We start from the raw sequence: 144179 nt of genomic DNA on the forward strand, positions 1-144179 counted from the left end.
GAAGGATATTATAGCAATGAATGAATTGAGACAGAGGGAGGTTAATCTGAGGCTGAGGGCAGTGCCGGAGGTTCAAAATGAAAATATTAAGGAAAAATTAGTAATAGAGCTGGCGGAATGGATGGGTATATCAGTGGAAGAAATGGCCAAAAATGTGCAGAATGCATTCAGAATGCGGATCAGCCCAACAAGAACAAAGAGATACACAGGCGACTGCCTGATCACATTTAAAGATAAAGAGATGAGGAACAAGATTCTTCAAAAGAATAGGGAGAAGAGGCTGAACATAGAGGGGAACTATATTATTATCTTTAAAGACATCCCAATCAGACTACTTAAACGAAGAGATTCTTATAAACCATTGGTGCAAGCATTGAAGAAAAATAAAATCGAATTTAGATGGGAATTCCCGGAGGGGTTATCTTTCACATATAGAGGTAAAAAACATAAGTTACTAAATCAGGAGGAAACCGGGAAATTCCTGAGAAAATATAAAGAGCTAAGAGACGAACGGTAGGGGGGGAGCGGAGGGAGGTGTCCCAGGAGAATTAGAATCAAAAGAGGAGGAGGAAGGGGGAGGGAGTGGACCAGACGAAGAAACAGAGGGGGAAGAGGAGGATCCAGGGAATTTATAAAGAAAAGAAAAATATAAGGGAAGGTTAGAAAGAGTTAGAAACTATGGGGTTAAAAATCTGGAGTTGGAATATTAATGGGATGAATGAGAAAAAAAAGAGGAATAAAATTGAGCAATACCTGAAAAAGAAAAATTTGGATGTTATTTGTCTTCAGGAAACGCATATAGCCAGAAGGCACAGGAAAATACTAATTAACAAGAGACTGGGAAACGAATTTGAATCATTGGCTAAAGAGAAGAAGAGAGGAGTGGTACTATATATTAAAAATAAGATTGAAGCTAAAACAATATTTAAAGACGAAGAGGGTAGGATAATAGGGGTCCGCATTAATTGGCAAGGAGAAAATTTGGTGGTAATAGGGGTATATGCCCCAAATGACAGTAAGTCGGAATTCTTTAATAAACTGGAAGAGAAAATATGTGAATATGCCGATCAGAAAATTGTCTTAATGGGCGATCTGAACGGGGTGGTATCTCTAGAAGCGGATAGATGTAGAGAAGGAGGAAGTAAGAATGGGAGACTACCAAAATCTTTTTTTTCAATGGTGGATAATAGTAATTTGATAGATATCTGGCGTCTCAAACATCCACTAGATAAACAATTCACCTTTCATTCGGAACCCAATCAGTCCATGTCACGAATCGACCAGATATGGATCTCAACCGAATTATGTCCAAGAATTAAACTAATAGAAATAAGATCAAGGGTAATTTCAGATCATAATCCGATAGAGCTAGAAATAAAAAGTCTAGAGCCTAGAAGTTTTAGATGGAGACTGAAGGACTATCTTCTGGAAGACCAAAAAATTGTTGAGAGGGCGCAGGAAAGACTAAAGCAATACTTCACGGAAAACAGTGGTAAGGGAACAAAAGCTAATGTGGTGTGGGATGCAAGTAAGGCAGTAATAAGAGGTTACTTTATCCAGCAAAATGCAATTAAAAATAAGAACAGAGAGAAAGGGAGGGAGGAAATTTTGAAGCAGATAATGGCAAATGAACAAAAATTAGCTCAAAAACCTAACTGTCAGGAAGCAAAAGAAAGAATAAAAATACTGCAAGCCCAATTCGCCACAATAATAAATAGAGAGGTGGAATGGAACATTAAAAAATTAAGACAAAAAAATTTCGAGTTCGCAAATAAGTCAGGCAAATGGCTTGCTTGGCAAATAAAAAAGAGGAAGGAAAGGAGTACAATAAATAAAATAAAGGTGGGAGAAGAAGAGAGAACAGATCCTAAAGAAATCAGGAGAGAGTTTTACAACTATTATAGAAGACTATATTCTAATAGGGAAAGAACCAATTCAAGGAGAATAGAAAGATTTCTGAGGGACAAAGGGGTGCAGAAAATCCCAATGGAGGAAAAACAACGACTAAATACTCCAATAGGAAAGGATGAAATAGAAGATGTAATTAAAGAGCTAAAGAGAGGAAAAGCCCCAGGTCCAGACGGATTTACTGCAGGTTATTATAAGGAAATGAAAAATGTTTTGATGAGACCCATGAAAGAAATTATGGATAATATCCTAAGGAAAGGAGAACTCCCAGAGACCTGGAAAGAGGCATATATTACGTTCATTCCTAAGCAGGATGCGGACTTAACCCAGGTCAAAAATTATAGACCGATCTCTCTGCTGAATATAGATTACAAAATTTTTGCAGGGATCCTAGCAAGAAGGTTAAGGAGGTTGCTATCAGAAACTATTCACAGAGATCAAGCAGGATTTCTGCCAGGTCGGCAGATGAGAGACAATACAAGAAATATAATTAATATGTTGGAGTATCTATCCGTCAAGATTAATAAACAGGCTATAATGATGTTTGTAGACGCCGAAAAGGCATTTGATAATGTCATCTGGGACTTTATGCTGAGAAATTTAGAACATATCGAGGTGGGGAAAGATTTCTTTAACGGAGTAAAAGCCATATATACAGATCAGAAAGCTAAACTGATCATTAATAACATAGTGACAGAAGAGATAAAGATAAAAAAAGGAACGAGACAGGGCTGTCCGCTCTCCCCGCTCCTGTTTATAATGACATTAGAAGTCCTATTGAATTCTATAAGGCAGAATCAAAAAATAAAAGGAGTGTTGGTCGGACAGAATGCATATAAGATCAGAGCATATGCGGACGATGTTGTAATAATGACAGAGGAACCAATAACAGCAACGGGAGAAATATTAAAGGAGCTAGAGGAGTTTGGAGAGGTGGCAGGGTTCAAATTAAATAAGAGTAAAACAAAAATAATAAGCAAAAACCTGGATCAGAAATTAATGGAAATAATTCAACAGCAAACACAAATAGAGGTAGTCAAAAAAGTGAAATACCTTGGTATTTGGATAACACCTAAGAACATAGACCTATTCAAAAATAATTATGAACCGACGTGGAGGGAAATAAAAAAAGATCTGGAAATCTGGGGAAGGTTAAGACTGTCATTTTGGGGGAGGATTAACACAATCAAGATGAATGTTCTACCCAGGTTGATGTTTTTGTTTCAAACTATCCCTATAATTAAAGGAAGTCGAATTTTTAAAGAGTGGCAACGAGTGCTTTCGAGATACATCTGGCAGGGAAAGAAACCTAGGACTCAGTTTAAATTATTAACAGATATAAAAGAAAGGGGAGGTTTCGCCTTGCCGGATGTGAAGTTATACTATGAGGCGGTCTGCCTATGTTGGGTTAAGGATTGGGTAAAGTTAGAGAATAGGGAGCTACTGGATTTGGAGGGTTACGACAATAACTTTGACTGGCATGCCTATTTGTGGCGGGATAAATGGAGGATTCACAGGGGATTTGGAAACCATATTTTTAGAGGACCATTAATTGAAATCTGGGAAAAATATAAAAATTTGCTAGAACCAAAAACGCCACATTGGCTATCACCTCTGGAAGTAATGTGTGTAAAGAATATAAATATGAGAAGTAACTGGGCAAGGTATAATCAACTAATAATTAAAGAAGACGGTAAATGGAAAGTTCGACCATACGAGCAGGTTAAAGAGTATGTTTATGACTGGTTACACCATCTCCAGGTGAACCAGATGTTTAGAAAAGATCTTAAAGAAAGAGGTTATGAAGAGAAGGAATCCAAGTTTCAGACGGAGATTATAAACAAAGAAGAGAAAATTGTATCGAAAATGTATAGGATACTGTTAGACTGGAGTCTAGGAGATGAGGAGGTCAAATGTGTGATGATTCGCTGGGCACAAGACGTAGGGCACAGTATACTATTTGAAGACTGGGAGAGGCTTTGGAAAGAAGGATTAAATTTCACGGCATGTACAATGATAAAGGAGAACGTATTGAAGATGTTCTATAGATGGTATTTAACACCTATGAAACTATCAAAGATGTACAAGGTGGATAACAAGTGCTGGAAATGTAGGGTTAGTGAGGGCTCTTTCCACCACATGTGGTGGGAGTGCGGAAAAGTGAAGCAGTTCTGGGAGAAAATTTATATAGAATTAAAGAAGATCTTAAAATATACGTTCTCAAAGAAGGCAGAACTCTTCTTATTAGGCATGTTAGGCCATGAGATAAAAAAAGAAGATTGTAAACTAGTGTACTATGCAGTTACAGCAGCAAGAGTAATGCTGGCCCAGGTGTGGAAAAGACAGGAAACACCAACGGTAGAGGAGTGGAGATTTAAACTACTAGATTATATGGAAATGGACAGACTTACAGGCAAAGTAAGATATACAAGAGCCCAAAAATTTACCAAGGACTGGGGTAAATATGTAGATTATCTGGAACTTATCAGTCAAAGGAAAATAACGCTAAAGGGATTTAGAGATGCACTGTAATCGAGTATGGGTTATTGTTTGAACTTAATGGGAGTACAAACAAGGTATAAGAACGGCATATATCAGGAAATATATATAAAAAAGCATAATGACAATATATACTAGGAAATGTGTAACTTAAAGTATCACTTCGAATGATTGTCGGGAAAGCTAAAGGAAGTCCGGAAAGCGATAATCCAACAAGGAGTAAATGTGAAAATTAAGTTTCTGTATATATATTTTCTATTTTTATCTTTTCTTTCTTTATTGGTGTATGATTGTGTAGTCTTATGTTTATGTGTTTATGTGTGTGTATATATGTTTTCTGGCTGCTTTTCTTTTTGAAGTAAGCAATAAAAATTAAATGGAAAAAAAAAAAGAATGGATAGGTTTGATCTTCTTGCAGTCCATGGGACTCTCAAGAGTCTCCTCCAGCACCAGAATTCAAAAGCATCAATTCTTTGGCATTCAGCCTTCTTTATGGTCCAGCTCTCACTTCCATACATCACTACTGGGAAACCCATAGCTTTTGTCCTGTACACTGGCCTAATTCCACATAAACTCGATTCATATATAACAAAACTATCTGAATGGAAGGTTCCCCTTTTCTTAAAGGTGTGAACAACTACCTGGTAGGTGAATGAATGTCCAGTTCTGCTGCATGCCCTGCTCTAACCTCATTCAGAGGTAATGCTGGCTTGGAGCCTGCCACAGCAGGTGCAGTGGGGAAAGTGGTGTTGTTGTTGTTGTTGTTGTTGTTGTTGTTGTTGTTGTTGTTGCTGCTGCTGCTGCTGCTGCTGCTGCTGCTGTTTTATCTTTTATACGCCACCCATCTGACTGGGTTGCCCCAGCCACTCTGGGTGGTTCCCAAAAAGAATATTAAAAACACAATAAAACACCAAACATTAAAAACTTCCCTATACGGTGCTGCCTTCAGACGTCTTCTAAAAATCAGAAACAACAATAATTTTATTATTTATAAATAGGAAACAGATCACCAGAAAGACCTTATAGAGTGCCTGCAAGCATTCATCCACATCTGATTAACCAAAAGGTTAATCCAGGGGCCAGCAAACTTTTTCAGCAGCAGAATGGTCCACTGTCCCTCAGACCTTGTGATGGGCCGGACTATATTTTGAAAATAAATAAATGATCAAATACCTATGCCCCACAAATAACCCGGAGATGCATTTTAAATAAAAGCACACATTCTACTCATGTAAAAACACCAGGCAGGCCCCACAAATAACCCAGAGATGCATTTTAAATAAAAGGACACATTCTACTCATGTAAAAACACGCTGATTCCCGGACTGTCCGTGGACCGGATTTAGAAGGCATTTGGTCTTAGTTTGCCTACCCATGGGTTAATCTGTTTTCCTGTACCTCCTCCTCATATACAGAGTTAGTTAGCATTTCTGGGCAACTGAGTGTCAGGTTGTTTTGCTTACTTGCCCCAAGTTTTTCCCTGGCTAAAGTGTGGGGTGGGGTTTTTTTGGTACTTCTGTAAATCTTGGGGCTTCTCCAAATCTGTTGATTCTCTCTCTCTCTCTCTCGTGTGTGTGTGTGTGTGTGTGTGTGTGTGTGTGTGTGTGTGTGTCATCCAGAAAATAAGTTCACCATTAAGACAAAATAGTGTGTGAACTGATAATGAAGAAGTTTCCAGAGTTGCCTACAAAGATCAGCAAGAAGACTAGTGGTCATAACGTAGGTCTTGTTAAAGGTAGATATTCAAAGTCATATAAATACACATAACTGAGCAAGGACTGTAATAGTTTTCCTGGAAGAAGGAGTTGAGAAAATGTGAATGCAGAGCGTGGGGAAATAGAGAGATGGAGGAGAAGGGTTGAAAGAGTGAAGGATGGAGAGGGGTAAAAGAAGTAGTGAAAAGATTGCAAGGAAGGGTGAGAGGGAAGGAACGAGGAAGAGAAAAGGGAGGGGACAGAGAAGGCAACCAGAGGATGCATGGATGGAAGGATGAAAACGAAGAGGTAAAGAATAGAGAGGAAGGCAGTTGGAGGCAACCCCCAAAATAGACCCCCTCTGACCTGGCCTACCACTGCTGCAGGGCCTGTGAAGGTAACATTATCATCATTAATATTGCTTTAATGAGTACGAGTAAATCATTGCTGTCAGTGTTGTATAGTGGTTAGGGCCTGGGAGATCAGGTTTCAAATCCCTACTCAGGAAGTTCGTTGAGTGACCCTGGCCCAGTCACTGCCTCGCAGCCTAACCTACCTCACAGGGTTGTTGTGGGGAGTAAATGAGGAGGGGGGGAAAACCATGTACGCCTCCTTGAACTCCGTGGAGGAAAGGATGAGATATAAATGCAGTAAATAAATAAGTAAATGTGCACATAGGGATAAAATCCACACACACCCCGGCTTTTAGACTGGTTTATGGGTCTGTTTGCAACACAGTAATTTTTCTCTATCTGCAAACTGCAACATATATACAAAAAACCCCAAGGTCCCTGCAAGATCTCGCTGTTCTAAACTACTCATTTTATCACATCTCTACCAAATTACAGGGTGTGCCAATTTCCTCTCAAACATGCTCTCAGAAGACAGCTCCTTCAGTCTACAATGGGAAGAATTCTCAGCTCCTATGGCGTGAAGGAAAGGATAGAAGTTAAGGGACTGCTAGACGACTGTGTTCTTTCTAGTGACACGCCAATCACGGCTCTGGCTTCATAGGGATAACCATGTATGGTTGTGTCCTGGATTTTGGGGGGCTTGTTACCACGTTAGGAAAACGAGTTTGCTGGATTCCACTGCAAACTGCCAATTTCCAGGCTTTGCATGGACCAGAAAGGCACAGATATTTTCTGCAGATTACATCCCTAGAACATTTTGTGATACATCCTCAGCTGGTTTAAATCAACGTGGTTACACTGTTCCCGAACAAAACAACCCTCGGCTCACAACAGATATAATCTGGCCTTTCATATTGCTTTGTTTTACGTGCCCAGTGGGCTGCGTACCCAACATTTTCCTCGGTGATTCCTTCTCAGGAGGCGGCCCCACAGAACCCCCAAATTGCTACTTAAGCTTCTCCTGAGTTTAAAAGGCAGTTTGGGGGCTCTGGCGTTAGAACTCTGAAAGGAAGAAAGGAAATGTTGCCAACTGTCTCAACATATTACTACGCTTGCCTGCTTCGAATGTTTTTGCTTTGAAGAGAAGCAAGTACAACACAGCATCAACTGATTGAGGAATGCAAGCTTGGATTTAGAGGAAGAGTAATTGCACCTAGCATTTACGTAGTGATTCAGAGAGTCTTTAAAGCACTTTAACAAAGGTTTGAATACTCTAATGACCCGCTCCCCACAAAGTGGAGCGTCTTTGTCAATATAAAACCACATATTGGCTAAAAAGAGAGCCAAACTAAATATACTGGGCAATAAACAGATCCACTAGCAAGGGGTGGAGAAACTTTTCCCCCAGCGGGCCAAGTCTTTGCCCATGCTGTGGGCCAACTTTGGCAAGTGGGTGGGGCCACCCGCTTGTCAATATCTGATGTCATAGCAGCCAGTGATGCATAGGTGGCCAGCCCCACCCAAGTTGGGGCAGGAAGAGGTTTGCTTCACCATTATGTTGCCCAAAGGAAACATGCTGTGGGAGAAGCACCTAGCAGGACTGAAGTCGCCACACATCTGCTGGGGAAACCCAGCCAGATGCACAGGGTATAAATAATAAAATCATAATCCTGCCTCTTTGGCTGTGTGTACCACTTCCCTGTGGGAATCTGGTGAAGGCAGACTGTGCAGAAGGAAGACAAACTTTTTTTCATGCATCAATTTTCGCTATATTTAACCCCAAAACTTTCATCTTAATTCTAGCCATGTTAATTTACAGGTATTATTATTATTATTATTATTATTATTATTATTATTATTATTATTATTTTCAAAGCAGTTTACAACCTTAGGGAAGCTTTTAATGTTTAATAGGTTATTGTATTTTAGTGTTTTGTTGGTAGCTGCCCAGAGTGGCTGGGGAAACCCAGCCAGATGGGCGGGGTATAAATAATAAATTATTATTATTATTATATACATGGAAACATCTAATAAAACAATCCAGAGTAAAACATTACTGAAGAAAGTCAAATATAAAGTATACGTTTAAAGACAATTAGCATTCATTCAAACATAATTAACAGGAAGGACTGGGAGTAGTAGGAAAGGACAATAATAAAATATTATCCTAAATATTTAAAAAACACTACAGAGTAGGTCAACTGCAGAATGCACATTTAGCAAAGTTAACAAAAAAAAATGATCTTAAACATTTCAAAAGAAAGCATTACTAAGTGAAGTCAAATATATATAAAAGGCACATTTGAAACAGCATAACGAGCAAAATGATAAAATATTCTCATAAGCATAGAACATATCTGCTGCTGTAGCTGCAAATCCTGCCAATGGTGGTACATGGCAGCGATTGTGGATGTCCATGCTCAGTGCGCTGGGTCTGCACAAAAGGACAACCAAGAGAGTCTCTGACCTCTGGTATGTGTCCTTAAAACTGCAGCCTTGCTCCCTGGTTCCCCACAGCACAGATTCCTAGAACTTGTTAATATCAACATCTTAAGAGTATCCTGTATAATAACCAGTTTTGCATTTGCTTATTTTTTTCCAAACAGTCTGTGCCCTGAAATAGTGATATTATTGTCTTTTCCAACTACTCACAGTCCTTTCTGAGTACACATTAATATCTAAACATCTCACTACGTGTGTCTATTCAAAACAAAGTACTGCCGAGTTAAATGTGATTTAGTACCAAGTTTATTTCCATGTATGCACAGGAATGTATCCTAAGGCTGCGGTCTTGACTTGGGAGTTATCCCTTTTCGAACACTTCTGAGTAAATACAAAGGCTGCATAAGAAAAAACAAAAACACACCTATATGAATTCCCAGCAGTTTCCCTCTCCCTTAAAAAATAAAAATTAACTATCTGACTGGTATGAGTTCTGTGCAAGAGTGTATAATTTTACTACGCCTAGGAATGTAGCTGTCCTTTGTGTCACAAATCTTTTTATTTTTAAACGGGATGCAAAAGGAGGCATCCAAAACTGTGCCCGTTATAAGTTTGCCCGCTTCTCTGAAGCTCCGAAAACCTAAAACTAACCTAAGCTCCAAACTCCATGCCAAAAAAAAAAAAATTGGAATGAAACTCTGAATGCCAAGTCCTTCTTGGGAAGAAACTGTAGGAGCTGTTCCTGCACATGAGGCACTGGAGGGGGGGGGGGGAGCTCCTAATGGAAACGCTGACAGATTGCTAACCATAAGTGCTGCTGCCCTAAACACAAACACATGCTCAGACTTTGGGGAGAATGCTGTGCAATCTTTAATATAACAAGCACAATCCCACAAGGCTTCACCGTGCAGTACAGGTCCCTACTTGGGAGCCCAAACCTATGTTTGGCTTAACTGCCAAGTTTCCTGTTCCCTAAGAATAGCCAATAAAACTGTTGAAGGAACAGACCCTGCTAGGTCAGAACAAAGGTGGGCGCTCTGTGCCCCTCAGCCTAATTTCATGCATTCCTCCACAAGTTATCAGTTCATACATCATGTGCAAAAGCGATCTCCTTCTCCCAGTGGTGTAGCGTGGGGGGTGCAGGGGGGGCCGGCCGCACCGGGCGCAACATCTGGGGGTTAGGGTTAGGGGGCACAAATCCATGGGTTAGGGGGCACAAATTACTTGCCTTGCCCCAGGTGCTGACAACCCACTCTACGCCACTGCCTTCTCCTGCCCCAACCACTGCAGTCTGATGGGCAGGGAGGGAGAGGAAGAGGGGATGGGTTGCGAAAACAGATGAAGGGTGATAGAAGAAAAACAGGGGGGACATGGAGGCCCTGGCCCTATCCACTGCCAGCATATAGCTCCTGACAGACTAGCCTGGAGGAAATGCAGGCCTTGACAGGTTTTTTAAAGTAGTTTCTCACTCCTGTTTTAGTGCACCATCATATTGCCAACTGTGGTACCCCAGGTGTTTCCAAAAACCTATGGAGTTAGACGTGATGGCAATTGTCGTCCCTTGTTGTTTGTCCCTTGCACCTAGTATTCAAAGGCCCAAATTCTTGCACACAAAGTTGTCATTTCACTGCCATGGCTAATAGCCATCGAAGAGCCAGTGTGGTGTCATGAACAGAATGGCAGACTAAGGGAAGAGCCACACCATACATTTAAAGTGCTGGTTAATTTTGGTTAAAGGAAAAAAATATGGTATAATAAAAGGCAACCAAGCCTTATGAGAAACGGTTGAAGGAGCTGAGTATGATTGGCCTGGAAAAGAGGAGACTGAGAGGAGATATGATGTTGTTGTTGTTTAGTCGTTTAGTTGTGTCCAACTCTTTGTGACCCCATGGACCAGAGCATGCCAGGCACTCCTGTCTTCCACTGCCTCCCGCAGTTTGGTCAAACTCATGCTGGTAGCTTTGAGAACACTATCCAACCATCTCGTCCTCTGTCGTCCCCTTCTCCTTGTGCCCTCCATCTTTCCCAACATCAGGGTCTTTCCCAGGGAGTCTTCTCTTCTCATGAGGTGGCCAAAGTATTGGAGTCTCAGCTTCATGATCTGTCCTTCCAGTGAGCACTCAGGGCTGATTTCCTTCATGGATCATCACCTTGCCGTGGTGAAGGGGCTTGAATAACTCAGAGAAGCTATGAACTATGCCGAGCAGGGCACCCAAGATGGATAGTGGAGAGTTGTGATCCACCTGGAGCAGGAACTGGCAAGCCACTCCAGTATCCCTGCCACGAAAACTCCATGGAGACACAAACGTGATCCACCTGGAGCAGGAACTGGCAAGCCACTCCAGTATCCCTGCCAAGAAAACTCCATGGAGATATGATAGCCATCTTCAAATCTCTGAAGGGCTGCCACATGGAACATGGAGCAAGCTTCTTTCCTCCTGCTCTGGAGGGTAGGACTTCCTTGGAAGTTTTTAAGCAGAGGTTGAATGGCCATCTGTCATGGATGCTTTCGAGATTCCTGCATTGCAGGGGGTTGGACCAGATGACCTTGGGGTCCCTTCCAACTCTATGATTCTGTGATTCTATGTATCTATGAAATGCAACAAACTTTTTGTCCATGAGAATCATAAAGCACGAATGAAGGTGTATTCTATAAGGTGTACACAACCCATCATTGTCCCCGCCCCCAAGCAAGCACTTAATGGTTTCTGTGTGCATTTCTTAAAAATCCATTTAAAACCCATGCTTTCCAATAAGTCAGCTTGGCTAAAAACACCACAGCTCTAACTTATTTTCTCTCTCTTTTCAGCACTTATTTAAAAATGAACTGTCTCTTTCCCCAGTGCTGAAACATAATGACATCCTAAAAGTTTCTGTCTGATAAGGAGGCAGCAAGAAACAGAAATGTACCCACTGGACCTGGTTTCCATTAGAACTTGGCAAACCATAGTCCTCTTATATTGAGAGATTAATCAAGGCTCTCATACAGTAGCAGGCCAAAGCCAAGAGGAAATTCGTAGTTATGAAGATGTGGCTTTTTTTAAAAAGAGAGAATCAGAGGAAGGCCATACTGTTCATAAAAGTCTCCTGCCCTGTCTGACCCGTTGAAAATGTGACTGTGTTATATCATGTTCCTCCTTTTCTAGGAGTGGTTTCTAAAACATTAATCTCCACCAATGAGACCAAATCATGTTCCTTTCGGGAATATTTTACAAAATCAAATCCAGCTGTTGCAGCCACCATTTGGTTCTGAAAAGAATTGAACCTCACTCAGGCAAAAGTGGACATGCTTTCAAATTTATAATTAAGGCTGTCAAACAATTAAATATTTTTATCTTGAGATGTGCATGCACACATATACATACTGTATACATACTGTGTGTGTGTGTGTGTGTGTGTGTACATATATACACACACTACACACACACAAATAGTGTGTGTGTATTTTATATTATAGTACATTTAGTGAAGTTATGCACAAAATAGTATCACCACTCACTCACTTATGAAAGCAGTTGTATTTAGCATTATTAATAAAGAGTTTATTAGATTAGATCTCAGTTGTTTCATTTTCACTTCTCAGTAATCCACCTCCTTGTCAGTAACACTAGGATTGCCATTTGCTTGTGTGTTGGGTGCATATTCAGGTTGCTCAGTGCAGAGTCCAAAGTTTTTACTGAAGTGACTTTCCCCCTGACCTTTTAATGAAGCATTTCCTTCTTTCCAAATGAGCCTTTCAGCAGTTTAATGCCTCGTGAGTATTTCCCAACAAGTTCTAAGAGATAAAATGATTACTTCTTATATTACCACCTGCTCTGTATGTCTGCTGAAATTTTTTTAGACAGATGTTTCTCCTGATCTCACAGATGTCAGGCTTCTCTTGTGCCTGCAGATAAGTCAATCAATATCTTCATCGCCCTAAACGCAAAGCAACTGTGAGAAAATACAACATGCCCTAAACAACCGTTCTGAAATTAGAAAATAAAAATATATTAGGAATGCAATTAACATAGTCATATATGCAGCTGGTTCGTATGCATGCATGACGTCTCACTGTAGGGAATTGCTGATTTAACCTAAACATACCCAATGTACCATCTTTAATTAGAACATTTCTTATATGGCAATCAGTTAGCTAACGTTATTATTTTAAATAAATATCAAAAATAAAACAACTTATGTGATTAATTAGTTGCTTGCTACATAGTCTCTAAGCAGCTTATAAAAGTTCAAGAAGTTCTGATGAGATTGGTGATTTTATTTTTGATGTAAATCATATCATATGATGGACTTACACTAAATTTGAAATTTAAGTTACAATTTTTTTAATTTTTTAAAATTAAAAAATTAATACAATTAACAATTTCCCCCAAACATGTATTGATTATTTAATATTTCTAAGAGCCACCTGCAAATTTCATCTTGGGATCTCAATGGGATCACATTTTTAAAAAATATTTTGTACATACATGTCTGCCTTTTTGGGTTCTATTTAGGTAGGATAAAGGGGTATTCTTGGAGTAAATATAACAATAAACAAGTCCTCAATTATAGCATTAGTTGCTTCAGACATTTTTTTAGAAAGTTATTCAGCTAAAAGGTGTCAGGCTTTTCTTTTAAAAAATGTGTTCCAAAGCAGTGATAGCTTCCTCCTGAACGATAGAATTAACACTTTGACAGAAGGTGGACCTGGAGTTGTTTAAAAATGACAAACCTTTAGCAACTTTTATTTTATTGACTTCATAAAAATTATACACCTCGTTGATTGTAAAAACCAAACAAACAGACATGTCAAAAGCAGTTTGCAGTTTTTTTGCATCACATTCAGTAACCTATCACTGCACTCATTGTGTGTGTGCATCGTTGTTGTATCAGTGCAATGGGCACCCAAGGAGGAGCACACAAGGGCCAGGAAAATGGCATTTTTTAAATAAAACAAAATAAAATAAAATTATTTTATATAAAATATAAAAGTAAAATAAAAAATATATTATATAAAAAATAAAAAATACATTATATATTTATATATAATATATCATAAATATATACTATATTATATCATCCATTTTTAAAAAATAAAGTATTTTAATATATTCTTTATTTTATATTATATAAAAATATTAAAATAAAATAAATATTTAAGATGCCTGCCACTTCCACAATTTCCCAGCCGGCCCGAGCTCCGCCCATTCGCCCTTTCCCTGGTTCCAAGCCACGCCCAAACAAACGCAGCTCCGCTCTTCAACGCTTCGCGCCGCGCTCGGCAATTTCCGTCACCGCGCGCGCCGCTCCTAACGTCACCGCTCCGCTCGCCGCTTAAGCGGTCGCTCCTTCGTGAAAACTCGCCGCATCTTCTTCGGCTATTTCCGGAGAGAACTGCGGCGCTTTTTCTACCTCCCACCCTCCGCTTTCCCTCTCCAAGGCGCGACGCCGCGGTGCATTGTGGGGGCGCGCGCGGCGCATTGTGGGCCGGGAGGAAGGAGGAGAATTCCTCTTCCCTCCCTCCCCCCTCCGTGTGACTCGGAGCTGAGGTGGCCGCCATCTTGTCCACCAGCCAAACCATCCGCCGCCGCTGCTGCCGGGCTTTTGAGGCCTTGCGGGGAGAAAGCTCCGAAGCGGCCTCCTCCTCCCGCCTCCCCGCGTAGGGGCAGAGTGGATGCCGGGTCCTTCCCCGGGTCCGTGCTGCTGAAGACCTCGGAGCCGGGCTCCTCGGGGATGGGCCGCTCCCGCTCGCGGAGCTCGTCGCACTCGAAGCGCGTCAAGAGCTCCAAGCACAACAAGAAGAACCGGAGCCGCTCCCGGTCCCGCTCCCGGGAGAAGGAGAGGGCGAGGAAGCGCTCCAAGTCCCGGGAGAGCAAGCGGAGCCGGCGGAGGGAGTCCCGCTCCAGGTCCCGCTCCAACACCGCGCCGTCCAGGAGGGACCGCGAGAGGGAGAGGGAGCGGGAGAGGGCCTCCTCCCCGCCCGACCGCATCGACATCTTCGGCCGGACCGTCAGCAAGCGCAGCAGCCTGGACGAGAAGCAGAAGCGCGAGGAGGAGGAGAAGAAGGCCGAGTTCGAGAGGCAGAGGAAAATGTGAGCCTTTGGGGTATAGGGGGAGATGGGGGGGGCGACGCCAATAAAGCCGCCGCCCCCCATGGTCTCTGGCTAGTGAGGTGGGTTTTCCTGGAAAGAGGAGCTGCTGGTGGGCAGGCGGCGAAGGGGCGGACTTCGCAGCAGACGCTGCTCTTGGCATAAGCGCGTGGGGGCGTTTCTTATTTGGAAAGGAGACAGCGGGTGGGAGGGGGGAGAGTAGAGGATCCTCCGAAAAAGAGCAGGATGCAACTGTCATGGATGCTGGGGACAGGTCCTTCGTAGCACGTGTGTTGAAGATCCTGCTGCTGACAGGTCACCTGGCTGCACGCCCACGTGCCATCTGAAAGAGGACAGCCCCCTTTTGTGTTTTTTTTGTGTTTTCCTCCCGTTTCTCTGTTGCAAGGAAGGCCTTTCTTCCTCTTCTGGCTTCTTTGGACTTGGCCTGCCTGCTGCTTGTCAAGAAGGTTCCGGCCTCTCTCCTTCCCCTGTCACCTTTTCAAGGCTCCAAGCATGCAGTTGCATTTTCAATGTGCTTTTATTTCAGTATGTAGAACTGTGGGAAATTGTAGAGTTGGAAAGGTACCGCCCCACGGGTCATCTAGTCCAACCCCCTGCAACTGTAGGCAGTTTTATTTGCTGAATTTACTTGAGGGCTGTTGAGGTAGGGAGGAAAACCGGGGAAGGTTGGTTGATGGAAAGTTATACTAAAGCACACTAAAGGGGCACTTTCTTTACCTTGCTCATGTCATTGTTGTGATATACTCTACAGATGCAGTCGGCTTATACCACTTTATACAAAGTTGGACCATGGGTCCATCTAACAGGTTTACGACTGTGAGCTGCTCTCTAGGGTTTCCGACAGAAAGTCTTTCCCAGCTGTTTGTGCAGATACCATTGATTAAATATGGTGTCTTCTGCATGCGAGGCAGGTGCTCTTCCATTAAGCTGCAATCCTTCCCTTTAGAGGGAAGGTTTATACATTTTGAACCAAGTCCTTTTCCTAGACTGTACTGTCAGTAGTGGTGTAGCAATACTTAGGATGTACACGTAGACATAGAACAGTTCTCACTGCAGCTCTTTGGTGTTACTACATTGCAGCCCAAGCTCTCACTGCAGGGGAGGTTTCCTGTACATCATGTTGAAGCACTCCCTCCCCCTCTCATTCCTCCCTTAATGTGCAGGCTAAACTAAGTAGAAGGAAGAATAGTGCTGCATATAGGGACCTGGTGAAGTGTGTGGGTTGCTAAAAGCTTCAGCATGAGGCACATTGAAGTAAGTGTTCTAGCTGCAGTGTTGCACACAGAACAGTAGCAGTCTTATAGGAGAGAGCTATCTAGATCTGTAATACAGCTCTGATAATTATTCTTGAATTTCACACACACAAACCCTGGTTGATGCCACATGTATCTTGGTAAGTGGGAAAAACAATTCGATAGATTTAGTTAGAAGTGCTAGTGGACTACTGTTGGAGGATTGGAGCCTTCGAAAACTGGTTTTTGTTCACTTGATGAACAAACTAATTTATTCTGATGCTATCACAGTCCTTCCAGTATAGCACACACATAAATACTGATCTTTTTATAACCAATGTAAGCTTACTAGCATTTTATCTGTGCTCCACATTTTGAACAGTAACTGGGTTATTAACAGTATCCAGTGCCTAATTCATGCAGATCACCTTGTGTGCAAATGTGACACTTGTGGGCAGTGTAACATAGTTGATAAGGCTGCTCATCCCTGCTTGAAGTAGGGATTTTGTTACCCCCAGTACTCCCTGCTCAGGGAAGGTGCTGCTGCTTTCCATGAATACATTACATTGTTCAGAGAAGTTGGCCACTCTTTGGAGCAGCTATTTGCATGAAAAAGCCAACAGATATAGTGTCTGAACTGGCACTGAGCCACTGTAATTAAAGAAACCTTTCTGATCTTTTATTCAGCTTAGAGAGGGAATAGTCTATCCAGTGTAAATTAGTTATAGTGCATTGTCTTCTGGGATTTTTAAAAAATACGTATTTGTACATTTGAAAAAACTAGTTCTTCAGATTAATTTTATTCACATTCTTTTTCGATGGGTTCTGTAGACACATGCTTCTGAGTGTTTGACAGAAGGCCCACTTCAGTCTTATGACTTGTGAATGGTACTGCTACATGAAATGCATTCTTGCGCCGAAAGGTCAGCAGGGATCATGTCCTAATGAGAAGTAAAGTTTGATCCTTGACTCAAACTGAAAAGCAGAATTGAAGGTGTTTGAGTTGATCTGTTCCTGCTAAGTAATTAAAATCTTGACCTACAGAACTGTAGTTCTGAAACTGTAAGAATCCCTAGTTTGTGGGAAAAGCTAATTAGCATTTTGTTATTGTACAAATCAGTATATTTTGGAAATAGTAAATTGCTTGGATTCCGGAGTAGGTGGGTTAATACTGAGTTGAACCTCAAAATAGTAAGAGCAGAAGTGCTTGGTGTAAAGAAGGTAGAATTGTCAAAGTTCATTGGTAGAACATGGGCTTACCTTTCTGGATAAATATAAAATCACATATACTTTATGAAAATCAATGAGGTCCCTGCTTAACCCTGGCATACCATAATTTAAAAGGTGATTTGGTGGTAGGCTAAAGCCATTAAATACCTTGGAGAGCTACTGTAAGCCAGAGTTAAGTGAGCTGCTCCAATGGTCTTTAAGCATAAGGCCATTCATCCTAACATGCAGAAGGAAGCAACATAATGCATTATTTTCTTCTTAAAAGTTTTTGTACAGTATCCTGTAAAGAACTATCGGGGGGGGGTTGGGGGGGCAACCCTACGTATTGTGTGCCCTCATTAGCTTACATGATGTATGCAGCATAGCGCACAGCAACTTTTTAAAAGTACAGTCTCCATAATGTATACAACACTTCATGTAGTCTTGTTCTATTTCCAGTCTACACAACAGATTCTTACACATGTGGGCTGTCACAAGTACTGCAGCACACAGAACCTCACTTTTTACCACATACTGTTTTAATTTTTATAGTGTCAAAGGATTCAACTGGCAGCATGAGGAGTCCTTGTGTGTTGTGCTCTCAGAATCCTAACAGCTTAACTGATACCATTCAGCAAAAAATATATACCATCACGTTTAATGGGCAGGAGCTAAGGGTATGCTTCTCTTACAGGAAAACCAGTGGGATTTATAAGAATGTCACTATGGCCCCACGGTTGCAGGAAAAAGTTTGAAATTGTGATGAGACAATTTTTTGCCCCATGTCCCCCCAAACATCCCCCCCCCCAAATACATTAATAAAAAGTAATATTTGGCTGGCATGATTTTCAGCACTGCATTATGATAAAATGCTGCCTTATTTTCATATAGCTAATAATCAAGGAGATGATTATGTGACACTGTTTAAAAAAGGCAGATTTTGCCCCTCTGGCTTGTTCTTCATGTTCACTGTAGCATAAAGCTTTGGCATTTCTGACATTAAATTGTATGGTTATTTAAGGTGATAGCTAATTGGTCCTGCCCATCAGCAGAACAGACTCCCGAAACAGGACTACTTCTCTTCCCTGCAGCAACCATTCCCCTCAGGAGGGCTGTGGGATTCTCCAGAGCAGATTGGGTGGGCACAGAGGGAGGTGCTGCAGAGAAGAGCAAGGAGAAGCTTTTTTTAAGCCTATGTCGGCTTGTGTAACATTGTGGCTTTTTTTCTTTTTTCTCCCAGTGGCATACCTGAAAACTGTTACAGTACAAAATAAACAACCAAAATACAAAACTTAATCACATTAAAGCAAAGAAATAAAATCAAGTGCAGATGAGTCTTTAAACTTCCATCAAACCAATGCTCCTGAAAAGGCAGGGAGAATAAAAGGGTGCTGTCTCCATTGTAACAGCCTGCCAGATTTTACTTGGCAGTGGTGCTTGAAGAAAGGCCTCTGGTAATGATCTTGTGGGCCAAATACATACAGTTCAATTATATTTCACATAGATATAGTTGGTTTTCAATTATAGCATGCTTGGCATTGCTGCACAGGTGCATGTCCAATTGACATGCGGGTCCTTTTGGATCTGGAAGGCAAAAGGGGGGGCCTTATATGTGCTCTGCTGATGCGTGCAGGGGCCAGGAAAGCACACACCCACACCCTGTGCAAAATGATCTCTGCCTGTATTTAGGGACTTATGAAACTGGGGGCGTGGCGGGTGGCAGAAAGCAATACTTACTGTTGAATCCTATCGTTCCACTTGTGTACATATGCAGTGCCTGCTGTGCAGATGCACACATCTGTGCAAAACTTAATGCATGACGTATCACATTGGAGGTGACAAAAAAATCATTGATTTGGTATTTCTGTTCTTGCAGCCGGCAGCAAGAAATAGAAGAGAAGCTTATTGAGGAAGAGACGGCTCGAAGAGTGGAGGAACTTGTAGCAAAGCGGGTAGAAGAAGAACTGGAGAAACGGAAAGATGAGATTGAGCGGGAAGTTCTGCGCAGGGTGGAGGAGGCTAAGCGCATCATGGAAAAACAGTTGCTCGAAGAACTCGAGCGACAGCGACAAGCTGAACTTGCAGCACAAAAGGCTAGAGAGGTAACGCTCGGTCGTTTGGAAAGTAGAGACAGTCCATGGCAAAACTTTCAGTGTCGGGTTGTGCCTCCTGTTGCGTTCAGAAGGAGATGGAATACAGCAAATCTAATTCCCTTCTTGTGTAAACTTGCATTGCTGCGAAACTTAATTTCTAACTTATTCAGAGGAGCTCACTGATACCTAAAACAGTTACTCTCCTATAAAAACCTGTGCAAAGGATACTTGAATTTTAATGGAACTGACCTACATATTTGAGAATGGTTTGAAACTTTTGCCATGGCTGCAGGATATATCCACAGTCCTTTCTTATGGGGGCAATGGGTTAAACAATCTGTGACTATGTATCCCTCGTTTGTTTTGTTTTACCTAGACTGTAAGAGGCTTTATGCCTTCAGTCAGGGGGCGGGAAATAAAAAGCAGGGTGCAATGCTGAGCTGCACTACCTTTCTTTAAACAAATAGATTTTCTTATTCTCCCTTTAAGGCAATCACACATTCTTCTTCAAAACACAGTGGAATAATTCTGGAACTCTGGTCCCATTCACTTCCTTCACAAAAGGCTTATGCCAAACTCACGAGATCCATTCTTTCAGTGACTACTAACAACTTCTTTTCCTCTAGACTAGAGAGTTGTAAAAGAGCAGGTTGTCCTTGCCTGAAGTTGAGCTAAACATGTGACTTCTTCTGTCAGCAGCTGGAGCAGAAGCTGAAAATGTCTTTCTGTGAGGCAGTCAGTAATTTGCTACTGGAGGTTTTAATGCTTGCCAGCACTAATCACTCCAGGATCCCCAAACTTCAAGTTAAACTCATTTCCACTCTGCAGAAAGCCGTGCTGAGTGTCAGACAACTCATGCCAATTCTCCCCCCCCCAACCTAATTCGTGATTTGACCAAGTTGATTTAGTTCATTAGTTGTCAATAGGAGAGAAGCTTCAGTAAGATGATTTCCCCCCCACCCTCATGATTTTTGGAATGATGCAGGATGTTTAAAATACAGAATAACTGCATGTGCTATAAATTCAGTTTGATTTTTACAAATCTAAACTTTGGCTATAAGTAACCGCTGAATTATTTTTAAGATTTCAGTTTGAAAAACAAAACTCTGTATGATGGATTTTGGCTGGAGTAATGGTGCCTTCCCAAAGAGTAGATAATTGAACAGCAGGGAATAAGCATGATAATGGCTGTTCCCATCAGGACCCTTTTATCACACATCATCACCTTGAATTCCTGGAGTGAAGGGTGCCAACCTGTAGCTGGTTACTAGGCATAGCAAGAAGTATTTTCTTCACATACTTGCTTTGTTTCCTATTTACTATATTTTTGTGCAGACCTCAGGCTGATTTAACAAAACCTCCACATATTTAAATAATTTGAATATTTATGATGATAACTGAAATTATTCTTGAACCTTCTTGCAATATTTTTGCTTATGGTTTGCATAACAAAGTTTCTTTAAAATTTATGAAGGGAACTCTAGTTTCAGATGCGATTTCAGTCTCATACTTTCCCTGGATTCCCGGACTCCAGTTTAAATTGCAGAAGGGACAGTTTGATACTGTCTCTTAAGCTTGTCACACCCTAGGATGTTCAGTCCATTCACCCACGAAGGAAGCCCATAGTTCCTACGGAGTATGGATTGCCATTTGTACTTTTCGCTAACAGTAAATGTATTTTTTTTCTTATTAATTGTTTGCCTTAGGAATGTTTTACATATTTTTGTTCCTTCTTACCGTAAACATCTGCATTCCTCAGCTCAGCCTTCCTTGTATGTTGTTTCTTTATAAATGGTTGAGCTGCTGATGCAGGCATTGCCAAGCTAACAGTACAAATCATTTTAAAGAGGAAGCTGGCGCGTATGGCAGCCGAGGAGCACACTCTGCAGGACACTGGACAAGACAGTAAATATTCAACTTTTAATGCTGATTAAAGGAGTATAGGTAAAGAATACGTAGGTATACATGATTGGTGAGACAAACTATTCACTTTATTTATATTTTATATATTACTCTTTTAATTTGGTAAATACTATCCAGTTTTTGTAGTTGTCCTTGTTGATTTGTGTGATATTAAAATACTAGTAATAACTGGCTAGGGTTCTCTTGACTAGGGAGGGTTTAGTTGATTGCTGTTTGGACTGGGAGGGATGATTTAAATTTAGAGCTAGAGACCAAGTTTAGTGGCTGCACAGTTTGCTGTTTGAGAGACAAAAGACGGTGGCTATAAAAGCTGCCCCTTTAAGACAGTTCACAGAAGAAATTCCTAGGAAGACTAGTGCAGATGGGTGAGTGAGTATTTTACTTTTCTAACATCTTAACCTGTCCTCCCCTTTAGGAGGAAGAGCGTGCAAAGCGTGAGGAGCTAGAACGAATACTAGAAGAGAATAATCGAAAAATTGCAGAAGCACAAGCTAAATTGGTAAGTAGAAGAAAAGTTTTGATGTGCAGTATAATAGTGTACAACCTGGCAATGTTAAGAACACTTCAGTCAATTTAAAGAATTGGATTTGAGAACTTTTAACTCTGTGCAGAATTGTAGCTAAAGGTCAATGATCTCTCCTTCCTGGTTGCCTGAAAATTGATTCCAAAAGGTTGGGGGACCTTCCTAAACATCTTTGCGAAGGGTGAAAGAGAGACATAGAGATCAGCATGACCCCAACAAGAATTAGAATACAGTCTGGTGCTGTTCTGCAAATGCATGCATAAGTGTTAGTGGATGAGTTTGCACAGGGTTAGAATAGCTGTGTTCTGTAGCAGTTTTCATGCCTGTGCAACAGTTTTTACAAATGGAAGAAATAATTCAGTTTCACTTGTTTTTGTATAATAATCTCATGCAACGAGGGGAACAGGTCTTTTCACATGTAGCAACTGCTGCATCAAGCCCATATTTCAGATTTCTGAGATCTTGCCTATTCTTGTTGAAGCTGATGGTAAAACCTTGGTCTCCAGCTATATATAACCACGAGAGAATTTGAAGGGGGGGATTTACTGATTTTACTTTGCACTGCCTTTATTGCACTTTTGGAGCATGCTGTCTTGTGAAAGTGTTTTCAACTATTTTTTAAAAAAGAAAATAGCTTGTGATAGGTAAGGGTCATGAAAATGACTTGCTTTGTTTCCTTAGAATAATGAGAGTATAGAGAGGTATATAAAGGCAGGCTCAATAGCTGGGGGGCAATGAAAATGTATGCTCAGCCATTTCGTTTGTAGAACCCTAAATAATTTAATGGTGTAGGATTTGGCTGTTTTTGGCAAATGTCTTCTGCAGTATAGGATTGGTGCAGTATAGGATTGTTGGAGCAGCAAACAGCGTGTGAGGATATCTAAATTGTACTGTTTTCATGTTATAGGCTGAAGAACAATTGAAAATTGTTGAAGAACAAAGAAAAATTCATGAGGAGAGGATGAAACTAGAACAAGAGAGGCAACGTCAGCAAAAGGAAGAGCAAAAAATGATCCTAGGCAAGGGAAAGTCTAGGCCGAAACTGTCATTCTCACTAAAGAGTCAGGATTAAATTTCAGCTCTGAACTCTAATGGAAAATGAAACAAAACTTTGTATAGTAGCTTCATGTTGAAGTGTTTTTTTATTTTATTTTCTTTCGTGATTTTTTCTTTTCTTTTTGGACATCTGAAAAGTTAGCTTGTTCTAATAGGGGCTGTGCTCTACATCTCTCTTATTTTAATGTCTATTGAGTTAAATCCTTATCAGATCATTGTCTTCTTAAAGAATAAATCTGTTTTGATTCTATGATAAAATGACTTGATGCAGGTCAGGTCATTTTATGAATTATGGTATGGTCTGATAAGGTTTTTACTGACCCACTGATCTCAGAGTTATACTCTGATGTTAATTTTTAATGCTGGTTTGCTGACTTCTTAAAAAAAAGTTTGGCAAAAGTATTGGTAAATTCCCACAGTGTACTGGATCCTCAGTGGTTTGTTATATCGGTGTCTTATGATACTATCCCACTATTGTGCTTGATGTTCCTGATACAGGTAAGGAAAAAGTTGGTCAGTGTTGGCTGGAGATGTGTAAAGGGAGTTCAGTATTGTCTCTGCTAGAATTGTTTTTATTCCAGTGGTAAAATTCAACCAGCATTCCCAATTGTGTAAATAAACCAATTTGCCGAATAAAGTGAAGTCTTAAATTCATGCGTTTTAAGTAAATTTTTTTAGTGCATGTATATTTTATGTTAATGAACAGAAACTTGTTTTCCCATAACCAAAAGCACACTAGTATTAAGGTCACTAATATTTTTCATGCTCTCTATTCCGAGCTTGCACATACAATTTGAAACTATCACAGCTGTGCGGTTTAGTGGCTATCGCTGGCTTAGAGGTAGATTTTGTTTTGACGATATCCTCATTTCATCTGCTGCATCTTTGTCCAGCATTCAAAGAGTTAATGAGGCTTCTGTGTGCCTAGTGGAATTGTTTACTTTTGAAACTTCCCTCAGTTTCAAAAGCAGTGTGCCATCCAGCATTACAGGGTTATACTTGGGAACAAGTCAAAATACCCTTGTGTTCATGAAACTAATTTTTCCTAACGTTTGCATTCTTCCCCTTTATCTTCATCCCACCCCAGCATAATGGACAGATAAAAATTGCCACATGCATATTTTTTTAAAAATTCTTGTGGCTACTGAAAGTATTTGCTGGCATGTCCACCAGCCATTAATAGTTATGGTTTGTGATATTAGACTGGTGTAACAGTCTATGTATGCCATTTGAAGCACTTATTTTTTTGGCATAGGAAGTTTTGCAATTGGATCACTAGAATAATTTTGTAATGGCTTTTTGTGTTATTGTAATGGTAAACACGAATGGAGGTTAACATGCTAGTCCTTTTCTTCAGGCATGGAGCGTTTGGATGCTGCACGTTTTTGTCAGTCCCAAAATATTTTTGGCACCAAGATAGACTGATTAGTTTTCAAACGTAACTGTTCTAGTGGAATTTTTTTTCCCTCCCCGGTTGTCATGTACAATGTTTCTACTAAAACTGCAGTATCCATAGTTTGTTCATAACGTTCTTACTTGAATAGTTGAATCAAAAAGGAACAAGAGAGTGATGGTGCCTTTTTTTAGTTTTGCAAGCAATGTAACATCTTTTGCGTCGGGTATGTGACCCAGATCTGGAAGAGTCTCATGTTCTGTTTGCCCAGATTACAGGATGAAAAGATGATGATGAAATACACAACAGCTGAACAGTCAATATCTTTGAGAATGTTTTTAATAAATTAATACCGCTGTAATCATTGTGCTGTTCTTACTTCTACCTGCATTTATCTAAAACCTAGCAAAATACCCAAGGAAACCCAAGTTCTTTCAAGTCTCAATAGTTTGCTTTAAACTATATGGTAACTAAACTAATGCAATAGCTAAAAGCAAATGTATTGGGAAGGGTATTTTTAAAAACTCAGTGCCGTCCAAGTATAGTTATTTTTTTATTTTAAAAAATGCCTGGACTTAAAACATCCCAAGTCCTCAATACATTTGATATATTTTACTAGTGTTTGTTTTTTATGTACAAGATACCAAAAAGATGGGGGGGAAACCACTAGTTTAAGATGTGATATAGGATATCTGAAGGGTCCTGGCATCACCTAATAATAGTGAATGCATATAACCAGAAGACATATTTATGTAATATGAACACCTATGGTCGCAAGTGGTCTTTACGTCTGGGCCTATTATAAAGATATAGCTCTAAATTTACTCTACATTTTTAATGAGACTTGTTTTTCAGTTGCCTAATAAAAATCATGCTTTTTCCCATATAATATGGTAAGTTTGATCAAGTGACTGATAGGCATTCCTTCCACAACAAAGTGTTTTGCAGCACCTTTAAAGATTAACCAATTTGTTCCGGCATTTACTGTAATAAATTTCTTCGTCTTTAAGATGCTACAATGCTGCTGTTTTCACTTTCCTTATATTGAGAACTCTAGAGCAAAAGTTGATTTAAAAGACAAAATCCTGCCTTTTTTCTTTGTTTTTTAAGAACAACAGTAGTTTGAGGCTGCTGTGGTGGAGATGGTTAGGGTCTGGTCCTGTTCAAACTCCCTGCAGATCTGGTGCAACATGATGTGTGCTCTACAGATAAATTCTAAGGAAGCTTTCTTCTTTTAATATTAAAACATAGTTATTTCATTCATTGTTATGTTAGGATCCAATAACGCATACTTTTCTAATGCTGCTCAGTGTGTGACAGCATGTCTTTTTTTCTCTTTTTGGCACACTACTGTATCTTGGAAGTCATTCTGACAGCTGACCTGTCCATTTCAGTTTAAACTGGCAAGGTGGATTACCCCTCCCCATATTCATTAGCAAACCTCCTTTCCTGTTCTCTTTTTACTCCACTTCCTGCATGGCCAATTAAAAGAAAAAGGCCGAGAAACTTGCTGACAACTGCCAATTTTTCTTTCTCATAAATGTATCCAAAGAACCTCTGTTACAGGCGATCATACATTGTAGAAGCACTGTAACTTATTAGGGAAGAACACAGTTGCTGCCTTCTGCTTCAATGTGTCTTCCTGGAAGAAAGACGACCAGCCTGTGATACATTGGGTTCCACTGGCTTGAGGAAGGCAGAACGGGAAGGAAATCATGGTTTTGGCAAGTTCATGAGGAATGAGGAATCGTTGAGTCAAGTGTGACCTGAAGTGGTGGTGTTTGGGGGAAAAAACCATGCTTTTTAAAAAGTCCTTTTCTGGCTTTTCCTAAACGATGCTGGGGTGCAGGGTCTTGCACCCCAGAACTGAAGACAATAGGCTGGATTTTTATTTTGAGTTAGGGCTGTATCAAACCAATGGAAACCCTTTGTAGCTGTGGAACCTAAGGACCCAACCTTGTTTGGAAACAACTGATCTCCCCGCAGTGTCTCCCGTGAGTCTCTTGTTAGTATTAAAGGCAGAGACTTCCTTACTTCTGAGTCATTGGAAAAGGCCAGTGGCGGGGAGCAGGAGTGCCTGGAAGCTGGATCATGAGAGGGAGTTAACTTTGCAAGCACATCCTAATGATTTCAGGGTCCCTCAGTCCCAACAAATGCGCTTAGGTAAGGCTGCAGGCGAGAGGCTTTAATGGACAGCGAGCAGACACAGCTTGGGTCGACTGTTCCCGAATGGCGACTAGGTTTTTCAAAACCTAGTAGTAAAGTGGAGATCACTAAAGAAAGCCTTTTCTCTCCCCCTCGAACCCACCCATCCCCTTGATCTTACTATTGGGAAGTTTTTGTGTGTTGTTGTGTTTTTACTTTTTTGTTGTCGTGAGCTGCCCAGAGTGGCTGGGGCAACCCAGTCAGATGGGCGGCATACAAATAATAATAATAATAATAATAATAATAATAATAATTATTATTATTATTATTATTATTATTATTATTTATTACCAATTTAAATGTGGCAGACCCAAATGCTTTTACAATTACACTGTAAGGCCCAGCTTCCCGGGAATTCATTCTCGGTTTTCAAAGAATAAATCCCCTATTTATTTATTTTTAATCAGAATAAATAAAATTTAACTAAAGGCCGCCATGCCTAAGAGCGCACATTCGCCCTGCAATAACTTCCGTCCAGTTTGGCGGGACTCGCTTCCGAGTTGAAGCAGGCAAATGAGAAAATCCATTTAGGGAGCAATTTCGTGAAAGCAAAAGCCACCGCCTTCCTCCGTCGGAGCTGAGCGAGACTTTCCGGCTTGGTCTTCCTCCTCGCTCCGCGCGGTCTGCTCGGCCTTAGGGGGCCCGATCCACTCGCTAGGCGCATCTTGGGAACGAAGTTGCGCTGCCTGCCGAACCCAGAACCAGATTGTTCCCCCGCGTTGCTGTTGAGCTTCAGTCCCGGGAAGAGAGACATAACTTGGGTTTAAGTAAACGGGGCTGTGCAGATCGCAGCTAAAATCTCCTTTTTCTCGGGAGGGGGGTGGCCTCCAGTAACACTCCTTTGAAACAATAAATCGAGGCAAAACCATATTTAGCCTCCCGTTTTATTTCCTAACGGGCTGGCCAGTGTTTTTGAGGCTGTTTGTGTCCTTCTCGAGGAAGCAATAGGATTTTTATTTTATCTTTGCGGGGAAGGGGTGGTGTAGCAGCTCTGGAAGAATTGCTGTCGCGGTTGAAGGGGGGGGGGGACCTCTTCTGTTTCCTGGGAAAGTGGATTCAGATCTGTCCGGAGATAGTCAACCCACCCTGCCCCCCCCCCAAGAAAATGATTATTAAGGAGATAGGCGTGCAATCCCGAACGAGCAACTCGAAGTTTGTGATTCTGAGCTCGCTCGCGACGGCGGCGCAACCCGCTTTCCATGGAAAGGAGGATTTGGGTTCGGGGTGTTGTAAGTCGCTTGATGGAAACCCTGCCGGTCCCCTTGGCTGGATTTTCCACGGGGCTGCAGTCCGGATCCTCTGCAAAGTGTTTCCACGGTCGTGGATCGGAGGAGGGACTTCTTGTATCCCAAAGCAGAAGTTGACCAGAAGGGCGACTATATCGCTCGCCACTTTGCGCACCAGCCTCGTGCGGGCAGAAGCAGCTGCCCAACTTTTCGCCAGGAGCAGCGCTTGCTTGGGAACCGCGTCGGCGAAGTGGCCGCTGAACTTTGGTGGAAGCCTCTTCAGGGTTGAGGAGAGCCAGATCAGACTGATTTCTTAAAAGAAATACTTTTATTTTATTTTTTAAGTTATAAAACAAGCCCGCAGTTCTCCACCTACTTACCTGGACGCAAATCCCAGTAAACACAATGGGGCTTCCTGCTGAGTAGACACACACATATATGATTGAATTGGCGAGAGTATTTACACGTGTAACCTTCAGAGCCTCCCTGAATCGCTAGAGAGTTTGCTTTTAAAAGGGGACTCGGATTGTTCCCCTGTAAGAAAATGTTGCTTGTTTGTTTTTCTTACTTTTTTTTAAAAAAATGGTATTCCGCTCTCAGACATGGCTATTTACAGCTGCCCTTTCTTGCAGCCAAATCTCTTTTGTGACGTCCCGTATTTTTAGCTCCTTGGGGCTATTTTTAGGCTTTCCAGATGTGCCTCTTTCTTCGAAAGGGGACCCCCCCCTCCTTCTTTGACAAGGTTAACCCTGATTCCGGAGCCTGGAAGAGGAAAAGGGACACGAGGCACCCTCCCTGCCCCCCAAGCCCGAGGCTGGCACTAATTTTGGACAGGCTTTTCTTCGCCGGGCTAGCCTGTTTTTCAGCCTATTTTCGTTTCCACCGGACGCTCAGCATCACGGAGGATGCAATCAGAAGCCGTTTCCATATATACTGTATATAGAAACGGCTTCTCCTGTGTGTGTGTCCTAAAACACATATGCACACCTTCCTTACTTTAACAGCAACTCAACCGGCGCGTTTCTAAACAAACAACCCCCGTCTCTCCAAAGTTCACCTAACTTTATCTCGGGTCCTTGCAAAAATCCGTTGACGGGCTTCCTGGCTCTTGTGAAAGAACAACCTTATCTATGCAAAAGTACCGGTATCTTTACCTTTGCAAAAGTTTGGACAGAGAATCCCTCCAAGTGAGCAAACGGTGTGTAAATGACGCCTTTTTGGGTCCCCCTCCCCCCCTTTCACCTTCGGATATCTGAGTCACCTTTCCAGCGATTGTCTCCTGGGTGCGAATCCGGATTTCCTCCTCCTCCTCCCCCCTCCTCCTCCTCCTCTCTGGTTGGCGTCGGGTCTCCCCCGACAAAGGACACCGAATTCACAGTTGGCTCAGCCCCGCTTGGCACTTTTGCGAGAGAGAAACCGGCTGGGAGGGAGGCGAGAGACCCCGGCGCGCCTCGGACGCGCGTCTGTCGTGCAACTGGCGAAGGCAAGCTCCGGACGGAGTGCAAATTCGGACCAAACAGTGCCGGGAAAACAGAGTCGCGCGGCTTTGGGAAAGGGGAGTTTCACCCACGGCTTCTTCCAAAAGGAATCAAGACCATGCTTTCTTCAACTCTTAAAAAAAATCCAAAATCCAACAAAACTCTTATACACCTCCCCACCACCCAGAATTGTCTTAAAAATAAAAAAAAGGGTTTCTTCATCCCAAAATATTAAGATATTTGGGTTGTTTTAATCAAATGAGAAGAAACGGATGAGTTTTAAAGCGGGGGGGAGGGCGGGCAGGAGAAAGAACTATGCATGGATTTAAGTTAACTTTTCTACTGTCTTTGGTTTTTGATGTTCCAAACTTGGGAGAAAGTTTCCAGCTTCTAAATTCTGACAGGGCAGTTTGTGGCCTCGCTCGCTGAGTCTCTCCAAATGTTTATAAGAGAGCAATCCAAAAATGATCGGATCGTGCCAGATTAGAGACCGCATCTCCTTCGAAACATTGCAGGGAAATTGCTTGATTGTTCTATCCATTGCAATTCGTATCATTCCACGTAATGTCGGGTTGCTAACTGCCCCGCTACGCAAAGTTCTAATCCGGAACACATGGGAAAGTGGGATTTTCCCTGGCGCGCTCCTCGGTTTTGGCCAGCATCCCGCAATGTAGAGGTGATCGAAAGCAGGACATTTCACCAACAAATCCCCAAACCTCCCCTTTTAATTTAAAAATAAATGAAGATGAAGCGCGCGCGCGTGTGTGAATGGAAAGGCTCCCTATTCAACTGCAGCGCAAAGCTGCGCTCAGGATCGCGCCGTCGAAGCGCCCGAGCGCGGCTGTAATCGGCTGCGGTTACCGTCGCGGCCGCTAGTGGGCGCTGTGGCTCCATGGAATTGTGCTGGGAGGCCGGTTCCGTTTGGCAGCGCAGACCTGGCGGCGGCCGGGTTTGCGGAGCCGGGGAACCTGCCGCGCTGCCGGGTCGGGCCTCCCTCTCCGCAGGCTGCTGCCCCGCTTTCCCTCTCGTGGGAAGGGGGGGCTTCCATTTTTCAGCCGGGCTCCACTCTTTCCAAGCCGCGCCACCCAAAGACGCCCCCCTTCCTGAGCGCCCTCAGACCCCCGGGGGCCGTGTGGGTTTTTTTTTGGGGGGGGGGGTGATATGCGAGTGGATGAGCCAGAACCAAAGGGAGAAGGGGGAAGCCCCGTTTGCAGCCTCCCGAAGTGGGAACGAGGCGCCCCTCAGCAAAAGGAACCCCCTCGTTTCCATTGGGAACCAGCGGCGCTCAGGTGTCTCCGAGTTTCGGCGGGGTCGCCCGCTCGCCTCAGGAGTTTCTGTCACGGCCTCCTCTGATGCGTGTGAGGGGTTGTGGTGCGCTCTGCGGCTCATGAGGGGAGTTAAGGCTTCGAGCTTCTCAAGCCAGTAGTCCTCAAGGGACTTTCGCGAGGGTTATACGGCGCCGTGGCGCTGTGGAATTGCGGGGCGTCTCGGCCCGGCAAGCGCTGCGCTCCAGCCGCCTGAGAAGCGCCGGTCCGTCCGTCCCTCAAAGTTTGGGAGCCTAAAGAAGCCGCCCTCCGCTCCCCGCTTCCCCAACCCCTTCAAAACAAAGGTTTTTATTTTAATTCAAACGGAACAAAAATCGAAGTGCGCTTTTATTTTCCAACTAAAAATACTCGGCTGGGAAAGAGCGTTTGCGACCTATAACGATCCCCACCCTATGAGGTGACTGACTGGAGCTACTGGATTACCTGTCGCCGCCCTTCCCTCCCTCCCGCCACCTCTCCCCCTCCCCTCGCGCGCAGGTCCCGCCCCTTTCGGAATGCGGGGCCTGAGCCTGGGCGCGAGGTTGGCGTAAGTGACAGCGGCGTCGCCCAACCAGCGCCGCCGTTGACGGGGAAGGGGGGTGGCCGCGTTTATAGAGAGGAGCGAGGACGCGGCGCTCGGAGCCTCACTCTCGCCTCTGGAGCCAACGAGGAGTCCGCGGCGGGGAAGTCAGGCAGCCCGCGGCGAGGAGCGCTTGTAGCCGCGCGGGGAGAAGGAGGAGGAGGAGGAAGCGGACCACAGCGCGGGGACGAGGGGAAGTTGAGGGGGGAAAGGAAAGAGAAGCGGGGAAGCAAAGAGAAAAAAGGGGCTGCTGCGGAGAGCGAGAGCGCGCCTTCCTCGGTGCGCCTTCGCCAGCCCTGAGCTCGTCGCCTCGCCTGGTCGTCGTCTTCGGCGCGGGCGCTGGGAGCCCGCCGGAGCCTTCTCGCTTGCCTCGGACGCCGGGAGGAAGGCTGCCTATTTTTGCGGGTTGGTTTTGCCCTCATCCCGGGCCGAGGAGAGGATGAAGCCCCGTGGATGCGCCGGGCGGGACCTGCTGCGTCTCCTTCTCCAGGTGGATTTATAGAGGCGGCCAAGGACGCGCCGACGGGGGACTTGGGCGTTCCGACGCTTTTCTCCCGTGCTCTTGCCGGCCTTCGCTCCGGTCCTTGGGGCGGCGGCGGCGGCGGGCGTCTCTCTCCTTCCAGTTGGGGATTGCGGCTCCTCCTCCTCCATGCCGGCGCCCGGGCGCCCGACGCACTGAGCCGGCAGGGCGAGCTCCTTCCCTGCCCGGGATCTGCTGGTGGTTGTGGCTCCTTCTTCTTGGCGGAGGAATTGTGGACGCCGCCTTCGCTTGCCTGGTCGTCGTCGTCGTCGTCCTCGTCGTCGTCGTCTTCCTCCGCGGAGTTGGCGAGCCTTTGGGACAGGACCCGGCGGCGGCGGCAGCGCCCCCGACCATGGTAGCGCGCCGGGGGGGATCCCCGTTCGGGAGGTGCTGCTGGGGGATCTGGGTGCTTTTGTGCCGGACGGTGCTGGCCAGCTCGCTGGTGCTCGAGCCCATCTACTGGAACTCCTCCAACTCCAAGTAAGTGCGCGGGGAGCCCGGATCTCTCCCCGGACCGGGGTTTGGGGACGGGGGGCGGTGCGCCAGGACAGGCAGGTGGGTGGGCACGTCTGGCATCCCTCGCGCGCCCAAGGCCCTTTCGCCAGGCCGCAGGATCTGGTCTGGGGTGCGCTTGGGGATCGGTTTTGCTCTCGGAGCAAATGGAGGGAAAGTCTTGGCCCTTCTAGGTGTCCCGATCCTGCATCTTCTACAGGGCGCACAGTGCGGAGCTCTGGGCCTTGGTTAGCGGGTGGCGAGGCTCTCTCTCTCTCTCTGGTACCCGTGCGTGCGTAAAGGAGGAAGGTTCAGCTATTTTTGCTACGTGCGCGCGCGCACACATCACCGATCCTAAACGCACCGGATTCCCCCGATCCACAAGCGAAGGTTGGAGCCTGCCCTCTGAGTCCTACGCTCGGGTTTTTCCTGCGAATGAATGGAGCGCAGCGGAAGACACTTGTGTGTTTATTCTGCCGCTGATTTTGCGGGAAGGAAAACTAACCAGAAAACAACCCTCTTGGACCCGGTTGTGTGGCGCCCAGGAAGCTGGCAGAAGTTTAGACAGTTTTGACAATGGGTCTACTTGAGGGCAGCGCTGCAGTGGTGTGGAGTGAGGAGCCAGCATGAGAAAGTAGGGAAGGGTGCCAGAATACACCAGCTGTTCCCTCTCCACTGCTACATAAACTCCCAGTTAGCTTGACCATTAGGTGAAGTGAAGTCTCTTAGATCCTTGGGAACAGGGCTGATGAGTCATGATGAGCCCAGCTTTTTCACTTCTGGCCTTCCATTACTAAACCATGCAGAACAAAGATTATGGAGGTGGCCCCAGCAGGGTCAGAGCATGTCTCTACGCATAACTGTTGGAGTGGATTGAGATCGTTTCTCCAGAAAACCATTGATGCGGTAAGGCAAAAGGTGGGAGTTTGAGAGGAGTTTCCACCTTGATTCCAGCGGATTTAAGATCGTATCTCTATGTGCCACCTATCAAAACCTCTGGGTAAAAAGACTAGGAGAAGGCATGGCCTGTTTGTAGTTCAGGAGCATGTGAATCCATGAAATGCATGCAGCGGTGGACGGCAAATAGTGAACTTTAGGTATACTTGGAATAAAGTGAGGCTTCTGGGAAGAGAGATTTCTCTTGCTTTGGGAGATGTTTTACTATAGATAAAACTGACTATTCAAACTTTGAGAAGCCTCTTTTAGGGTCAGGTTTCTTCGTTAGTGTGTGTGTGTGTGTGTGTGTGTGAGAGAGAGAGAGAGAGAGAGAGAGAGAGAGAGAAAGATGTAGAAGTGAAAGTCTGGCCGGTGTCCTCATCGGGAGAATTAATTTTCGAGAAGACGTGATAACGGTGCCTTGTTTAATGATGTCTTAGGAAGTAGTTTATTCAAAATGAGCAGAGCACAACATGCCTATAAAACCTGAGCAAGCTTGCTGGATGTGAACAGAAGACAGGCTCTCCTATAAAACACGGTCAAACGGCTGTTAAAATACCTTTAAATGAGCAACGCATTGAGGAAATGGTCCGGTTCACAAGTGCGAAATAGCTCTTCAGTTGGGCGTCCTGTGTGTGTTGCTTGCAGGCTCCGTGTGAAATGACTGCAAGTTTGGATTTAGACCTAGAAAGCCAAAGGAGTTTATTCGGGAAATCACATTCTGACTCCATTTTTCTTCTGCTCCCTTTTAGATTTCTCTTCCTGTCCTTTTCCAAGGAAAGGAAGATTTACGAGCAGGCTTCTGGACCTTGATAACATGCAGGGCTTTTTTTTTTTTAATGTGGAAAAGCAAAGAGGGGCCATTTGTTTTCATTATAATGCAGGAGCCTTGGCCCATCTTTAGCGGGATCTCGTGCGTGTTCAGCCCAGCGGTGCTTTCTTCCCTTCCCTAGGCAGACATACAAAGAAATTGCTTCTCTCTCTCTCTGTCTCTGTGTGCAGAAACGGTCCTTACTTGCAGTTGACACTATGGATTTGAGCTTGTTGTTCCAGTTCTCTCTCAAACCTGGAAAATGTCAGATAGGACATTTGTGTTTAATCAAGGAAGGTGCCTGTTCTTAAGGGGAAGGTGCATTTCTTGAAATTATTGTGTGTGTGTGTATTTGTTGGGAATGGGAAAACCCACATAGTTGATAGCATTAAGTTTAGCCTTAGAGGAGAATGGCATATTCTCCCGCCTGCTGCTGCAGTCTAGTGATCGCTTTATTCCTACAGAGGTCACTCTTCCAATACATATCGGTATTCTGCTGTACTGTGGTCACTATTCTTCTGGCTGCTTCCAGGCCTAACCTGCCTTCGCGGCGCACCCCCCCTTTTTACAGAAAGCTTTCCTTTTCAGTCTCAAATGGCCTGAGTCGCTATTTACAGTGCGTGGCCTCGCCCTCAAAGCAGTAATTCTATCTAACATCTTCCCCTTGTTGCATAAACTCATAAAAGGCCGAACATTTATCAAGACTACAGTTGAATTACTCGTGCTTTTATTTCCAACTTAAAATGTAGTACTTGTTTGTCCGCTGATGTGATTTTAAATTTTGTTTACCCAAATAGATTAGTCTTACTCAGTGCACTGGCAGAAGCATGCTAGAAGTGACCTGAGGTTTGTGCTCTCTCGCTCTCTCTCTCTTTAAAAATGGCTGTGGCCTGTGATTTTTACAGGCCTTGTGGAGGCCTGCACTTAAGGAAAATTTTCAAATGCAGTACATTATTCGTATTGCTCTTAAGTGGTAGCAGGATCTTCACTTTTCAGAGAGCGTATTTCAGTTTAGAATTCATCACTGTTGTCTGCCTGAAGAAGAATAGCTAATGTTTCCTTATTAAATCGGAAATAAAATGCAGTTGTCTTCTGGAGAGCTTCCCTCCCACCTCAGTAACTTCTCAGGAGAATATTAAGACCAATTCCAAAGATAACTGCCCTGGAATTAAGTGTTTAATTCATTTAATGAAGTTAAATACGAACCGTTTACGATTCCTATATCTATTATACAGGGAAGCAATAAAAGAAAGAATTTTAGCTAGGCTCATAGTGGATATGTGATAAGACTGTAGAAGAAAGTAATCCAAATTCCTTCATGGCCTCCTAAACTGCGATTGCTCTGCGAGTTGCTTTAGTGACCAGAATTTTTAGCAGGTGGTGTGGAAGGGATGAGAAGAAGACACCCAGATTGTATTTTCAATTGTATTCTGCTGTAACCTAATAGCTCCTTCATTTAAATATTCCATGTTTTTGTGAGTGAAGGATACATTGCCTATATTGCTTTGCCTAAAAGGTGTGAGCACATAGGTAGGAGGAAAGGAATATTTTGCTTGGATGCCACTTTTGATGTTGTAAGGCTTCAGACAATGAGAAACCCAGATTCTAGGAAAACATAGCAAAATAGACTTTTAGTTCACTACAGGGACACTTCTCAACATAGGATATTTCCCTTCTTCCACTCTCATTTCCTCAGTGGAGCTAACATGACCACAGCTACCCAACTTAATAGTACAAACCACAAACTGCAGTTTATTCAGTACCTTTTAGTTTGAAGTAGATGGAGCTTTCCTTATCAATAACATTGGCTAAATTGATGTTGCCTTACCCCTTAAATGGAGTAGTTCTGTCAGCTAATCATTTTTCTTTATCCGCCAACCCTGGGACTATTTTCCTTAGCAAGATGCAATTTGACCAAGGGAAGGCAAACAAATAGCTAAATAATATCTCTGATAACCTATTACACGTAAAAATCCGCCACAGTTAGCCTGAGTAAACACTAACCTGTCAAGGACTGATAAAACGGCCTACAATTGATGGCCCAATTTAAGCCATCTTTTCAGTGGCAAAAACCAGCCTGCTTCTCATTGTTTGTTTGTGAAATTCTTATATATTTTTTTTGTAGGCAAACAAATGCACATTCACTGCTGACTGAATAGCCCCTTGAACTGTGCTCTGCAATTTGTGTTTGGGTTAATCTTGTCGGTTTTAATATAGAGAAGTGGGGGGCGGGGAGGGGACAAAGTGCCAAGGATAGAGTGAATTGTTAGTGCTTCCACATCCCCATTCCTTGCATTTTGTCAGGATGATAAACTGTAAGTAATGGACAGTCTTGCTTCACAAGAAAACTCGGCCTACTGGAGCATAAAGAGCTTGCTGAAATGCTATCTTGCAGCGCGTTTGGAAGCACTCCTACTTGACAAGGATTTATTTGGGAATCCTGGAGCTTTGCTTCTTAATCCTAACCATTATAGAGTTACATTGGAGAAACGCAATATATTATATATGAAGATGCTTGGAGCTGCCTCGCACACTGGATTATGTATCAAATGGTTGGGTACTTCCTTCTGAGCTAGCAAATCTGAAAATGGAACACTTGCACGCCTCTTCTTTGATAGGGCAGGCAAGTAGCATACCCCAAAACCTTTCAGGTATTTTTTGCATTAACTCGGCTGCCAAAGCTCATAAAAATTTGCCTGGCAGTGGCCTAGTACTTCCAGCGCTGAGCGAGCCAAGACTGTTCCTTTTAACAGCTATTTCTGGTGTGCTTTGTACCAGTCAAGCTGAACTTACCAAATGAAAACACTTTGTTTTTTCAGATTTCATCTAAAACATAGGGTTGGATCCCAGACATGTCATGCGTAGGGTAGACCCACTGAAATCAATGGCCGTGAAGTTAGCCATGCCTTCAAAAGATCTATGGTAAGCATGGCTATCTCTGAATCCAAGCCACGATTTAGCCACTTACTGCTCAAAGGCAAAGTCCCAGGCAGCACAAAACTTATTTTATTTACTATGCTTGTAATCCTGTGACTTTCCTCCAAGGAGCTCCTTCCAACTCTATAATTCTCACTCTAAGCTCAAGTCAGTGTGCATGGTTCTCACCCACCATCTTATCTTCACAACAACCCTTTGAGGTTAGGCTGAGAGGTCTGGGATCACCATGGAGCTTTGTAGCTGAGTGGGGATTGGAACATGAGTCTCCCAGGTGCTGTTCTGAGAACACTAACCGCTATGTTGCTACGCTACACTGGATTTAGGTATGTTTAATCAATTCAGTGTGGTTTACTCCCAGGTAAAATGTCTATAGGATGGCAGCCTTTAAATGCTGTACGTTCCTTACAATGTTTGCAGGACGTTAACATCTTACATTTGGTGACTCTCTTAAACATCTGCATGACACAAATTTCTGGACTGTCGTTTTTCGACGGTCAGTTAGAACACACGATCGGTCACAATCAAAATTGCTGTAATTACAGCAGTCGTCTCAAAGCCTCTTATCTGTATGCCTTCTAAAGTAAAGTTCTTACCTGGGAGTAAGTCCAGTTAAACTCAGTGCGCCTACTTTTGATTAGACATGTCTAGGATCACATTGCCAGTTCAGTAAAGGTAAATTGCTATCGTATAAAGTTGAAAGTGAAGTCATAATAGGAAAGGGCGCTCCCCACCCTTTGTCCTATTTTAAGGGCCACAGAACAACTTTCTGCTCAGGAAACATTTCTTGAATAGGAAATTGGTAGAAAGTTTACCTCAGGATAAGTCTCTGTGAGATGTTGCACCTTTAGGAAGTCTGTTAGAGATGCTACAATTATGTGGGTTTTTGTGGTAGATGGGTACAGATCTAGTCTTAAACAAGCTTGGCTACTTACAACTTTACTGATGCAAGCAAAAGACATGATATTCTGGGAAATAAGTGTTCAGAACTCCATTCCCCCCCCCCCCCAAATTCATTTATGGCCTTTATGTAAACTTGCCATTAGCATGATGTTAGGAAGGCTTGAGTGGTTAAACATTTTGATTAAAGCACGGGAACTTAATAACTTTAAATGCCGTGCGTGGAACTTAAAATGTTTTAATATTTTCAAGTTATAGATCCCCCCCCCCCAATTTGTATCTGGCAAATGTAAAGTAGACTGCCGGAGGGGGTGTGTGTGTGTGTGATGGCCCAAGACAGTGTAAGAACTGCTTGGAAAGAGAATTCCCGTGGCTCCATTGTTTCTCTGCAAAGCTGGTGCACACAAAGACATAACGCTATTCATCCCTTCGCCCATGATGGAAAATGTAAACCGTTGACACGGTCCCTCTTGTTTAACTTGTTTAATTCTCATTTTAAATTCAGTAGTATAGCGGCCGTGTGAACTCTGGAGATTTCTTTGGTAATCCATTTTGTAGTTCCGAATCAAAAACAAAGTGAAAAGGCCTGACACAATTTGCTTTTATTTTTAGGCAAATCAACCCTGCTCCTAGTTAATAAGGGGATTACAACCCAGACTAGGCCTTTACAGATGTAATGTAAATCAAGGGCAGGGCATAAAGAAAGTGATCCCCTTTGATTGAAGTATGGTAAAAAGGCATAGAGAAACTAGCAGCGGTAATCTGATTGTATGGCAATAAAACCACCATTTTCTGTCTTTCAGATAAAAATAATGTGGTAAATCCATGCAGCTCATAAGATGTAAAGGCAGATAAAGGGGGGTGCCATGGCAACATATAGATTAGCTTGATGTTGGAAATGACACGTCTATGAAAGGAGAAACTAAGGGTCTTGCTTCGGGGCTGCAAGGTATTATGTGAGAATTGCAGAAAAAACTTGGGGGCTGGGATTAGGAAGTATGAAAGGCCTACTTGTAGCCTGGCTGGTTGAAGCAGTAAAGAAAAGCTGCTCAGTTCTTGCTCATTGGTAGCGTATAATATGGTAAAGGTAGATTTCATTTACTGCCTTTTTTTATTGCTCGAGATTTGGGCTGATTAAAACTTCGGATCACTGCAATTGTTCTGGCGTAGAAGTTTTTCCTTTTTAACTCCTGGCCCAGCGGCGACGGCCATTCTGTAGGATTAGCTGCACTTGGGAGTTTGTTTCGTTAATCTATTTGGGATATTCAGGCAGGGACATGCTGGCAAGGAACAGAGAGCAGAGGGGATAGGTGGCGTTGAGGTTATCTGAAAAGAAAAGAGAGGAGGCTTTTGATTCTAGCCATCTTTCAGACAGGGCCCTTGCAGCTCACACACCACAGGAGAAGCTAAAATAAACATTCCACATTGTCCTTTCCCCTTGGCCAGATGATCCTTCTGGAGATTTTTTTTTTTTAAATTTTTTTCTTATTTCGCAACCCCCGAGAAGAGAAAAGAAGTGGAGAAATCCTTCTTTACATTTTTCCAGACACCCCAAATAAACTTGAAGCGCTTAATCCAGGTGGCATTTATTTCTGAAGGGCTGAAGCCTGAAGCTCGAATTCCACGGTGGACCTACTTCACTTTAGAAACAGTTGGATCAAACTCTGTTGCATTAATTTCAATGGAATTAGGCCAGCATAAAGGAAGTTTACCCCTGCTGACTGCCATATATCCTTAGGGCTTGTAGTAGCTGTAAAAGTAAGAAAAGAAATGGTTCGCTGCTGCACGCATTCTTCAGTACATCTGCTTTTAACTGCCCTTTATAAAATAACTTAAGACTCCTGTCTTGCTAGAGCCCTCACAGTTAGTAAAAAGAAGCCAAAAGCTAGTCAACTATTATTACATAATGAGCCACCATATTACAGACCTGAAGCTCCTTCTTTTATCACTTGTCTGCGTGATAGAAAAAGCCAAATAAATTGTAAGTCTATATGTAGAAAAACAAAAGGCAATTGGTGTAAAGTAGATCATGGAGTAAGTTTGGCAAAAACCCACATGTCAGCACTCTCTGGCTAGCTGTAATATGTTGTTTTTGTGGTTTACTGCGCTTTAGAGTTTTGGCATATTGAGAGAAAGCCAACTGATTTCACCCCCCCCAAACTTGCAGCATTTTCCTTTCCTTTTGCAGAACCTCTTTGAAACATTCTTTTGACCCATAACCATTTTTCCAAACCCAAAATTGACATGCTGCTCAAAGTTAATATGGTTTAATAAATGCATTGGTGAGGGTTGAGTGTATTTGTGTAATGTCTAAAGTCTCATGCACAGCGATGTTCTCCACTGTCCCAGCTTAACCTTCAGAAATCTATAGCAAAAGATCCATTTCTGCTGCAGATACTATGCAAAGCTCAGGGGCAATGCCCTCTACTTTACAGGCTGGTCACATCCAAGCACCTTGCATTCTGCATTTGACAATGATTGCTAATGGGCTATTCAACTAAAGTATTTGCTTGTTCACAGGGAACAGGGCATGATAAATGTCCAGCAAGCTTGCGGCCTCCTTCAGCTTTTCAAATGCAGACTGGTGCATATTTATGGAAGGCAAATCACAAAAGAAGCAGCTGAATTACTCTGGCCTTACCCTTTCTGTTGGAACAAGGGTTAAAGTGATTAAAGAAATAATGCAAGAACCAATGTCATTTGTTTGCTAACCATTATCCAACATTTAGCTTTCGAACCTACCTGTCATGTCACATTTCAGAAACCTCACAGATAAAACTTGTGCACATTTAATACTGCATAGGAGAAGAGGAAATTGTTTATGAAGTGCTTCCTGTGCAGTAGCCGTCAAGCGGGCTTCTTTATGTCATCCCCTCTTGAAAGCAAGTGTGGATGCAAATCTTAACATTGTACTTACCTGTATACACGTCTTCAAGTGGCAGTACATGAAATTTTGCAGCTGGGAGATAGTTCTTTCTGTTGCAAAGCATATTCACAACACACAAAGGAAGCCATTAGCGCTTGATCTGTTGCTGTAACTAATTTTTCTCTTAAAAGCAGCAAATTTTTGTGGCACTGGTTTGTCCATTCCCTTCTTTTAAAACAAACAAACCCATAAATTGAGACTGTTTTACATTAAGGGCCTACGGAATAACTTCTGCATGCTGGACATGCCATCATTTTAATGATACCGAATTATGTTACCATTGCATTCCTCTGAGGTCAGTGGAAATCTGGGTCTAACTCAGTTTTGGAGACAGTATATTGTAGCAGTCAATTTACCTTTTGCTTTGCAATCCAAATGTTTTGTCCGTTTCAGAAGGAATGGTTTGATTCCAAATATAGAAATATTTATAAAATATAAGTGTTTACACGTGTGTGTGTTGTGTGAAAGGCCGCAATTCAGGCATCTACCTTTTGGATTATGATCCCCCCCCCCCCGTAATACATACCCCTCTGAACTATTGAGTATCCAAGAGTCATACAGCAGTCTAAAAGTGCAAGTAGATAAATAGGTACCACTCAAGCAGGAAGGTAAATGGCGTTTCCGTGCGCTGCTCTGGTTTGCCAGAAGCAGCTTGGTCATGCTGGCCACATGACCCGGAAGCTGTCTGCGGACAAACGCCGGCTCCTTCGGCCAATAAAGCGAGATGAGCGCCGCAACCCCAGAGTTGGTCACGACTGGACCTAATGCGGTCAGGGGTCCCTTTACCTTTACCTTTAATACATACCCCTCTGAACTATTGAGTACCCAAGAGTCATACAGCAGTCTAATAAATGCATTTCCATACTTGCGTTGAAATTAATGTGAAGCTTGGATCCAAGTGACTCTGGTCATGATGCTGCTGAAAGATTAAGGGTCTGCAGCATGCGATGGGTGATGCGATGAAGCATTGCTGTGCTTAAATGTACCCTCCAGCCCATCCACCTTGGGTCTTCACTGCATCAGATGTTTAGACCCAGATTGCACAGGTTGCTTTCGTCCAATCTCTGAGAGCACTTTGGGTTATCCAATCCATTAAAAGAAACATTATCATTAACACATTGTTACATCATCTTTCAAAAGACATGCGTAATTAAGTCCTCAAGTCAGCTCCCATTAGAATAATTGGAAATACATTAGGAGTTGGGTTAAAAACAAAAAAGAAAAGAAAAGCTGGATCAGCTCCTAAAAAGTTTACAGTATTTAAGGAGTTGAAATTCAGTTTCCTGCTGATTCGCAGCTGTTGCAATTTAGTTATAACATAGCTAATATGTAGTACAAAGTAGCCAGTTTAACTAAAAAAAGAACTTGAGTGGATTCGATAAATGGTGCAGTATCCGTGTCCTGTATAGCGTGTCTACACTAAGATTACAGCAGAGGAAACATTGCGAACATTGCTGCAGATACTCCCTTTGCTTGCTTTCTGTAAAAGTGCAACACAACACCTGGACATCTTTGACCTGTATCTAGTGGTAACAGTTAAAAAGTAGCAGGGTGAGTGGAGCAGTGAAAGTTTGTTTTTATTTCTAGTCAAGTGTACCTGCGTGGTTGTCTCATTTTGGTGGACCTTTACATTGCAACGTGTAAACAAAACATACACATAGCAGACTTGACTACTTAATGTTAATAATAATAATAATAATAATAATAATAATAATAATAATAATAATAATTACTAATTAATAATACCCACTCTGGGTAGCTTCCAACAAAATATTAAAATACAGTAGTGCATCAAACATGAAAAGCTTCCCTAAACAGGGCTGCCTTCAGATGTCTTCTAAAAGTCTGGTAGTTTTTCTCTTTGATATCTGGTGGGAGGGCGTTCCACAGGGCGGGTGCCACTACCGAGAAGTCCCTCTGCCCAGTTCCCTGTAACTTGGCTTTAACCTGGAAGCAGCAAAATGCCATATTTTAAAGTTGCCTTCATATAGCTGCTTCTTGCCCAGAATGAACTATATAAAGGCTGATGGGTTTATTTCTCCTCATTGTGCCCAAAGAGTTTAAACAACACTTGCGAAACTGCAGAGCTATTAAGAGGAATAGACAAGAATAAACCCCAGGGTCACATCCTCTAGGATCTTCCAGCTATCAGTGTCAGGTTTGTGCTGCATTATTAATCCTTGGTTAATAAATCGCATCGGACTGATGACCCTTCTTCTGAAGCTGTGGGGGAAAGTTACGGATAACAGCCAGCTTGACTTCTATTAAAAGCTTGTGTGTGCCCTTTTAGAATTAGAGATCCTTTGGAACACACCATTCTATTCTGGATATAGAAACTCTTGCCAGTTGTGTGAGCGGAACATCCAGATGTGTCCAGAACATTTTGTATTCAGCAAAATCCAATGCCTCGAAATAAGACTTAAGTCTATCCTGGTAGTTGTCTACAGTAATCCAATAACAAATTGGGATGTACGTATTCTTATTTATATATCACATTATTGATGGGGTTAGCCAACATGATGCCCATGAGGCCTTCAACTGGCACCTGCATAGTGTCTTAGCACCCCCTCCACTAATGAAAAGTGTACAGTTAAAGGTGGAAGTTGGAAGAGTGAAGTTCTCTTCCACGTCTTTCTAGGCACATTTTCATCATACCAGATCAAGCTTTAAGCCAGATCTCATGGGAAAGTAAAGAATGTGTACATGCAGTTTCTCTTTTTCTTTCTGTTGTTGTCGGTGGGGTGATCTGGAGGTATAAGGGTAAAGGGACCCCTGACCATTAGGTCCAGTCGTGGCTGACTCTGGGGTTGCGGCGCTCATCTCGCTTTATTGGCCGAGGGAGCCGGCGTACAGCTTCTGGGTCATGTGGCCAGCATGACTAAGCCACTTCTGGCGAACCAGAGCAGTGCACGGAAATGCCGTTTACCTTCCCGCTGGAGTGGTACCTATTTATCTACTTGCACTTTGAGGCGCATTCAAACTGCTAGGTTGGCAGGAGCAGGGACCAAGCAACGGGAGCTCACCCCATCGCGGGGATTCGAACCGCCAACCTTCTAATCGGCAAGTCTTAGGCTCTGTGGTTTAACCCACAGCGCCACCCGCGTCCGATCTGGAGGTATACAGGGAGAGAATTCACCAGAGGGGGTGTTGCCCACAGGACTTGAATCAAATTTTGCAAGGCATGCTTATACTGTATATTTAAAAAGATTTATATATTTAAAACATTTTTACCCCCTTTTGCCACTGCTTGAGGCAGCTTGAATGGAGAACTGATGTTACTGGGCAGCCTGTGTATAACTAAAATAAACAGCATTGTGAAATGTTGCAACATAAGCAAGAAAAGTCAGTTCCCTACCTGCGGTGCTTCCCATCTAAATTTGGCACAGGGCTGGAGGGGAGGAATATTTTTTAGCCAGGCAGACCAGACTGTTGTCTTCCCATCCCTTCATGGGCCTAGTTTGGCAAGTGGGAGGAGCTGCCCACCCGTCAAATCACCCAACATTGCAATAACATCAGGCAGCAGTTTTTGCCCACGGGGTCCTCATAAGCTTGTTCAAAGCACAGGGCAAGGTTGCACTTTGAGAGAAACTTCTGAAGACTTCGTCAGAAGCCTCTCTCAAAGCACAACTCATATTGATTAATTTTTTTATGTATATATTTCAACAATCCCAAAGTTTGAGAGTGAGGAGCATAGATGTAAAGGTGGAGTGTCATGGTTAAGTTGGCTGTTCTGCTGAAGAGCGCTTAAATTCTTTATGCACATTGTCTCTAGAAAATGACATTGCAAGGAAGCTCTCAGAGGATGAAACTGTAGGTGCACAGCTTGCTAGAAAAACCAGAGAAAAGAGTATTTTTGCAAACGTGCTTCATGTTATATGAGATAATTCAGTAGAGCAAGTTTAATCAAGATTGGAGATGTAGTAGTTGCATTTTTAAAAATGTGGTGATCTGTTGTGGAACAATCCCACTGAACCGTGGTTACCCAGACCTTGATGCTGATTGCGAAGGGGCCCCCCTAACAATTCAGGGCCCCCAAAATGTAGGTCCACCACTGAGGTTAGGTAGGAGTGACTTAGCAAAATGGCATAATGGGCCAAATGGAGAGACTTGGTGGGCCGAATGCATTGGGGGGTGGGAGAATACTATTGAGGCAATGGATGTGCACAGATGCAGTGAATATGTACTTGGGCATGGACGTTTCCTTTGGTGCAGAATTCCATGCTGACCGAAATGTTTTGCGCATGCTACCTTTGATGAGTCTTAACCATGCTGGGGCGAAGGCAGAAACCACAAGAGCCCCTTCCCCATTTCCTATTGTGCAAAGTGATTCTCTTCACCACAAGCCCACTATTCTTACCAGAGGTCTCAGAGGCAGGAGAAAGGTCCTCTCTCGCTTCTGTAAATTCCAACATGGTGAAATGTCCTTTGCTTTCAAGTTACTTCATTTCACAGACAACTCTTGAGAGAAGGGTTGCTTTTTTGTGTGTGGATCCTTCATGGCATTGGAAGCGACTGAGTTTGTGAACCCTAGAATGAGTTGTGTCCCTTTCTCGATTACCCAGCCATGTGCCGCGGGGTGCCATGCCATTTTGCCAGTGGGAGTTCTTGCTGCTTTAGCAGGACAGTCGTTCTGCAGAGCGCCAGCTCACAATGCCAGCAGAATGTCACCAGCTGTGATGTGCTGCTGCAGGAGCTATTGGGCCTCGCCCTAAACACACATTTGGCATGGAAAAGGGCAAGCAAACAAATCGACTTCGTTTTGCAACAAGCTAGCACTGTTCACTCCCGAACATCAAAACCTTCATTAAAGCTTACCTGCTTTGGCAAGTGGGGTTCAAGGAGTCTGGACAGTCTTGCACTTAAATCTGCACATTGCTTTACTGCTGGCTCTCATTGAGTGAGGCATCTTAACTACAGGTCTACTTCGGCTGGTGCTTACCATCTGTTTAACTGGTGCCCAAGCAACGGTTGATTTGTATGCCTCAGTGGGCAAAATTGCCATTTGGCATTAGCATCACCTTGACTCCTGCGAGGGGCTCTGCCGTCCTTTTGCGTCTTCTGTCCACACTCCAGTTGTTTTCTTCACATTTAATTAATTTTCAGTTTTATTTCGGGAGCAGTCTGGTTTAGTCATTCTACAGAGCTTAACCTTTATCTCCACCCCCCCCTTTTCTTTTCTCAAGGTAATTCTAGATTTTATTAGTGAGCTGAGCAGGGAAAATCATGTTGGCTGGCAAGGCAGCCAAGCTGTGTGAGAGAGGGGTTTTTGTTTTTGTTCTAGCAGCACAGTCCTATGCACTATCTACCTGGAAGTTAGTTCCATTGAGTTCACACCATGAGCAGTTCATTGCAAGCAGCAACAGTTGCCTGATTGTTGACACTTGTCAACTGCATGGGCAAAAACATGTCACCTGGTCATAGCTGTCAACTTTTCCCTTTTCTTGTGAGGAATCCTATTCGGAATAAGGGAATTTCCCTTAAAAAATGGGAAACGTTGACAGCTATGCACCTGGTGCCATTATTATTATTATTATTTATTAAATCTATATACAGTTGTATCTTGGCTCCTGAATGATCGAAAACCGGAAGTGAGTGTTCCGGTTTTCGAACATTTTTTCGGAAGCCGAACGTCTGGTGGGGCTTCTGTGGCTTCCAATTTGGAAGTCGAATGTTTTGGAAGTTGAATGGACTTCCGGAACGGATTCTGTTCGGCTTCTGAGGTATGACTGTACAGCCCTTCCTCTGAATATCACTGGGCAGTTCACAATACACAATATAAGCATGTCCCATTCTGCCCCCCAAAGGGCCTGCGTATCATTTGGACCCACTTAAAATGGTTGCCACCTGTATAAAAATATAAAATGAGAACACCTAATACAATAACCCCCTTCCCACAAACACATTCAAAAGGCCATAGAATGTTAATCAGCCAAAGGCCTGGGTATAGAGAAAACATCATTGTGATCTGAGGAGATTGAAATGTGGGTGACCCCATGGGCTTAGCCAATGAAAGCAATAGAAATACTTAACTAACTGACCAATCAACTGTCCCCCTAACAAGAGTTCTGCCCCCCCCATAAGATTCTGGCCACACCCATGGGTGACCCCTTCCTTTCAAACTTAGCCCGCAGAGGCTGGATGGGTGGGTGGAATAGGTTAGGCCTACTGACCAAATTCTGTTCACTGGCACACACCATAGGCTTTTATCACCCAGATGCAAAGCACCACACAACTGCGTCCATATGCACAACTTCCGTGCCTGAGTCACTGCCTAATTTGCCTCACACCCTTGGGAGAGATGGTTCTAGATAAACACCTGGCAGGACAGGAGGAGTCAAAAATAGGCTCAGTAGAAGGTTTTTCCAGTGGACCCAATTCTGTTCTCCCTTACCCACACACAGGAATTGTGACACGAAGCCATTGTTTACATTAGCCCTGGCCTGTGTGCAATAATGAACTGACTTTGTCCTTTTTGAGCCACCATAATTGGGCATCACCAGGATTCCATATTGGACAAGTCTTCAGTGAGAGTATACGTACTCCAATGGCCTCAAATGTTTTTGTTGTTCATTTTTGACTTCTAGCAGTCTACGGTGTTAAATATATTCTGGGTGCATCTGTGGGTGTGTTCTTGGTGTTTTTAGATGTACACTTCTGCTGCTTTACATGTACAGTGGTACCTCGGGTTACAGACGCTTCAGGTTACATACGTTTCAGGTTACAGGCGCCGCTAACCCAGAAATAGTACCTCGGGTTAAGAACTTTGCTTCAGGATGAGAACAGAAATCGTGCAGTGGCGGCGCAGCAGCAGCGGGAGGCCCCATTAGCTAAAGTGGTCTTCAGGTTAAGAACAGTTTCAGGTTAAGAACAGACCTCCAGAACGAATTAAATTCTTAACCCGAGGTACCGCTGTACAGCGGTACCTCGGTTTAAGAACACTCCGGTTTAAGAACAATTTGGTTTACAAATTCCGCAAAACTGGAAACAGTGTCTTGGTTTGAAAACTTTACCTCCGTCTAAGAACGGAATCCGAACGGTGGAAAGGGACCGGCGGTGGGAGGCCTCATCAGAGAAAGCGCACCTTGGTTTGAGAACAGTTTTGGTTTAAGAATGGACTTCTGGAATGGATTAAGTTCCTAAACCGAGGTACCACTGTACACCTAAAAATGTTAAAAATGGTTTCTTGTCAAAGTACTTGGGAAGCCGCACACGAAAAAGCAAATGGAGGTTTGTGTTTTTCCTCTGTGAAGCACCAATTTTGGGTCCCAGCAAACTATGCAGCCCAAACTGTGCTTGCTTGTATATTAGGTGTGTGCTGGTGCCTAACACAGCACCACAGGATACAAGGTGAGTTGTGGTGCTGGTGTGTTCCGTGGTTGTATAGATGGCGGGCTATAATAAACACCATTTTCTTTATTTATTTTCGCTTTTACAGACAACCTTTTTGTTCCATCTTGCAATCCTTTTCACATTTCTTCTGCCAAAGTTGCAGTAAATTCCCTGACTAGGAAACTGGATTAGATAAAGATTGCACATGAAGGATTTAGATTTGGTTTTCTTTTGGCTCTTTCCTAACAAATCTTCCCTACAGTGTTTTTTGGTGTGTGTGTTTTTAAAGTTGACGATGGACAAACAGTTTGAATGGGAATACTTTGACACAAAGATGTTTGGGAACTCTACATGTAAATTCTAAAATTTACGTGAAACGGATTTGAGGTTGATTCATTCACTTTATATATGCACATTCTCAATTACCTCAGGAGATCTGCATGATGAGTACCCTTCTTTGGGTAAAAAGAAGCTTGATTTCTGTACTGGCTGAACCCTGCAATTTTTATTTTTTTGAGGCTTGTGACTGTGTGTATCTTTTGGGCCTAGTATTCACAAGTGTGGTATTACGAGGTGACTGCAATAATCAGTTTGCATAGGGGCAGGGGAAAGTAAGTTTTGGTGTCAATTGGCCACAACTGCTGACACTGCCATTGTTAGAAATGACTGGTGCTACACATCCCAGCTTGAAAACAAGTGTGCTTTAAGGAAGCTTGTGGTTTCTTCAACTAGGCAAAAACCACATGCTCTCTTTCTCTCAAGGAACAGCAAAACCAGTATCTCTTCTGACACATAGTCAGTGCTTGAACATTCCAGCCAAAGGACACGGGAGTCCCCACCCTCTTTTGTTCTTGCTGTGTGACTCAGAACAAGACTGCACAGGTGCTGACAAATTGTAATTAAGAGGAAGGAGCCTCAAAACTTTTAAGGGTTGCCTCCTTACACTCTTACGTCTTGAAGAGGGGATTTCTGAATCAGGGATGCTGAGCTTCTGCTAGACTGCCACAGTCTTGTTGCATTGTCTCTACCAGCTTGGGCTTGTGATTTATGGTGCCCTTTAAAAAGTGCACTCTGGCAGATACCAGCTGGTCTCTCTGCAAGCTTGGAAAGAGCTGAGATTCAGAACTATTGAAAAGAGGTGCTTGCTAGGCTTACTCTCTCTTCTTACACAGTTAAATCTTTACATCTTTGCAAGGAAAGGGCGTTTCCTGCTTCCCAGATTGCAGAGCTCCCACAAGAATTCTCTTGAGTCTCTCTCTCTCTCTCTCTCTCTATATATATATATATATATCTTTGCAGCAAGCTATGGTGCAGAGTATTTTTATTTTATTTTAGGTACTGTTTTGGCAAATTTGCTGCCATTATTTAGACAGAATAGCCATGAAATGATCTGTGCAGTATATTTTGAATAGTGTGCATGCGAAAACACATGCTGCGCTTTGAAGCAGCATCAAGCTCTTCCTGTGTGTTGTGGCTACAAAACAGAATGTCAGTCTTTATATCGAAAGGGAGTCTGCTTTCATTGCAGTGCAGGTTCGGTTGCACAGTGCTGTAGGCAGTGAAATTTAATATTATTGTGACTTGTTTAGTAATTTTAGGATGACAGAAGGAAATGGATTAAAGTTTAAATATAAAGGCACACATGGCTTTTGTCAAATGGAATCCGAGGTTACTTACGGAGGGAGTGCCTTCTTTCCCATTGTCAGTATGAATTAGTAGTTTTCAAATAATCAGCCGCTAGGCGGTAGATTCAGTGTCTTGTCGTCAAAAAAAGGAGGTTTACAGAGGCATGGCCACACATACAGACTTGACAGTGAAGTAACACTTCAGAGCTGTTGAACTGGTTTGGTGCTGTAGGCTTTCAGAACTTGGGTTTCTCATTCATTGTGCACTTGCATTAAATTTTTTTTTTGTTTGCCACTATATAAAGATCTGGCGGGGGGGGGGGGGGGGAGAAATAGCTATATGCATTTAATACTCTACCCTTCAGACTCTGCAAATGCAGCCTTGTGGCCTCCCAGCACATTGCCTCCTTGCTATGCCTTTCTTTCCGTAACTATAACAAACCAGCCTCGACTGTTTTGCCTTAGAAATGTCCGAAAGTAGGTTTGCCTGAAATAACAGGAAAGACCCCCAAGTGCGGATGTGCCTATACAAAGGCAGGTGATTTCTGTTTAACCCCCTAGTCACTGACTTGTTCTGTAGCTGCTTGAAATGAATTGACACTCACCATCCTTACGGTTTGCATCTTTGGCAATTACTCTAATGCTTCAAAACACAGCGTTTGACAGCCTATTGCTGTGTGAACCGACAGCACTGTTGCCCTCTTGTTATCTTGCTGGTATTTAGAACAGTGCATTCATGCTCAAACCTGTTCTAATGTTACAAGTGCAAAAGGGGGCAGTAAAGTGCTATCCAGAAAATGCTATCTTTTTGAAGAGTGGGGATCTGCTTTTTTTTTTATTGCAGATACTCATTTTACTCTCAATTTGTTATCTCAGTTATTCATTGGTTAGTTATTTTAGAGGACACTTTTCTGCATTTAGTGGTTTTTAAGTGTAGTGGATGTGTGTTTGCAAAAGACTTACCAATTTTAACAATAAATGCAGTGGCGGGGAATGGTACTTCAGCTCCTGTCTGAAGTTGCTTTGCCCTTTTATCCCCCCCCCCCCCACTTTTTGCAAACGGCCAGAACTTTTCCGTACATACACATGTCTGACAAAGTGCTTTTGCAAAGAGCTCCAATCAGTTAACAGTTTCTCTTATGTGTGCTGTACTTCCAGCACTGTATTCCTATGGAAACTATGTCCTCCCCCCCCCCCCCACACACACACAAAAGAGGGGAAGAACGTCGAGAGTTGGGGCTGACATGAGATGCGGAGAAGTAAAATGTGGAGTGGGGTCAAGGAGTCAAGTGTTGGGCACTTGGCCAGAGGTGCATGCATGATTCATCAAGAAGTGGTAGGAATGAGCATCTAATTGCCCTCCATTTACCAATTACTTTTTCCATCTGCTCATTCTGTGGGGCCAATTCATCTCTATAAGGACATGCCCATGATTTTGCTAAAGGTGTACAGTGGTACCTCGGGTTACATATGCTTCAGGTTACATACGCTTCAGGTTACAGACTCTGCTAACCCAGAAATAGTACCTTGGGTTAAGAAATTTGCTTCAGGATGGGAACAGAAATCGTGCTCCGGCGGCGTGGTGGCAGCGGGAGGTCCCATTAGCTAAAGTGGTGCTTCAGGTTAAGAACAGTTTCAGGTTAAGAACAAACCTCCAGAACGAATTAAGTACTTAACCCGAGGTACCACTGTATTATGAATGTATATGTATACGTATCTGTGCACGTAAGGGCAAAAAAAGTATACTGTATGCATATGTAGGTATGATTCCCTATCCCCACCTGGAGAGCAGGCAAATGCAATATTATAGTGTGATGTTCAGCAGTGAATTCTGGGGAATGCAGCTTCCTGCAGTGTCGATTGGTGGTTTTCTGAAGGTGGCATGAGTCCACTGCAGTTGACAAGATTCATGTGGCTTTAAAAAAAAAGTTACCAGGGTGATAATGCAATTCTAAAATAGAATATTCATCATATCCATAAAGCATTTTTTTTTCATTTAGTAGACAAAAAAAAAAGAGGGGGGGGGGGAAAGACACTGCTGTGCATTAGCTGGGTCTTTGTGGGAGCTGAAATTGATTTAGCAAATGGAAGAAAGCTCTCTAGTGCGACAAGTACTTACAGCATTCCAGTAATTGCTCAGGACAATATTGCAAAAATAATAAATAATAAAATGAAAATAGTTGCGATGTTACTATGTAAGGAGGTCATTTGTAAAAGTACCATTTATAACTCATCATTGTCAGCTAAAACAGGCTGTCCCTGCCCCCCCCAATAAACGATGCGTGAACTGCGTACCTCCCAGTTCACATTCTTTTAAATCTTAGATACCCAACATAAAACAGTCTTGGCTATATGAGAGTAGTGCAGGCGGGACAAGATTCTGTATATAGTTTTTCATTTGGGAAAAGCTCTCAGCAAATGATACTGTTCCAGTGGGAAGATCATTAAGCGTGCTGCATTGCTGCCAGTCTCTAGGCTCAAATTCATGTGTTAAAAGTATTGCATGAAGCTTTAGTCTCTGCTCATGTTTTATACAATAAATACATTGTCCTGCAATGTGCATTTAAAGAAATGTTTTTCCTTTCTTACATTTAGCAAGTAAACAAGAGGTGGTTTACTAAACACTCTCTATCAGTTGCAACCTCTTGGATGTAAACTATTAGGCCCAGTTCATTTCAGTGTCTTGATGTTGGAAGACCCTGCATAGTGTCAGTTCGGTTGTCAATTTCCACCTAGCAAAATGGGCTTATGAAGACCCTTGAGCGCAAAGTACTGCTGCACAGAACTCTTGTGGGAGGACTAGGAGAGTGACATGGTAATATTTTTCACATATGATGATAAAAGTATCCTCGAGCTCTGCTGGCCTTGCTTCTATACCCACATGATTGTGTTAATGTGGGATCAAGAAGGCATCTTGAAATAGGATGTGTATATTTGTAGCCAGTATTAATACTGCTCTGTATTCTCAAGTGAAAACACACTTCTAGTCCCATGTGTGAAAATACTCTCAGAGTAAAGTAGGCTGGTGATTGAGGTTGGATGGTAGTTTTGTAGCTGATTCAGGTTGCACCTGGCTTATTGTGTGGCAATAATGCAACAAAACAACAACACCACAAACTGGTTTATAAGTATAAAACCAAATTTACTAGAATAATAACTAGAATAGAGATAGACTTGTAACCGTTCAAGCAACAAACATACTAAGGTGCCATGTGCAAAACAAAGCCTGGAGATACTGTAAACATAGAGTGGATAAATGTACAAGTTACATGTGCAATAAACGTTTATTCTAGTTATTATTCTAGTAAATTTGGTTTTATACTTATAAGCCAGTTTGTGGTGTTGTTGTTTTGTTGCATTATTATTACTGTCACCAGATTTGATGCTTTGTGTATATACTGTGTGGGAGCCTGCTGAATCGTCGTTAATCTGGCTAGTTTTAGCTTTTGTCTGTTTTATTTTGTATTAATGTTTATTTTCTATTGATTTTAATGTAACCTGCTCTGGGATTAGGGCTGGGCGATATGTCATCCAAAACAGATTTGAAGTCCAAATCATGATATTGTGTTTGTGTGTACTTGTATGTGTTTGTATGTGTGTGTGAGATGGAAAAAAAATCACAATGCAGGAAAAACCGTGAAGCCAGCCAATGCCTCTCTATACCTCCATCTTTATTTCAGACATTGTGACATGCCAGTGTATCGTGATGTTTAGCTGGTGATATATCACAATGTTGAAAACCAGATATCACCCAGCCCTATCTGTCTGGGATTGCCTTGGCAATGAAGTATTTCATAAAAATGCATAAAGAAGGAAGTTCAGTAACCATGGGAACTAGAAAACACTGGGAGAGGCAGAGTACACCTAAATAGTTGGGGATTTTTTAAAAAAAGTCATTTGGGAAGAGAGATTACAGAAGAGTTGAGGCATGTACAGATGCAACATCTGTAGTGTATTGGAAGTCTTCATACTCCTGTAGCAAATGATACACATGAGTTGTTTCCTGCTATTTCATGTTTGTCATAATATGTATATTACTTGGCATCCTGACACGGTAGAGGAACAGCCTTCCCACACTCTTTTACCACACACAGGTAATACAGTGGTACTTCAGGCTACAAACGCTTCAGGTTACAGACTCCACTAACCCAGAAATAGTACCTTGGGTTAAGAACTTTGCTTCAGGATGAGAACAGAAATCGTGCTCCGGCGGCACGGCAGCAGCAGGGGGCCCCATTAGCTAAAGTGGTGCTTCAGGTTAAGAACAGTTTCAGGTTAAGAACGGACCTCCGGAATGAATTAAGTACTTAACCCGTGGTACCACTATATAGCATATGAAATGGATCCCACATGGACTTCCTATTTCATACGTTATATCATCTGTGTGACCAAGGTGCCTGGTGTTCTTCCACCAGATGTAACTCCCAAGCAATGGATTCCTCCGTTAAATAATTTCTGGCAAACAGGTTTTCAAAGATTTTCTTAAAATAAATGCAGTGGTACCTCAGGTTAAGTACTTAATTCGTTCTGGAGGTCCGTTCTTAACCTGAAACTCTTCTTAACCTGAAGCACCACTTTAGCTAATGGGGCCTCCCGCTGCCACTGTGCCGCTGCTGCGCAATTTATGTTCTCATCCTGAAGCAAAGTTCTTAACCCGAGGTACTATTTCTGGGTTAGGGGAGGCTGTAACCTGAAGCGTATGTAACCTGAAGCGTATATAACCCGAGGTACCACTGTACCTCTTCCCCTGAAGAACAGCTTTTGCACGTTTGAAATGCATTTGGAATCATGGACTGAATATTGTCCTCTTTTCATATTCTAAGCATCACTGCATTTCATTTATAATGAGCGAGCATCTTATGTTTGAAATGTCACCATTCAGACTCACATTTGGGGAGTAAAAACAACAACAAGGAGGCTTTTCTTTTTTCTTTTTAAAAAGGAATGAAAACAACTTGACATCTGTTTCTGAAGCTTGTGTATTTCATGTTCAAATCGCTTGCCCCTGTGCTTCGGTATAGAAGCTGGCTACGCGTTGGCAAAGGGTGCCATCAGTCTGTACCTCTTGGCTGCTGGAATGGTTCCTAGCAGCCATATGCAGCTCCATATTTTCTGTTGCAGGAGCCACGAGAAGGGCAAATAAGGCCGGCAAAGGGAGATTAAAACCAATTTTGTTCATCAGCTCCATCTGGTTCTGTACGCCAGCCCTAAAAGTAATATGTTCTCTGTCTCCCCTTATCTTGCATCTATGTACACGTGATTAACAGCGCACCATTTGCTTGTTTGTACCCTGTTCAGTTTCAACGGGGTTCTTGTTTGAATGTAAATTTGTGGTGAGAATGAACAGTGAAATGTCTGGAGGTTTTGCATTAGAGCTCTAGGGTTTTGCATTTTGGATTTGGTGCTTTGCATCGCATACCTTTGCTCTGCAAGATAACCCAACAGCTGCAGACATAATGAACCTACCCTTCCTGTGCAGCTTTCAACTGAACTCTTTAGAGGACGTGGCCTTGCCATCATTGGTTTGGCACCAGGTGTGGGTTTGGGGAGACTTTTGCTCTTGTGTATTAGTTACAGTTCTGTTTGAACCAAAGTTTTTAAAGTTACCGTATTTTTTGCTCTATAAGACTCACTTTTTCACTCCTAAAAAGTAAGGGGAAATGTGTGTGTGTCTGATGGAGCAAATGCAGGCTGCGCAGCTATCCCAGAAGCCAGAACAGCAAGAGGGATTGCTGCTTTCACTGCGCAGCGATCCCTCTTGCTGTTCTGCCTTCTGAGATTCAGAATATTTTTTTCTTGTTTTCCTCCTCCAAAAACTAGGTGGGTCTTGTGGTCTGGTGCATCTTATAGAGCAAAAAACACGGTAGCTAAAGCACTACCAACTTCACCTTTTTCAAAGTGTTGTCAGGGAATCTGACTGGATTGTGGATATGTAAAATCTCTAGAGATTGTATGTCCCACACAGATGGTGGCACAAGTACACCAGCAGCCTCTGCTTCATGAATGCAAAATGTCACAGAATACTTAATGCCACAGTCCATAAATCAATTAAGCCTTGCTTTAAGGTGAATCAGAAGTTGTGGTCATTCCAGTTAAGACAGTAAAATCATTTAAAATATTTACTGATGGCTTATTGTAAAACGCTTACACTCTGCCTTTCCAAAACAGCTCAAGGCTACCTGAAAAGCAAGAGAGAGAAAAGGAATACTAAAGATAAGTGAATGAATGGCACAGATCAATTAAAAATACAATATGTTTGAGGTCTTGTGGGAGCTAAACTCAGAAAGATACATCCATAAGACCCGTTGTAAAAGCCTGTCAACAAAAAAATCACTAAAATCACTAACAGCCAAGCCTTTCTACCTTCACAAAGTACCTAAACTTTCTGCCCTATTAAATTGGAGTTTACATAGCTTTCTTATTTCTAAGCTTCCTCAGAAATATCTGGACAGTCTCTTTTTGCCTCTATAATCCCGTGCCTTGTAAATTAATATGTAGTTTTTGAAGTAAAATGGCTGCAGAGCAAGTGACTTAAGGAAACAATAAACACCCACACATTTTTCTTCATGTATCTTTTAAAGAATACATTTACAATATATTTATTGACTATCAGGCTGTGTTCTTCTTGAATGACTTTTTGGATGACTCCGCCATTCCAGCGGCAATTGTAAGCCCTCTTACCTGAGAGCAAGCCCCTTTTGATCTTTTAAGTTAAAGACGACATAAGAAAGCCGGAAGAAGGAAGGAGGGAAGTCAGCTCGGGAGAGCAAGAACAAATGTGAAACAAAATGTATGTGTATGTATAGTATGTAACTAAAAATTCAATAAAGATCATCTGAAAAAAAGAGAGAGAGAGCAAGCCCCTTTTAACTTGGTGGGACTTACTTCCAAGGAAGCATGCACAGGATTGCACAGACAGATTGTTTTTTGGGTGAAGATGCAAAAATAAAATAAAACGGTGATCTCTGCAACCTTTTAACAGTTTTTAGGCAAGCGGAGATCCATTTCTACCTCACAAACTCACAATTAAGAGTCTCTGAACCATTGTCACCATCTTCTTGCATGCACCTTTTTATGTGCATGCTAAGGCACAGTCCAAGTGTCCCTGTTTTCCAGGGACAGTCCCGGATTTACAGAAGCCGTCCTGGTTTCTGATTTGATCCAGGAATGTCCCGCTTTTCCTTAGGACATACTTGCTTTCATCAGAGAAATGTTGGAGGGTATGCTAAGGCAGTCTTTCCCAACCTGGTGCCATCCATATATTGTAGGCCACAACTCCCATCGGTGAGCATGGGAGGGTCAGGGAAGGCTGGGGCAAGTTGTTGGTAGGCATATTTAATCAAGCGCAAGATAACAGGAACCTCTGGTTTAATTATTAAGCTTTCATAATGGAGCAAGCACCAATGTTTGTATGTTTGTGTATATGAGGGAGAAAGATTTCTCTGCGTTTTAATTCTAGCTGTTGGATAGCGCCATTCATTAGGAAGCCATTGCTTTCAGTCTTCAGAGACATTTTCTATTAAGGAAGATCTCTGCAGCAATATGGCTGACAGGAAAGATTTAGGAAGAGGGAAAGGAGGCTTTCAGCTGTAGGTATTAGGGGGATATTGTATCCATAGCTCTAAAGAGCAGCTTCCAGGCATTAATTGGAACACATGCATCCAGGCGTGGGGGAGGGGGAGAAAGATTGCAGTGGCCTTTGTTGCTTACGAGAGCGTGTCTTCATTTTGCGGTTGAATCAATATTACAAGCAATTATTTTAATTTTGAAACGCTTATTTTGTTTAAGGCACCACATTAAAATGAAGACGGTTACTTGACTGATGAGTAGCCAACTCGATAAGGAATCTGAAATATTTCAGATAACCATTTGATACCAGACAGTGCACACTTTAATGGTTTACGTAGACCTGCCCTAGTTTTAAGGGAAGGCAAAGCTTTCCTTTCCTTTTTTTTTTTTAACAAAAGGAACGAGGGAAGGAGACGAGTTGGAAGCCTTCTAAAGGATCAGCAAGCAGAGGGAGGTATTGTGGACAAAAGGAGGTCAGATGTGTATCCATTGCCTGGAAGCTGAAGCAACTGTTGGTTCACTGCCTGTCCATATGGTAGGCTAGGAAGGGGCCAGCCAATGCCTCTGTTGCAGTTGAAATTGCTCTGTGTAACATTTAATTATCTAGCACATTTATCACATACCTTCCTTAAATCATGCAGCTCATGAATGGCTTCCCAGGCAGTCTCCCATCCAGGCACTCACCAGACCCAGACCTGCTTAGCTTCAGCAGCAGCATTTGCCCTAGACAGTGCCTGTGATATCACTGAAAAGCAACATAAACCCCACCTACACCATTTTGAGGGTTACATCACATTGGAGAAACGTAACTTTAACAAGCTTTCTAGGGTGATTGCTTCCATGAGCGAGGCTAACATGATGGAATTGTAGAGGTGTAAGGGACTAGCCCAGACCCAGGTGGCGCTGTGGGTTAAACCACAGAGCCTAGGACTTGCTGATCAGAAGGTCAGCAGTTCGAATCCCTGCGACAGGGTGAGCTCCCGTTGCTCGGTCCCTGCTCCTGCCAACCTAGCAGTTCGAAAGCGCAAAGTGCAAGTAGATAAATAGGGACCGCTCCAGCGGGAAGGTAAACGGCGTTTCCGTGCACTGCTCTGGTTCGCCAGAAGTGGCTTAGTCATGCTGGCCACATGACCCGGAAGCTGTCTGCGGACAAACGCCGGCTCCCTCGGCCAATAAAGCGAGATGAGCGCCGCAACCCCAGAGTCAGTCACGACTGGACCTAATGGTCAGGGGTCCCTTTACCCTTTACTTTAAGGGACTAGCCCAAACCCCTGCAACACAAGGAATCTCAACTAAATCATCCAACTTCTGCTTTAGAGCCTCTTTGAAGAAGAGTCCACTATCTCTTGTGGGAGTCCGTTCTACTGTCCAACAGCTCTTGCTCTCAGGAAATTCTTCCTGATGTTTAGGTGGAATCTCCTTTCTCATAACTTGAATCCATTGGTTCGGGTCCTAGCCTCCAGTACAGAAGAAAAGAAGCTTGCTCCATCCTCCGTGAATATGGTTATCATGTCTCCCCTTTACCAGGTTAAACATACCCAATACACTCAACCATTCCTCCTAAGACTTGGTTTCCAGGCCTTTGATCATCTTGGTCACCATGCTCTGCACACGTTCCAGCTTGTCAACATCTTTGTGGTGCCTAGAACTGGACACTGGACTCCAGGTGCGGTCTGATCAAGGCAGAATAGAGTGGGACTATTACTTCCCTTATGGGACGCGGGTGGCGCTGTGGGTAAAAGCCTCAGCGCCTAGGGCTTGCTGATCGAAAGGTCGGCAGTTCGAATCCCCATGGCGGGGTGCGCTCCCGTTGTTCGGTCCCAGCGCCTGCCAACCTAGCAGTTCGAAAGCACCCCCGGGTGCAAGTAGATAAATAGGGACCGCTTACTAGTGGGAAGGTAAACGGCGTTCCGTGTGCGGCTCTGGCTTGCCAGAGCAGCGATGTCACGCTGGCCACGTGACCCGGAAGTGTCTCCGGACAGCGCTGGCCCCCGGCCTCTTGAGTGAGATGGGCGCACAACCCTAGAGTCTGTCAAGACTGGCCAGTATGGGCAGGGGTACCTTTACCTTTATTACTTCCCTTGACCTAGATACTATACTTCTGTGGGTTGTTTTTTTGTTTTGTTTTGTTTTTGCTGCTGCATCACACTGTTGACTCATGCTAAACTTGTGGTGTACTAAGACCCCTAGATCCTTTTCACTTGTACTACTGGCAATCCAGGTAATAGGATACAGTGGTGCCTCGCAAGACGAAATTAATCCGTTCCGCGAGTCTCTTCGTCTTGCGGTTTTTTCATCTTGCGAAGCACGGCTATTAGCGGCTTAACGGCTATTGGCGGCTTAGCGGCTATTAACGGCTTAGCGGCTTAGCGGCTATTAACGGCTTAGCGGCTTTAAGAAAAAGGAAACAAACTCGCAAGACGTTTCGTCTTGCAAAGCAAGCCCATAGGGAAAATCGTCTTGCGAAGCAACTCAAAAAACCAAAACCCCTTTCGTCTAGCGAGCTTTTCGTCTTGCGAGGCATTCGTCTTGCGGGGCACCACTGTACTTAATACCCACCAACTGAAATTTCCCGCTTCAAAGAACATTTCCTTCTCATTTCAAAGGATGTTTGCTTTTTACCTCGTGTTATTTTAATTTAGGCTGCATACCCATCACTGTTTACTCTGGTTCCAGTGGACTCCCACTGCTGGTTTTGAAGCCATATGCACATAATGTTAGCCACAATCCATGTCTACCCTGTGGTTTCTTCAGAAATGCTGCTGCAAATTTGGTGCGTTTCCCCTCAACGGGCTTCCTTCCTAGTTGAAAACATAAGGCGCATTCAGTTTGCAACTACGCTGAGGTGTGTACATTTGGGACAGCTGTTGTGTGTGCACAGATGACAAAAGCATGTGCAGATGACAGTGTCATGAACAGGAGTTCATGGGGGGTGTTGCAGGGCAGGGCCAACTAATCAGGAAATGTACATCGTGAAGACATTCGTGGTGTGCACAGCAATGTGCAAATGCGACTTGAAATGCAGCAGGGGGGGAATTTAAGCCGCTAAGGTGTGCGCAGCCTTAGAAAGTGGGGTTTGTGTGTGAAATAGAGGTCTTGTGGCCTGTAGCTCCTGTCCCATTCATTTCCTTTAGCAACTTAGATGTGGGGTTTTCCCCCAGTTTTCAAGCTGTATTTTGTTCCCTTTTCTGCCCCCTTTTCAAAATATGTTTCTGACCAGATCTTTTATCTTGACATTTTCTCTTTCCCCCCTGATTCTTTTTAGATTCCATCCTGGACAAGGACTGGTACTATACCCAAAGATCGGAGACAAACTGGATATTATATGCCCGAAGGTGGACTCTAAAACTAGTGGCCAGTATGAATACTATAAGGTCTATATGGTTGATAAAGACCAAGCAGATAGTTGCACTATTAAAAAGGACAACACACCTCTGCTCAACTGTGCCAAGCCTGATCAAGATGTTAAGTTTACCATCAAGTTTCAAGAATTCAGCCCTAACCTCTGGGGACTGGAATTTCAGAGAAACAAAGATTATTACATCATATGTAAGTGAACAATGACTTTTGTTTCCTTTTCCTTCTGTCTTGCTGCTTCTTAATTTATTCATTGTATTCAATCAAGTAAGAAGCTTAAAGGATTTATATTGTTTTCTTTAAAGTATTTTCATGGCAGCTTATTATTAACCAACTCCCTGCTGCTTTAGAGCGCTTTTTTTTTAAATAAAAAAAAAAGGTTCCAGGTTTTCATAGATGTGAGCTGTGTAATTGTGGTAGCGATGCTCATAATGCAATTTATGGAAAACATGGGCATCTTAATCTGGTTCCAACCAATGTATAGAGGGGTAAGGCACCGCCAGAAACAGCAGTGCTGCATTTACCCAAAGCCTTGAGTACACATTATGCATGTATGTTATTATTTTTTAATGTTACAGTATCGCCCCTCTGAAATATGGTATGTCAATCACGGCGCATTGAATGGTGAACAGCAATAATTATACAGTTTTGTAAATCCTAATTTTAAGCAAACAGAAGAAGGGGGAAGTAGGCGAAATAGCTCAAGATGTGAAGTAATCTTTCTGGGTAGGAAAAAAAATAAGAAATTCCTAAACTATCACCTTGGTAGATAATTCACAAATTGATCATTTACATCAAAAAGTGGGTTTGGTTTCTATTTGCATAATCTTAAGTGTTCCGTCTCCAAAGCTTCAGAGAAACTGGAGACTTACAGCCTTCTTTTTCTTTATGCATGCCTTGCCTTTCAGAATAAGTCCTAGCAAGCTGGCTTACCTTTTCTTTTTAAAAAAGCGAATATTCATTTAAGATGCAGTTGGAAATAGCTAAAAATTGAAATGTACACTTACTTGAAGGTTAATTCACTGATACCAGTAGGACATTACCAGATAGGTGGGCACTGAATTACAGCACCAATGTGCTCTCATTTCCCCACTCTATTGTTTTGCTTGCAGGACCCATAGTGAAGGTTAAACAAAGCTTCAAATTATGGCCTCATCTTTGAGTGCAGTCTTAACAGTCCTTCTCTGTTGATGTCTGGGAGGGTTAGAATCAGTGCCGGATTTACATATAAGCTAAACAAGCTACTGTATAGCTTAGGGCCCCACTCTTTTGGCCCCCCCCAAAAAAAAATTAAAGGGAAAAAAATAAGATAAAACAGCAAATAAAATAAAACCTGCATACAGCGACAGAGGTTTGTGTTGTGTAGGCTCCTATGACGTAAGTAATGCACCCCGCCTGCCAGCCTGCTCCCTAAGATATCACTGGTTTGCTCATTTCTTTATATAGGATGCCTACATTCTGCATGGACTGGTTGCATGGAAACATGCAGCATGCAGCTGCACACTGCAGTGCAGCACAGTTGAATGTAGGTCAAGCTGTTGTAATTAAAGGTAAAGGGACCCTTCGCTTTATTGGCCCAGGGAGCTGGCATGCAGCTTCCAGGTCATGTGGCCAGCATGACTAAGCCACTTCTGGCAAACCAGAGCAGTGCACAGAAACACCGTTTACAAGCTGTTGTACCTGTTATCTAATATTAAATTATTTCACTATTAATATACTTCTTCTTAATTGTATTTCACTTTTAACAGACTTTTCTTAATTGTATTTCAGTTCAATTACTTTGATAAAATACATATTTTGTTATGTGCAAATAGCTTTAGATACCTATTAGGTCCATAAATTACCATATAGCATATATTCAATACAAAAAACAGCGACAATTTGTTGTTGACAAAGGACAGCTGGACATCTAAAGGACCCCATTACCTCCAGCAGCTTAGGGCAGGGGTCAGCAAACTTTTTCAGCAGGGGGCTGGTCCACTGTCCCTCAGCTGGTCCACTGTCCCTCAGCAAACTTTTTCAGCAGGGGGCTGGACTATATTTTGAAAAAATTATCATGAACGAATTCCTATGCCCCACAAATAACCCAAAGATACATTTTAAATAAAAGGACACATTCTGCTCATGTAAAAACACCAGGCAGGCCCCACAAATAACCCAGAGATGCACTTTAAATAAAAGGACACAGTCTACTCATGTAAGAACACTCTGATTCCTGGACCACCCGCGGGGAAAGCCGTATGGCAAATAACTGCTATAGTGGAACACCTGAGGTTGGTCTGGTAGGCAGGTTGCTATTGCCAGCATTTCAGAGCAGAGGTTGAGCTTAGAGGCTGTGGGTCCTAGAAATCTGAACACTTCAAATATTCATAATAACTGAAAAATAGAGAAAATTGGGCATGGGGAATAGCAATGAAAGTAAGTAGCTATTTCAAAGTTACATTCATTCTCCTTGTTTCCAGTAGATTCATTTATAAATAAGAAACAAGAAAATAGTCGCAGCAACTTCAGTGTAATTAAAACCTGCAGCAATCAGAGATTTGATGAAATAACAATTGTGGAATATTTAAAAATGCAATTTGCTGGGTTGTAAGATTATGTTGTAAAAATGCACTGCACTGTCTTGGTGGGTAGAAATGCAGAAGGGCTCCCTGCTGTTGCCTGTGACTTTTTGCAGAAACGCGCAAGGGAATTTCTATTTTGCTTGAGTGAGAAGTGCAGCGCCGAAAGCAGAGACAGTTGCCAGTAGGCCTGATGAAAAAGTGCAACATAAAAACGTCTGTCTGTGCTCAAATAGCTGGTTCTGAGGATGAAATATTTCAGTTATCTAATGCTAGGGGGATTAATTCTCCACAGTAGGCCAACTGTGACATAAATGGCACCATTTTAATTATAACTTGAGAGTTATGGACACAAACGGAACTTCATGGTAGACTGTCAGCTTTGTCGTATCTGTGTCAGTAATCCCTCAGAGTAAATCCATAAGTAGGACTCATTTTCTTCATTTTTGTATAATTATTTCATTATGGCAATAAGGTATAATAGACCTTACATTTCCGGGAGGATTAGGACATTCTTTAGGGGTTACAGAATTCACTGTCCCTTCAGCCTGGTGCCTTGGATATGGTATGAGATTTATCAGAATGCCTCAGGAAGACATATTACCTGAAATAGGAACGTCCTGGCAGGACGTTCTGCATGATTGGTTGGTGGTGCCTTAAAGGTCTGGTTTCAGATCACCTGTGACCAAAGCTGAAACTTAGTGAGGCATATATTTTCTTCACAAAAACAGGACACCAACATGGTAGCAATTCCCTCCATTTCTCAACTCCTCCAGATGTCCAGTTATGATCCTGTATTAGCACCAAGAATAGGACTTTTAATATTTGGATTGTCAGCCATAATTGTTCTTGCCACGAAGGGTATGTGACTGGGGAACAGCAGGTACTGCTTCCCCTTAGGAAGAAAGATAGGAGGCTGTCTGGCACAGAGTCAAATCATTGGTTCATCTAGACACTGGGACCTTCCTCATGCGGTGCTCACGCTCTGTCACTGAAGTTCAGCCCTTTTCCCTTGAGGAAAGAAAAGCCCCAAACCCATTATGAACTGTGCTCAGACAAAAGCAACAACTTTTTTTTTGGTATTTTTAATGAATACATTTTTCAACCAGAGAATTAGTACGCAAAAGCTTTCTTTATCCGACAAACACCTGAAGTAATTATTTGTAGGCGTCAGATACAAACATGTGGCTGAAGCGAAGTAATGCTGGGAGCTTCTGAGGGAAATGTGGCTTCCCCACCACTTCTTCATTCTTTGGAGAAAAAGGATGTGGACACTAGATAAGAAGAAAGACAGGAATGAGGATGAGTAATGGAATTGGTGTGTTGTTCCATCCTCTGCACATTTATTGAGTAGGAGTGACTACTTACCTTGCTCAGATGTTCACAGAACCTGTTCAGACTAATTTACCTTAATTCAGTCTGTTTCCAAGCCCATTCTGTGGCTTGACGCCTCTGCTCCGCCTGTGGTGTAATTCAGGTGCGAGAAAAACCCCACAAAGATGGGATAAAAGACCATATCCAAACATAAATAGCTGTTGAAAGCATATCTCAGTTGCTTGTGCATGGAATCAACCTTTCATCATCATCATCTTAAATCGGTACAGAATTAGTCTTTACTTTAGGATAGATTATCTCATTAATTATTGTTTTCATGGAGGCCCTTCCTCTTGTTGTGATGCCTGTCCCCCCTCCAATGGAAGAGAACCTGGGAACAGGAAGCACAGAATTCCTCTGGGACTTTGAGCTAATCAGGGGCCAAGGAAGAAAGAAGCAGAGGTCATTTCCTGCTCAACTTTCCACCAGCCTGAAAACTGGGCAGCTCTTCCATCACAATACAAATTGCAGTCGAGGTGGAGGGTTATTTTGAAATCTGCTCTCTCTTTTTTTAATTGTCCCATTCTTTATCCAAAAAAACCCCTCTCAGAATAGTAAAGATGAGCATAAGTGACAGTCCTTGCCATTACGCTTAGACTCTAAAAGACACAACATGTAAGAAAAATGGGATGGGAGGTGGAGAAGAGTTGGGGGGAGCTTAAGGATCAGTTCATAAAGTTACAGTTCTTATGTCGCCTAGCTGGGATAGAAACTGTTCAGTTAGCCCGATGGAACTGCCAACACTAGTTCACAATTGGGGAGAGCCAAAATCTTTCAGCCGAGGTACTAGAGTAGTTCTGATTCCCTATTCTTGTTCCCTTTTATTTAAATTAATGACTCACTACTTACATACCATTTTTCTGGCAGAGATTAAAATAGTCATTTGTCCAGCCCAGCCTTTAGTCCAGGCATCCCCAACCTGTGGCCCTCCAGATGTTTTGGCCTACAACTCCCATGATCCCTAGCTATCAGGACCAGTGGTCAGGGATGATGGGAACTGTAGTCCAAAACATCTGGAGGGCTGAAGGTTGGGGAGGCCTGCTTTAGTCCCTAGATGTTTCTGGACTGCAACTCCCATCACCCCTCACCAGCATGGCCAGTGGTCAGGGATGATGGGAGCTGTAGTAAAGAATATCTGGGGACCCCAAGGTTGCAAAAGGCTGATCTAGCATATCATAAATGCCTTTACTGAATTATGCCTTATTTGATGCAAACAATTGTGGAAAGAAATAATAATAATAATAATAATAATAATAATAATAATACAGAAAAGTGTAGAGAGTTTTCTGTGTGGATAAATCAGTATCAACTATTTGTATAATGTGGCTGGGATTATGAGTGTCCAATTCAATGCTTTAAGAAAAATCTTGCTGGTCTTAGTACCTCAACAGAAGCCTGAAGGAGAATTTACAGGGTTACTTAACACATGTCACACCCTTTAACACAGAGCCTTCCACTTAGTCACACACTCAGGAATGAATATTACTAAATGAATTTCCTTCCAAAAATTAATTGAAGGCCAGGTTGATTATCTTAATTTGAAGGTCCTCCAGATGTTGTTGTACTCCAACTCCCATTGGCTCCAGCCAACATGGCCCAGTGGTCACGGGTGATGAGAGTTGCAGTCAAGCAAAATCTGGGGGGCCACAGGTACTCCAACCCCATTGTGAAGTAATAGATACAGATCAATTTGGGCTTGTGAGAAAACACAATTTGTTTGAGATATTGTCAAGCAGTGGGATTATTGACAGGTTGCTAGAACAGAAGTTGTTCCTTGGATTTTCCTGTTCAGTTTCTCAGATAGTTTGACAAAACCACATCTCTAGACTAAGCTCCAGTTTGCTTATTTATTAAATTTATGCCCCACCCTTCCACACAAAGGACGCATGGGCAGCTAATTATTGGTCTTAATTAGCTCTCTCATTACTATGTTGATCTAGTCCAAACCATAATAAATGAACCTTTCTTGGGTTGGAGACATAATTTCATGTGGGTTTCATAGTATGTAAGAGTAGTGATAACAGAGTCACTCAAGAATATATATTTGCTTCTGATACGGCATTTGAAAGAGGGATCTAGTGCTTCATCGCCATGGTTTAATTCAGTTTAACATCTGGAGCTGCTGTCTGCATACTCTTAAGATAACCATTGGCTTTGCTAGCAGAACAGAATATATGGCTTTCCTTCTTCTTTTTTTGCCAACTTTTTCAAGTGACCCATTTTTGTAACTGCCTTCTGACTAAGATTAACAGAAAGAAAAACAAAGGTTATGCACAATGCAGAACTTGCAGCAACAGCAGAAAATCCTCCTGGATGGAATAAATTCTTATGTCTGCTGGTCCCACTAAACTCTGAGCAACTTCCGATATAACATGCCTTGGATCAAGCCGAGGGGTGTAATCAACCTGGCCTGTATTAAAAAGAGTGTTTTGTGTCTCTTGTTAAAGTCAAGTTATTTAATGGATGGAATTTTCAGCTGGCCATAAAGTTGTTTTGTTTCCTAGCGGACAGTCTTCGGTTCCCTGCGTGATGTCTCCACCCCCATAAGAGACATATATTGTTATTTGGTCGGTTCCTAAGTTACATTTGTGCAATAGAAAGCACGCTTTTGCAAAACAAAGCTAACCGACAACATTTTATTCATATGCCGCTTGTGTTTCCTAAGCATCTGAACATTAGGAAAGCAGGCCAGTTAAAAAACAAAAAAACTGGGGGAGGCTTGTGGCAAAAATAGAAGCAGGCAAGCTCGGAACAAAACACAGTCACTTGGCCATTTTGTTCACTATATCAGGAGATCTACTGTGGTCGAAGGAGGTGTGCCCTATGTCAAATGATAAAGCTTCTGCATGCTCTCAGTTTTCTTTTCTTTTTAAAATTTATCTGAAAAAATGAGTTTTCTTTTGAGACAAATCTTAGGAATGGTGGTTCATCCTGTCCCTGAGTTTTATTTATAAAAATATGTATATACCCCCCTTTCATGCCTGGGTGGTGTAAAGTAATATAAAACCATAAAGAAGCATTTTTGGATTGAGGCATAACAAAGAAACTACAGTTCCGCTTCTTTTTGCAATATATAAATAACAATATCTCTCTGTATATATATGAATAAAAGTTATTACTGGTTTCTGAAGATAGAATAGTTGCTCAACAACACCCTCTCTCAGTTGATTCCGTATGCCTTGTTTTGTTTTAATAGACTGAGCTGATTCCCCCCCCCCCCCACAGCTGCATTATCATCCTTATTTTTAAAAGAAGAAAGTTGTGTTTACTTTCAGAAACGGAACATTTGTGGCTATAGCCTGCCCTCCATGCAGTAGGGAAACGCTTATCTTGAAAGCCACCTTCGGTCGGCAAATTGCATTCCTTGCTCTCTTTCTCCTACCTACGTCTTCCAAAAGAATAAACAAATTACCTTCAGCCCCTCTTAACTGTAAGATGATATAAGGTGGTCAGTTATTACAAGCCTTTTAAAGGGACTCTTGTTCAGCAGTGGTGGAATTAAATATAATTTTCACAAATAAAATTACTAGGTACCCCGCCTCCCAACATTTGCAGAGCTTCAGATTCCTGTACAAAGCTGGTGAGGCTAATGGAGGTTCAGTCTGCTGGGTCTGCCTTCCCAAACCACATAGGTCCTATAAACTGAACGGAGCTGCTGTAGATTGCCTTTGTTCATATTAAGGTGCCATTATCTAGGCAGAGTGCTGGCTGCTCATCTCATTTAAAACTAGCTGGAATGGTAGTACAGCAGGAATATGTAAGTACCCCTTGCTTCATTCCCAAGTGTGGCAAATAAGAGGACAGGATGGCTTTGCTTCTTAATAGGTGGGAACTACTGAGCGAAAAATGAACACCCCCCCCCCTTCTCCAAACTCGCTAATGTGTACTAGATATGAAAGGAGACAGGAAACAAGGAGTGATGGCTTAGAAAGGAAGAATTATTATTTAGGAATTGCTCAGACTTGAAAGGGTTTTTAATATTTTATCATATGTAGTTGAATATTTCCAGCTTCTGTTTATTTATAGCATTCCCCCACCCACACGCTCTGCTTTGTAAATGATTTAACAATGCCAAGGATAAAATGATGCCACAAAGGAGAAAGCCATTTCTCTGCTTAAGGAGCTTTTATATATTCATTATGTAGATTAGCATTAAATGAGCTAAAATGCTTTAAACAAAATAAATAACTTAAGCCACTGTGTTACAAAGGCTTACACACACAGAGGTTTAATTTTATGTATATAAAGCATCTCTGTGACTTAAGTAGGACTACTCCCATGTGTAAAGTTAACTACTGGTGTAAAACTCTGCAAAATGAGTGCCCTAAGGCCCTTTCCCTCTTGCTATGGGATTTGAAGAACTCTCATTAAATCAAAGGGAGCCATTTGCATCCTGCTAAAGAGTAGGCCCATTAAAGAAGAGCAAGAATAAATTTAAATGAGCAACATAATAGTTTTGGAAATGTGCTTAATGTTTCTTTACATAGATATGGGCAAGCAGAATTTTTATATGTGTGTATGTGTGTACATATGGGATGATATGATATGAATATTGGTATTGGAGCAAACCCCACATACAGCAAAACCCATTTATAGATTTCCACCTGCAAGTTTTATATATAATTTTTGCCTTGATGTATTTCATTTATGTTTAATTTAACAGAGATCGGAATCTTGTGCCAAAAATAATGAGTATTATTTTTATTCCAAAACGAGCACTGATTTATTCCCCGCACCCTTTATTTCTGCACTATGGTAGAAATGACTGGAAAAAAAATGAGTAAAGTGCCATTTTTTAATAAAAATGTTATTTTGTAGGAACCTTTTAAAGGCTTCAATAGTTGCCAACTCAAAATATCAAGGGACACAACTTGCAGCAGTATACTGAATCTGCATAAAAACGATGCATCGATTATATTTTGTTAAAGTGTAATTAGGCCTGGGCGATATATTGATATATCGCCCAGGACTGATATGAGGGGCTTCAGTCAGTGGTATATTGCTGGTAAAACCACCACCGCTCCAGAGTCCTTCTGCTACTTGCCAGTGGCAGGATGGAGGCTCTTTTTAAAGTGCCCTGTCTGAAGGAACCATGATCCTTCTCCTGCTCGTGTGCAAACCAGAGAAACATCGGAGCTCCCCGAGTTGGAGAGCGGCAGGCTTCACGCTCCCCAGCTGAGCAGCGCCGATCTTTTTCCTGCTTGTGTTCAAAGAAATCCCCGTCTCTTGCACTTCACTGCCCCATCCCTCCGACTCGTTGTGTACGTGCTGGAGGGGCTGGTGGGCTTCCTCAGCCAGTGCGGTGGGCAGGCAAGCTACCTCTTTCTTGGGGAATGGGGGGCGAGTGAGCTGTCTCTTTCTCCCAGGAGCTCTCCCATACTCCCCTCCCCACCGGCGAAGGCAGAGGGAGGCCTGCAAACAGAGCCTGTCACATGGCACCTTTCTGGGTGCTGCTTCCAATGTGTGGAAGATGGTGCCCACTTGCATGTTGCCCTTGTTACTTTTGAGGGCTGAAGTTTTATCGCTTTTTTCTGCAAACTCAAAAACGTGTTTTGTGTGCATTTTCAGCATTTGATTATGTAGCAGGAAGCCAAATTTATTACCGGGGCAGTGATTTCTGCCTAAAATATTTAAGAATGTGACAGTACAGAGCATACTGATAAAACTTTGCTTATCTGCTTGATAGGCAGTATACATAGGTTGCATTGTTCATAGCCAATTCTACTAAATTTCTGAAGATTATGAACTAGTGGGTTGTCATGAAGGTTTAGATGCTTGGCAGGGTAAGCTTTATTGCTCAGTGTTGCCTTTTGTACGCAAGAAACTTGATTTTTGTTAATTGTTCATTTTCCTACAAAGACTTTAATGATAAAGGCAACAGTATTGATGCATATTCCTTCCAGTAGCACCTTAAAGACCAACTAAGTTAGTTCTTGGTATGAGCTTTCGTGTGCATGCACACTTCTTCAGATACACAATTCTTCAGATTCTGTGTATCTGAAGAAGTGTGCATGCACATGAAAGCTCATACCAAGAACTAACTTAGTTGGTCTTTAAGGTGCTACTGGAAGGAATTTTTTTGTTTTGACTATGGCAGACCAACACGGCTACCTATCTGTAACTGGATGCATATTCAGTAATCCATGTACCAGTTTATAAGCCTGTTTTAATATTATTCTCTGAAGCAAACTGGGGGTGGAGTTTTTGCTCTACTTGAGTGGGGAAGTGAGGTCAAAATTCAAAATACCACTGAATTCTGATTCCTCTGAAATCAGTCTTAATAAAAATATTTTTCTAACTCTGGGCATAAACCTCTTCAGTACATACCCTTAAAACAACAGCTGTGCTAAACTTCTCTCTCTTGCTTGTTTACTGCTTTTCGAAATTTCATTTACAAAACATGAAAGCAATAAGCAACCTCCTTGTAATATTAAATAATATGTTTATATTATTTAATGTTACAAGGATGTTGCTTATTGTTAAGCAAGGAAAAATAACTGTGTTATCTTTCTTGATAGGCTCCATAACTGACCTGGAGACTTAAAATGCCAAATCATTTTTGTGTGTGTGATAGACAATGGCCAGAGGATCTAAATAGCTTTTTGTGTTCTGCAACAAAGCTTGCTTCTGTTTTTGCTAGAAGTAAAAGCGGGAGATGAAGGTATTCTTTTATTGAAGCAAACATGTGGAAAATTGCACTAGATTGTTATAGTAGAGAATATCTCCCCTGAAAGGAATGAGGTTCATCTGTAGGGCAAACCCTTACTGTGTCACTGCATTGGGGTTACTGCTGGACTCTCTTGCGGTCACTGCAAATAATGTCATGTCCATCTAAGCCATTAGAGCCGTGCGAGTGGCACATTTTCTCATCTGTAGTGTTATATTCTAAAATGTCACTAGGCATTAACTCTGTCAATGGTGATGTCCTACCACCTAGAGATGAACCCTGCCTCAAGATGATGTTTTCCACTCCAGTGCCACTCTTACAGCAATTACTGGGTCATTAATATCATTGCATGCAATTAGTGACAGTAGACTGCACACAAGGAGTTTGCGATATTTTTTTCCACACCCCCCCTCCCCACAGGAACTTTTTATTCTAACCTTTTTACTAAGAGGGGAAAAGGAGGCGAGAGGTTTAGCAACAAACTGTAGAAGATTTAGGGGATGCAGATGGAAATCATTGAGGGCAAATCTGTTGACGGATAATATCTTCCCAGGCTCCCTTAAGGCAGCCATTTTTCCATGGGCAAACCCATGCATCATTTAGAACAATTGGTGTAACTCAAATATGAATTCATTTTATCCATTTTTTGCTCAGCTGAAGGTTTAAGAAAATATCATAGAACGGGTTGGGAAGTATTTCTTGGACTCTTTCCAAGCTTGAGGTATATAAATATATAAAGAGAGAACCCTCTCTAGTATGAAGAAACAGCATGTAGAAACGGCAGGTTTTTCCATTGGTTTGTTTATAGAAAACATATATAACGGATTTCAGCACATAAACTGTGATATTGGTCCTACAGAGAGAGAGAGAGAGAGAGAGAGAGAGAGAGAGAGAGAGAGAGAGAGAAAATTGAAGCTTGACGATTCCTTTTTATTGTGTCAGTGTGACTCAAATATATTCAAAGGCAGCGTTTGAGTTGCACAGAAGACTTAAATCCGGTATAAGTTGTTCAGAACAGATATATTGTGGGAGCAGGCTGATAATGCCGTTTTGATAAATGCCACTCTTTCCTGTATGGCTTTGACTTAACCTTTGCATTGTCAGCCTGAGCTGCAACCAACATCTTTGCCCATCTTATTCTCTATTTCCTGTCCTGTGTTGTTTCCACGCTGTCTATTTTAGACACCAGCCCTTGATGGTGATATCAAGTAACAATGGTGCGTAGCATCCTCTATGGGCCACTGGTTTGGGTGGTGCCTCCGTCAGGGTACCTTAGCTGTACCTGATAGGGTGGTAAGCTCCCACTGTGGCAGGAGGCAAGAAGAGTCCTAGAAAAGAGGTGTTTCATGTCATAGTGCTCGCAGCGTTGAGTTTTCTGGATCCAAAGCCCTGCAGATCCCCTGTGAACCTTGAGGCCCTTCAGCTGTACTCAACCTGGCTAAAGTGAGCAGTAAGCTTCGGATAAGGAGGTGTATCTGCTGGGTTTGGATGGCTTTGCCCAAAAGTAAATCTTCATTGTGCCAATAAAGGCCTTTCCAGGTGAAAAACATTCAAGTTTGGGGGAAATCCAGATTCCTTTCCCCTTAAGCCTAGTGCCTTCCCCCCATTTCTTCTTCATTGTTTTTTTCCTGGATAATGTATCTTTTCCAGCATTTAAAAGAAAGGAAATTACTTTGGGGAAATGTGATTCTCCTTTCCCCTCTTCTTAGTCGTGCTTGCATTTGTGAAAGCAGTATGAGCAGAGTCTGCGTGAATATTTGCAGATTGCTAGTGCCTGTGATACTTATTGGTGAGCAGTGATATACTCACTGTCCTATATCTGCAAAAAAAGGGGGGAGGGGATATGGGCAGCAATACAAAGGTGTGCCCAGTGGTGAGACAGTATGGGAGAAAAGGTAGATCGACAGAGATTTGGTCAGGTTTTAAAAGTAAATTAATTATTTTTTTAAAATGCTTTGAATTTACAAAGACAAAAGAGTACATTTCCACTGGAATCGGTGGAACACTCTGCTTCTAATTATATTCTGCTGCTCCACTTCTAAAAAGGGGATTGACCTTCTTTTCAGCAAAGCTACTTGCTTCCACATCCATTGTGGGATCAGAGATCTTTGGTGTTGACTCTCGTGGGAGTTTTGCAGCACTATCTCTTGTTACGAACACAATTCTGGTTTTTCTTCCCATCTCAAAAGGCTGTGAAAACATTCCCAGGAGCAATTCCTGATGGAGAGAACACATTAACTGAAACAACAATGCAAAAAACTCTTAGCTGTAATGGAACATTTAGATTGTGTAAATTATCACTCTTCATAAAGTAGACTTCCAATTATTATTATTATTATTATTATTATTATTATTATTATTATTATTAAAAACTTTAAATTGTGTGTGTATGTGTGGCATTTAGGGGACCATATGGGGTGCAAGAAAAAGGCTGCACAATAGATTAAGCTAACAGGTGTCATTTCTGTGCAGTCTTTGTTAACATTTGCGGAAGCTGGTTATTGTGTAGAGCAGAAAACGAATACAGTACCACCTTGGGTTAACTTTGGGTTGTGAAAGTGGCAAACCCGGAAGTGTTTTGCCGCTTGTGCAGAAGCGGTCTACCGCCGTGCGTTCATGTGCAGAAGCTGTCTACCGCTTCTCCTCTGGCTGCGAAAACCTCGGGATCCGGCTGGACTTCCGGAACGGATCCCGTTCAGAACCAGAGGTACCACTGTACAGCCCTTTTCCTGGGGCGAGGCTCCATAAAAAAACAAGGTTTGGCTCTAGAAAATAAATAAATAAATGCAACTAGTGAGACCATTGTGGATCTGGGGGGTATGAGCTGTGGAGCTCTAACTTGAATTAGTGGCACCCTATACAAATAGGTGCACCCAAGACACCCAGAGGAAATAAGCTACCATGTTCTGGTCTCCCTGCCTGCCCTAGTGCCACTGAATGAGCATCTTGAAATTTCAAGGGGAGAAAACTGTTAGCTGAGAGACGTCCTGTGCTTGCAACCGTAATCCTTTTCCAATGAACGCTGCATGCATTTCTTCATGTAATGGAGGGCCAGGATGATTCTGCTTGACTAAAATGGGCTCCCCCTGTTGTGTGGAGGATCCCGGCATGGACTGCAATGTACACATGGAAACCCAGTTCTCAGAGTAAAGGTGGGTGGGAGGGGGCTATTCAGGAGAAGAGGGCTCGTGATCACTGGTCTTGTCACATTTACAGTCTTAAGAAAACACGTGACACACATAGAATCATAGAATCATAGAATCATAGAGTTGGAAGAGACCACAAGGGCCATCGAGTCCAACCCCCTGCCAAGCAGGAAACACCATCAGAGCACTCCTGACATATGGTTGTCAAGCCTCTGCTTAAAGACCTCCAAAGAAGGAGACTCCACCACACTCCTTGGCAGCAAATTCCACTGTCGAACAGCTCTTACTGTCAGGAAGTTCTTCCTAATGTTTAGGTGGAATCTTCTTTCTTGTAGTTTGGATCCATTGCTCCGTGTCCGCTTCTCTGGAGCAGCAGAAAACAGCCTTTCTCCCTCCTCTATGTGACATCCTTTTATATATTTGAACATGGCTATCATATCACCCCTTAACCTCCTCTTCTCCAGGCTAAACATGCCCAGCTCCCTTAGCCGTTCCTCATAAGGCATCATTTCCAGGCCTTTGACCATTTTGGTTGCCCTCCTGACATGACAAAGGGCATTGAGAAGTAGGTGATTGTTGGGTGGGCTTGTAGGTGGTGGTAGGTCATCAGCTGGAGGGGGTCCCTGGCATTGGCATCCCCTGTACTGATGGTCTCAGAAGTATGGAAACATGTGAATTGTCTGGACCTTCTCATGGGAGGAATGAGTCCTCTGGTCCTCAGCTCCCTGGTTGCATGTGCATAATGTTAAATCAGCAGTAGAAATGTCTTCTTTGTGAGCAGCAAGACCTATGTGTTGCTTCACCTCGTGATACCATTAGAAAGCACTTTGAATTCAGGATTCAGTATAATTTAAAATGGCGTGTTGCTTATTTTTGTTAGTTAAACAAACAAGGAAACGCGCTCCTTCCCCAACATAAATTTGACATGGATCAACAAGCACAGCAATGGAGCAACTCAATGTGCTTAAAATGAGTTTCTTCTACATCTTCCAGGCTCTCGAAGCTCTGGGATCAGAGGATTGGTGTAAGAAAAAAAAGCAACTTTAATACCATTTAATTAAAAAAACACTGTGCTCAGATCACCACAGCTGGTTTATGTGCAATTTCTAGTTGTTCCAGAAACAAGCACCTTGATTTGTAGTTTTTCAGTCTGTGTGGTTCTGGGTATTTTTAAATCTGTCTTGTAAAATTAGATAACACATGTGTAAGAAGAAGTAATTACTTGATGCTTTACCAAGGAAAGCATTTAATGAAGGTAAAAGCAACTGGCAGCAGTTACGTTATAGATATGCAATCCCATGGCAAGCACACACACTTCTATTTTTTGTTAAGACCATGTACTCAATAATCCTGTGAATTCACATTAGATCAAGCACAGCTTTGCATCAAGAATAGTTCTTTTTGCTTTAACTGTATCTAAAGCTTTGGTGATTTTCCTCCTCTTAGGATTCCCCCCCTTTTTTTTACTGATCTGTCTTTTAAGGATAGCATTTGCTGAAATTTGGATAATAGCCCACATTTGCAGGTTGCCTTAGCTTTTAAGAACCTTAATTTTTAAGTACCTAAATTCTTGAAAATAGGGTTTTAACTATCTAGAGGAGCCTTGACAGTTCTTTGGATGACATGCCGCTCAGTTGTAATGCTGCTGAAGACAGTAAGATGAGGTGGGTTGAGGATAGCAGCCAGAGTTGGCTCTCCCAGGAGAAGACTTTGTTGACCTTGCAGCAGGTTCCTTGGCATGATAAGTTTTGTCCTAGCTACTCTTACTCACATATGTACTAAGCTCAGAGAAGCTATAAAGGGACCCCTGACCATTAGGTCCAGTCGTGGCCGACTCTGGGGTTGCGGCGCTCATCTCGCTTTATTGGCCGAGGGAGCCGGTGTTTGTCCGCAGACAGCTTCCGGGTCATGTGGCCAGCATGACTAAGCTGCTTCTGCCAAACCAGAGCAGTGCACGGAAACACCATCTACCTTCCCAGCAGAGCAGTACCTATTTATCTACTTGCACTTTGACGTGCTTCCGAACTGCTAGGTTGGCAGGAGCAGGGACCGAGCAATGGGAGCTCGCCCTGTCGCGGGGATTCGAACCGCCGACCTTCTGATTGGCAAGCCCTAGGCTCTGTGGTTTAACCCACAGCACCACACACGTCCCCAGAGAAGCTATACCTCTGTGTAAACAGTTTCCAAAAACCTGTTTGATCTGATACAAGAGGACTATATCATCACCCTCGTGTGTGTGTGTTTAGGGTCAGAGATGGTTAACGTTTTAAGCTTTGTTATCCCACCACTGCCAAGAATCGGTTTATATCTTTACAACAATACCGAGAAGCAGCTTGTGGAACTGAACCAACCAAATATATAGATAAAGTACCATGAATGTTTTTGGATGGTATTCGAAATCCAACAGCTCTGATAAAAGCGGGGCATTCCATTGTTTGTTTGTTTGTTGTTTTTGCACAGTGACCATTTTTGGGTGCCGCAATCTCTTCCTGAAAAAAAGCACTTTTCAAGGCCATGATCTTGTGCCGGTCATGTGACTCGTGTAGGAGTGTGGACCTGGAAAACCACATCCCATTTACTCATCTGGGACTGTGTGATATCTAGAGTGCAGTAGTTATAGTATTGGACAAGGACTTGGGTTCATATCCTCACTCAGCTATGGAACTCAGTGGGTGATGGGTCAACCTAAGCTCTCTCACAAGGCAATTGTGAAAACAAAATGGAGGGGAAGAGGGGCATGCACACAGAGACCAGTACAAAATTTAAAGCAATTAAATTGCATTCCAAGGCATCAGTATGTTTTCTTATCCAGTTGTACATAGTGGTTTTACAGGGCTGCTTGTATAGGGTAATGCAAACAAATAGATCCTCCATTTTTTTTTAACATCGAATATTAACTGATTGCTTGAGTTATGCTAGCTTAGCCCAAAATATTTAATATTAAATTTTAAAAGGGGGAGGGATTGTGGTTGAAGTGGACACCATCACCCAGCACTTAAAAATACAATCGGTAGCTGGTTTCACTGCAGTACATTCCTCTTGCTTTTAAAAAGCAATTTTGCATTCTGTTTGGAAGAGGGACATGTGTCTTGATTTTGTGTGTGTCTTTGCTTCATTTCTAATCTCTTAGTGAATGAAAGGCTGTATCTAGGCACAAATCCAGCAGCTTAATTCTCCATCTGATTAGAGCAATGTTACTAACTTGATGGGTTGAAAACAGCCAAGATCCAGGCAGTGGCTTAGCCTCCCAGGAGGCAGAGTAATAACAATCAAATGAAGATGTATTAAAATGTAATATTACTTGCGCTCCATGGGGACTGTATGGAAATCATAACCCAGAAACTTTCTTGTCTGTCTGTCTCACTGATTTCTTTTCCTCTGCATTTAGAGTGAGCCCACTTCATTCTATAAGCAGGGGTGGCATAGTTTTTGAAGCGTATAAATATGACCAATCAAAACTTGGTTTATGGGATTTTCAGTGCTTTTAATGTAAGATTACCCTTTGAAGGCCAGGCTTTTTCAGCCAAGTAAAATGTTCCTTGAGCTTGAAACCATGTTTAGAATTGTATTTTAGAATTGCTCTGCATTGCCCTCAGATTTTTCATTTGTGTTTTTCATTTGTCATTTTTTAATTGTGTATTTTTTAAAAAACGAAAACAAGGAATAATCATGCAAGCCCTGCTTTCTTTATAGAAATATAATTCCTGTAACTTCAGTGTATGCTATACAAGTTGGGATATTGAGATAAAATAACATAACAGTGACAAAAACATGTTACACTAGTTTATTCATTACATTGATATTTTGTCTCTATCTCTGGGCGATTTACAGAAATAAAAAAGCAAGTGCAAAATTTAAATGATACAAATGCTAAAACCAATTATAAATCAAGACAGCCAAGGTCACAACACAAGCACTGCAACTAAAACCAACATAAAAGCAGCAGGGGGAATATCTCAGCCTGCAGAAATCGGCACTCACCAAGCAAAATGCAGCCTAGTGAGTATATATGTGGCCAGTTTTGCTAACTTACATGGGCAGCAAAAGCAGCAGGTTCATAAAGTCCTCAGTGGGCTGGTGTTTATTTATTTAAAATTTATATCCCAGCTATCTGCCTGAAAACGAAGCACCCCAGGCAGGCACAACTGTATCCAACTATTTAGAATATAAACAGTGTAAAAAAGAAACTTCAGATCATGTTCCGAGAGCAGAAACAGTATCAGTCACAGTGATATGAGACTGGCTTTGGCAGGGTCAGTCACAAACAAATTGTGTAGGAGACAATAATGGGGAAACAACCTTTTTTGTCTTCAGCTTTATTATTCTTATTCTGAATTATTTATTTTCTTTAGCGTTAGTTATTCACTGATTCAAATGGGCTTCCAGTTGTGGTTTTCTGCGTAACAAGTTTGTTGAGTAAACAATATTGAGATTGAGGTAAGAGATATGGATGGATAGGTCAGTTGGTTGGAGCGTGGTGCTGATAATGCCAAGGTTGCAGGTTCGATCCCCATAAGGGACAGTTGCACATTATTGCATTTCAGGGGGTTGGACTAGATGATCCTCAGGATCTCTTCCAACTTTATGATTTTTAGATATATATATATATAGAGAGAGAGAGAGAGAGAGAGTTAAACATGGAGAGATGTATTTGTTTTTATGTCAGTGAAAACCTTACTGTTTCCTTACATGGAACAGAAATGGCTCTGATTTCATAGAAAGGCAAGCTAGACCTTTTCATCCATGTTGGGAGCCTGAGTTCATCTTTTTTGCTAGTGATACCAGCAAAAGGAGAACAAACCACTGTTCTGTTCCTAAGTAACTGCAATTTGAGAGGGGGAGGGGAATTCATTTGACAAGTTACTGTGATAGTTCGGTTTTTATTATGGTGCCAACATTAGACCGTGTGATGAATGTCGGCTGCCCTGTGGTGAAGTAATGCTTTTATTTATATGGATGTGGATAGTGTCATTGCATAGCTTGGCCATTGGGTGGCGCTGGACTTAGTTTTAGCTCAGTGGAGTCAAGAGCTCCTTGTTGCCGTTCTGTTCTTCTTTCAGAGACATTTAATGCCCTTGTTGATATGTCCTTTAAGCCTTCATTGGAGAATGGCCTCTCAGCTGCGTTAGGGCTATGATGGAGTCACTTAAACAAAAAAAATCTATATATTTAGCTGAAAGGAATAAATGTTTCAGAATATGACAGTTATATTTTAATAAGGTCAAACTATCTTGGCGTTTTCTCTTGTTGTTTATACACTCCTTTTCCACCAGCTATCAGGAGCTTTAAACAACACGCAGAGTTTCATCCCAGGCAAATGCTGTCCAAGACATGTTGATGACTGGAAAAAAACACCAAAAGCCTCCCTTGCATGGTGTTTTTTAACCTTGCAGTGCACACCAAAAGGGCACCACCATAAAAAGCAGGCAAACGAGGAATGCAGGAGGTATAGGTGCCTGGTTTTTATTTCAAGCCAAATTATCAATATCTCGATTACCCAGCAAAAACTTAACTCCAAAAGGAGAGTTTCTGTTGCTTAATAGTCAGCACAAAGCCTTTTCACTGCATCCTCATTTGCCAACAAATGTTCAACAGTCCTCATGAACCTAATGTTCCTCACGGTAACTTAGAATTCATCAGGGACTTAGGCGAAATCAGCATTGCAACTTTGATTCTAAAGAAGTAAGGCATGCAGAGATCCTTTAGGAGCGCAGCGGTATAACAACTCCTATATTCCTTTTGGGACACTAGTTTTGAGATTTCGTCTTCTGCAGCGTTCTTTGCTGTGTCATACAGAGGTTAAGCTGTGAATTGTTTAGGTTGCATTGCCATTGCCTAGATCATGGGTTAAACAAGATGGTCTCTCTCTCTTTTTTTTACAGTGTAGAAAGACACCGACTGCAGTCTGACTCTATTATGCTTTAATCTGCAAAAGGCAGCTAAAGGCAGTTGAATTCCTGAAGCTTAGTATTAAGAGCAGAATGGTCACTGTTTATTTGCTATTTTCTCTACCGAAGCTCTATTTCAGTATTTCTGTACGCTGTTGGCCAGTGTACAGATTACAAGGACAGAAACAAAGAGGTCATAAAAAAAAAACACACAGCAAAAGATGCATTTGATTTATGTCCCAAACTGGTTCTTAGTATTGATTTTTCTTTTCTCTGAGGGGGAGAAAAAAGATCTCAACAAAACAAGGCTATACATCTCCATTATTTTCCGAGCTTGGCCCCGCAGATGTGCACAATTTTCCCAAGCCAAATTTCTCACTTTAAAAATTGCACATGCAAGGAGTCAGAAAACGGAGAGGTGAAATTTGGCCAGCTAACATTTGTGTGAGATGGAAAGCCAGAATTAGCCCGGGATGCCTGGGCAAGCTCAGCTACAAGGATAATATGAGAGGGAGCTGCAAGAAGGAAGTTCATGTAGTGAGGAATTATGTTACACCCACAAGGAGGGCGAAGTAGAACAAAAGCAGGAACTAGATCAAAGGGAAGGAAAAGGTTCATAGTTTTTGCAGCTAGTGAGAAGATTAGAGAAAGAAAAATATCAACATGGGGCTGGGAAGACACTTAGTGAAAGGGGGTCCGGGTGTATGAAGGAACTCAGGAATGTATATAAGGTACATCTCTCTAAGAAAAAGAAAGAGTTATGGGGCCATATCTAAATTAGATGAAAAGGAGATTCTTCTTAGTACCAGAAAGTGCCGCTTAATTGCTTTTTCTTCATGGAAACCCCCTGCAAGGACTTTCATGGCTTTTCCCTTTCCTTTAATATTTTAGTAAGTTGCCAGATGTTGTTGCAGATGTGCCTTGGAAAGGCTATAGAGCACTAGGGTAGGAGAAAGTACTGGGGGGAAACCCCCAATAATGTTGATACCAGATTTATTAGGGCTATAATCAGTTAGTAATATTAAAAGTTGTCGTGGCATTATTCATCAAGATAGATAGTCTGTGCAGCTATTTCTGCTCAGTGCATGAAATATTGTTTACAACTTCAAAATCCTTGCGATAGATAAATAATGTCCATTCTCGAAGTCCCATGAATTAAAATGGGGAACTGCAGGTTCCATTCAGCCCATTCCTGCCTTCAGAGTATCCCTGCCTTGCAACTTGATAATTAAAATACCAAGAGCTCACCCAGCCACCCCCCAGTCCAATCCCACTCTTCTTGCAGCTTTCTTGATCAATTTGCCAGTGACATCTTCCCCTCCCTTTTGGCTCTCAGCTGATCAGCAACTTCCCCTAGAATTTGGGAGTGTGCATTGGTCTCTGGGAAGAGAATTTGCTGCAGTGGGATTTTTGCCAAATTCTATTTGCCCTTAAGGGGAGATGGATAGGTAGAATATCTCCCTGATGAGTTAGGCAAGCTAAGGAAGCAGAAATGAAAATCTGCCTTTGAGTCTTGATTTTGTCTTTTTTTTTGCTTGAGTGTGTGCATCAGTTTGTTGAAAACGTAGACTTGGGAGTTCATAAAGCATCCTGGGCCACAGTTTCCCTGCCCTTCAGGTGAAGGCAGAAATGGAAATACAGTGGTACCTCGGGTTACATACGCTTCAGGTTATAGACTCGATAACCCAGAAATAGTACCTTGGATTAAGCACGTTGCTTCAAGATGAGAACAGAAATTGTGCTCCGGCAGCGCGGCGGCAGCAGGAGGCCCCATTAGCTAAAGTGGTGCTTCAGGTTAAGAACAGTTTCAGGTTAAGAATGGACCTCCAGAATGAATTAATTACTTAACCCGAGGTACCACTGTAGATGCAGATGGGTTTAGTCCAAGTGATATATGCACTGGTACTGGAGTACACAAATGAGCAACTGCAAATTCTGAGTTGTGTTTTTTTCAATCGGTAGGAGTCTCTGGCTTGAGAGGAATGCAAGTTACGGTACTTGCTCTGCTGAGGCTGGCAGGACTCCCTTTTCTTTCCAGCCAACTCCCAGTTTTTCAGGGCAGTGTAGGTGTAGGTGTGGAGAACTGTCTACTCTTTCAACCAGTGGCATAATAACAAGACAGCCAATTGTTCATGAAAGAAAAGTGCCTGGATAAGTTAGAAACCCGATAATGCATTCCAGCTTTAGGTATACAACACAGCCTGCTCTGTTTGCCTGGCTGTCAAGCGTTTCACAACTTTTTCTGGGTAAACCTGAACAGCAGGAGTGAATTTGAACAGATAACATCTATTTTCAGGTACTCTTGCTTTGTGTAACTTCACCTGGTGGCATCCTGAAATCTTTCACTCTTGTGTTTTTGTTTTTTCAATCAGCAACATCTAATGGATCACTGGAAGGCCTGGATAACCAGGAGGGAGGGGTGTGTCAGACAAAAGCCATGAAGATCCTAATGAAAGTTGGACAAGGTAAAGACCATCTGTGTTTTTCATCAAACAACTTTGATCAGCCCCTGGGCCCCATTGAGTGTCTCAGCTTCTGCTAATAAGGTGAAACAGCATGAAACAGCGGAGTCTATATTAGTCTGCCTTTCTTTGGATTCTGAAGGCAAAGCCTATTTTCTGCACCTAAGTTACTGACAGATTTTACAGGAAGAGAGTTAATGCAATAAGATCTCTTCATTGGAGAGCTCTCCTTGGAAAGAAAGGTCACCCATGAACAACATGTGCTGCAGTTATTCTTGCTTGCGTTCTAAACATTAAAGCACAGTTTCAGAGCTCGGAATTATTTAAAACAAATGAAAAGGAAAGGGGGCTAATGCTCCCTTCATTTGCTTGTGGCAAATCCTCCCTAAAGAAGAGAGGGTTTTGTTCATTGTCCTTTTCTCATATACAGATAACCTATTGTGCAGAAAAAAAACCTATTCTTTCTAATTAGAGGTTGGTTTAGTAGTCAATCAACTTGCCTGCTATGCTGAAATGTCATCTGCAAAGGTTTTCCTGCCAATTTCAGGAATCCCCTTCATTTTCTGCCACTAGCTTCACAATCTAAATCTCTGAAATAACTCTATAGCTTTTTCTCTCTTGCTTGCTTTAAAGGAGAAAATTACATTCTCATATCTTCTTGTATTCCTGCATAAAGGATCTTCTGTTCAAAGCCATTCATGCCTCGTGAAAATTGATAACCAGCTTATAAAGCACATTATTGTTAGTTTGTAGTGAATCATTTGTGTTGTTTCAGTTCCCAATTCTGGTGGGTCCCCAAATAATGCTGATCCAACTAAACGCCCGGAACAGGAAGCTGGTACCAACGGGAAAAGCTCTACAACAAGTCCCTTTGTAAAGGATCATGCAGGTAAACAGGAGAGCTTTTAGATTTTGAAGGAGGTGATTTTAAAGGCTATTTCTTATACATTTTATCTCTCACCATTAAGGGTTTATTAAATAATAAGAAAACAATAAAAGCAAGCATTTGCATAGGGAGAGGAAGCATGCCTACCAGTGTGTGAGAGGTCAATATCATTACTTCTGCAAACGTAAGCCTCTCTTCATTTGCATTTCATAGAAATGGAATGGTTCCATCTGGAAATACTGCTGACTTCAAAAAGAAGGGGAGAGAGAGAGAGAGGGAGGAATCGAAGTAGTTATAACAAGCTTACCAGAAGAGATGAGTTGGTGGTCATTGGTTGCAATCCAGTTCATGGTTAAGCACACTTGACTCAAGCCTAATTGAAGTCAACTAAAGGATCCTTAACTGAGCACTAGATTGTAGCCATTGTCTTCTGGCAGTATTTATGAAGAGTTTATCATTAGCACTTATCAGGCTTGCTTTAAAACATGTATAATTACTGCTGTCATCCTCTGGCGGATCACATTGGCACTCTGAATAACTCATCTAAGCAATATATAATGACTGAGCTGATTCTTGGATGAGTATAAGACGAGTATTTATCTTAAATGTCAGAATGACAAAAATAGCAGTAGCAGCCATTGAGGTGGTTCACGGGGTGAAATGTATCCCACAGCACATCTATGGAGGGGGAGCAGCCTTTCTGCTCTTACTTCTCTGAAGGTGGCAGTAGAGGTACGGGATATTGCATAAACGTTGTGCAAGGGGTATGGTCATCGCGATGACATCAGCCACCCCCACCTATGGCTGGGCAAACATCTCAGACAGCCATGGGATTGTACAGTTCTGGCTGTGTCATCCCATGTCTGCCTTGCCATTGGCGGATATGGGTAGGAAGTCCCCTTGTCCGCTATTGCCATCTCTTTCGCCTCGCAAACCACCGCATGGGCCACCACTGTAAGACCAGTTTCTTACCTTTATTTCACTTGAATGAGGAAGAATAGTGAGGGGAAGTCAGTGAGGAGAAGAATCTCAGACTAAGACCGCTGCTCAGTCAGTTGACTTCAGTACAAACGTTGGGGTTTTTTTTTATAACTCCTTAACCTGCTCACCATTATTTGCCATCATGCCATTAAATCTTTTGCTTGTCAGTTACTTGAGCAGGCATCAGCAATTTTGTGCTAAGGGAGGATTTTTCTACCCAAATTTAGCCTCCACAGCAATATTTTCTTTTGAAAATAGGCATCAAGTTGCAGCAAAACCTATTAAAGGTTTTCTCAGCGACAAAGCACCAAATTTGATTTAATTTAAGACATGCTTGCTGTGTGAGCTCCAGATCAGTTTGCATCCTTGTTACCGCTATTCTAGCTGCAGGTACATGGGAATCTTGTTCCCAGCAAAGCCCCCTTGCTACCAGCTATGACCAGCACTCATCCCTGCTGGCCTCTGTAGATCTAGTGGGCTAGATTGCTCCACTGGATGCTACACAGAAGGGCAGGGCAGGTGCCCATCTCTGCCCTAGCAGATCTGTGTGAGCTGATTGACCCAGGATGAGGCTAGACCCTCTGAGGCATCCGTCTGAGGCTGTTCCCACCTGCCCTGTTTTAACTAAACCGTAGTTTTTAAAAAAAACAAAACGCAACAAAATGAAGCAATATCTATTGGGGTCTCTTAGCATTTCACTTGCTTTCCACCTGGCAACACAGATGCATCTCCAGACAGAGGTTAAGCGCACAATGGCAAAGTTTAGTCCAAATTAGTGTTTGAAAAAGAAAGTGGCAGGGGAACAGTGAGTCTTGAGAATTTCCTCCCCCACCCCCGTTTTTATCCCTATTAGCTGCTTTGAGCTGACCAACATCTGTTAAGACATGGTGTGCATCAAAGGCTGCCTTGTCAGTGCCAGTCCTTGCTGCTGATGGGTGATGATAGATGAAAAGAACACAGTGTGGTTTGGGAGCAACATAAAAGTGAGAGAAACAGACACAAGCGTCTTGCTGAATGTGAATGGCTGACTTGTGGCTGGTTGTTCCTAGATGTCTTGCGGGGTAATTGGTTTGTCAAAAGTTCAGTCAACAGTCAAGTCTTTCAGTGCTGCAAACTGGGGATGGGACAATGATCATTTTGAACTTAGATCTCTCTCGTTCTGTCTCTCCCCTCTGCCCCTTCCTTCCAACTTTATCCCTAGGTCCCAACTCAGATGGAAGCAAGGCTGGACATTCCAGTATCCTTGGTTCAGAGGTGGCCTTATTCGCAGGGATAGCTTCAGGGTCCATCATATTCCTCATCATCATCATAACTCTGGTGGTTCTATTGTTGAAGTATCGGCGGAGACACAGGAAGCATTCTCCCCAGCACACGACGACACTGTCACTTAGTACATTAGCCACCCCCAAACGCAGTGGGAACAACAATGGGTCTGAACCCAGTGACATTATCATTCCTCTGAGGACTGCAGATAGTGTCTTTTGCCCACACTATGAAAAAGTCAGTGGCGACTATGGACACCCAGTGTACATCGTTCAAGAAATGCCCCCTCAGAGCCCAGCAAACATTTATTACAAGGTCTGATGAACACTCAGCGCGGTACCTTTTTTGAAGCCCTCTCTCTCTGGTCAAAATGCTATCCGTGACGCGGGGGGTGGGGTGGGGTGGGGGGTTGTGATGAGCCCCTGCGCTGGTTACTGGACCAGGCGCAGCGGAGGGAACGGCAAGCCCCACCCTGTGACAAGAGAGCCACGTTGAGATGGACAGCTTCCCTAGTCTGTAGAATTCCTGCCTTGGTGAACAAGCATTTACTTGGAAGCTGGAAGGATTTGCATAGAAGATACCTGCCCCCATTGCTGTACGTTCATCACCTCCGAAGCCATGTGCTGCTGGCATCCAGACACGTACGAAAAGCCCAGGGAAGATGGAGCAACTCATGGATGCTAATGGTTTTTAGGCGTTTGGGGAGGGAGTCGGAAGTCATCAAGCTTGAAACGCAGCCCTGTGACTTTGTGTGTACTCTTAAGAGCTTGCGGATTTGTCATACAGACCTGCTTTTAAGTAAGACTTTTTAATCATCCTTCTTGCTTTTAGTCAGTCCCTGATGCATTTAACTTCAGTCAGGTAGCATTCTCCACACTAGCATTCATTCACACTCCTCAACCTACATCACTACTGGAAAGCATACAATTATTATTATTTTATTTTTGCCATTCCATACACCATCCGTTTGTGGTAGCAGCCTCACTTGAATGATTAGTGCTTTTGGGATGGGTGGGGAGGGGAGGGTAGAACCGGGCTTGCTTAATAAAGGAATCTTCCGTCCCAAAGCTAGCTTGTCAGCAGAGCCAAGAATATGAGGAGGAAGGGCTGATTGACTGTTGTTGCCTCTGGAATATCAACTGGGCCAAGCCAGACAATTTAGGCAGCGCAGCACTTTTGATATCTGGAGTTCTAGGAAGCAAGTTGGAACACACAGCAACACAAGCAGCTGAATGGGGTCTGCATTTGAAGGATGCCAAGGTTGTTCTCCAATAGCAATGTGCGGGAGAGAATAGTCCTCTCCCTTTAAAGTAGGACAAAGAGTGTAAGTAAATGGACGTGCCTGGGAGACAAGACAATAGTGATATATGAGGGCAGGACTGCTGGGGTACTTACTGTGCCAGCAATAAGATGTACAGCTTTGAACTAGCTGTAGCAAAATCTCGGTCTGCTTCAAATGACATTTCTTTTTCTTTCTTTCTTTCTTTCCTTCCTTCCTTTCTTTTTTTTGAAAAAATAAAAAAGCAGACTCCGCTGCTATGCTTATCACATTTTAATTAATCACAGGACAGGGGAAAATTTGTTTAAGAAAACAGCAACATCTGACATAGAAAAATCACATGCTTAACAGTCAAGAGGGCTATAATTCCATCACTTAAAAAAAAAGCATTCACATCTCTGAATATTAATCAGGATTTTATTTTTCCTCCAATCAAGCCTTGTTTCTGGCAGTGCATTTGCAAGGGAGTCCTGTACTCCCGACACTGCTGCTATCTGGGGTATTCTCTTTCAGAGTTAAAGCACATATGGTAAACTGCTTACAGTCCGTAAAGATGCAATACATTTAGACACATGAGAGGGAGATGTAAGGTATGACTTATTTATAGTAGGTGTATAGAACCCAAGGAATATAAAGTAGCAGATTTTGTTATGATTACTAATATATATATCTATATATATATATCTAGAGAGAGATTGCACAGACTCTACACCAGAAGATGTGAAGTTCATCTGTGGCAATGCATTCAATCTTAAATTGTCAGCGCTAAAGCAAAATGATTGGGCAAGCCTTCTTGGGGGGGGGGGGGGCGGAAATAGCTTCACTCCAAAAAAGAACAATACTGAGAAAAATAACAAAGCCCTCTAAGCTGTCTTGCATAACTCGTAGACTAGGAGAGACAAGCCCCGAAATACCACAGAATTGGCGTAACTGCATCATGTATTTAACAACCGGATGTTCTGATGTGGGTTTTCTTTTTCTTTCTTTTTTTCTGTGTTATGTCCCTGTTTTGTTCCCGCCCCTTTGCCTTACAAGATGGAGTCCATTCAGCTGGTCACAAAATACGGAGAGTTTCAGTTTAGAGTTTCTGCTTGAAGCATGGTTGCTTGTCCTCCTTCCCACCTCTTATACCCTGGGGGAGGGTGGAGGAGATCTACTTTTTTATGTGCTATGCAAAATAGATGTCTTTTCGCATAGTCCTGTTACCATAGCAACGATTCACTTTCTGGACTGGAAAGAACATGTAACTACAGCATTTTAAGGTTCTCAAACCTCCACTGAGCACGTGCAAAAAAAAAAAAAAAAAGTACTGTCATAGAAATGATTACTCTCTGTATTTCCTGAACCTGAAAATGATGTTGGTCCAAGGAGAAGCAAAGAGGAAGGGAGGGTGGAAGAGAATCATGGTTCTGTGGGAGGTTACCATGGTAACCAGCTACAATACAGATGTAGTTCTTTCCTAAAGCCTTCCTTTCTGTGAATCCATCCATGAAAGATTTTTTCTTGTAAGTCATTAAGATTTGATTTGGGGGGGGGGGAGAGAGGAGAGTTAATAGATGGGCCTGGTTTTTTTGTTTTGTTTCTGTTTTAATCGAGAGTATGTTTAGTTGGTTACATTCTGATCATGTACTAAACTTTGCGAGGGGGAAATATTGGATGTATCAGTGGAGAAGGAGAAGAAGAAGCAACAACCTGCAACCAGTTTTAGGGGGGTGAGGAACAAGGAAAATAAGAGCCCTGTGTATCTGTGTTGTGTCTTGTGCAGAATAATGACAATCTTACCAACTGTTCCTTTTAGTTGGTGTTTGGTTCAGCTTTGAAAAGTTACTGTAAATGCCTTGCTTGTGTTACCCCTTGAATCACCTAACTTTTTGAAATTTACACCATCATGTCTAAAGAGTGAAGATGCTGTAAATAAGTTCAAGATTTACTGTATATGGATTTGGGGTGTTACAGTAGCCTTATTCACCTTTTTAAATAAATATAAAATAAAAATGCACATGGAAACGAGAATAAACATCTTTTCTTAACCAGATTGTGTATATAGAGCAACATTGGTTTTTTAATAAAGTCTAAGCGAGATGTTTTGTATAAAATCTGACTTTTGCTATGTATTTAGCTACAGCTTGTTTAAAGGCCGTATCATTCCCCCTTTGCACAGTATCCAGGAAAAAAAAAAGATAAGGTATAAAAAAGGTTGCCAAATTGCTGCATATTTGTGCTGTAATTGTGTACCATGAATATTTATTTAAGAATTCCTTTGTCCAGTTTGTAAGTAACACAGTATTATGCTTGAGTTATAAATAATTTTTCTCTCTCTCTTTTTTTAAAAAAAACCTAGTGTCATAGATTTGAAATCTGCTTTTGTTCTACATTGCAGTTAGCCCCTTCCAGAAAATGAAATCTATGAAAATTCACATTCCACATCTGTTTCAAACTGAATTTGTTCTTTAAAAAATAAAATATTTTTTTCCTATGGAAACAATGCCTTCTACGGATTTTATTTGGTTCCCTGCCACCCCCCACCCCCCCGGTCACCCTCTTCAGTTTGGGCCATATCCACTGGGGAGTTTGGAGACACCCAGTTCCACACCCCAGCCAGGAGGAAGAAACCTTTACCAGCAAGAGTGTTACATTCCATTGTGATCAAATTTCCAAGTTCTACATGCAAGCACGGCCTGGCCTGTGGGTGTCCTTAGCAAGGCGATGGATTTTATATTCCTTTTTGTACAGTACACTGCATTCTAGCCGTGCAAAAGTCAGATGCTACACCCAACCAAGCCACAAGCTTTATCATAGTTCAGGGACACATTCCAGCCTGGCAAGAGCAGTCAATGTTGATACAGAGCAGGGCCAATGAGAACTCTGGTATAGAGAGATGTAGGGTGTGCCTGGGCTGGAAAATGAGGCTCAGGAGAGCTATATTTGGCTCCATGACCTGAGATCCCTTCTGCTGTATTTGGCTGATGAACTTATGGCATGAACCACACATCCTGTTGATTCCATCATTGTAATCAAGTTTGCAACATCTCTCATGGTGGCAACCACCTTACGATGGCATGCCTTTTAAGCCATATTTATAAAGCAAGCAGTCTTGCAAGTAGATAAATAGGTACCGCTCCGGCAGAAAGGTAAACGGTGTTTCCGTGCGCTGCTCTGGTTCGCCAGGAGCGGCCTAGTCATGCTGGCCACATGACCCGGAAGCTGTATGCCGGCTCCCTTGGCCAATAAAGCAAGATGAGTGCCGCAACCCCAGAGGCGGTCATGACTGGACCTAATGGTCAGGGGTCCCTTCACCTTTATCCTTTACCTAGTCTTGCACCATGTAGGTGCTTTGGTTATTCCTTTAGAAGTATATCACCAAGAACACATTTTTTAAAATCTGAAACCATAGGAATGAACTCCTTGTTTTCCTTTTTTTATTCTCACTGATCTGGATCTAGTGTGTGCACAAAGCAACCCAGAGGGCACAGTCTTACACTTGGGAGATATGCTGCTCTTTCTGTTGGTAGACATTTTCATAGCTGTGGTTTACCAGTGCTCTCAGCTGCCAGTCCACTTGTGTGCGATAGTCATACAAGTAGATCTCAAGGAATCCTTGACTTCTCTGTTGTGCAGCTTGACAAAGAATCTTGACTCCAGGTTCAACCACTTCATCCTGTATTGATTCACCAATGCTTATCTTCTCATTCTTGGGAATAATGAGAATATTATTACAATTTTGCAGCAACCATTCTAGAAATCTTTAGAATTGTTATTGTAGCCTATTCAGAAGTTGGTCCCATTGACCCTTGCCTCTAGGTTGGCTGGTTTCTAGCCACAAAGGAACAGACAATGGTACTTGAAGAAAATGTGGTGGACAGTATCTTCTGCTTGATTGATGCTTCATGCCTTCCCCTGTTAATGAATGGTATCCAGATTTGTCCCACTAAACACTTATGGAGTAGAATGTATTTAATGCAGACTTAGTCCTAATTTCAGCCACTGCTGAAGGCTCAGTCCTTGTTAGGGAATCTTCGAACCAAACAGAACTTAAGTAAGTTCATACTTGAGGAAATTGGTAATGTCTCATTTTCTTTGAATCCCAAGCACAGAATGGAAGCACCCACATGAATTCAGCTGATTGCCTTTTGGAGATAAATGAACATTTTCATTTCATTATGATACCTCAGACACACCGAAGCGATCCAGCATCATATAAATCTCTGGCAATCATCACAAAGAGTTTGATTTTCGTGGAATCAGGCTGTGCTAATTCCATGCTAATACCTATAATTCCATTTATATGTATTTTCACCGTCCACTTAGGCACTTGTTTGCCTCTATAGCATTTGCATATCCTGCATATTTTAGCTTCTGCTACACACTGCACTGTTTAAAACTCATTAAGTCTATGATTGAACTGAAATTTGAATCCTAGTCTCCCAGTGCCTCAGGGTATGGCTCTTCACTAGACTACATGGGCCTTGCAGTACATTCAAGTCCCTTGTATTTCCATGTACATCCTGTGTGATTTCAAAGATCACACAATCCTTTCATTCAGCAAAACATGCTTAGAGATGTGAAAGTTTTCAGCATGGAGCTGGTTGAACTGTATCAGGGAATATGGCTTAAATTATCCATTTGCAGACATGACATGATTATTGGCTAGAATAATGAGAATCTGAGCCCACTGATAAGATGGCTACAATATTGTTTGGATTCTGGACTGTGAAACTCAACAGGACCATAATTCAGTGGTAAACCACATACTTTGCACGTAGAGGTCATTGGTTCAATGGCATCTCCGGGTAGGGTTGAGAAAGAAAGACCTGGATAACCACGGCCAGTCTTTGGAGGCAACCCTCAGCTACACTGGCTTTGTAGAATCATAGTTTGAAGAGACCGCGAGGGTCATCTCGTCCAACAATGCAGGAATCCTTTTGCCCAATGTGGGGCTTGAACTCTCAACCTGAAGATTAAGAGTCTTATGCTCTGCCAACTGGACTACCCCACAGTCTCCCCATATTCCCAAGCCAAGTACAGTATTCCCAAATAACTGCAACCAGCACTCTGCAGAAGCTATTCACCTTTCAGAAAACCTACCCAGCATAAAGCTGGCTGACTTACAACCCATGTTTTATAACTTGAAGGGAAAGATGTACTTGCATTTTAAACTGCTGCTGACATGGCACTATTAATTATCAAATGAGAACAAAAGCAGAATTTACTACCTCATTATGAAGCTTGTTTCTCTAGCATGAGCCTGGGCTGAATCAATAGGCTCTAAGTGGAAAATAAAATGATAATGCACAGTTGTGATCTACCCTGAAAGGAGCAAGAATCTATTAAAGGAAGGAACAAGCAGCTCACAGATTGTGCAGAAGATGTGCAACCTGGTATGTTAAAAAGAAAATTAAGGGAAACATGGTGTTGCCTCAATATAAATGATTTCCCCCCTCCCCCCAGTGAGCACCCTGAATGCCTGGTTGCTATAGCTCTTGAACCTTTCTTTCTATGCTGTAGTGGTTTTTGGTGGAAAGGCTTATTGATTTGGGGCCTAGCCATGGAACGTGTACTAAAGAAGACTGAGAACTATAACTTAAATAGAGACATATCTCCTTAGCCAAATGACATATGACTGGCGAACAATGAATCGAGAGGTCTGCACTAATAAAGTCAAACAGTGCATCCATCAGGGATTCTCTTTGTTTTCCAACATACACCAATGACATTTTTATTGCTTCAGTCCAAGGCACAAGCTAGCATAAGCAACGCTCACCGTGTGAGATGGACTAGCAAACCAAAGCTGTGGGAACTAGTGTGATTGGGGTTCTTGGTTGTCCCTGACCCAAACCACAGCATATGAAACTGAGTATGCTCCTGTAAGCACAGAGGGGAAGACTTAAAACTATTTCTCACTAACTGGATATTGCTAGTTTGACTTTGGACCTAGGAAAGACATTAGTAACTCTAGTGGTTCCTGACCTAGGGATCTAACCTTTTGTCATTCAAGCCCTAAGGAGCTCTGAGCTTGATTACAACAATGTGCCTTGTGTTGGGCCAGTGCCGGATTTATGTATAAGCTAAACACGGGTGGCGCTGTGGGTTAAACCACAGAGCCTAAGACTTGCCGATCAGAAGGTCGGCGGTTCGAATCCCCGCGATGGGGTGAGCTCCTGTTGCTCAGTCCCTGCTCCTGCCAACCTAGCAGTTCGAAGGCACATCAAAGTGCAAGTAGATAAATAGATACCACTCCAGCAGGAAGGTAAACGGCGTTTCCGTGTGCTGCTCTGGTTCACCAGAAGCAGCTTAGTCATGCTGGCCACATGACCCGGAAGCTGTACGCCGGCTCCTTCAGCTAATAAAGCGAGATGAGTGCCGCAACCCCAGAGTCGGCCACGACTGGACCTAATGGTCAGGGGTCCCTTTACCTTTAAACAAGCTATAGCTTAGGGCCCTGCTTTCTTGGCCTCCCCAAAAAATTTAAAGGGGGAAAAAAACCCTGGATGTACATTTCCAAAATATAAGATAAAAAAACAAATAAAATGGCTTTAGATACGTATTAGGTGCATAAATTACCATATAGCATATATTCAACACAAAAAACAGCGACAATTTGTTGTTGACAAAGGACAGCTGGACATATAAAGGGCCCCATTGCCTTCAGTAGCTTAGGGCCTCATCAAACCTAAATCCGGCCCTGTGTGGGACTACCCTTGAGAGCTGTCCAAACCCTTTGGCTGGCAATGTGATGTTTTACTAGAGGAAGCTGCAGGGAGCATTCAGTTTCACTAGTGCTGGCTTAAAGTCTTACGTAGTGTCTGAACCCCAGTTATATTCTCTTCCTCCCTGCCCCAAATTTCTCTTTGTGGTGGTGCCTTTCTAATAGACCTCCCGGGAAGGCTCAAGTTCTTGGAGGACTTTTAGAAGACTAGTGAAAAACCTTCTGTTCCATGAGGTCTTTGGGATTGCAGACTGAGCTAAATATGCAATGTCCTGCTGCTGACTTTCTGTGTTGTTTTTATCACATTTCACACCATCATGTTTTTTTTAAAATAAAAATTAAGGGTGATTATGACAGCCACCTTCATCAGTTGCCAACTTGTTTCTGGGCTCAGTTCAAGGTTCTGGCTTCGACTTTTAAAACTCTAAATCAGGAGCTACTTCTGAGGCCCTTCTCTCTGTGTCTCTGGTGACAGGTGTATGGTAGCTGAGTATGAGAAACAAAGGCTTTTCGGTAGTCGCAACCTCCTCTCAAGCTCCATCAGTTTCCTTCTTTTCTTGAAACACTCTCCTGCCTTTTCACCACCCAAACCCTCAGCTTTCTTCTTTTGGGATAGAAGACTCCGACGATCACATGGGACATGACTTGTGAAACATATTCTATTGTGAAGGGTTATTATAAACTTGCGTTCGAACCTTTCTTAATTTGTGGAGTTCTCTGTGAACAGATTTTGTAAGTGCCAATATCTCCTGCTGTTGATAATGCTTGTTAGAGGTTTCCTAAATATTTGGTCGTATAGGCTGAAATTTGGCTATCTTTCCAGCAGAGTTTTTTTAGGCTGCATATTTTCTACTTAAGCAGATTGTGAATAAAGATGGCATTTTATTTTTAGTATTTCCCTGAGGAAGAACAAGTAGCTCAAAACTTCTATATACTGGCCATCTTATAATAAATATCTCTGCATGTTGTACAACCGTGGGTATTTATATTCTTCTTTCTCCCCCTGTGCATCAAAAGAAGCCTGCACTTTAAAAAGATTGATTGGGATATGTTTCCCAAACAGCTTTCAAGTCTTAACATTTCCAGAGATCTAGATGGAGATTGAGATATAGATCAGATTGGATCGTCCTGCAAAGTGATACAGAGAATTTTTACTGCACTACAGCTACCTGATAAGAAATCTGAAGAAGCAACAGTAGGAATCTCTTATCTCCTAACAGAAGGCTAGAGACTGCTTGCCAAATGATTACACACACTGCTTTGTTTCCACGTAGGGTTCATCCAGACTTTCACTTGTCCCACCGCTTTCCCTAGGGAAAATCCAATCTTTACCTCAACATGGGCGTAGCCAGGATTTATGTTGGGGGCCGCGGCAGCAGGATGTCCACCTGTCATCATCCTCTGTCTGGCTCTGTCCATCGCTCAGCTGGGTTGCCAGTCGCTTCACTAGAATGCGCCACAACATCACCCAAGTGACCCTCAGTGAGCATTTTCAAATATTCTGATTATTTCTACTTTTATTTGGTGTGGATCTGCACGGCAACTTTGGTAGAAATCAAAAAGTGAGCACAGATGGGACTAGAACCTGTGGTGCTCTTAGTGTGTTGGGCATTTGTCAAGTAGGCACCAGTTATGGGATTATTTTTGTAACAGTGTGCCACGTTAACAATAAAATCCAAGTGTGCTTCTACAGAACGCCAGCCAGTTCAGTTTGTGTTATTACGTGACTACATTTATACCAACGCACTGTCTGTTCTTTCAACTTAAATGCCTCTCCCCTTTCTCCCCATGTTGTCATCCTGCTTTACAGCAGTAGGTTATTTTATTTCGTCAATCCCCCCTTAGTGTAAATATTTTTAGGATAAAGCAGCAAGGGGCCTGTATGCCAAAAATGTACTAACACAAGCATTTTTCTCCATTTCTCCATTGCATCTGGTAGAAACATGATGTTTACGCCATGTTCCTTCAACACAGAGACAAAACATAAAATTTAAAAGGTGGCTTAAATTCAGCCGTTCCACTTTGCAGCCTTGGAAGGTCTTATATGCCTGCGGAGTTCTCACGATATGCTTGCAATTTTCAGCGACAAAAATTTGAAATCGGGCATGTTTTGAATATTTATACCTCGTAATGTTTTGCCAAATTCCATCCTCCAGTATCTTAAAAAGTGTTCTTCCCCTGCGAAAGGAGTTTCTATTTTTTCTGCCTTATTCTTGTCATGACAAGGTGGCTGTTATACTTTCCTGCAAAAAATTATCTAGCACTCTGAAAACAGTGCTAGTGCTGAACTGTGGACCTAGCAGTCTTTCAAATGACCACACAGAGAGCAGGAAACAGCTGAGGCATAGAGTCAAACAGGCCCAAGTGAGCACCAGGATTGGCATACATGTCAGGGCTCACAATGGAACATCCTTCATTCTTCTTATATCTTTTTTAAAAAAATCATAGTCAGGGGGCACCTGGGCATATACTGCTGTCAAAGCGGCACCGGCATGGGCATTATATTTCTCACTCTCAGTATGGGGTCCTTTCTCAGAGTGAGAGATTGTGAGCAAGCATGGGATGCGGGTGGCGCTGTGGGCTAAACCACAGAGCCTAGGATTTGCCAATCAGAAAATCGGCGGTTTGAATCCCTGTGACAGGATGAGCTCCCGTTGCCCGGTCCCTGCTCCTGCCAACCTAGCACTCCGAAAGCACGTCAAAGTGCAAGTAGATAAATAGGTACCACTCCAGAGGGAAGGTAAACGGCGTTTCTATGCGCTGCTCTAGCTCGCCAGAAGCGGCTTAGTCATGCTGGCCACATGACCCGGAAGCTGTACGCCGGCTCCCTCGGCCAATAAAGTGAGATGAGCGCCGCAACCCCAGAGTCAGCCACAACTGGACCTAATGGTCAGGGGTCCCTTTACCTTTACCTTTACTGTTTTATTTTACTATCTGTCGAAATATTCATAGGCCACACTTTCAAAAGATCACTGCAAGATGAAATAACAGCCTACCAAATTACAATAAGGTCAATAAAACTATCAGGGCAAATGCCAGTAAATACTGGTTGGTAAAAAGAAATTTGTGCAATGCTGTCAATTTACAATACACTTTAAACATCAAAAGATATGCACATGGGGCCATTTCCCTGTTTCAGAATGAATCATTTTCAGATAGGTTAGATGCTATAAGCAAAGTTGTTGGAAATGGAGACTCCTTGTTTTCAACAAGGAAAAAAACAACCCCACAGAGGTATAATGCTCAAAGCAAAACTAATGTGACATTATCTGGACACTTTTAATTACTGTTTTGCTTTTGCATTTTTCTACTGGAAAGAACCAGTTTGGCTAGATTAGCAAGTAGGGTAGCTCTCTAGCAATTAGCACAAGTTTCAGAAAAGCCTCCATGTGATACAGCACTCAGTGGAGGGGAAAATAGTACTGTAGGAATTGAGAAGCGCTTTTGCTCTGGGAAAAGCATTCTTTGGAAAAGATACCCTAGCAACTATAAGAAACGAGAAGCAGTTTTGCTCTGTGGTAATCAAATGTGTTTTGTGGGAAAAGTACCTTAGTACTGTAGGAATTGAGAAGTGGTTTTGCTCCGGGAAGTTATTCTGCGGGAAAAGTACCCTAGCAGTATAAGAAATGAGAAGTAGTTTTGCTCTGAGGAAATTCAACGTGTTTTGTGGGGAAAGTACCTTAGTACTGTAGGAACTGAGAAGTGGTTGTGCTCTGCGAAAATGAAATGTATTCTGTTGAAGTCTCAGCAGATTTAAAGAAACTTCCCTTCAGTTCTAATGATTGTCAGCTAGATAAGGAGGCAGAGGTGGAATGTTCTCCCATCATCTGTGGACTTAAGAAGATCAGGGGACAAAGTTTTTCATGCTAGCCTTGCACCTCCATTCAATCCTACTAGTAATAATGGAGCAGTAGTTTGTACCTTTTTGCTTGTGGGTAAGCACTCTCCTCCTCTGGAATAACCATTTCTGTTCTTCTAAAAAGCCATTTCTTTTATTTCAATTCAAAACAAAACACCCTGTGCTTTAAACTTAAAGCGTTAGAAAACTTAACGCAAACTGTCAGAAACTTTGAAAAACCTCATGGCAAAAATCAGTAAATGCCTTTGAATGTTTTGTGCCCTGTGTGCTTCTTGTTTTTGTTTTTTTGTTTACAGGAAGAAAAGTGTAAATTGCAAGTGGCTGAAACCTGAGGATGCTGTTTGTTACTGTGCAGGCGACAACATCCTCCAGCTGCCTGGATCCTTATCTCTCCTATTTCATGGGCCAAGATTGATAGGTGGGCAGGGCTGCCAATCAGGTCACCCACTTTTGGCTGCGTGGTTTGAAATCAATCTCCTCAGGCAAAGGAAGGAGTCTTGCAAATGAATGAATGAAACTTTATTTGCGGCAGCCATCAGCCATAGCAACAAAAGAACATTGCAATGTACACTGAACAAAATAAAAAGTCGATTATATAAAACACAGCTTAGGGTCCTGAATCAGCAATCAAATAGTGGACCTTATTCTGATTGGCCCAGCTAGAAACCTTGCAACCTTTTCAGTCATCTGCTCCTCTTGATCTGCCAGGAGTAGAGACACTGTGGCAGTGGTTGGGCTACCCGGAATAGACAATAAAAGAGGGGCAATAATCTCGTTCCTCAGGTCTTTGTAAAGAGTGCAGGCCAGGAGGACATGCGCCACTGATTCGGTGCTGCCATCTCCACAGGGACATAAACATCTTTTGTGTGAAATCTGTTGGAATTGTACATTCAGTCTTGTGAGGGTAAAGGCACATCTATACAGTGGTACCTCGAGTTACAAATGCCTCAGGTTACAAACGCTTCAGGTTACAAACTCTGCTAACCTGGAAGAGTTACCTTGAGTTGAGAACTTTGCCCCAGGATGAGAACGGAAATCGTGTGCCGGTGGTGCAGCAGCAGCAAGAGGCCCCATTAGCGAAACCACGCCTCTAGTTGAGAACAGTTTCAGGTTAAGAACGGACCTCCAGAATGAATTAAGTTCGTAACTAGAGGTACCACTATATTTTGGAATTGCTAGATTATACAGATAGGGTGCCAGAGAATTAAAGTGGGAGGGTGGAAAATGGGCAAAATTTCCTTATTGTGGCCATGTTGTTCTGATGCTTGATATCATTTAGGCGTTGGCAAATTAGACTGTTTGCTTTACTATAACCCACGGTGAGCAGCTGTTGTGGGGATAAACCACAAGAGTGAAGTTTTTGATTGGCAATTTTAAGGGGTCTTGCAAACCTGACAGTGATTGCCAGAGCTTGCAAAGCCCTGTTCATCAGGCCTGGTCGGGGGTCTGCAATCCTCTTTTTGGCCCAGTCGTGCCTTAACATGTCCCACACCTGGGCATGGCTTGCCTGGTAGGCTTAAACAGGCCTCCAAGAGAGGGGTTTGCCAAGGAAGCTGAGGGAAAGGGTTGCCTTGGAAGGAGAGTAGGAAGAAAAAGGCAGCGTCTGGGCAGGCAGAATGAACAGAGACTAGTACTGCAATGGTGAAGGCTGTTGGTTTGAATGAACCCATTAAACTGTACACCTCTCGTTATACAGTGGTACCTCGAGTTACATACGCTTCAGGTTACATACGCTTCAGGTTACAGACTCCGCTAACCCAGAAATCATCAAGTTTGCTGATGACACTACGGTGGTAGGGCTCATTTCAGGAGGGGATGAGTCCGCCTATCGGGACGAGGTGGAGCGGCTCTGTGTTTGGTGTGGAGAGAACAATCTGGCTCTTAATACGGCTAAGACCAAGGAATTGGTGGTGGATTACAGGGGAAAAAAGGCGGACATTCAGCCCTTGTATATCAACGGGGAACGGGTGGAGAGGGTGGCGGAATTCAGGTTTTTGGGAGTAACTATCGATCAGGGCATGACTTGGAGCGCAAATACCACTGCTCTGGTGAAGAAGGCCCAGCAGAGAATTTATTTCCTCAGACTTTTAAAGAAGAACAATCTGAGTGAGAGACTGCTGGTGTCCTTCTACCGAGGCTCCATAGAGAGCATTCTTACATACTGTATTTGTGCTTGGTTCTCCAGTTGTACAGCTAGGGAGAGGAAGGTGCTCCAGAAGGTCATAACCACAGCCCAAAGGATTATTGGTCATCCTCTCCCATCTTTGGAAGAACTGTACGGTTCCCGTTGTCTTAGGAAAGCAAACAACATCCTGCAGGATTCATCTCACCCGGGACACAGTCTGTTTGCACTACTGCCTTCTGGCAGGAGATATAGAAACATCAAGTCAAGGACAAATAGACTGAAAAACAGTTTCTATCCAAGAGCTGTGGCCTTTTTGAATGCTGTAACTCGATAGTGTGACCTGGGAGTTTGATGGGTGTTGGTGTGGGTGTGGCTGGAATGTGGTTTGTTTGGTTGTTGTTGTTGTTTTGCTTTTGTTGTTTTTAAGGGATGGCATCCAATTTCGTTGCACTTGTGCAATGTTGCACTTGTGTAATGACAATAAAGAATCTATTCTATTCTATTCTATTCTATTCTATTCTAAATAGTGCTTCAGGTTAAGAACTTTGCTTCAGGATGAGAACAGAAATTGTGCTCTGGCAGCGCGGTGGTAGCAGGAGGCCCCATTAGCTAAAGTGGTGCTTCAGGTTAAGAACAGTTTCAGGTTAAGAACGGACCTCTGGAACGAATTAAGTACTTAACCCGAGGTACCACTGTAATGCAGGACTCTCCTTTCCTCACAGTTGTGTCAGAGATGTGTTTATATTGCTGTGCGTGTTTTATTCCCATAAAGTGAACTGAACACCATAACTTGGAAAAGGAAGGATTTAATCTGGAGCTCTTTGAAGGCAAGAGATGGCAGCTATGGCCCATTAGAAAGCTGAAGGATCTGGCTGGAACCAATTAATAAGTTATAACAGGACAAAGGCATTGCAGGACTAAGCGGGGCTTTGGTCATGGGTTAGGTATCCAGCACTGAGGTGCTTTGCCTGGATGTCAGTCGACTTAGATGATTTAAGGCTTCCTGCAAGAAGGACAATTGTGGTTTATAAAGGCCACCCGGCTGCAAGGAGGGAAGCAGCACGTGATTAATGGCTCTGCCACCAGGGAGACAGAGGGTGGCACAATAAAAAGTATCGCCTTACCCACTTGCATCTCTCACACAAGGGGGACAGGAATTGTTCTCAGCGAGGACTTTGAGGAATACTCCTCAGATGCCAGAAATGATAGCAGCAGTCTTGCACAAACCGCTTCTGCTGTCTCAAGGCTGTTGTTTTCCTTTCGCCTTGTCTGACACCTATGCAAAAGAGTGAAGCAATGACCCACAGTAATACAGCTGGGGCTTTCCTTGCAAGGCATTTCCCACACCCTGTTTTCAGGGGTGCCTGGTTGTTTATCGGCCCTGCTAATCTGCCTCCAGCTGTAGCCTGAACACACACACACACACACACACACACACACACACACACACACACGGTGGCTGAAGTTTTCCTGGCTTGCAGATAAAGTGATGCAAGGAGCTTCATCAGGCTACTGTTAAAAGTGTCAGGCCAAATTAAAAAAAATATTGTCAGCCATGCCCTGCATGTGGGTGTCTCATGGTCGCTACACATACTCTGAGACGAGGAAAATCAGGATGGAGAGGGAGGGCTCTCTCTCCTCCTCTGAATAATATCCATATTAAGTAATCAGGTAGATAAGTCCACTTCCAAGCCTGTCTGCGCCACAATACTTGTGTAGGTATATATTTTGCTGTCCTAGACAGGCCTAGACACCTATTTCCCCCACCCAATCTGTGCACAGCTTGCATTCTAATTCAAGCTGACATTTTCTAACACATTCCAGTATTTCACTTAGAGGAATCATAAAGTGTCAAGCATACCATCTTCTGCGTATTTTTCCCTCTTATCCCCACAGGCATTCATTCATACTTCTAAACACTTAGAGGAGTGGGGGGTGGGTGGGCAGGGGGGGGGGGATAGCACAAATCAAAAGCTGCCTTGGTTTCCTTTTCCTTCATATTTTAATCTCCATCAAATGAATTCTTGGACACTTTCCCTCCTCTCTTCCATTAACCGAGGTGACAATTTTCGGTTGTTCAAATCAATGTTAACAATTTTATTAAAGACAAGGACATGACAGATTCTTGACAAATGATAGACTTCTCTAGGTTTAAAGCAAACCTGAATGCAAAAATGTAGTGTGTGTGTATGCGTGATATAGATGCTAAGACAATACACGGGTACGTGGTTTTTTAAAAAAAATTAAAAAATGCAGTCGTTGGGGGACTGAATGAATTAACTGATTGATATTTATGCACCAGTCTTTTTTTCCAGCTGCTGATGTATGTATGGGCTTCTAGGTGATCTCGCATCTAAGCGCAGCTCAGAGCCTATGGTTTTGAAATCAGAAGCTGAACTCTGTCACCTGCCTTTGACCCATTCACAACACCATGGAGCAAACCAAAGAACATAAGATGTGTGCTGGATCAGGCCAATGGCCCACCTAGTCCAACATCCTGTCTTCACAGTGGTCAACCAGATGTCCATGGAAAGCCTGCAAGCCAGACACGAGCACAAGACACATCCCCTCCAAGTGTCCCTATTTTCCAGGGACAGTCTTGGAATTACAAAAGCCATCCCAGCTTCTGATTCGATCCCAGAATGTCCCTGTTTCCTCTGCCAGTGCCACCACCAATGAGCTCGGGGAGGAGGATGTGCTGGCACTTGTTCTGAGTGATGGTGGCAGCAGTGGTGGCTGTGAGGAGCATCCTATTGCCTCTCCATGGCTGCTGCTGCTGGCTTCCTTCCTTGGGCAGCTTGTAGTGTCTGCTAGAGAAGTGGGGACACCCCATTCCATATTGACAATTTTATTATTTATACCCCACACATCTTATTGGGCTGCCTCAGCACTCAGGGCAGCTTGCAACATATCTTAAAAAGATAGTAAAACATCGAATATTTTTTTTTTAAAAAAAAACACCTTCCCTATACAGTGGTACCTCTGGTTAAGAACTTAATTTGTTCCGGAGGTCCGTTCTTAACCTGAAACTGTTCTTAACCTGAGGTACCACTTTAGCTAATGGGGCCTCCCGCTGCTGCTGCGCCGCCGCCATGCGATTTCTGTTCTCATCCTGAAGCAAAGTTCTTAACCCAAGGTTTCTGGGTTAGCCGAGCCTGTGACCTGAAGTGTCTGTAACCTGAAGTGTCCGTAACCCGAGGTACCACTGTATAGGATTGCCTTCAGATGGCTCAGGGGTAGGATAACTCCATACCCATCACCATTTCTTCTATGAAAATAGGGATATCCTAAGGAAAAGTGGGACATTCTGGGATCAAATCAGAAACTGGGATGGTTTCTCTCAATCAGGGATGTCCCTGGAAAATAGGGACACTTGGAGGGTCTGAGACAATGACCTGGGTTTGAATCTCCACTCAGGAACGAAGCTCACTGGGTGACCTTGGGCCAGTCACCATCTCTTAACCTAAGCTACCTCACAGGTAGGTTGTGGTGAGGATGAAATGGGGGAAGAGAAGAACCATGTTCACCACCTTGAGATCCTTGGAATATAAAAGTGGTATATAAATACCAGAAATAAAAAATAATAAATGGAAGAATATTCTTTTGCCGACACGGTGCCCTCCAGGTGTATTGAACTACAACTTCCAGCGAGCCCAATTGTGTTGGATGGATCTGATGGGGATTATAGTCCAAAAAATCTGGAGGGCACCAGGTTGGCAAAGGCCACTCTGTTGACATACAGGTAAAAAATGGAGATAGCTCATTCGGTAGAGCATGAGACTCTTAATCTCCAGTTCATGGGTTCGAGTCCCATGTTGGGCAAAAGATTCCCGCATTGCAGGGGGTTGGACTAGATGACCCTTGTGGTCCCTTCCAGCGCCACAATTCTGTGATTCTATTCTACAATATGTGGTGAAAAGAAGCAATGAAGGGGGAGGGTGGACGATGCCTGCAGCCACCATCCCAACAAGAGATAAGGCTGATAACTGTTGCACTAATTTAGCTTGCATTATATTTCCCGCCGTACAATAGCATAATGAGACCAATTTACCGCTGAGTACAGATGCTATTAACAGGGTGCTTCAGTTTATTCTGTCTTAGGGCAAGGAAAGTGAACTAGAACGATGAAGCACTAATGATGATACCCAGTTCACCCATTCCATAACCGAAGCAGCCAGCTTCTTTCTTTCATCTTTCCAGCTCTGAGAAGATAGCGTCTGACTTCTCCAGGCTCGCCCAGTGGCACCTTTCAGCGCAGAAATTCTTCGGCCTGACAACCCAGAGACGTGAGATATAGGGTTATCCTCTGTGATGGCCTTAACATGGGACAGTTTCATCAACTGATAAAGGAATTTGATCTGTCAAGAGCCGCGGAGTGACTTTGCTACTGTGCGGAGTTAAGAAGCAGCAACCAGGGGATGAACAAGACAACATGCTCTCGAAAGCTACTGTGCCTCTCTAAGGTTCAAGGACGGTTGCCGATGCTTCCTTTTGTTTTTCTGGAACGACTGCAGTGCCTTAAACGGCTCTTGGAGAACAAGCAATTGACAAGAGAAGCATTTCCTGGCATTGAGATGAGATGATTGGGGGGGGCGGGGGGGGGCTTTGCTTGTTAATGCAGACACTATGCCAGGAAAAAGTTGGCTGAAGAGAAATGGTTTTTTTTTAGAAACAAACAGTGGGTTGGTTGGATGCAAATTTATAGAGCAATCCTAAGTAAAGGAAATCAGCAAAATTTACGCCAATGGCTCAGGACCGCAATACCTCAAGGCTGCCTCTCACCTTATAGACCAACCCAGACTCTGTGTTCATTATCTGTGGCCCTTCTTTTCGTGCCTCTTCCACAAGAGGTCCAGAGGGTGGCAACACGAGAACAGGGACTTTTCTGCAGTGGCCCTCATTTGTGGAACGCTTTCCCCACGGAGGTTTGCCTGGTGCCTTCCTTATATATTTTTAGGCGCCAGACAAAAATGTTCCTCTTCAAACAGGCCTTGGGATGATTAATATTCTGCAGCCTTTTAAATGTGCCTGTGGAAAGAGGGGTGTGTGTGTGACCTTTAAAGCCCTAAACGGCCTCGGTCCAGTATACCTGAAGGAGTGTCTCCACCCCCATTGTTCTGCCCAGACGCTGAGGTCCAGTGCCAAGGGCCTTCTGGTGGTTCCCTTGCTGCGAGAAGCCAAGTTACAGGGAACCAGGCAGAGGGACTTCTAGGTAGTGGTACCCACCCTGTGGAACACCCTCCCTTCAGATATAAAAGAAATAGGCAGATGTCTTTAAAAGACATCTGAAGGCAGCCCTGTTTAGGGAAGCTTTTAATGTTTAACAGACCACTGTATTTTAATACTTTGTTGGAAGCTGCCCAGAGTGGGTGGGGTATATATAATAAATTATAATATTATTATTATTGTAAGAAAGAAGGCAGGCAGATGGGGGCTTGCTGAGGGCCCCATCTCAGTGTGCTTAGTTGTGTGGGGTGTCTCATCAACTCTGGTGGACCAGACTCCACTTAGCTGTATGCACCCCTTGAGCCACCACTTGCAATAAATGACTAGTGTCTCTCCCCTTCCGGAAGAAGACAATACAGTGGAATCTTAGAAGTCAAACGGAATCTTTTCCAGAAGTCCGTTCGACTTCCAAAATGTTCGGAAACCAAGGTGCGGCTTCTGATTGGCTGCAGGAAGCCAATCGGAAGCCGCAAAAGTCACGTCGGACATTCAGGTAACAAAGAACATATGCAAACTGGAACACTCACTTACGGGTTTGCGACATTTGGGAACCAAAATGCTCAAGTCACAAGGTGTTTGGGATCCAAGGTACGACTGTATATTAATTGTGGTCTTGCCATTCTCAGGATCTAACTACACATTTTATGCTAATGTCTATTACTCAGTTCCAGTGCCATTTAAAATGGGGAAGCACCAGGGGAAGGAGGAAGCACTTAAGCTTGCCTCTTCCCATTTTCCTGCTATTTTTTTTTATTCACATGATTAATTCAAAATAGATACACATCTATTTTATTTTAAACAGTACTCACAATCTCCCATGTGCTTTCAAATCTCTCTCTCTCTCTGAACTGAATCAAAATACAGAATGCCTTCGTTTAAGAGAATAAGCTTGTACAATTTGGCATTAATTGTTAAAAACTAAGTCAAAACCTATCCAGTCCATTCCTTTTCAACACTCCTTGTCCCTTGAGGCAAAATTATTAGATGGTCTGTTGTACTGAACTGTTTCTTTCTCCTTTTTTTTTTATATAAAAAAGAAAGTCTGCTGTTCTTGTTTGTTTTAACAAGATGCCTAGGATAAGTGCAATCTCTCCCCCCCCCCGCCCCCCACATATTTGGCTGTTCATCTGCCTCTGACTTAACTCATGCCAGTTTATACATAGGCCAGTTGTTCAAGGTAAAGCACTAATTGAGTGAGGTCATTGCTGCCTAAGGTTATCAGTTGATTTGAAAGAATGGCTGGCCTTTTCTTTTTTTTTTAAACAGACAAAATTATCAGTTAAAGCTTCCATCTCATCAGAGGATAAGAATATGAGCATTTTGGCTCATCCGATCGAGGGCGAGGGCAAGAAATATCAGCCGGTTGAATTGCTGGGGCTTAACAGCCTGCCAAGGGCCAATGCAATGTTTAGACTCCAGTATATCCATGTCAGATTCAATTCAGATAATCACAGGTCACTTTAACCCCTATAATTTATCTCCTGCAAAGCTGCACATGCACGAGACCTTACTCAAGAAGTTAAAATGGAGGAAGAAAGGAGGAGGGGGACAGAGGCTCCTGGATTGCTTCATAATTGCGACGCCTTGTTTGACTTCTGAAAGGAGCGTTTACAAAAGAGCGCTCAAAGGGGAAGCCCCAAGGTAGCCTAACCCCATGTGGTGGAGGTGTCAGGCAGTCAGAAGGCCAGGGCAAAGAGGTTAGAAGAGATAATGGAATCGAACACACACACAAAAGAAGGAGGGGGGGGGGGGGAAACACCACATAGATGCCGCATGACTCACTAAAGGGAGAGGAAAAGAGCCCGGTCTTTTTCTTTTTCATTTTAGGGTGGGGGGAGCATTGTGCCACAGCACTGAAATTCTAGATTTCCTCCTTCCCCTCCGAATGGGACTCTAATTTATTGATGATCTCTTCTTATAATATGGAAAGATATTAAGCAGGTGATCAATGATTCATACAAATAAAAAAAAAAAAGCAGAAACAAAGAGATGAGCCCTGCGCAACCGAAATACACAGAATATTGAAAGTTGTCACTGTGGAAGTTACTTGGCTTGCCAGTGGGCTGGAGTGACAAGTGAATTATTGATGCAATATATATGAATGTAGCTCCGAAACACTCTCTTTCTGTCCCCCTAGAATCACTCTGGGTACATCCCTCCTTTCCTATCTGACTCTCCCAGGCAACCATGTTCTGGGCTCTGTTGTGGTTAGACGGAACATTATTGTTCTGTTGGTTCATCAGCCTGACTCCTAACTCTGAGGAAAGGCTTGCTGAGGCCTGAAGTACCCTTGGCAGCTACTGTATGTCCTTGGAAAGCACCTATAAATCAGAGCATTAGAACTGTTGAAGAGCTTGACAGAAGTAAATCTTGCAGCCCATCCATGAGCGTAGCCAGAATTTTTGTTGGGGGTGGGTGGGCCTTTTGTGGTTTTTTTGGGGGGGGGGGGGAGAACCTCAGTTAGCTATGTATTTTTATTGATTTTTGGGGGTCAGCTGCCCCTCCCTGCCCCCCGGCTAAGCCCATAAGCCCATCTTGTTGACTCGGATGCATTATCCTCTACTCAAGTTTCTTCAGGGTGGTTTTGAATACCTGCGACCAAAAGGCCTCACAGGGGATGTGCATCACTGGTAATGCTTTGTGTTGATGTCACTGCAGACAGCAATCTCCCATCATTCAAATCAGAAACCAGGATGACTTCTGTAAATCCGCTGGCCCTGGAAAACAGGGACACTTATTTCAATGTGTTCCCATTCTTCCTCCATTTGTGTTCAGATGAATGTCTGAACAGGACGTACAACAGGGACTTTTTAGTTTAGAGAAAAGATGAGTAGGGAGGCAACATGATAGAAGTCTATAAAATCATCCATGGCATGGAGAAAATGGATAAAGAAAAGTTTTTCCCCTCCCACTCTCATAACACCAGAACTACAGAGGTTTCCACAACCTGAGGACCGCTTCTGCACATGCATGCGTGACGAAACCGGGTCAAATACATCCAGGTTTGCCACTTTTGAATCCTGAAGTTTACATAATCAGAGGGTTACATAACCGGAGAAGAAGAAGTGTATCTGAAGAAGTGTGCATGCACATGAAAGCTCATACCAATAACTAACTTAGTTGATCTCTGAGGTGATACTGGAAGGATTTTTTAAATTTTGTTTCGACTACGGCAGACCAACATGGCTACCTACTTGTAACGGAGGTACTACTGTAGTAGACATTCAATGATGCAAAATGTTGGAAGTTTTAGGACATTACAGATCCATATTAAGGTCCGATGTTTGTAATAGCACCTATATTTTGAGACCACTGGCTTACCTTATAGGATCTTTGTAAAGACAACCAACATTTTGCAATGTATGCAAAATATTGTTCACAGTAATAATGCCAGGCTGGCACAATTTATGGAGGAACCACTATATTTTAAAAGAACATAGGTCTGCCACCATAAATTGTGCATGGAGTTTCCCTATATTAACATTTCCTTGATCTTAACCTGTAGCTTTGCACCATTATGATACATGTCTTTTCCTTCTGCTGGCATTGGCCTATGATGAAGTGGAAAATGGCAGTTCTTTGTGACGTGTGAAAGTTTAGCATTAGGTGGAGACTCATTGTGTTTTTCTTCTCTGCAGACCAAAGGCAAACTCTTAAACTAAAGGAAAGCTCAAATCAACAGTCCCTTTTCTATGATATTGTATCCTCCCTGATCACAAGCGCACATTATTTCCCTCAGTAACACAGTTTTCTTCTCAGCTTAGTTCCAGTTGTCGGAAAATTCAAATCCGTTAGAGTGTCACAAAAGGAACAATCATATCTTCACCTCCACATCCTGCCTGACTAATACTTGATTGACAGGAAAAGAAGAATGTGGCATTTCTTTCGATTTCCAGGTACGGGTATTGAATGCTTTTTCTCAAAGATCCTCTCCCCTCCACCCACCACATGGCTATGCAAGTTTACGCACCATGGATAATCCTTTTGCCTGATATATCTGTCTTCTTGGCAATAAGTTTGCCTTTGCCACCTCTCCCAAACCATAAAAACTGCAGCCATCTGTTTGCATCGGCTTAATTCATTTCGGTGTTCACAAGTTTTCCATTTATTTCAAAATGGATGCTTCAAGTTTGGGTGGTGAAACTGACAGAAAAGCCAAAAACAAAATCACAAATCCTGTACAGCTTTACTTAAAACTGTCTGGTTTGCAATACAGAATGATCTAGAATTTAACGCACATTCACATCATGGGTGATATTCATCTATGTTTTACTTAGAGTGAAACCCCTAAAATGGAAAAAATATATGATGAAGTTAGGTCTACTAATGTCTGTGAGTAAAACTTAGCTGAAAAGCACCCCATGCTTTTAAGTCACTCTTATACCACTTTTGTCCCAGCGCCTGCCAACCTAGCAGTTCGAAAGCACTCCCGGGTGCAAGTAGATAAATAGGTACCGCTTACTAGCGGGAAGGTAAACGGCGTTCCGTGTGCTGCGCTGGCTCGCCAGATGCAGCTTGTCATGCTGGCCACGTGACCCGGAAGTGTCTGCGGACAGCGCTGGCCCCCGGCCTCTTGAGTGAGATGGGCGCACAACCCTAGAGTCTGTCAAGACTGGCCGGTACGAGCAGGGGTACCTTTACCTTTACCTATACCACTTTTGCAGTCATGGCTTCCTGCAAAGAATCCTGGGAACTGTAGTTTGTTGAGGTTCCCCAAACAACTCTCAGAGCCCTTAACAAAGTACAGATCCCAGGATTCTTTGGGGGGGAGCACTGACGGTTAAAGTGGTATAAGACTGTTTTAAGTACGGTATGTGGTTGTTCTTGCTCATCCACAAACTCTGAAAAGCTATTGGTGAAGTCACTCCATCTCATCCTTTCATTCCTTGTCTGTACAGTGCTGATTAAAAGTCAGCATTTTGGGGAGAGTGGGGGGTGGGCATGATCTGAAAACTATCTGTCAGAAAATCAAAGTCTATAAAAAGAAAAGAAGAAAATATCAGGAACCACCCCAGACAGAATGGAAAAAGCAATTTCAGAGAGGAAAAAGGTCACTAATATGAGAGAGCAAAGCAAATATGGCATGAGAAGCTGTAAAGAACATTTGTTTGTTACCCTTTGCAATTTTTTTGTCTTTGCAAAAGACCAAAAATATCAGCTAATAAGTTACTCAAAAGAGTACATTTAATACTATTTGGCAACTCTGCCTTTCTCTTTCAGTCTTTGACAAGAAATATCCTGTTTCATGTGTGTCTTGACATTTTTGTCCAATTTTCTTTATTCCATTGGCCCGTTTCTGGAATTGCCAAACGTGCTACTTAATATCTGGCACACAGCTGACTTTGAAACATAATTTGTTCTTTTGTAACACTTCCTTCCTATCTAGCGCCTATGCACATGATTACCTGGTGATTGTCTTGTTTCCCTTGTGCTTTATCTTCTCTGCAGTCCTTTTTTTGCATGTACTCATGGAAGGCCTCTTCTATCATCTCCTTCACCCTGAACAGCAACCAGCCATGTGTGTCATTTATCTGTATTTTAATATGTGGTGGTAAGATTGAGCCGATTCCTCAGTACTTTTGCAGAAAGAGTCACCTCTGTGTCAAATTTGCATTAATGGGTGCCAATTAAATCACAAACACAACCCTTTAGAGGTTCAAATATTCCAAATCTAGTGATTCATGGAGGTGCATTTACGGAATATGTGTGACTTTTATAATGCCATCATTTTGTTGTTGTTTAGTCGTTTAGTCGTGTCTGACTCTTCGTGATCCCATGGACCTTGCCCCCTAAATATTGAAAAAAATATAAATCAGAATTTATGCCAATAACTTCAGACATAGACAGATCAACCCGGTCAATTGATTACAGCAAAGTAGGGAACACACAACACAGGAAATACAGCCGTACCTTGGTTTTCAAACAGCTTAGTTCTCGAACGTTTGGGCTCCCAGAACGCCTCTAACCCGGAAGTGAGTGTTCTGGTTTGTGAACTATTTTTAGAAGCTGAATGTCCGACGGGGCTTCCACGGCTTCTGATTGGCTGCAGGAGCTTTTGTGGTGTAGTTTTCACAGCCCACATTACTTACAGTCTCTCTCGAAATTGTGATGACGTGTGGTCATCGCAGGGGAAAGTTAAGTCTGGGAATCTGACTTGTCCAAGGTTATCTGCTGCATAACTCAGCACTGCATGCATCAAGACTTATGAATTTTCTCTCTGTGAAGATAGGAAAGTTGGTTTGGCTCTCCTGCTATGCCCCGCGGGTAGCAGGGTCTGCAAAATCAAATTTCTGTATGGTCGTTTCTTTCTTGCTGTCAGTTCTAACTAAGAGTGGGAAAGCACTTTATTTTCCTTCTCTCCCTTGTACAAAGCCCAAGAGGTAGCAGGGCAACCCCAGAGCTATAAATTTATCTGTTCAGCACCTATAAAAATCCTATTAAAATACAGAGTGGAAAAGTAACAGATACCCAGAGGAAAGCAAGGGTTATTGTAACAGCCTGTATTGTATTTAAAAAAGCAGACATTTCTTTAAACTCTGTTCCACTCATGTTAAACAATGAGATGCTGCTGAGTGTGATAGGATTTTTGTGAAACAGGACTCGGGATCAGCTGCGGACAGGATTTGTCTTTACATTTTTGCTAAGAGTAATTAATTTCACTTTGTCTGTATTAGCCGGGGAAAGTTCTTTCCATGAGGCATTTGAGGAATGAATGCGTTCTGTGATGCTTCTTCTAATTAATTAAAGCGGTTTCCCATTGGGGTTCATTCATTTCTTTTCATATCCTACATTTTATTCCATTAGCATTTATTTGGAGTGTTGCAGATGGATTAATTGTCATGGGGGAAATAACCATGCGCAGATTCACATAAGCATATAGGAGCATGGTAGCTGTTAGCCGAGAAACGCAGCGATGGTTGCTTCCAAACAACTTGTTTTATTGAACATTCATCCTGATTTGTTTGCACAAAAATTGCGGGGTGGTTAGATTATGTTGGCAATTTACTGAGCATTGATTCTGATTAGTTTGTAGGGTGTTCATACAAGCAAGCAATGCATCAAGTAAGCATTATCCTACACTTCCCAGTGCTTTTCTTGCAAAAAGTCCAATATTGGGGGGGGGGGGGGAGTTGTTGAGCAAGAGCACCCAATCAACTTTTGCACAACTTGAATTTGCCAGAATTTGATGGAATCCAACCTGAAATTTTTCACATTTAATGTATAATGTGGAACTGTGCACATACCCAAAGCCATGCCTTGCAGCTGCAGGTAATGTTCTCTGGAGGTTGTTGGTTTTTTTAAAAAAAAATATTATTAAGATTTTGTTGGGTTGTAAATACATTGTTTCTCTTTTCAGATCATAAAGTCACTTCTACAGATCAGTCATATTCAATGTGAGACTTTGATATTGTATACAGTACAGTGGTACTTTGGTTTACGAACTTAATCCATTCTGGAAGTCCGTTCTTAAACCAAAGTGTTCTTAAACCAAGGCGGGCTTTCCCATAGAAAGTAATGGAAAATGGATTAATCCGTTCCAGATGATGAAAAACAACTCCTAAAACAGCAATTTAACATGATTTTTACTATGTAACAAGATCATTGATTCATAAGATGAAGGCAATAATCAATGCACTGTACTATAAAATAAAGAAGACAGCATTGTAGATGATAAAAATAAAAATAATATTTTTTTCTTACGTGCACTGATGATAGTCATTGTTTGGATGGGGGGCTTTTATCCATTTCTGCAGTCACACAATCAACCAGTAGCTGAACTGGCTTCCCACCAGATGTCAAAGAGAACAACAACTACCAGACTTTTAGAAGACATCTGAAGGCAGCCCTGTTTAGGGAAGCTTTTAATGTTTGATGTATTACAGTATTTTAATATTTTGTTGGAAGCCGCCCAGAGTGGCTGGGGAAGCCCAGCCAGATGGGTGGGGTATACATATATTATTATTATTATTATTATTATTATTATTATTATTATTATTCCACACAGTCACAAAAACAAGTCACAAAAATGAAGCAACAAGTCAAAAAATTGAAAAAGCCACACAAACAAAAATGCAAAAAAGTAGCAAAAACAAAAGCTCCAAATATCACCTCTGTGTTGTGTGAGTGCTCGGGACTGAACAGTCAACACACTCAACAGGAAGCCTCTGATTAGCAGTGGGGGACTCAATTTACAGATGGAATACACTCACAAACCAAAACACCTCCTTCCGGGTTTGCAGTGTTCTATTTCCAAGTTGTTCATAAACTAAGCTGTTCTTAAACCAGGTAGCACTGTATAAAGTTTGGGGAGGAAAAGAGCTGGGGGGGGGGGAGAGAGAAGAAGGGTAGTAAACTTTCATTCTTATGCATAGTGTATGTGTGGTTTTTGTGTCAGCATCATGTGGGTAGGTTCTCTTCTTATTCATTTATTAGTTTCCACTGGCATTGAGGCATGGTTGGTTGCCTTGAGTTGACTGCAGTGAAGTCTGTTTGCCTGTGTGAGGGGCAGTGGTTGTTGGGACAAGTTAGCCATATCGATTCATGTGCTGTTGTTGGGTTCTTGTTGTTGTCTTGTGGGGCTGTGTGTGTAATAAAGGGGAGCCACATTGGAGATGAAGGTGTCCTCTTATTTGTCCCCGTGTTGGTTTCAGTTTGTTAGCTTTTCTGGTTGTCTCTATCAGCACAGTTTCTTTCCCCCCTCGTGGGCTGAGCAATATATGGTAACTTTTCCCATATTGCAGCATCAGGGCTTTTTTCCAGCCAGAACTCACCGGAACTCAATTCCAGCCCCTCTCAGATGGGCGCCATTGCCATTACAGTGGTACCTTGGTTCTCAAACTTAATCCATTCCGGCAGTCTGTTTGGCTCCTGAAACCATTCAAAAACCAAGGCGTGGCTTCCGATTGGCTTCAGGAGCCTCAGAAAAACATTTGCAAACCGGAACACTTACTTCTGGGTTTGCAGTGTTCGGGAGCCGATTTGTTCAGGAGCCAAACCGTTTGAGTACCAAGGTACCACTCTATAAGAGAACAAGGGAGGCGTTCATGGTGAGTTCTGGCACCTCTTTTTCTAGAAAAGTACCACTGTGTAGCACAGGGGTCAGCAACCTTTTTCAGCAGGGCGCCGGTCCACCGTCCCTCAGACTATGTGGGGGGCTGGACTATATTTTGGAAAAAAAATAAAAAATGAATGAATTTCTATGCCCCACAAATAACCCAGAGATGCATTTTAAATAAAAGGGCACATTCTACTCATGTAAAAACAAGCTGATTCCCAGACTGGCTGGATTGAGAAAGCGATTGGGCCGCATCCGGCCCCTGGGCCTTAGGTTGCCTACCCCTGGTGTAGCAGAACCATATCTCTCCTGCACAACACCCCCCATACCAGTGTAAATAAAGTTTGGCATTGATCTGCCCATACTTTTAAAATACAGTGTCATTTTTTGGTTGTTTCTCCACCCCCCCCCAAAAAAAAAAAACACACCTGCATTTGTATTTTTCCTCTTTCTTAGCTTTCCTGAACCTTTGAAGAGAGACAGAATGTGAATGTTTTAAACAATAAGAAGTTGCTTGTTCCCTCCGCCCTGCTAACTTTTAGCCACCCTGTCTGCTGCTTCACATTCAGGTCCTCTGAAAAGTCAATGGTGTTTTCACCATGGTTGCTTTTACAATTTTGTATTGGTTTGTTTCTTTCAAAGTTGCTCTGTATGAATAAAATTAAGGCATGAATTGTCATAGGCAACATCTTCCTCTTTCCTCCAGGCAAAATTAGGTAGAATTGGAGTGGGCTGTGGTAGAATTAAGGTATTGAAGGAACCTCATGTGAAAATACACCCTTGTGGTGAATTACCTGTCTAGGAAAGCTTCTCTTCATGTGAGGCGAATGATTCCCTCACATGTTTTCTCGCTTTTTTTGGTTGAAACTGCAGGATTTCCTGAGGAAAAGCAGTTGACTAAGATTTTAACCTCTCATCCCCATTTCATGTTTTCTTTGGCTACTTGTACAGCAGAATTCTTTTTAAAAAATAAAATAAAATAATTAGAGCCAATTATGTGACTGACTGTGTGCATCTGACAGGCCATCAAATTGTAATTGCTACACAAATCTTTTGATAAAAAAATGTAACTTAGAGCTACTCATCAGGCCCTCTATTTGTGAACAATACATGATAAAATATAATTGGAGGGCAAAGTACAAATAAGCACGAAGCAGAATATGAATGTATGCAACAGGATTTAAAATGTATGAACAAATCTCCACTCTGCAGATTTCACTGCTGGAATACGTACGTTGGAGTTTTTGGCTGCATATTCATGATCGCTACTAACAATCCTTTTAAACAGAACAAAGGGCTCGCTCACTTAATACTCTGATTTATTATAGCATTCCATCATTATCCTATGAGCAGAAATAGGGGCTTCCATTTTGTATCTCATAAGTATTCCATGGGCACTCAGATCCAATTTGCAGAACTCCACAGCGCATTGGAATACACTTTAAATCAGACTATCTAGCTCCTTCCAGCCTATGACAAGTCAGTTGTTGTTGTTGTTGATACAGTATTTATATTCCCACCTTCCTCTCACAAAGCACAGGGCAGCATACAGCATAATAAAATGCAATGCAGCAATAATAATGGAAAGCCATAAATCATAACAACCAAACTCAAAGCAACACAGCAGAATATAAATAATAACGAAGTCTCAACAGTAAGGTCCTGGTCTTCCATTGTCTACCCCAAGCCCTGTTGAATAGGTACGTCTATAATTGTCACCTAAAACTTAACAGTGTGAGAGTTATCCATGTTTTCCCAGGGAGGGAATTCTACAGATGAGGTGCCACCACTGAGAAGGCCCTGTCTCCTGTTACCTCCTTCTGGACCATATATTTATGACAAAGGCAGCCAATCATACTACTGTGCTATATAGTTTTATGAAGGAAAAGACAGCTTCCTATGCCTGGCAGTGAGGTGTCACACCCATTACCCTCTTGAAACTGAGTTGCAATCGAAGTTATAGCCAAGAGTCAGGTCAAGCAGCTGCTGTCCGCCGTAGATTGACCATGAGAATCATTCCATGATAGAAAAATGTGCCTTTAGGGCACAGAAGCTGAATGGTTATACTGCCCAGAAGGTTATTGAGTTCATTTCTCAACAAAGCTGGAACTGATGATGATGATTTCTTGAATTTATATGCTACTCTATACCCGCAGGTCTCAAATAAAATCAAAATATGAAACCACAAAATCCATAATGAAAATAAAAACAGCAACAATCCAATACTCCCCCCCACCCCACCCCCCACATTTTTAAAGGGCATAGGATGTCAATCAAATCAACCAAAGATCTGGTAAAAAAGGAAGGTTTTTGCTTGGCGCCTAAGGGTGTATAATGAAGGTACCAGACAAACTTGCCTGGGGAAAGCATTCCACAGATGGGGAGCCACTACAGAAAAGGCCCGTTCTCGTGCTGCCATGGCGCACACCAAGAAGGGCCTCAGAAGATGATCTCAGGGTCCAGGTAGGTTCATATGGAAAGAGGCAGTCCTTGAGGTATTGTGGTCCTGAGCCATTTAAGGCTTTATAGGCCAAAACCAGCATTTTTAGTTGGGCACAGAAACTAACTGGTAGCCAGTGTAGTCGGACAAGGATGGGTGTAACATGCTCAAACTGTCTTGCTCTGGTGAGCAACTTGGCTGCTAAATTCTGCACTAGCTGAAGTTTCCGAACCATCTTCAGAGGCAGCCCTACGTATAATGCATTGCAAGGTTAGTAATCTAAGCTTGAGGTTACCAGAGCATAGACAACAGTAGTTAGGCTTTCCTGGTCCAGATCGGGGTGTAGCTGGGCCACCAGCCAAAGCCGATGGAAGGCACTCGGGCCACTGAGGCCACCTCGGCCTCGAGCGAAGAGCAAAGGATTCAGGAACTAGATGTGGCTCGCTGCAGAAAACCACAGCTCCATGTCTCATTGTCTGGTAATGTCTAGTCAGTCAAGACACGTGACAAGATACCCACGCTTCAGGTTTTCCCCAGGGGCCAAAGAAACTCAGAGGTTGGTGGTGTCACATCCTATTTCGAGATTACTAAAAGGCGTGGAGAAAAGCAGATGGAGAAACCAGCTGCTACATGACTTTTGCAACGTGTAGTGTCAGGCTTCAAGGCTGTCTCAACCTGTGTCTAGAGGGTTTTGAGTATACTCTGAGACTGGAGAGGCAAAAGGGGTGGCTATAATAATACAGGGGGTGTGGGTGATTGCCCATGTGCTCAAAAAAGATTCCTCAAGTGCCTGTAGGATCCCTGCTGAAATTAGGCTTGAAAGAACTACTCTCTTGTAGCCAACAGAATAGCTAGGAGTGTGTGCAGTGTGTCATATCCTCCAGCACGAGGCTGGGGAAGACTGGGGTGCCATTTTCTGGGGCCGCACTCCTGTGTGAGTCACGTGACCCATGCAAGATTGTGGCCAAGATCGGGCACAGCACATTTTGGAGCACCACTCATAATCACAGCCCCGAAAAGGCATGTGGGGGGCAAGATTGTGTCCCAAAATTGCATGAGAGCATAGCAGCCATTTCTCGTGAGGAAAAACAGGATGTCCTGGTTTCTCTGGGCAGTAGCAGGTTATTTGTGTGTGTGTGTTTGTGTGTGTGTGGTCTCCACGGCAGTTTTTCTGGTTTTCACATGTCCCTGTGGGTCCCAAAGGTTGGAGACTTCTGTAATAATGGTTACATCACTTACTTGTATATTAAGAGCACACGGCTTATTTGTGTTTCATAAGCTCAATGGAAAAGGGTTCCTAGGTAACTTACAGTGCAATCCTGTACATGTTTCCTCAGATGTAAACCCAGTTGAGTTCAACTGAATTTCCCCCCAGTTAAACATGTATAGAACAGCAGCCTTAGAAATTTGAAGTTTTGCCTGTCGTCCTCTGTCAATGTTTTTCTCAGCACAATCGAATTAGAAGAGTACTGTGGGGATCAGCCAAGAGAAACAAACTGAAATGTAAACATGAAAGCGTTTAGACATAAGGATACTTTCCGGCTTTTCAGCTGATAAAATAATTAATCCTGGAAAGCAGATTGAAACGGGTCTAAGAACATAAACAAAACCCCTCCACCCAAGTTTGAATGGAAACCCAGAGCTTTAACAGGACTTGTCTAATTTTTATTTATTTATTTTAAAAATGGCATTCACCCTCACAGCATTTCGATTGCTAAGCGTTGCCTACCAAGGAATTGTGACATCTCTTGATCTTTATTACTAAACACAACTAAGCATCTCCATTAGGTTGTTTTTTTTAAATGCTTGGTGCATTTGCCAGGATCCAAACACATTACAACCAGGTCTGTCTGCTCAAGGGAGATCCAATAGATCTCAGAACCAGAAGTTGTCCCAGAACCAAAAATAGTAGATTTGACAAATTCATGGAGGGCTATCAATGGCTACTAACCATGATGGCTATGTTCTACCTCCACAGCTGAAGGCAGTAACGCTCCAAAATACCAGTTGCCGGAAACCATGGGAGGGGAGAGTGCTCATGTTTGAGGGGCTACTGTGAGAACAGGATGCTGGACTAGATAGGCCATTGGCTTGATCCAATAAGCTATTCTTATATGCCACACCAGAAGTGGTGTTCCCACCTCTCAAGCCTCAAACACAGGCAGATGGAGACTTAGCTCTTCAATCATGTTGCAATCCATAGTGTCATCTTGGGCAGGTAGAGGACACATGGTGCTTACACATGAGAGCCAGTGTGGTGTAGTGGTTAAGAGTGGTAGATTCGTAATCTGGTGAACCGGGTTCGCGTCTCCGCTCCTCCACATGCAGCTGCTGGGTGACCTTGGGCCAGTCACACTTCTTTGAAGTCTCTCAGCCCCACTCACCTCACAGAGTGTTTGTTGTGGGGGAGGAAGGAAAAGGAGATTGTTAGCCGCTCTGAGACTCCTTTGGGTAGTGATAAAGTGGGATATCAAGTCCAAACCCTTCTTCTCTTCTACATATTGGGGGGCTGACCTGAAATAGCTATACATCTGTTCAGAAGAATCTTCTGGCCTGCTTAGTTGTTTGCAATTTGACTTATGCTTTATTTTGAATCGGCCTTTGTCCTTGCCTACTGATTCACCCTCAGCATTGTGACGTGACATACATCTTCATCCACAGATTTGTCACTGAGAGTATCATCCAGAGCCATATTGAGGTATGTTTTTAGTTTGTTTGTTTACCAACTTGATAATGCTCCAAAATGTATTTTAATTCACATACATACTACATGCAACTACAACACACCTGTGCTTCAAACTCCACACTTGTTCTTGTATCAGCGCTAAAGCTGGTTTATGCACTCCACAGTTATAATAAGAGAATATCCATCTCATGGACACCTCTGCTTTTGAATAAGGATGGGAAATGTTTAAAAGCCTTTATGGAGTTTGATTTTGTTTTTAGATGCTCAAGATAGTACCCATTTCATCCTCTTCCCTGCCAACAGGTTGGACTCTTATGCCCCGCCCTGGGGGTCAAGTAGGGGGACATGTCCCCCTGGGGACATGGGGGCAGCGCCACCTACCTCTCAATTACCTGACATTTCAACGAGGTACTCCCATCATCCCTAGCAAGCATGACCAGTGGTCAGGGAATGCTGGGAATTGTAGTCCCCAAACAGCTGGAGACCCAAGTTTGTCAACACTCTGTCCTTTTAATTGGGCATTTTAATAACCATTTCCACCTTTTTTGTAGTTCTGTTGAAAAACATTTGTAAATTAAGTTACTAGAGAAGCAACAGGTCCCATAATGGGACATGTCCACAGGGGCCACACTCCAGTTATAGACCCAGAATGATCCCACACTTCTGTGAACAGTATGTAGATGAAAGTCCTTCTTCACACTGTGCATAGTTAAACTATGGAACTCACTGCCACAGGATACAGGGATGGCTATTAACCTTGTTGTTGTTGTTTAGTCGTTTAGTCGTGTCTGACTCTTTGTGACCCCATGGACCAGAGCACGCCAGGCACTCCTGTCTTCCACTGCCTCCCACAGTTTGATCAAACTCATGCTGGTAGCTTCAAGAACACCATCCAACCATCTCATCCTCTGTCGTCCCCTTCTCCTTGTGCCCTCCATCTTTCCCAGCATCAGGGTCTTTTCCAGGGAGTCTTCATGGCTTTAACTATACGGACCTTTGTTGGCAAGGTGATGCCTCTACTTTTTAAGATGGTGTCTAGGCTACTAACCTAGACGGCTTTAAAAGAGGAGTAGGCAAATTCATGGAGGAGAGGCCCATTAGCTATGATGGATTTCTCTGCCTCCACAGTTTGAGCAGAAATGCTTCCAAATAACAGTTTCTGGAAAGCACAGGAAGAATTGTGCTCAAATCCTCCTTGCAGATTTCCCATAGGCATCAGTTCAGCCACTGTGAGAACAGGATTTTGGACTAGATGGGCCACTGGCATGAGTCAGCAGGCGCATCTTATGTCCTTATATAGCCCACACAAGAGGGGGAATCCTAGCATTAGATGGGAGCCTCTCCTGTCTGGAGAATGAATTGCAGGGTTTACTGGATAATACTAGGGACGTGGGTGCCGCTGTGGTCTAAGCCACTGAACCTCTTGGGCTTGCCGATCAGAAGGTCGTTAGTTCAAATCCCTGTGATGGAGTGAGCTCCCGTTGCTCTGTCCCTGCTCCTGCCAACCTAGCAGTTCAAAAGCACACCAGTGCAAGTAGATAAATAGGTACTGCTGTGGTGGGAAGGTAAACGGCGTTTCCATGCACTCTGGTTTCCATCACGGTGTCCCTTTGCTCCAGAAGCGGTTTGGACATGCTGGCCACATGACCAGAAAGCTGTCTGTGGACAAACGCTGGCTCCCTCGGCCTGAAAGCGAGATGAGTGCTGCAACCCCATAGTCACCTTAAGTGTCCAGTGGTTCTTTACCTTTACCTTTACTAGATAATGTGAAGTATTAACACATCCAAGAGACTTTGGTGATGTAGAGAAAAAGTACAGGTGATGATCAGCGCAGTGATTTTCCGCGTCTTCCAGTCAGGCACATTGTTGGTTAACAGGATTTCCCCAATACTTATCTAGCTGGTGGCTGCAAAATTATGAGCGACCCGTGCTGTATCATTTAGTAGTTATTAGCCTATATAAAAAAAGTTGTGTGAGATATGCATTTACACAGCAGCAACCTATTCCCTGCCCTGTTGGCTGTACCTTTGCATACTCGAATAACCTAATTTGCGGCATAGTTGGTGTAATGAATTTATGGTAACTATTTAATTCTTTACAGTTCAGAGAATAACTCATGAGGAGACACAGGACTAAAATTAAACTCTTTCCAAGTGTTACTAGAGGAGAGGATGTATTCGCCGATGCAAACGAGAGAGAAAATAATTGCAGGGATACATACTCCTCACCCCCTTTGAAATAGCACAGAGCAAAAATAAAATAAAAATGGCTGAAGCCTGGAGACCGAGTCTGGGGTTGCGGCGCTCATCTCGCTTTAGTGGCCGAGGGAGCCGGCGTACAGCTTCTGGGTCATGTGGCCAGCATGGATAAGCCACTTCTGGCGAACCAGAGCAGTGCACGGAAACACCGTTTACCTTCCTGCCAGTGCGGTACCCATTTATGTACTTGCACTTTGATGTACTTTCGAACTGCTAGGTTGGCAGGAGCAGGGACCGAGCAATGGGAGCTCACCCTGTCGTGGGGATTCGAACAGCCGACCTTCTGATTGGCAAGTCCTAGGCTCTGTAGTTTAACCCACAGCGCCACCCGCGCCCTGAATATATAAAGTAGTAACAAACAAAAACAACACACACCGCCCAGTTTAAAAGACCATAGATTGTTCAATTAGCCAAAGGCCTGGGAGAAGAGGAACTTTTTTGGCTGGTGCCTAAAGATATTTAATGAAGGCACCAGACCAGCCTCCCTGGGGAGAACATTCCAGAAGTGGCGAGTCACTGCAGAATAGGCCCCTTCTCATGTTGCCACCCTCTGGACCTCTCATGGAGGTGGCACACCAAGAAGCACCTCAAAGGATGATCTCAGGGTCTGGATTGGTTCATATGGGGAATTCACTTCTATACCATGTTTCTGTAGAAATGGTGTGTTTGGTGTTGTTAATTTCTAATTGCATTTAGGCCAAACCATTGATTTAGTATAATCAAGTCCAATGGAGTTTGGTGGAGAAAAACACAAATAAGGGTACATATACTTAGGTTGGGGTGTAGAATACATTTGAGGAGGGGGTGAAGGAATCTTGTAAATCAGAAAACACATCCTACTTGTGGAGTTCAGATTTCCTTCCTACTATTTCACAATTGATTATGTAGCTAAATTGATCCTTATTGAACTATTCATATTCAGAATCCCATTTTCCCAATAAATAAAGGGCCAGAGGTATATTCGACACATCTTTGTTGACCCCACTGCCATACAGGCAGCTTAATTCACAAGCAGTTATAATGTAGAGTTAAACTTCATTCATTTCAATACCAATATTTATTTACTAGGGTTTTAATTGCCAGCCACAATTATTATTATTTTTCAAGCCATATGGAGTGAATGTCCCATTAGACACGCATCATCTCGTCTTTTTTACACAATAGGTCAAAAACATTTAATAACTCTGCTTTAAAAGATTACTTTCCATTTTGTATCCTGAAGAAAGTATGACATCAGATTTCATGGTTTTATCCTATTCTACTACGTGTTCTCTGGTTGCCTTAGAAACATAGTTGCTATGGATTACACAGTGGGAGTTGTAAGGGTCAGCAAAGATCAGAGACCTGTCATTCTTCATTCAAAGGCAATTGTCCCTGAAAAATGTAACTTACTTCAATATTTAAGAGCCAGGCACTGATATTAAGCCAAAATGAAACTTCTGTTAAAAACCCATAATTAACCTTGTCTTCAACTCTAGGTCACACATTAATAGCAATTTCATAAAGTGGACATTCCTCTGTCTTTCATTCTGGAAGCCCCAGATAGGCTTTAAATAACATGTCTCTTGGAAAAATACATGGGTAATCGTTGCAATTTATTTTATGTCATTATCTAAGCCCTTGAGACCTCACATTCCCAGCTCCTCTCCCTGAGGTAATTGCATACATCTTGGGAATGTGTGAAATGGTGTTAATATGCAGTGCACCGGGCCTTTTCAAAGGACCCGGCAGCCCACAATGGTGCTCTGTGCTGATGGATTTTCGCAAGACTTTTGTTTTTGCTTGAGCACCAACTGCTGAAGAGGCAACTTTTTCACAGGGGCTGCAACAGATGACGGGTTCTAGGATGTTTAATGCTCTCTTGGTTTCATCTCGGCCACAAGTGAAACGACCTTATTTGAAAAACATGTAGTTTGTAGAATGCAAATATAATCAATGTGCAAATGGGACGTTGCTTTCCACTATCATATCCATGGTCTTTGCTATACAATTTTTATCATAAGCTTTGAGTCACAAGAAGGAGGCAGAAACAAGTTTCATTGGTGTGTTTTTCTTTAATCCAAGTCTTCTTCTGTGCCGTTTTTGCACTTTGTGTTGGGCTATGTGGAGTGAATGTACATAATGCTCTAGCACACAAGGAAATTAAATAACAAAGAACTTTCCTGAGTTTAATTACATTGTACTACATACATTGCCAGTAAAAATTAATCTAGCTAAGCTAAACCAAGTCTTTGTCTTTATTGCTACAGTATTTCATTTTTAAACCAAATGTTACCGAAAGGTTCAGATCAAGTCAACTAAAACTGCTGAACGCAATTCTTTTTCCTCTGAAATAACATTTATCTTTGTTCTTTGCTAGGAAGCCTAAAAAAACAATACACTATCTTTGTCTTAAATCATAGCGGCACACAATAACTGACAGAAAGATTGCCAAATCTGGGAAAGTAAAAATACTTTTTAGAGCTCTATAAAGAATGAGCATCTATTCACAAAGTTAAGTGGTGCTAATGTAAATCTTTTATGCTCAATGGAGCTACAACTGTGCTCTGGAATAAGAAATGTCCATTGTATCTTAAGGAGATTTGAGCATCTGGAATAAGGGATGGTTTTTTTTTTTTTAAAAAGAGTCTGCTTTTTACTATACATTTGCATAAACTTTGCCTCTTACCATAAACTTAGGAAAGGAACAAAATAAAAAAAATCCTTCCTGTAGCACCTTAGAGATGAACTAAGTTTGTTATTGGTATGAGCTTTCGTGTGCATGTACACATCTTCAGATACACTGAAACAGAAGTCACCAGACCGTTAGAGGGTGGGGAGGGGTATTACTCAGAAGGGTGGTGGGAATGGGTGATTGGCTGATAGGTGAGGTAAACCTGTTGACGACTGTTAATGGCTGCAAAGCTATAACTTGCAAGCATTTTAAAGAGAAAGGCCATACCTTTCACAAAGTATGCCCCATGCCCTTCATATTAAACATGTTGAGGCCAGGCAAATCAGCCCTCTGGGTCTCACATCTCAGAGTCGCCACCTTCAATTCCATCCATTGACTGTCACTGCTGCTACATTCTTCTTGCTTCATAGCCAGTTGGCACTCGTCGCTTCCAAGCAATGTGGAACATCCTCTGAGGAGACCAGTAAGTAAAATATATGGATTATCTAGAAGTCCACCTCTCTCCTTCACTGTGAATATGTGCATACGTCAATACCTTTCAATAGAGCAATGCACGGTGTGTTGTCATCTGATTCTACCAGTGGAAAGGAGTACCGCATCTTCTACAGTAGTCCTGATGGCCTAGAATGACCTTCATGAGAAGATAAGGCCCCATGAAGCCATTTCATCACACCAATTTATTCAATTTATATAGTATATTTAAAAGCAGGCATAGGCAAACTCGGCCCTCCAGGTGTTTTTGGCCTACAACTCCCATGATCCCTAGCTAGCAGGACCAGTGGTCAGGGATGATGGGAATTGTAGTTCCAAAACATCTGGAGGGCCGAGTTTGCCTATGCCTGTTTAAAAGCATTTATGCATTTTACAAAAGCTCCAATTGGTATACAAAAACACAACATCAAAGCAATAAAAACAGATGCAACCTAAGAGCTAGCAAAACAGTCTTATGAAAACAGATAAAAAACAGAAATTCAGTAATTCTGGGAAATCCTGGGCAAAATGATCTGTCTTTCTAAGACGTTTGGGTGATATTTCATGTGTGACAGAGGGATGGACATTACAAAGTGCAAGGCAATGGCAGAAAAAACCCAATTTTTAGTGTCACCACTCCATATTATTCTGCGGGGTGTGGTGCCGTGAACAATATTTCCCCAGGTGAACTAATGATCTTATAGGTCTATGTCAGGTCAGGTGGTCTTTCTGGTAACCCGGTTCGGAAACCTCAGCTAGTGCAGAATTCAGTGGCCAAGTTGCTCACCAGAGCAAGACGCTTTGAGCATATTACACCGATCCTGGTCCAACTGCATTGGCTGCCAATTAGTTACCTGACCCAATTCAAAGTGCTGGTTTTGACCTATAAAACCTTAAATGGCTCAGAACTGCAATACCTCAAGAACAGCCTCTTTCCATATGAACCTGCCTGGACCCTGAGATCATCTTCTGAGGCCCTTCTTTGTGTGACTCCTCCACAAGAGGTCCATAGGGTGGCAACACAAGAACGGGGCCTTCTCTGCAGTGGCTCCCCATCTGTGGAATGCTCTCCCTAGGGAAATTTGCCTGTCACCTTCATTATATGCCTTTAGGCACCAGGCAAAAACATTCCTTTTTAACTAGGCCTTTGGTTGATTTGCTTGATATCCTTTGCCCTTTTAAAATGTGCTGTGTTTTTTGAGGGGGAGGAAAATTGGATTGTTGCAGTTTTGATTATGCATTTTGTGGTTTTATATTTTGATTTTATTCTATGAACTGCCCTGAGATCTGCGGGTATAGCGCGGTATATAAATAATACCGTAATAATAATAATAATAACCTGACCCTGAGTTGTCCAGTGCTTTGTGTGTTCATAAAAAGACCTTGAATATGATAATGTGGAGGTAGAAAAATCCACACTGACTTCTCTTTCTTTTTCAGAAAAAGAAAACCCTCACTTGTAACTACAAAAGGGGATATGGTGTAGGGATGGCAGCAGCAGAAGAAAATAGCTGGGTTCTTTAGGGTGAGGACACCCTTGAGGAGAGGTGAGCAGAATAATGGAGTTTCCCTCCCTCCCTCCCTCCCTCTTTCTTCTGAGTAGATGGGAGAAGAGCAGAAAGGCCAGCAGACATCATGGACCACAGAAATTGGTGTGCATGTGTTATTCAACACATCACATTCCTAGAGAAACAGTGACTGAAGAGGGCTGTCCAGTCAGCAGTGAAACAGAAACACAGAACTGGAGATTGCGGCTGGCTTCAACTAGAGACATAATGTAGACATATGTGCTAATACGCCCTATCATGGATATTGCCACACGACAAACACATAGGCTTCAGGAATCTTCTGTGGCTGCTCAGCAGCTGCCAGCAGCCCAGTTTGGGGTTTCCACTGAACAGCAGTATTATATCAGAGAAACAGAGCAACTATTAAGAAGCATTACTTTTCAATTAATCTCCTGATGAGTTCCTCTTCATTATTTCATAGAAGGATAAAGAAGTCTATCTCGGAACAGTGAAGACCGCCTTCGGATAATTTTGCTTTGCAGATGGTCTAAAATAATGAGGGGTAATATTTACTTCATAAAAATCTGAAAGATTCTTAAAAACACAGTCGTAATAGATTGGTGTCTCCAATAATGAAATATACTTAATCATATTTATATTGAAGCATTTACTTAGATGAAGATGGTTTTTAAAGAAAGCTTTGTGCAATTTCCTCTCCCTCTTATATTAGTGTTTATCCACCAAAATTTAGAAATGATTAAAATGTTTAAACTCTGAGAATTACCAGCAATCTATATTACTTCAACAGCAGTAAGCCACATATTGCTTCATATTAAGGTTAGGCACTCTGTGGTCCTCAGTCCTAACATTTACGCAGTCCTCAGCCCAAGTTCAAAAGCCCTTTGCAAGTGACCAGTTTAGACTTTTGGGTCAATCAATGGTATATCCAGATTGGGTTGGGGAAATTTCCACTCTGAAAACCCTTGGAAGTCATTGGTCGTCAATGCCAAACCCTCCAACATTTCTCTGATGAAAATAGGGACGTTCCCATCCCATAATGATAATTCCATAATGATACTATTTATAACCCCACACATCTTACTGGGTTGCCCCAGCCACTCTGGGCAGCTTCCAACATATATTAAAACATAACAAAACATTAAACATTTAAATAACCCTTCCCTATACAGGATTGCCTTCAGACGGCTCGGGGGTCGGATAACTATAATGTATCCAATGAAAATACAGACAACCTAATGAGAAGTGGGACATTCTGGGATCAAACCAGAAACTGGGACGGCTTTTCTAAATCAGGGACATCCCTGGAAAATAGGGACACTTGGAGGGTCTGCAATGCAGGAAGCAGTGAGCTAGATGGAGCAATGATCTGAGAGGAAAGCTAAGGCGGTTTGCCACGTTCCAAATTTATTCAGCTGTGTCTCCCTCCTAATGAACATTGATTGGAGGTGGGTATCCCTCAACAGCAGTCCCCTTTTAAGAGTCTACTATTGTGCCACTTTCATGATAACTTGGAGGCCAAAAATTGAGCAGGGGAAATAAACCATCACACACACGCGGATTTGTGTGTATGAAGTGAGGTGAACAGAAGTGCAGTCTCTCTACTGTAGTGAATTATTTTGCCAACCAAGCAAGGAGCTGCCCTCTCACAAAAGTGCCTGAATCTGCTATTTTTATTTTATTTTATAAATCACGGTCCTTGAGGGGAGCTATCAGCGCAATGCCCTGCGTTGTATACGTATGTACCTCCTGAAACCATCAGGAATCCTCATGACGGAAGCTGCTCTTTAAGACGAACAAGCACCAGGAAAACCAATATAGGACTTTGTGTACCAAGTGTCAAAAAGTAGTGCTTTGAAGCACTCTCATGTGTGCCTGTGTTTCAAGCAAGCTGTGCTGTTTTCCAATTGAAACCCAAGTTCCCGAATGCCTTCTCCCTCCTCTTTTTCAGAGGCTGATGGGATGGCATTTCCTGAATGACAATAGGCCCCTAAAAAGCACATCTTAACAAAGAGATCAAGAGGCTGCAACTACAAGAAAAGGTTCTGCGGTGGGATTTATTTATTTATTTATTTTAAAAGAGGGGGATAGGCTCCCTACTTGTGCATTCTCATTCTCTCTCTCTCTCTCTCTCTCTCTCTCTCTCTCTCTCTCACACACACACACACACACACACACACTTCCCCCCAACATCTCCCAACCAATAGGCTTTAAAACCAGTTAGGCCCAAAACAGGCATGCTATTTATTGCTTTCATAAACAAAGCCTGGGCTCTTGTCCTCTGCCAGCTTGCTGCTGAGCGAGATAAGCAGACCTCCTGCTGCTGAATTATGATCTTGCTTTCAGGCATATGCCCCCAGGATCTATGGCAATCCCTCCAACAGCTTGAAAAATTGAAGTGCTTTAAAAGAAGAAGAGCTTGCCGGAGCTGTGACTGACAGGCAATGAACCTTTCCTGTTGCTTAGATTTGGGGGGGGGGGGGGAAAGGACTTTCCGTTTGGATTTCAGCAGGTCCCTTTTACTAAATGGTTTCGCAAGCAGCTACTGCGAGACCAGGGATAGCGGTTTATTCATTGCCCAGTTTAATTACAGGGAAAGTCCTCCCCATCCCTCTCCTTTGCACAGGAAGAACTTTTTTTATTAAGAAAGAACCTGAGACCAAGTTACATTTTAATCCATAGTAGCAAAGTTACAAGGATGTTTGGATTCCTAAAGTGGCCTCCTTTAAACAGTCTTTTTCTGTTGAAATGTTCATAGGATACAAAATACGGCAGAGAAATATGTAAATGCCCTTGCCTACCAACAATTCAGGCTGAGACTTCCACTATACTTACTTGGAAATAAGGTTCATTGACACTGATGTTCTCGTAAACTTACATGTTTGGAATTAGGAGACTCTCTGAAATTCTTAATCTAATTATTCCCGAGTAATCTTACCGAAAACAATCTTTTTATTATCGTTCTTACTAATATCAGGTTGCCTGGTTTGAGGATTCCAGCCACAGAAGTACTTAACTTCAGTTAAGAGGAAATGCAGCTGTTAAACTATATTGGAGACAATATAGATCATGTCACCAATAATTACAAACACTCTTGCACCTTCCACCATCTCTTGATCAATATGATTAAGATGTACATTTGCTGAATACATGAATGAATATTCAGAGAATTTTGTAGCGTTTCATTTGGGTCAACCACTGCCAATTTCTTCTATGAGCCACAAAAAGGCAATCAAATGCTGATGAAAAACTTTGGTCAATAGGGGTCTGAGTACAAATATCCCACAGATACTCTACTATAAAAGTACTCAGCCAGATAATCTGACTGAAGCTCCCAAGGGAGGGCCGACGTAGAAAAGTATCCCAGTAATTTTGTTCCTTATTATTCTTTTAACTTGCTACTACAATAGCTTATCTGTTTTGCAGCCCAGTAAATATTTATAAGGAACCCCGTCTATCCAAAAGGATTTAACAGCTGTCTGTTTCAGCAATACCCCTGGCGAGTTGTTCTCCTACTGTACTCCTGCTCCAGTCAATCACGCCAACCCGTTGAGTCAGCAAAAGTCCTCACAAGCCTTCATTCATGCAGAAGAGGATATGGAACAACCTGTTGCGTATTTTATTCACAGCACCAAAATGTCATGGAAGGGCAGAGGGGGAAATTCTATGAAGATATTTGAGGGGGAAAATGTAACAACAGACCATTGATGGGAATGGAAACAGGTGTAGGGATTGCATATTCAAATGAGCTGCTATAACTCTAAGAGGGACCATTCAGATAGATGAATCTGGGTGGATAGAGAGCAACCATGGGTGGTTAGATTAAATTGTGGTCCAAATAGAACCACTTGTACTTCCACACAAGACTCAAGCAAAATTTAATTCTCTGGGTGGTTTGGCATACATCCAGTTTGATTACACCTCGTGGATCTATAGTTATTCTAATTAATATTTATTTCATGGAAGTTATGCCACAGCTTTTATTCATTGAACTGGTACGTTTCAAGCATTGTAGTCCCGTATGGCTGCTTATGTATTTGCCATGGCTTTCTGCACATCTTATTTAAACTAAGTTTGTTGACGATCACTTCCTACTCCCAGGATACCTCTTACATTTGCAAAAAGCTCAAGAGTTTAAGTTTACATCGTGTGAAGTTTAGGTTACAACTATGCCTTTTCATGGACTGGAAACAGCAGGAATGGGGGGAGAAAACATCCACAGGGTGTTGGAATCCTAGAAGCTAAGACCCAAGTTTAGGGCATGTACTCTTTCATGAGAGAATCCCAGCACAGATTTAACATCACAAAACATGTAGCAAAGAAAAACAGGCTGTAAAACCTTTAAAATGTGCCCTTCCAGTAAGTCCACCCAAGGCCCCCCTTTAAAGGCTATTTCCAAGCTACCTCACTTCTGTAGCATAGAGATAGGCCACATTTTGGTATGTCATAAAATGGTTTACTTGCAAAACTCTTCAAAGGTCAGGTTCATGTGCTTTTGCACACAGCAGTCAGAAAAAGTACACAGGCAGTCAAAATGTTTGGTTACAAAAGGGAAGTTTTAAATGTTTTGCTGGAAGCTGCCCAGACTGGTGGCATATAAATATTACTATTACTACTACTACTACTACATAAAAGTTTATAAAATATTGGTCAAGAGAACATGCTAGATTCAAACTCCTTTCTGGTCTGAAACAAAAGATGCTGGTTAAAACTGTGTCTACACCAAGTACCGACATTGAAGGCACAATGGCCACAACTTTTATTTAGTACAACTTCACAGAGGCAAATGGCTTGCCATAAGAACAGAGGAGCCTGCCAGGAAGCCTGTGCGTGTTCCTCAATGCCTCTCAAGGGATTCTCTCCTGTGTGAGAGAGTGGGAAGCCTATCCCCAACACCCTTACATGTCAAAGTTGTCACACACATACACCCAAACACCACCACCACCCCTGCTGGGGTATCAAGAGCACACACTACATGCAATTTACTAAGAGGAAGGCAAAAAATCCTGAGACCATTTTAGCAAAATCTGGGCCCTAGGGAAAATTCTTTCTCAGCTCCATCAATTGGCCACTCATACTAGGTCCAGAGCAGTGGATTACTTCCATTTCTGGTAAACAGAAGTAAACAAAATGTATGCCAAACCAAGAAGACAATAGCAGGTGCTCTTGGGGAGCGGTGACCAGAAGACTGTAGTTCCTTCCCAGGTCTGCCCTGGTGTCTTCTACCCTCTCCTGATTGGCTTGGGTGTGGGTGGAGGTGTGGCAGAAAGCTCAGTTGACACCATAGGCTGTACATGCAGCATACTCTCCATGAGCAGCACTAACAGGCTTCACATAAACACATGGAATTTTTCAAGAGCACCAGAGATACAGATCTTCCGTAGAAAATATCACGTGAAAGGTGAGCTTCAGTTATGGTTTCCGTTTCTAAATCTCCTCCAAAACATTTTGGACCGTTCAGTTCTTTGTTAATCTTACAATTACATATTTCACCAAGTGCTTATAAATAAATATATGGAGCCATAGGATGGAAATAGTTGCCTGGGCCAATGCCGAGAAAACACCTCAAAATAATACAGATGTAGACAATGCTATTTTTCTTTGGCCTTAAGAAATCAAGTGTAGAGAGTTTTGTGTGTGTGTGTGCCTTTTTTTTTTAAGTATGTCTTTCAGTAGCATCCCCTGATCCAATAAACTTAAAATAGATTAATCTCTGGGGAGAGTCAGCTTCCCAGACATGGCAATTACCGTGAAGGATAGCCAGGCAAAGACATCCATTTAACGGAAACCTGCAGACCAGTACAGCTAACTGCATAATTCTAGCTTTTGTCCTGTCTACACTGCAACCCTCATTAGATGCTGCCAGAGCTTTCAATACCAATACCTCTGCTCCATGTTTAAAAAGGACAAAAAGAGAACATTCGGTTTTTACAGGCTCGATCCATAAAAACCAAACATCCCCGGTGATTTAAACGGAAAGCAGTGAAGGAGTGTCAGCTGCTGTGGGTCTGGAAATAGAAATCCTGAGAATCAGAAACAGGTCCCTTACTCCCTGTGCTGGGGCTTTAGGTTAGAAGAGAGAAGAGCAGACAGATCTAGTTGGGTATGTTGCACAACAGCTCAGCATCCTTCTGGCCTAAGTAATTGGATGGTACCTTGTGCCAGCATCTGCTATAAAGCTCCTGATTCTGCTGTTCTCCTTCCATTTAGGCAATGTGTCTAAGAGAGGTTTATTCCTCTGCTCTCCCACCAATGGAGGCAGATCCACCAGGGCAAGTGAGACACTGCTCCACCAACCGCAGCCAATCCTCTCACCCGCCTTCTTACTTACCACCAGCCCACCGGTTAATCCTTTCTAGTCTCTGTATTGCCCCTTGCAGAACTCAGCAAGCAGAAGAGATGGAGAACCAAAGTGAAATTAGTTGGCTCCACCTGTCTGGCTTCACCTACTGCTGCAAACCTCCAGCATTCCACTGATGAAAATTGGGATACATATCAGTACATAACAGTTTGACTCTCCTCACCTTGGTCCCCACCTTGGCCTTGGCCAGCTCTGCTCCTGAACCACAAGTGGTGGTGGTGGCTTCTGCTGCTTCCACTGAGGTGTGGTGGCAGCTCCCAGCCCTGGCTGGTCTCTGGCTCAGAGGCAGTGAAGCGTACGACCAGGAGCAGCAGAGGAAACGGCCAGAGCCATGTGGGGAACACTATTCCCAGCATCGGACCTGACACAGACTCTCCTGCAAGCAGGAAGGAGCGCGGCAGTGGCCGTGTCAAGAGCAAAAGGTGCGATGGAAGCTTTAGAGGCACCCCAACCCATTGCTCCTGATCCACTTCTATGATTTGAAAACAGGGAGGTGTGACTTGCGAGAGAGTGCTAGACTAAAAAACAGAACATTCTGGGATTCAATCAGAAGCCAGGATGGCTTCTATAATTCCAGGATGTCCTGGTCAAATCGGGACTGTTGGGCAATATGTTGTTGGCCTCTTTGCCTGTGGTGTAGTGGTTAAGAGCGGTGGACTCGTAATCCGGTGAACTGGGTTTGCGTCTCCGCTCCTCCACATGCAGCTGCTGGGTGACCTTGGGCAAGTCACGCTTCTCCTAAGTCTCTCAGCCCCACTCACCTCACAGAGTGTTTGTTGTGGGGGAGGACGGGAAAGGAGATTGTTAGCCGCTTTGAGATTCCTTCGGGTAGCGATAAAGCAGGATATCAAATCCAAACTCCTCTTCTTCTTCTGCCTCACCAGTCCTAATGGGCATCATCCACCACTGCTTTAATCCAACCTACAACTTTGGACTCTCTTTGAAATATCCGTTTATATTTATTTTTTGCTATATACATATATGTATCATCTCCCTTCTCATTTTCTCTCTGCTGTGCTTTGTCTCTTCTCGCTTCCTCTCCCATGTTCTTTAATAAGAATGAACTTTAAAGAGAAGCTGGTGGCGGCTCTCCTTGAGACTCTTCCTAAGTCAGGACATGAATGAGCTGCAGGCCACGACCCATCAGCTGAAGGCCAGCACTGCAGAATGAAGCAGTTCCAAAATGGGAGTTTAGTGTGGAGGCGTGTATTGATATGCAAAGTGTGTCCTCATTTTCGCAGCCTTTAAGCAGTGGGGTTAATTGGAAACAACACAAGAAAGCTCCAGATATAAGCAATTTCAGGGGAATATATGTAATGCTATAAAAACAATGTTTAGCCCAACCATTTTATATAACGCATGGAAACTAAGCAGGGCTTGACTACACTATTTCCTAGAAACGTCTCAAGAAGATGAGCATTGATGTCATATCCTGCAGTAAATGCTACCATTGTTTTCATGACTGCTAACCCAACAAGATTGCCAAACCTTGTGAAGTTATAGATCCTGGATCAACCCAACACGAAGTCATTAATATCATTTAACATTTGTATCAGTTATGGCTTATTAATTTGCTTTTAAGCCTGAGTCTGCTTCTTGTTTAACTAGAGTCTTGCTGGTATCTAGAACTAAATGTGCAGAAAGGCAAGGGTGCCTAAAGGGTCCTAGGGTATGGTCTGCACATGGGGCCAGAGAGCTAAGCAGGGCTGGATCTGGTCAGTGCCTGGATGGGAGATTTCATCTTCCATCATGGAACCCAAGGTGTGCATGATTCTCAGGGAGATGATAGGATAGATGGTAGATAGATAGATAGATGACAGCTGATAGATAGATTCCCTTTCTCTCTCAGGGTTTGAAGGAGGAGGAGTTGGAGTTTGGATTTGATATCCCGCTTTATCACTACCCTAAGGAGTCTCAAAGTGGCTAACAATCTCCTTTCCCTTCCTCCCCAACAACAAACACTCTGTGAGGTGAGTGGGGCTGAGAGACTTCAGAGAAGTGTGACGAGCCCAAGGTCACCCAGCAGCTGCATGTGGAGGAGCGGGGAAGCGAACCCGGTTCACCAGATTACGAGTCCACTGCTCTTAACCACTACACCACACTGAAGGGATGAAGAAAGTGAGAAAGCTGGGACTCAGCTGCACCTATCTTTATTACTACATTTCCATATACAGTTGAACCATTTATGGACATCTCAATAGTATACCTTAAGTATCTAAACAGAATTGCATACATAGAAGCCAACTCCTTGGGGCAGAGGTCCCTTCAGCCCCCCCATTCAATATCTGAACCGCCTCCCCCAAGTTAATGGGCATTGCCATTCAAATGGTGTGCATGCACCACCTCTTGTGATTGATTATGCAGGCTGGGGCTTACTAGCCTCCCCCCCAAATATATGGTTGCATATCAATATATGGACCCATGGATGGAAGAAGAAAAAATATATATAGATTTATCATTTGAAAAATCCTTCCTTCCTGTCACAGTCTTCAAAGCCTGAGATCCAACAAACAAATGACAGATGATCAAATGTACAATCCAGGCTGGAATATTCTCATCTCTGGCTGGCTCTTCCTCTTCTTCAAGCCATTTGTTTAATGGCATATTTATAATGCTGCATCACACACTCCATTGTGCATTTTATATTTAAACATATTTCTTTCCTTCAGAGCCACTTAATATCATTTTCTAAATCCGTCCAACCTATTTTCTTCCCCTGCTTGTATCTTATCAATCTTTGATCCGTAATAGTTTTCTCACACCTCTGTTGTTTAATCAGAACCTGTCTGGCTGAGGCAGTAGCATTGCTTCAGCGCTCTTTAATCATTGTATTGAATTAATGCAATTACACAGCTGATGCATTAGAATCCTCACCTCTGGTCTCTATATTTACAGCTCCTTTTGAGTCTTTTGTAGCCTTTTTATTCCACCATCCCAGAGGCTGGAGTTCCAAACTCCAAATGCTTATCTTTTTGTAAGGTATTGCTGAACAGGACAGCAACCACAAATATGTTTGCAAAAGAATGATAAATAGCCGAAAAGCAAATGAAGGAACTGGTGCCTTATTTTCTTAACTCAGCAGAACAGGTTTCATTAAAATGAAATCAGGCTATATATTTAGGGTGAAACATTTACTCTGTTACATATTTAGGATAAAACATGTACTCTGTTTATTCTGCTAGCTCTGACTCTCTCTTTTATTATTATTATTATTATTATCAAACCCAGCTATATTGTTATGGTTAGAGCAGTCGCAGGGAACATTTGACCCTCCAGATGTTGCTGAACCTCATCTCCCATCAGCCCCAGCAAGGAAAGCCAATGGCCAGGAATGATGGCAGGTGTAGTTTAGCAGCATCTGGAAGGCCAAATGTTCTTCATACCTGAAGTAGTGAAATGGACTGGAGGTCAGATTAATGCATTTACTGTACCAAGAAGTGTCTGAAGGCTGAACAATGTGAACATGGCTGGTTCAGCTTCTGATGGTTCCCATTCCATTATTTGGGATAAGAAAAGTGAGCAGAACCCCACACATTGTGCTTTGTCTTAGTATCCTCTGGTGCGTCACTTTATTTTTTCTTATGCAACTGAATGGCTGCCATTCACTCCCATGGGAAAATAAAGAAATCACTCCCCATGTGGACATTGCACCTCTCTTAATGTACAGTGGTACCTCGGGTTACATACGCTTCAGGTGACATACGCTTCAGGTTACAGACTCCGCTAACCCAGAAATAGTACCTCGGATTAAGAACTTTGCTTCAGGATGAGAACAGAAATCGCGCGGCGGCGGCACAGCGGCAGCAGGAGGCTCCATTAGCTAAAGTGGTGCTTCAGGTTAAGAACAGTTTCAGGTTAAGAATGGACCCCAGAACAAATTAAGTACTTAACCCAAGGTACCACTGTAATCATTTTAATCCCCGTCAATAGTTGCTTCTTTAGCTTCTTTAACCATCAATATCTCAGAAAATGAAAGGAAGTGAGTTAATGTAATAGAACTTTTTTTTTTTAAGTCATTCAACATGCAACTGATAAGAAATGCTACAATGAACTGAAATGTTTTCCTCTGCAAGCACCATTAAAAAAGGAATGGGACCAGAGCTGGAACATGGTTATACTCTCATGCTGTTCCCATACATTTCAGTGAGATGTGTACAGGCAAACTGTTAGATTGTGTCTTCCAGATAATGGGATCTCATGTGGGGAGAGGGTCTCAGCTCAGCAGCAGAACATCTGCTTTGTTCCATGTTCTGTTCCTGACATCTGAAATTCTGGAGAGTCGCTACTGGTCAGTGTGGACAAATGCTGAGCTCCATGGATCAAGGGTCTAAAGCTGTATAAGGCAGCTTCCTATGTTAGTAGCAAAGCTAAAGGGTTGTATTCAAAGGCTCCCTTTCTCTGGCAGGAGGCATGACCTCCAATGAAAAAAGTTCTTCCATCAGCAGCAGGTGTCCACCCATCAGAAGAAGACTTCATCCATCAGAGGAAGCCTTTGCTATCAGTAGTGTCACTGGCACCTTGTACCATTTCCGTTGCTATTGGGATTTGAATCAGATTTCATACCTTTTGTAAAAATTGTAAAGCTCTGACAGCTTCAGTATTTGGGTGATATTATTTTTAGTAATTAATTTGGTAATTTGGAATTAAAAAGGGATGCAGCCAGCCTTGCCCGTGGTGGTGTGTACCCTTATTTTATACATTTCCTCTGCCACTGGTAAGTCCGGTCAAGCAGGTTTGGTATGTTTTTGTTGTTCTTGTAAAATCTGCAGAACCTCTTTGACCAGAGACTATGAGGGTACACAAGAAATGAGCGTATGTACACAAACAACAATGCCCCTATGATTCCATTTGTCACTGGTGTGTCACTGGAGCACCTACCTTTTTTGAGCAGAGTTGTAAAGTCTAGCAGGGGTGTGAAGTTGAATAAAATACAGTGGTACCTCGGGTTAAGTACTTAATTCGTTCCGGAGGTCCGTTGTTAACCTGAAACTGTTCTTAACCTGAAGCACCACTTTAGCTAATGGGGCCTCCTGCTGCTGCTGCGCCGCTGGAGCACAATTTCTGTTCTCATCCTGAAGCAAAGTTCTTAACCTGAAGCACTATTTCTGGGTTAGCGGAGTCTGTAACCTGAAGCGTATGTAACCTGAAGCGTATGTAACCTGAGGTACCACTGTATTGGCGGGGGCAGGTATGCGCCTCCCCAGATAATCAATCACATGACACAGTGCACACACACCATTTGAACGGCAATGCCCATCAACTTGGGGGAGGGGTCAGCCCCCTCAAATATTTTATTGGGGTACCAAAGACCCCTAGGCCCCTAGGTGTTGGCTCCTGTGCAGTCTAGTTTTATAAATGGGTTCTATGATTGTACAATTCTACAAGTAGGGTGCTTACGTCTGGTTTTGCAAATGGGTTGGTAAGCATAAACGACTCCTCCTTTCTGGTTCCCGGAAAGGTTTTTCAAACACAATTTGTGGCATTCCTTTCTGATGGTTTACATATGGTAGCGTGCCAGATCTGCAACACTAATTACAGTATTGAGTCCCGTAGACTTTGGTGCAATTGGATTGCCTTATGCTCAGCAGGACATCATATGGTGTTGCTTGTTCCCTACTGCCCTGTAATCCTTCACTGTGTTATGGTATGTTGTCCCATGGATGCCACCCACCCACCCCTTCCTCCCTCCCTCCTTCCCCCCTCCCTCCCTCCTTGAACTGGCAAGATGCAGGCAAAGGTCAAAACTGCAACTTACTATTAAAAATTCACTGTGGGAACCAAGAGTGGCAGGTGAACTGTGTCAGCTAACAAAGGCTGTGCTGTGCTGGTGTTCCCCTTCGACTCTCCCAAAGGGCCCAGCATATTCCCATTTATTTTTTAAAAAGAGACGACTTCTCGCCCTTATATTAATAAAGGATCCCTCCTCTTTACAGACTCTTCTGTGAAATAGATTGTGAGCATTTGCCTTGGGGGAAAAGATTTTATTGATCTTTATTTTGTTCCAGGTTTTTAAAAATCAACAACTGGAGCAGTTGATAACAATGCAATATTTAAGCCTCTTTAAAGATACTAGTCTCCTGCCAGAGTGTCAAAATCTTTTACAGATGTGTGTGTATGTGTATATATAGACCCTCTTTCCTGAAACAGTTCTCCTTTGGACAACAACCAGAAAATCCAGATAACGGTGTTTTTCAAGTGGGGCATGGAAAAAGAACACTTGGTCCTATCAGCCGGGGCTGCCTGCATTCACAGCTTTGAGCCTGGCTGGTGGGTCAAGCATCCATCTGCTGTGCCTTCTGCAGAAATGGAAATGGTGTCCCTCTCCCTTCCTTGCTAAAATGTAGGAGAAAGGGCTTCCAAAAGGATTGGCGCTCAGCAATGAGATTTGGTTTGGAGGAAGGGCAATAGCTGAGTGGTTGAGCATCTGCTTTGCATGCAGAATGTCCCAGATTCAACCCCCAGTACAGTGGTACCTCGGGTTAAGTACTTAATTCGTTCCGGAGGTCCATTCTTAACCTGAAACTGTTCTTAACCTGAAGCACCACTTTGGCTAATGGGGCCTCCTGCTGCTGCCACGCAGCTGGAGCACAATTTCTGTTCTCATCCTGAAGCAAAGTTCTTAACCTGAAGCACTATTTATGGGTTAGCAGAGTCTGTAACCTGAAGCGTATGTAACCCGAGGTACCACTGTATCTCCAGGAAGGGCTTGGAGAGAACCCGTTCTGAAATCTGGTCTAGGTGGTCTAACTCAGTATAAGACATGTTCCTTTCAAACAGAGGACTATCCTCTGAAAAATAAGGCACTTGGTCACCCTATGCCATACACAAAGAGCCAGTTTCTGTTTTCTGTCTGTCACCTTGGCAACCAAAAAACCTGCTTTTCTGGAATTCCCACTTTAAATGTTAATCAGCCTTGTTGCCAGGTGAAAGAGTGTCAAGTAGGAGTGCTGTCTTCCTTGGTAATTCACATCAACCCTTGATTAGCAGGAGGAATGGAAACCTCTATAATATGAGGCTTCCTGATTAGTTTTTCACAAATCCTTCATTTTGCCATCTTGTAAATTATTGATTGGTCCAGGTCATAGGAGATGGCCGGACACCTCTTCGCCCAATCCTGGTGTTTTGATTTTAAGAGAGAGGAAGGAATGGGAATGTCTCTTGCCTTCTTCATTCTTCTGGAAATCTCCACACACACAAAAAACCTACATGGTGGATTTGAAGTTGTTTCAGTGTTTTGGGAATATGTGTTCATTGTCATCATGGGCATTTTGAAATGACCTGAACATACAATTGCACACAAGCAACTTGTCATGGTATAAAATTTGCATTTTAACAAGATTTCTCTCTCTTTCTTTTAGTTCTATGTGATCCCATGCTGTTTAACATCTACATGAAACTGCTGAGTTTTGGAGTACATTGTCAGCAATATGCTGACACACAACTCTACTTCTATACATCTGCAGGTGTAGCAGTGGACGTGCTGGACCATTGTCTTGCCCCGGTAAAGGGCTGGATGAGAGCAAATCCAGATAAGACCGAGACACTGTTAGTGGGTGGTTCCCAAAAGGAACTAATTCCAGTTCACTTTCACCCCTTTTCAAATTCAGCAAGTCTGGTTCACGTCCAGTTCACAGCTGTTCAAATTCATGCAATTGATCCTTGAAAATCCACACACACACACACACACACACACACACACACACACACACACTACTTACAATCTCACTGTTGGTGAGATAACAAATAACTGGCTGGTGAACCATATTAGAATAGATTTTGAACTTTATGGGAGCCTTATTTAGAGGTTAGTGTGTATTACTTCACAACAGCGCATTTTAAACAGTGCAGCCCTACTGAAATATATGCTTAATCTAGTTTTACAACTTTTTAAAGCGACAGTTTAACCACACTAAACCCTGTCTGTCCTTGGTTGTCCATCTCCCTGCCCCCTCCACCACAAAGTGGGCTCTTGGAATATTATACTGCCATTAATGAAGGCATTTTAAATGTGTGGGTTTTTTGTGTTTTTTTAATCTACAGGCCTCTCTCTGTATGCCATTCTATTCCTTTGAATTGCATCCCGCTAAAGCAAAAGATAGCAGAGACTTGGCTTCTGAATACAAATACAAAGCTGCTTTTCAACAAACATTAAAAAGCCAGCCTAGCTGGGGAAACCCTGAGGATTTCAAGCTTCTGGAAACTTTCGGTGTTTTAAGCAGATAAACACATTTGCTAAACAATAGCCATGTAATGACTCTCAATAACACATGATTGTCTTTTATGTAGAGAACGATTTACAGTCATTAAATATAGGGGATTGAGAGAGAGAGGAAATGAAGAACCTCTGCTGGTTTGAATTAAATGACTTTGGAACAGAGCACCTCTGCTGTTCTGGTTTGGTATGTGGGACTTGCCATCTTCAATGAGACAGGGGTGCTGTTTTTCACGTTATAGGATTGACATTTAATGACTTAGCAGGTTGCTTTTTGGGGGGAATTCATCATGTGGGCATTTGTCAACTGCTTGATATAAATGACAGATGTTTCAATGAAATGGAGCAGTGGAACAAATCTTGTTGAGCAAGCCAGATGTTTGCAAGACTGGATTGGTGTTGTATGGAGAGAAACACACACACACATTCACACACACTATTAACTTTGCTTGCGTCTCGTAAGCAAAAGGGAAATATGTTTATCGCAGGAACTTACAATTTCAGGACTTATCTTTTCAGCAGTGACATAAAAATGACGAACTAGCAAGTATTTAAGCAGCACTCACACTTTTGCAAACACGTGTGGGTCTACGCTGCGACAATCCTGGCAGCCCTTTACTGTCATCATTTCTGATTAAATCTATAGGTTAAGTTTTATTTTAATTTTTTTTGGGGGGGGTGGGGGAAGCTGTAATTGCATGTAGCATCCACGGCTATTTTTCACCAGTCACAAATTAAATTGGAAGTGTTTTTGGGGAAAGGGAGCAAGAAGTCTTTAATAGTTTGGGTTAAAAAACTATTCAGATCTACTTCATCCTTAATGAATTTCCTGTGCTGCTGTAACATCAAATGTTTGCATATCTCTTTTATTTGTGGGAGTGTTTTTTTTTTTACTGAAAGTTTGAAATAAAAGTTTGTAAACTCCAGCTTTACCAAGTGGGGATTTGCCTCCAGAATTTACAAAAAAGAATAATAAATTAAACTGCTTTTTCAAATGATGCATTGCTGCACACACAACACTAACCATTGGTGAGACAAGTTAGTAAAGTCCCATTGAGTTTAACAAGGGCAGCCAATGTAGGCTGTATACTTGGAAATTACCGTATTTTTTGCTCGATAAGATGCACATTTCCCCTTCCAAAAATTAAGGGGACATGTGTGTGCGTCTTATGGAGCGAATGCAGGCTCCTTGGCTTCAGTGATAGCAATGCGAAGCCACCGAAGCGCAGTGAGAGCGCTCCCGCCGCGCTCTGGAGGCTTTGCGTTGCTTTCACTGAAGCCTGGAGAGGGAGAGGAGTCGGTGCGCACCGACTCCTCTTGCTCTCCAGGCTTCAAAGATAGCCGCCTGAAGCCTCTGGAGTGCAGTGGGAGCTCCCGCTACGCTCCGGAGGCTTCGCGTTCCTTTCGCTGAAGCCTGGAGAGGAAGACTCTTCTGGCTTTGGGTTGCCTTCACTGAAGCCTGGAGAGCAAGACTCTCCTGGCTTCAGTGAAAGGAACCCGAAGCCTCCGGAGCGCGGCAGGAACTCCCACCATGCTCCGAAGGCTTTGGGTTGCCTTCACTGAAGGGTAGGTGCCCCTTCAGCTAAGGCACAGCGCCTCTTCAGCTAAGTGGGAGGAGAAATGGAAGGGACTCCGTTTCTCCTGCTGCTTCGCTGAAGGAGCGCTGCGCAGAGAGGGGAAGGTTTTTTCCCCCTTGTTCTCCCCCCCTAAAACAAGGTGCGTCCTATGGTCAGGTGCGTCCTATAGAGCGAAAAATACGGTAGTCTCTTAGAATTCAGTGCAGCTTACTTCTGAGTAGCTATGCATAGGATTTCATAGCAAAGCTGCATTTCTTTAATTGGTATTCATGGGGTAAGAAGTGGTTTCTCCCTGCATGTTTATCAAAACATATAAACAGGACACATGAAAATATTTGCCCTTTCCAATTTATAGATCTTTATTAACAGTTCCCCACACTCAAGATATCCATTTCGCTCCATTCCAGGTTCATTGACTTGTGACACTGAAAATCTGCATCCCACCCCCCAAACTAATGCACAGAACTAGCACAAAACTTTGGCATCGGTTTTTTGGGGGGGGATCCTGAATTTTGGGGTCACAGGTTAATGAAGCCCTATATTCCTGGGCAAGCAGGCTTTCCCCAATATCTGACCCAACCAACTGTTTTTTACCTCCATGAATTTTACACTGATGTTTTCTTTACATATCTATATTTCTTTTTGTTAACAGTTTGATATTTTCTGTATGCTTAAGCAGTATATAAATTTGTACGAGTAAATAAATAAAATATGAATATCCTTTGAAGTTTTCAGGGCTTCAACGTAACTGAAAAACATAGCGCTGCACATCCTCTCTCTTTTTATATAAGTTACAGATAGGTAGCCGTGTTGGTCTGCCATAGTCAAAACAAACAAACAAAAAAATTCCTTCCAGTGGCACCTTAAAGACCAACTAAGTTAGTTCTTAGTATGAGCTTTCGTGTGCATGCACACTTCTTCTTTCGTGTGCATGCACACAAAAGCTCATACCAAGAACTAACTTAGTTGGTCTTTAAGGTGCCACTGGAAGGAATTTTTTTGTTCTTTTTATATAAGTTAAACACACCCTACTAAAGACAATGAACAGTAGCCCAATGCTCTTCTACAATGATGAGAGAATATCAGTAATGCAGTACTTAAAGAGTACACAATGCCATTTCCTTTGCAGAGTGGAGGAAATCTAAAAAAAGAAGCAGAAATGCAGTACGGCCCAAAAATCAATCGAAAGACTTTTTCTTTTTTTAAAAAGAGGTCACAGACTTGAAGACTTCCTGTGGAAGAAACAATAAGCAGGATACATAAGGGGCCCAATTCAGCTTCAGTCTTGGTATACTGGATTTGACTATCAACCCTAGAGGCAACTGCATATTCCCATCCGCCTCAGACACAACCATTAAGTTCAGTGTGACCTGGGTGTGCACCACAATGCATGTTTACATCAGTTGCACATGCAGAGCAACCTTGTTGCATTACAGCAGGAATTTGGGAGCATGTACTCCCCCCCCCGATGTTGTTGGACTCTGTCAGCATGGTCAATGGTCAAGGATGATTGGGGGAATGGAGTTCAGCAACATCTGGAAGGCCACAGCTTCCTCACCCCTGGATCAGAGTGCTTGTGTCTTCATTTGTAAATAGCACTTTTGCCATCACCGGCACACAAGAGATTCCAAGCAGAGTTGTAAGTTAGGTATTTGTAGCTTATTTTATTAGCTTTATGCCAAACCACAAAACAGATAAAGCCATTTTATGGTTTACATCTGGGGGAAATAGTAAAACATATGGCTACGGAGCAAAAGCATGTGCAGCTGTGATATTCTGTAAATACACCAACCCTAGATAGCTGCAGAGATAAAGAACTTGTGGCATGTGCTCTGGGTTTATCCTGCTATCCGTCACTACTCAGAATATTTATGATATCCCGACATT

The 144179-nt window shown here is 42.7% G+C and overlaps 2 protein-coding genes across 4 annotated transcripts; both read left to right on the forward strand.

The window, feature by feature from the left end:
* The first annotated feature begins 14386 nt into the window (after positions 1-14386).
* On the forward strand, positions 14387-23678 carry ARGLU1 (arginine and glutamate rich 1). Of its 3 annotated transcripts, XR_003706540.2 has the most exons (5): positions 14387-14970; positions 19306-19531; positions 21370-21427; positions 21861-21944; positions 22876-23015. XR_003706540.2 is itself a non-coding variant. In XM_028728159.2 (4 exons), exons 1-4 carry the CDS (start codon positions 14612-14614, stop codon positions 23038-23040), a joined length of 834 nt encoding a protein of 277 aa, XP_028583992.1. In that variant the 5' UTR covers positions 14394-14611; the 3' UTR covers positions 23041-23678. The 3 variants fall into 3 exon arrangements, 2 of the variants coding, with proteins under 2 accessions (XP_077783801.1, XP_028583992.1); XM_028728159.2 differs by lacking the exon at positions 21370-21427 and having other exon boundaries at positions 14394-14970; positions 22876-23678; XM_077927675.1 differs by lacking the exons at positions 21861-21944; positions 22876-23015 and having other exon boundaries at positions 21370-21648.
* A 7587-nt stretch (positions 23679-31265) lies between these two features.
* Positions 31266-87337, forward strand: EFNB2 (ephrin B2). Its single transcript, XM_028728167.2, is given in 6 exon segments — positions 31266-31819; positions 31822-32210; positions 60518-60801; positions 82618-82710; positions 83483-83596; positions 85776-87337. Coding segments are annotated over 6 exon segments (1419 nt in total). The 5' UTR covers positions 31266-31663; the 3' UTR covers positions 86159-87337.
* The last annotated feature ends 56842 nt before the right edge of the window (positions 87338-144179 follow it).

This window comes from Podarcis muralis, chromosome 4, assembly GCF_964188315.1.
Source record: "Podarcis muralis chromosome 4, rPodMur119.hap1.1, whole genome shotgun sequence".
NCBI lineage: Eukaryota > Metazoa > Chordata > Lepidosauria > Squamata > Lacertidae > Podarcis > Podarcis muralis.

Bases quoted from the DNA above. Each gene is read 5' to 3' on its own strand.
- ARGLU1 (XM_028728159.2), top strand. From the start codon at position 14,612: ATGGGCCGCTCCCGCTCGCGGAGCTCGTCGCACTCGAAGCGCGTCAAG. The intron at 19,532-21,860 runs GTAACGCTCGGT...CCTCCCCTTTAG, and splicing joins CAGCACAAAAGGCTAGAGAG to GAGGAAGAGCGTGCAAAGCG. The intron at 21,945-22,875 runs GTAAGTAGAAGA...TTCATGTTATAG, and splicing joins CAGAAGCACAAGCTAAATTG to GCTGAAGAACAATTGAAAAT.